Source organism: Oryctolagus cuniculus, chromosome 11, assembly GCF_051225735.1.
Source record: "Oryctolagus cuniculus isolate XC-2025 breed Fujian yellow rabbit chromosome 11, ASM5122573v1, whole genome shotgun sequence".
NCBI lineage: Eukaryota > Metazoa > Chordata > Mammalia > Lagomorpha > Leporidae > Oryctolagus > Oryctolagus cuniculus.
In genome coordinates, this window is record NC_142877.1 from 1,059,594 (window position 1) to 1,170,469 (window position 110,876).

The following is a 110,876-nucleotide window of genomic DNA, read 5'->3' on the forward strand; positions in this document are numbered from 1 at the left end:
CTCCTCCCTTTCGTAACTCGCACGCCCTTGCCTGATGTTTGGCCTCAGTTTCCTCATCTGTAAGCGGGAGTTGGTGGACAGGGAGAGGCACTCCTGGCCGATTTGGCAACGGTTCACTGGACTGTGATGTGGACGGGGGTGGGTGGGCGCCAGGGCTGGGAGCCCCTTCCACCCGCACGGTGCCCAGTCCTGACCCAGCTGCTCCGGGCAGCCGTGAGCACGGGCTGGCACGGGGTGGGGGGCGCCCCTCCAGCCCTGTGCCACTTCACCCCCGCGGCCCCAGTTGTTCGGGGGCAGCTGTCTGCCCGGAAGCAGCGGGCCCTGGGATTAACCCTCCGAGCGCTGGCTGTGGGCTGACTCAGCGCATTCCCAGGCGGCCGCTCCTCCCTGCTGTGTGCCTGTGCCCAGGGTGGTGGAGGCCTGGCCTGGCCACTAGGGGGCTCGGAGGGCTCCGGGCCCAACCTCCGCCGATTACCGGACCCTCCACAGCCACCGTGGGAAGAGTCAGACCCGGTGGGGACCCCCACCCCCACCCCGCGCTGCAGGACCCCAGCTGTCACAATTGCCTGGTAGGCAGTAGGGAGTAGGGAGGCTGGGCTGTGGCTGGGCCAACCCCCATCCGGGGACCTGCCACTGCCCGAGCTGTGCCTGCTAGGGGATCTTAAATCAGCTCCTCCTCGGGCCTCCCGCCCACCCCGGGGCTGGCTCCTCCCCCTCTGAGAGCTGCTGCAAAGGGCCCCTCCCCAAGGTGGGAGAAGCTACAGCGAGGAGACCTCCAGCTCCAGGGAAGGTGGGGAGGGTGAAGGGGTCACTCCCACCGCCCACTGCCCAGCTCTGCAAAGCCCCCGGGACTGGAGGTTTGAGGGGAGCGGCAGAGGTGGTTGGAGGTGCTACGTTCCAGGGACAGCTGTTGGCTCAGGCCCAGGACGCCTGCTAGGACTCACCGCAGTCCAGGGCCCAGCAAGATGGGAGCCACAAATTCCCCCCAGGACAAAACCCAGCTGAGGCTCCACCCTGCCCGCTCCCGTGGATTTGGGCCAGGAGCCCACAGGGAGGAGGCCCCGTGGCCACAGCCACCCAGAGGTAGAGAAACTTGGCTCCGGCTGCTGGCCGGAGACGGGGGAGTGGACCTACGCATGGGTTCAGGGCCAGCAGGTGCCGCTGGTGGAGTTCGCCCAGCTTGATGGACAGGCGCTTCCAGCCCCATGTGATGAGAGTCCCCATCGTCCCGGGCCTGGCCGGCTGGCGTCCAGGCCCTCTGCCGCCATTTCCCTGTTTGAGAGTTTTGAAGCCCAGCTGGGGCGGGCAGGAGCCAGAAGCGGTTGACTCAGAGCTGGCCTGCGCTCCCTGCAGAAGAGGGCCCCTCCAGGGCCCGCCCCCCCAGGCTTCGCACACCTGGGAGAAAGCACCCGGGAGGCCACGAGGGGAGCTGTCAGCCGGCCGGGAGGAGCCAGCTGGGCGCGCTGGGCCCCACTCGGGATCCGGAGCCACGACTCGGGGGGCCCGCGGAGGCGCGGCGGCGCGGTTCCCACGGCCTGGCCGGGAGCCAGCAGGTGCTCCTTCCGGGTGGCCGGCCGGCCGGGGTCCGAAGGGTTAAGAACTTCAGGCCGCCCCTCCCCCTGCCCTCTCCCTCCCCGCCCCCTCCCCGGGGCGCGGGGCTCGGGCGCCCGGGCGGGCCGGGGCGGGGCCTGGCGTCCGCGGGCGGGGCGAGTCGCGCCGGCCTCGGCGCCGCAGACCCGCGGGGCTCCCGCCGCGCTCGCTGTCCCGGGAGCGCGGAGTCGCGGCCCCGAGCCGGAAAGATGGCGAAGCGCAGCGCGCGGCACCGTGCGGGGAGCGCACTGCCCGGGGGCGGCTCCAGGGGTCCCGCACCGCTGCTGCTGGCCGGGCTGGCGCTGCTGGGCGCGGCGCGGGCGCGGGCCACGGCGGGCGGCGACTTCAGCCTGCACCCGCCCTACTTTAACCTGGCCGAGGGCGCCCGCATCGTCGCGTCCGCGACCTGCGGCGAGGAGGCCCCAGCGCGCGGGCCCCCGCGCCCCACCGAGGACCTCTACTGCAAGCTGGTGGGGGGACCCGTGGCCGGCGGGGACCCCAACCAGACCATCCAGGTGAGCGCGGGCGGCGGGCGCGGGACGCAGCGCGACTCCGTGGGGAGAGCCACGGGCGCGCAGAGTCCAGGTACGGGCCCTCGGGTCCAGACTCCCGCACTCTGCCTTTCGGGGAACCAAGAAGCCGGGAAGCTGTGCGTTCCTGCCGGGAGGCCGGAGGCGCTGGTGTCCCTGGCGCTGACCCTGGGGCGGTCACTTGCGCGGCGTAGGTGGCCCGGCGGGCGCTGGTGCTCAGCCCCGGGCGCCCCGAGTCCGGGATCCCGGCGAGGGCGGGACTTGGCCTGCGCCGAGCCTGCCTGTGGGGTGGGGGCGGGCGCCTCCGCCTTCCCCCGGGACAGGCTGGAACCTGCTGGCCTCCGGATGGGGACCGGGCGGCGGCGGGAGGGGCCGGGCGCTCGCTCTCAGGGCCACAGCCGAGGGTGGAAAGCCTTTCTCCGAGGGGCCCAGGGCCTGGTGGACCCCAGGTGGGGGTGGGCACGCCGGGGAAGCCTTCCCTGGGGGTGGGAGCAGGGGCCCATGGCCAGGGCAACATTCTGCCCGGCAGGTGATGGAAGTTGTGGTCTTAGTCCCTGAAGACCCTTGGGCCTGGGGACCTGGTTAGGTGGCCCCACGGTGGGCATCTGTTAGGGACCCTGGACTGAGCCTGGGGCTGGGGTCGGCGTGGTGGGGGCAAAGCCTGCTCCGGGTGGCCCTCCCCGCCCCCTCCCCCTCCCGTCTTAGAGTCTGGGGGCCCTGAGGGCTGGTGTAACCTGAGCCGCCGCCTCCAGGGACCTGCCCCCACCTTCCGGGAAGGAGAGTCCGGAGCTGGGCGGTGGGGGGGGGTCGCTGGAGTTGGGGAAGGGGGGGGGCACAGGCGTGCAGGAAGGGGCTGGCCGGCCCGCCGCGGTGTTCTGGCTGAACTCAGCGGGTCTCACCTGGGGACACCTGCCTGTGCGCCACAGCCCGCGCAGGTCCAGCTGGCCCTGGACCAGAGCTCCTGGGGAGGGGCTGGCGGGCTCTGGCGGGGGGCGGGGGGCTGGGGGCTCCGCTCCATCCCAGACCACCCCTCCCGGTTCCCTCAGTGTCTCCTTACCGCCCCCATCTGGCGCCTGGAGGCCCCTGAGCCTGGGGTCCGAGCTCCTTAGCTGTGGGCTTTTCCTCCCTGAGCCTCAACTTTGCAGTCTATAGAATGGGCACAGCATGGCGGTTCGGCTCCCCTGAGGTCGTGTCTGGTGCGAGAGGCAAAAGCCTCCCCTTGGAAGCTCAGCACTGAGCCGCCGTCGGCCGCTCCCAGGCTGCGGGGGTCGCGTGGACGGACGGCCTGGCAGGCTGGAGCCAGCTCTGTGGCCCTGCACTCCTGCTCAGTGGGCCTCTGGCTGGCAGGGGGTGCCCAGGAGACGAAGCCACAGCTCTTGGGGCCGCGGGTGGGCCCAGGGGCCAGGCGGGGTGGCCCAAGGGTGCAGGCCTGCAGCTCCCAGAGGCCTCAGCACACGCTGCTGGCTGGGGCGTCCGCGGACTCATCGGAGGGAGGCCTGTGTCCAGCTGTGTCCCGGCGGGACCCTCTGTGGCACGGGGTGGGTGGCCTGCACCGCCAGCCAGAGTGAGGCAGAGAGGCCGGCGGGGAGGCCCACGCCACCCAGGGTGCCCCCTGTGGCTTTGGCTTCGGTGGGGACGAGAGCCACGTCTCACCGTGTCCAGACCAGCTCTGTCACCCAGCGGGGGCTGGGACCCGTTCCTGGGCTCCTGGGAGACCGGCAGCCCACCCTGTACCTTGACCCTCAGCCTTCCCCCACCTCCTGTGGTGCTCACAAGCCCAGGAGGGTCTGGCCAGTGGGCAGCCTTCCCAGAAGGCCCCGCCTGCCCTCCGTACCTCCAGCCAGCCAGGTACCGCGGCCCCTCCCTTGCCCGCCCACCCCCGGTTCTGCAGCCCAGCTCTGGGCTCTAGCCGGGCAGTGGGTCCCAGCCAGTGTGGCCTCTGCTCTGGTCCGCTGTGGCAGCTCTGGGTGGGCGTGGGACACAGCTGATGTGAACCCCGCTGCTGCCGAGCTCGGGGGTCCTAGGGAGGCGGCAGCAGTCGCCCATCACCTGGGGGGTCCTGGGCCCTGTGCCCCTCAGAGGTGGCGTCTAACTGGAGATGGGGACAGTGGTGCCCAGGCCGCAAGGCGGGGCGTGGTCTGAGGTGGACGCACCTGGATCTGCCTCGTCTCCTTGCGTCCTGATGCCGGGGGGAGGTGGGGCCCAGGCAGGCAGGGACAGGCGGATGAGGGGCTCCGGGCTCTGTGCAGTGGGGGCAGGGGGGTCTCCCAGGCTCCTCCCACCTCCTTCCTCCTCCTCCCAGGAGGCTTCTGGCTCCCAGGCTAGGCCTCTGGGGCCTTCTCGGGCCGCCTTTGCTTTGTGTGCGGGGACAGTGGGTCTGGTTTCCCTGGGTGGGGAGTGGGGGGGCTCGTTCCACTGGGCTGGCAGCCAGGCCCGGGCTCTGCTCCCCAGGCGCCCAGCGCCGCCCCTCCCCCACCAGGGGCTGCGGCCAGGACCCTGCGGGAGCTTCCTCTGCCCCTCAGAGGGCAGGCCCCCGGCAGGTGGCCGGGCCGTGACAGAGGCAGCTGCCAGGCCCTGGCCTGTGATCCCTTAGTCCCCGGGAGCCCCCACTGCGGATGGGGGTGCTGAGGCTGGCATGGCTGTGACTGGGCCCCGCCCCGGGGCTCGGAAGCCGCTGCCGCCACCTAGCTTGGGGCTGAGGGTCAGGCTCTGAGCCCCTGACCCAGGAGGCGCCAGCAAGTGCACGGGGGGGGCGGCAGCCCCCCAGATGACCCCTCCTTCAGCCCAGCCTGCCCCGCCCTCTGGGCCCTGGGCTGAGAAGGGTGGCGGGTGCCTCGCTCTTTGGCCCCCGTGGCCCCCGCCACATGGCCTCCTGGCCTCCTCTCGCCCAGCAGCTGCTCTGCCTGGAGCACTTCCCCCGTTCCGTGTAGGCCGCCCTCACGTGCCACCTCCTCCAGCTGGCCCCCTTGATTTCCCCTCTCCTCCCTGGTCCCATGAGCCCGCCTGCTGGGAATCAAACAGCAGCAGACGCTCGGGTGGACCAGTGTCTGGAGGGCTGGGGGCCGGTGTGATGGCTCCTCTTCCAGCAGGAGGGTGACCTTGGAGGGGGCAGACAGGACGAGGAGCCCCCAGTGCTTCCTGGCCACCCCGGTGTCTCCTCCCCTGCAGGGCCAGTACTGTGACATCTGCACGGCCGCCGACAGCAACAAGGCGCACCCCGCGAGCAACGCCATCGACGGCACGGAGCGCTGGTGGCAGAGCCCGCCCCTGTCCCGCGGCCTGGAGTACAATGAGGTCAACGTGACCCTGGACCTGGGCCAGGTAGAGTCTCCTCCTGCCTGCCGCAGCCCCGTCCTGGAACCCCCCCAGGGCCCCTCCCGGGGACCCCCCCCAGCAAGGTCTCCACTGGAGCGAGAGCAGAGGCCGGGAGGCAGCACCGCCCAGGCCGCGGCGGCGTCTGTGGGGCACACGGGCAGGGGACCGGGCAGGGGTGCCCTGGAGGTCCCCGAAAGTTGGGGTGGGGCGCCGGTGTGCGGGGGGGGGGGGGGCTGGTGTTTACTCTGAGGAATTCCTGGCGGTTGTGGGAGGGGCGGCAGGAATGCCGCGAGGCCAGCAGAGGTGGACATTCCTGAGATACCTGGGCCCGGGTGGCCACGTGGAGCTGGGCGCCTCTGGGCCCTGCCTGACCTTTGAGCCCTCGTGCAGGTGGGAGGGTGGGGCCCAGTGTTTCCACGGGGATCTGGGGTCTTGGGCATGAGGATTCCCTCTGGGGGGGTCAGACTCCTCCCGGCTGCAGGCTTCTCCCCTCTCTGACTTTGCCCTGGTGCCTGGTCTCCAGGGCCCGGCCTGTGAAATGGGCTGGCAGTGCCGCTGCACCCCAGGACAGGGCGGGGAGGAGCCTGGAGGCGGCCGACCCCGGGCTGCCCGCCGCCAGGCCCCTGCCCCACGAGCCCACCCACCTGTGACCTGCTGGCCGGCCGCGAGGCCTGCGGGTCTCCCTGTGGGTCTCAGCTCCTCCCTCAGCCTCCCTGCCGCGCACCAGAAGGCGGCACTGAGGGGCAGGTCCTCCTGCGCCAGCCGGGGGCTTGGGAGGGGAAGGCTGGGCACGGGCTGCCCTCGGCTGGTCAGGCCGCGCTCTGTGTGGAGGGGTCTTGCCCTTTCCCCTCCCTGGTTTTCAGCGATCCCAGGCTCCCCTGTTCCCTGGGACCCAGGGCCCCCAGAGCCCCGCATCTGTGCGGCACAGTTGGGCTGTCGGAGGGGGGGTGAACTGGCCCCAGGGCCTGAAAGGGGCTCCTGGGGGTTCCTCTGAGCCTCCTGCCTGCTGGGTGGGGACAAGGCAGGGGTCTGAGCCCGGGGCCCCGGGGGAGATGGGCTGGGGATTGGCGGGGGCCGAGGACCGGGGCTGGGTCCTCTGAGCGCGCCCCCGCCGTGCCCTGACCCGGGGGCCGGGAGTCTGCTCAGGGCCTGGCGGGCCTGGCGTGGGTTTGGTCTGATATCGTCCTGGCGTAGGCTGCGGGTTCCGTGCACGGACACCCTGCCTCCAGGCCTTGGCTTTGCCAGCCCTGAAGTGACACAGAGGGAAGAGTGCCGCTTCCGGCTCTGGGAAACACCGCCCCCGCCCCCGCCTCCGTCCTCCCGCCCCCGCCGTCTGGCCTGGGTCCAGGGGCTGCCGGCGTGGCTGGGGGTGGGGATGGGCCCGGTCCCCAAGCCCCTGGGCGAGAGGACCTTCTTTCCTAAGGCTCTGCCGCTGGGGGGCTGGGCAGCCCTTCGGGGCGCTGGTCCTGGGGTGTGGCCGGGGCTTCCATCAGGAAGCGGAGCTGGACGGACGGGCGGGCGGGTCCGGCACTCCCTGGCCACGGCGGCCAGAAGCTTTGTTCTGAGATGTGGAGCGGACGCCCTGGGCGGGGAGGGCCGCTGGCACCGGGCATCCAGGGCGGAGGACGAGGTGGGCCGTGTGTGGTCTGAGGGTCCCCACCACGTGCTGGTGGGGGTGACAGTCCCACGCAGGACTCGGCCTAGAGCACAGCTGTGGGGGGGCTTTCTGTCCCCGGGGCCCAGGAGCCTCCGCGCCGCCACCTGGCATCCTGGGGCAGGTGTTGTGCTTCTCCTCGGGTCCTTGGGCAGTTCTCGGGGCCACGGCTTAGCTCGCCGGCCACGGCCCCTTTCCCGAGAGCCTCACGCAGACCCCTGCCCAGGCTCCGGTGGGCCTCCGCCACAGGTGCCACCCCCAGCCCAGTGGGTGGCTCTGGCCCCACGTGCCCCCAGCAGCCGCTTCACCTGGGGCTTCAGACGAGCGGTGTTCCTGGCAGGGAGCCCCTGGCTCTGCTCTCACCTGGGGCTGGGGGCCAGTGGGGCTGGGGGCTGGTGGGCATGAGACCAGGATTGGTGGGGGCCTAGAAATGCCAGGGGGAGGGCTCGTGCCCCAGGCAGGCAGAGGGTGAATTGGGGTGGGGCGTGGGGAACATGTTTCTGACCACTGGAGCCGTGCGAGTCCTCCCCAGGCACTTGGAGAAACTGAGGCAGCAGTGCACCAAGGGGGCAGTGCCAGTGTGGAGCCGCCGGGATCCGGTGCTGGTGTCTGCAGGAGCGGGCTGGCTGTGCTGGGCCTGGGGCTTCAGGGCTCCTGGTGTTTCCTCCGTAAACGGGGTGGGGGCTTGGCACTTTGCAAAAGTGGGGCGGGCCCCCCAGGAGCTGCTGGCTCGCACGCTTACAAGGCCACAGCCATTGGCACAGCTTCCCGGGCCCCGCGGCACTCGGCCACGTGGCCAGCGCCCAGGGAGGTCAGTGGGTTGTCCAGGGAAGCAGCAGGAAGTGCGGAGTGGCTGGGCTGTAGTAGAGTCCAGTGCGCAGGACAGGTGCAGGGGCTGGGCTCCCAGGGGCGAGAGAGTCCTGGGGGGCGTCTGCAGGCCCCCACCGCAGCACCGGGCAGAGGACCGCCTCCTCGCCTGCCCGCTCGCCCTGCAGGCCACACGGGGCTGCGCTCGGCGTGCTGGTCACCTTGCGCTGGGCGCTTGCAGGCGCCCCTGCACCCTGCCTGGGTGGCCCAGCCCTGGCCACCCCAAGGCCTTCCTGTTTTCCAGGTTTTAAAACAAACTCCCCTGTGCCGGCTTCTCACAGCACCGCACAGCAGAGACTAAACTGTTTGGGTTTCGGCCACGGGGTCCCCTTGGGATAAACCGCACTTCCTGTGGCCCCGGCTGGCCATCTGGCCTGACCTGGGCTGGCTGTGGGGGGTGAGGCGGGAGGGCTCTGCGGGGCACCCAGGGTCACTAGATACGCCCCTGGCCGTCGAGCGGGCTACTGCACGCCCGTCCTGGGGGGCCCTCCTACCCCCACCCCCTGCCCTGCACACCTGGGCTCGGGCCCTCCCACCCCACCCCCGCTCCCACCCCCACCCTGCACACCTGGGCTGGGCACTCGCCAACCCCTTGGGGGTGGGGCTCCCGGGTGTCCCATGCCTTTATTACCCCCAGTGGGGTCCACCTGTGGTCTGTCCTAGCTCCCTGGTTGGTTTACCCTGCCGGGGGCCCGAGTGGACAGCCCACCCTGGCCTGGCTGCCCCAGCCGGGCTGTGGTGCCATCAGGGTTCCCAGATGGAGTTCCTGCCGAGGGGGAGGGGCAGAGACTGAGGCTGGACCGGCTGGACGGTGGCCTCCGAGGCTGGCCTGGGCGCAGGATGGGGTCAGGGTGGGCTCCAGTGGGCGCTGGCCCGGATGCTCGGGGCTAGGAGGGGCTTCCTGCCTCCTGCTGGGACCCCGGCTGGACCCGGGCGTTGGCACAGGGCCTTCTTCCTGTGGGGCCAGGGCTGAGTCACAGGCCTCCTGCTGAGTCACGCCATCGGCGGGTGCAGCTGCGTCCCCTCACTGCAGGACAGGCGCTGCACCAGCACCTGGCCGGCCACCGCGTCCCCAGCCCTGAGTCCGCCCGGGCAGGGCTGCGGGTGGGCACGTGATGAGCCCCACGGGCAGCCTCAGCCTGTGTCTGAGCCCCGGGGCTGCTGGCCACCAGGCCGTCCTGTGCCCCCTCCCCAGAGCCTTGCTGTGGTGTCCAGGCCTGGCCCGGCCTACTGCTCCCCCTCGCCCCGCCGTGTCCCTGCCAGGTGGCTGCTGGCCCCAGCCCCTCTTCCCCAGGGAGAGCGGCACGCCCTTCCCGAGGGTCTCCACAGTGTGACCCCCCCCGATCGGTGCCTGTCCCCACGGCCCTGTGCCCAGGAGGGAAGGAGCCGCCCAGGGTCCCAGAGCCCGAGGCCTGGAGCGCACCCTGGCCCTGTACTCTTGGGACGCATGCTGACCCTTCCAGGCAGGGGTCACGGGGGTGGACCCCTCTCGGGTTCCCCCCGAGGTCCAGCTAGGCTGGGGGCAGTGGCTGAGAGGCGCTGTGCTGGACTCGAGCCTACCCCAGAATAGCGAGATTTTTAAAAATAACCCGGCCGCTTTTGTTTGGCTTTTGCTTTAAAAGACGTTTTCTTCCTTTTTACGGAGAGGTCAGCCCTGCTGGCAGCTGTGCGGGGCGGCGGGGAGGGGCGGCTGCCTGCGGGGAGGCCGGGTCACGCCGAGGGCACCCGCAGGTGGGGGCGCGGGGCGCACCCCACACTGCCCGCCCCACCCCCGCATCCCGAGGACAGCTGGCCAGGGACCCCGGCGGGCAGCCAGATGCCCGGGCGCGGACGGGAGCCGGGGTCGCGAGCGCCTGCGGGCGGAGGGCTGGGCGTGTCGGTGCCCCCCGGCCCTGCCCGCCGTGTCTCGGAGTCCGCACTTGCGCAAGTGCTCTCAGCGGGGAAAAATGCAGCCCGAGGGAGGACGGTGGCCAGCCTGGGGGCCGGCGCGCAGGGAAAGGCGGGGGCGGTCCCAGGGGCTGGCTGGGAGCTTCCGTCTCCCCACTCCAGCACGCGTGGGCTCCCTGGGACACGCGTGCAGAGGCCTCGGCGTGGGGCTGGGAGTAAGGTTCAGAGGCCCGGGGTGGGGGCCTGCCCGGCTCTGACTGCCCACCCCGCGTCCAGGCTTCCTGGGGAGAGCAGGCGTGTGTCTCCCCAGGGCTGGGGCCACGAGGGGCCGGGGTCCCCCCACGGGGACACCCCTGCCTCCCGCTGCCTCGGGCTCAGGTGGGGGACGCCGCTGCTCCCTCCCGGCATGCCCAGCCTGGCTGACCACACCTGCTGTGCTGGGAAAACCTGCGGGACCGCCGATGCCTGGTGTCGCACGCTGTTGCCTGTGCGGGGCTGCGTCAGGGACCCTGATGTGGGGGTGGCCCTCATGCGTGGTGGACAGTCCAGGGCCTGTCTGGGTACACCTGTGAGCTGGGGGAGGGGCTCACCCATCGTGTTGAGTGTGGCCCTGGGGGCTCTGGCGTGAGCCCTGCAGGTAGGGGGCTGTGGGTGGGGTGGGAGGGGACATGCCCGGGCCCCCTCCCCACTCTGGGGCCTCCCGTTCCTCCCAAGGGCCACTTTGTGCAGATGGGAGCCGTTAGAGCCCAGAGGGACAGGCAGCCCGGGCCCTGGCCTGGACGGTGCAGCCCCCTGTGTTGTATGGGGGGGCACCCTGGCGGGGGCCAAGCCCAGAACCCCCAGAGGGGAGTGGGGGGTGGGGGCCTCGCCTGCTGGGACCTGGTGCCATGGGGACGGGGCCCAGCATGCAGAGGCGAGGGTGGGTGGCCGGGGGCAAGGGGCACAGAGCCTCACTGTGGAGGCCACGGCTGACCCTAGGGCCAAGACCTCGGTGCTGGCTGAGGCTGGGGTGCCTGGGGCTGTTTCCGGGGCCCGGCCTGGAGGGCAGCTCGGCCTCCCCCCCACTGCCTCTGGAGAGGGCACATCCCTGACCCCAGAGTGTCGGCTTCGTGCCCTGGGCTGCTGCTCAGCGGGCGACCCTGAGGGGCCACCCCAGATCATGGCCCGGAGATGAGGTTGGGGGTGGGGCACTCAGGAGGAGGACCCCCCAGCACCTGGCCTGTGGGGAGGCCTGCAGTCAGGGCGGGCTTCCCCAAGGAGGTGTCACAAGGGCACGGTGAGGGCTGGGGGCACAAAGCCAGGACCTGCCGACTGCTGCTGAGTCCCAGGGGCGCGGGCCAGGCACCCCCGCCCACTGCCCTCTGACCAGGAAGGCCAACACTGGGATGTGGGCCCCTCGTCAGCCAGAGGTCGGGGGGTCAGGCCCGCCGGAGGAGAGAGCAGAGAGAGGTGGGCAGGGTCCCTTGGACAGGGGTTGGGGTTCAGGGGCTGCCCAGTGCCCTGATGCGCCCGGAGCTCCTTCTGCATACCCCACTGGGCCCCTCAGCAGGGGCAGGGGAGGCCAAGGTCACCAGGGCTGTGCCTTGAGGACTTGGGATTGTCCCCCGGCTCCACTGCCTGGGGGGGAAACCAGCTGTTCCCCTGAGCCCTGTCCTGCCCCCCGCCCCACACCGGCCCACGTGTCAGGTGCATCGTACCTGCTCCCGGGGGAGGGAGGAGGTGCGCTCTGGGCCCGGCCAAGCAGCGTGAGGCTCAGCAGGGGTGCCCCTCAGAGGGGCTGCTCCCTGCTTCCTCCCTGCCCCCCCCAGCAAACCACAGATGCCCAGTGGGGCTGGGGCGTCCCCGGCCCCTCCTGTGAACCTCACACCTGACCTGGCAGCAGGGGTGCAGGGTGCCAGGGGCCATGGACGTGACCCAGGCACCCAGTGTCCCACTGCCCCCTCGACACTCCCGGCGTCCCCCCACCCTCAATGTCTCCCCCATCCCCCCGTGCCACACCCTTGCTGTCCCTCCCCTGCCCCCCTCACCATCCCCCCTCCCCGTCTCTCCTCTCTACAGCCCCAACATCCCCATTCCCTCTCTGTCCCCTGATTCAGTCACCCCCCTCAGTCCCCCCACCATTCCCCACCCCGTTCCCCCCACTCACTGCCCCCCACTATCTCCGCCCTCACACCCTTGCTATGTCCTCCCACTGTCTCCCCAACACTCACTCTTCCCCCCACTCACCCGCCCCCCTCCTCTCCCCCCATACCCGTTCTCCCCCCACTCACCTGCTCCCCCCACACCTCTCCCCCAACACCTGCTCTCCCCCCATTCACCCGCTCCCCCCACACCTCTCCCCCATACCCGCTCTCCCCCCACTCACCCAGTCCCCCCACATTCGCTCTCCCCCCACTCACCCGCCCCCCCACCTCTCCCCCCCAACACCCACTTTCCCCCCACTCACCCGCCCCCCACACCCGCTCTCCCCCCACTCACCTGCTCCCCCCACACCTCTCCCCCCACACCCACTCTCCCCCATTCACCCGCTCCCCCCACACCTCTCCCCCATACCCGCTCTCCCCCCACTCACCTGCTCCCCCACACCTCTCCCCCCACACCCACTCTCCCCCCACTCACCCGCCCCCCACACCCGCTCTCTCCCCACTCACCCGCTCCCCCACCTCTCCCCCCATACCCACTCTCCCCCCACACCCGCTCTCCCCCCACACCCGCTCTCCCCCCACTCACCTGCCCCCCACACCTCTCCCCCCATGCCCGCTCTCCCCCCACTCACCTGCCCCCCACACCTCTCCCCCCACACCCGCTCTCCCCCCACTCACCTGCCCCCACACCTCTCCCCCCACACCCACTCTCCCCCCACTCACCCGCCCCCCACACCTGCTCTCCCCCCACTCACCCGTCCCCCACACCTCTCCCCCCACCCCTGCTCTCCCCCCACTCACCCGCCCCCCCACACCCGCTCTCCCCCAGGTTTTCCATGTGGCCTATGTGCTCATCAAGTTCGCCAACTCCCCTCGGCCGGACCTCTGGGTGCTGGAACGTTCCACGGACTTCGGCCTCACCTACCAGCCGTGGCAGTTCTTTGCCTGTGAGTGTCCCGACGCCTGGGGCCTTGGGGTGTCCCTGGGGGAGCCTGTGCTTTCTGGTCGCCGTGCTGTGTCCCTGCACGCGGCTTCCACGTGGCTCAGGACCGTCACAACCCTGGCCGTCTGGGCCCTGGCCCCCTGGTGCCCCCCAGGCCAGCTTTGAGCTCACTTCCTGCCAGTTTCACTGGGGGGTCAGCACCCACGCCACTCCCCTGTGGGATAGGTCTGGCCTTTGGTCCCCCACGTGTCCCCCAAAGTCCTTGGCTCCAGTGCGGGGAGGGGTGGCCCTGTCGTGGGCGGGGGGCTGCTCACCCAGGGGACGCGGCTCCGAGCCTGTCCTGGGGAGAGGCGGGCTCAGCCCCGTGCCTGGGGCGGGGCCAGGCGCTCGCCGTCCCACAGTTCCCAGCACCCACGCGGCCTCCCTGGGGCGAGCAGGCCAGGCTGGGGGAGACGTGCAGGGGCCCCGGGGTCTGCTGGGGTCCCTGTGCCCTCACCGCCGCCCGTCCCTGGCAGCCTCCAAGAGGGACTGCCTGGAGCGCTTCGGGGCGCGGACGCTGGAGCGCGTCAGCCGGGACGACGACGCGGTCTGCACCACCGAGTACTCGCGCATCGTGCCCCTGGAGAACGGCGAGGTGGGCTCCCGGGGCGCGGCCCTGCCCGGCGACGGCGCCCGTGCCCCGCTCACCCGCCCTGTGCCCGCGGCCCGCAGATCGTGGTGTCGCTGGTGAACGGGCGCCCGGGGGCCATGAACTTCTCCTTCTCGCCGCTGCTGCGGGACTTCACCAAGGCCACCAACATCCGCCTCCGCTTCCTGCGCACCAACACGCTGCTGGGCCACCTGATGGGCAAGGCGCTGCGGGACCCCACGGTCACCCGCCGGGTGAGCCGGCAGGGGGAGGCCCCGGGGACTGGGGTGGCTGGGGGGCCTGGCTGCAGCCTGCAAGGGTGACCTTGGCTAGGGGAGGCCCCAGGGACCCCAGAGTGGCCAGGGGACGCCTGGCTTGGGGAGGCCCCATGGACCTGGGGTTGGCTAGTGGGGCCTGGCTGGGGGAGGCCCTGGGGATCTGGTGTGGCCAGGGGGCGCCTGGCTCCAGGAGGCTCCAGGAACCTGGTGTGGCCAGTGGGTGCCTGGCTTGGGGAGGCCCTGGGGACCCCAGAGTGGCCAGGGGGCGCCTGGCTGCAGCTTGTAGGGGCCACCCTGGGCCCTGGGCGTGGCCAGGGGCCACCAGGCACTCACGGGGCCGTGGGCGCAGTATTATTATAGCATCAAGGACATCAGCATCGGCGGCCGCTGCGTCTGCCACGGCCATGCGGACGTCTGTGATGCCACCGACCCCACAGAGCCTTTCAGGTGAGACCGCGGCCCCTGCCCGTCCCATCCTGCCCAGCAGGGGTGTGGGCTGGGCCTACTGAACCCCAGGGGGCTTCGCTCACCCTCGGAGCAGCCCTGGGGCAGGTTGGCTCCTCCCCCTCCCCTCCCCCTCCCCCTCTTCCTGTCCAGCTAGGTGTTTGTTGACCTGAGCCAGGCTAGCTTGCATTCCTGGCCCAGGGGACAGAGGCAGGGACCCCAGCTCAGTGGTCTCTGTGAGGGAACACTGGAGAGATACAGTGGAAGGGGCTGGACGGGGTGCCCTGAGAGGCACCTGGGCTGGGGCCTGGACTCCCCACTCCCACCTCCGGGCACCCCGGGAACAGGCGGGCTCTCCAGCCAGTGCTCGGAAGTCGGCGCCCGCACTCCGCACACGTGGATGGAGGTCTCCTGTGCCTTCCATTGGGGTCCGCCCATGGTCCTGCTCTGCAGGGGATGTGGGGGTGGCCCAGATGGGACAGAAGTGGAGATGTGAGCCCAGACCCCCCGCGTGTGGCACGGCCACCCCAGCTGAGCGGCACCAGCGGCTGCTCCCCAGGTCCTCCAGTGCAGCTGCGGGGCCCGGCGGGCGCAGAGGCTGCCGGGTGGCGGTGGCCCTGGACCGGCAGCTGGGCCTGCCCCTCCCCCTGACGCGCCGGGCCTGGACGTGGGCAGGGCCACTCCCCAGGAACTGCAGACCCAGTCCAGCCTGCTGCTGCGCTCCCTGTGCCCGTGAGCTGCCACTGCTGCCTCTTCTCCGGGCAGTGGGCTCTCCCACGCCGGCTCCCCGCGCCTGCACGCCTGGCCTCACCCCGGAGCCCATCCGCCCCGGCAGTGCCTCTGCTCCGGCTGCGCGGCTGGTGCCCGGGGGGTCTCCCATCCGCTGGGTCACTCCCCAGAGGCCTCCCATCCGCTGGGTCACTCCCCAAGAGGTCTTCCATCTGCTGGGTCACTCCCCAGATGGCCACAGTGGCTGGAGCCAGGAGCCTGAGGCTCCATCCGGGTCTCCCACGTGGGCGCAGAGGCCCAAGGGCTTGGGTCACCTGCCGCTGCTTTCCTGGGTCGTTAGCCGGGAGCCGGGGCGAATGGAGCGGCCGAGACAGACCTCTGCACCAGTGTGGGCGCCGACATCCGCAGGCGGCCTCGCCCACCGCGCCCCTGCCCGGCCGCAGATGGGGCTTTTCCAGCTCCACCTCCGTCCGGCGTCTGGTCTGCGCTTGGTGCCTCCGGCGAGCCCTCAGTTTCCGCTGTGGGCGTCCTGGTGGTCTGTCACACCTTCCCGGGTGCTGGGGTGTGGCCGTGCGGGTGTTGTGTCTGCTGGGCCTGGGAGGCCGCCTCTGGCCCCCCGCCTGCCCGGCTTGGGAAGAACCCTCCAGGGGCCCATGCCAGCATTTTTGCCGAACCCACCTGGCGTTGCCGTCCTGGCACTGGCACTGTGCTGAGTTCTCAGCGTAGGGGCCCTGCCGGGGTCGAGAGGGGGGCACGGGCTGCAGGCCTTGGCCGTGGGCCCCCTTGGCGGCAGCCGACACGGTGGGCGTGTTCCCCGCGGCTCCTCCTCCTCACAGGTCTTCTGCATTCCGAGAGGAGCCCGGGGTGGGGTGGGGGGACGAGGGTGGAGCTGGCGGCTTCCGGGGTCCCGCTCAGCACATGCACGGGCCTGGAGGGTGGGGGGCGGCGAGTTCTGCCGGCCCTGGCTGCCCTCTGGGCATGTGCTGGGGGCTTTGGCACAGGGTTCTGGGAATTCCGAGCAGTGGGCGGCTCCAGCCTCCGGCCTGGTGTCCACCCCAGTTGGAAGAGGAAGCAGTTCTTGGCCCCCTGCCCCGGTGCCAGCTGGGCCCTGGCGGTGCGAGTGTCTTCCGTCCTGGAGCTGACACCGGGGGTCCAGGGCTTGGACTCGATCCTGTCCCCGTGGGAAGGAGCCACGGGCAGGGCCACCCTGCACTGACCCCTGGGGTCCCTGTCCTGGGCCCCTCCTCCGCCTCCGCCTCCACCCACACCGCTTCCTGGTCCCCAGCCCGACAGAGACCCCGCACAGCTCCCGCTACAGTGAAGCCCTCGCTGAGGCTGGGGAGTGGACTCGGGCGTCCGGGCCAGGCTCGCCGCCTGAGAGCCGGGTGAGCCGTCAGCGAGGGCCGCGGGAGGCCGCAGGGCGGGGTCTGAGCGCCGTGCTCTGGGCCCCGCAGGCTGCAGTGTGCCTGTCAGCACAACACGTGTGGGGGCTCCTGTGACCGCTGCTGCCCCGGCTTCAACCAGCAGCCCTGGAAGCCGGCCACCACCGACAGCGCCAACGAGTGCCAGCGTGAGTGCCCACACCTGTGCCCCCACTCGCCCCACACGCGTGTGCCATGGGCCCTCGTGGCCATGGATCTGTGCTGACGCTGAGCCCCCTCCCAGCCTGTAACTGCCACGGCCACGCCCACGCCTGTTACTACGACCCCGAGGTGGCCCGGCGCCACGCCAGCCAGGACCAAGACAACATCTACCAGGGAGGGGGTGTGTGCATTGACTGCCAGGTAGGCCGGGGGCGGGGCCGGGTGTGGCGGCCCCCGCGGGGGACGTGAGGACTCAGCAGCCCGCCCCCCCCCAGCACCACACCACCGGCATCAACTGCGAACGCTGCCTGCCCGGCTTCTACCGCGCCCCGGACCAGCCCCTCGACTCGCCACACGCCTGTCGCCGTGAGTGGGCGCCGCTGGACGGGACGGGGGTGTGGCAGGGGAGGCAGAGGCCCGAGCTTCAGAGCCCGCCCGGGAGGGGCTCTGCCAGGGCTGGGTGGTCCCCCGGTCTCGGGCTGCGTCCCCTGGGCCCCCGCACCCTCGGAGGCCCCAGCTGGGGTCTCAGGACGGCTCGTCCCCGCCCCACCCAGCCTGCGCCTGCGAGTCGGACTTCACGGACGGGACGTGTGAGGACCTGACGGGCCGCTGCTACTGCCGGCCCAACTTCACGGGGGAGCGGTGCGACGCGTGTGCCGAGGGCTACACCGGCTTCCCGCACTGCTACCGTGAGGACGCCCGCCGGGCGGGGCTGTGGGGTCCTGGGGGCCCTGGGTGGGGGTCCTGCTCCCTCACACAGCTCCATTTGCGTGGGGGTGGGGGTGCGGAGCGTCCGGCCGACGCCCGGTGTCTCCCCGCAGCGCTGCCCTCCTCCCCCAGCGACACCGGCGAGCAGGTGCTACCGGCCGGACAGATCGTGAGTAAGTGCCGAGGCCGCCAGGGCCCCGCCCGCCTGGGCAGAGGGACCGGGCCTGCGCCTGCGCGGAGGGCGGGCGGCTCCTCCCGAAAACCCTCGGAGTCAGGCGACACACAGGGTTCTCCCGAGCCACACTGCCTGCACGTGACCCCTCCCCCCGCTCAGCTGTGATGCCCACATGTCTCACACGCGGTTCTGCCGTTGCGTGTCCCGTGATCGTGTGCTCTATGACTGCGTGTCCTGTGATCACGTTTTCCGTGACTGTCCTGTGATGGCGTGTCCTGTGATGGCGTGTCCTGTGACTGCATGTCCCGTGACTGTGTTCTATGATTGTGTGTTCCGTGATCACGTGTTCCATGACTGTTCTGTGACTGTGTGTTCTGCAATTGTGTGTGTTGGTGTTCCGTGACCATGTGTTCCGTGACCACGTGTTCTGTGGCTGCGTGTCGCACCCGCGCTGCCCTGCGACCTGCCACTCGCAGTCCACCGAGCCGACAGAGGCCGGGTCTGCCTCACCAGCCCCTGGCTTTGGGAGTTGAGGCCCCGCTCTCACACCGCCATAGGTCTAAGAAGCGGTGCGGAGACGCCGGCCCTTGGCCTTGGAGAAGGCGCCGGCCGCCGGGCGAGCCCGGGCAGGGAGGGTTTCGGCTGGAGGTTGCCCAGCTGTTCTCAGGACCACACCGCCCGGCCCGCGTGGCCACGCGCTCACCTGCTCGCCGCTGTTCATGCCCCCGTCAGTGTGCTGGGCGTGGAGACCCCTCCCAGAACCAGGATGCGTCTCGGTTGCGGGCAGGTCGAGGTAGAACGGGCGGCTGCCCCGGCAACACGGCACAGAGCCGCGGTCCTCGGTGGGCGGGGCCAGTTTGTGGGGAGCGTCTGGACAGTCCGGTGGCTCTCCCAGCCCCCCCCCCGCATGCCGGCTCTGCCCACGCCTGCTCGGCCTCCCGTGTCTGCCGGCCCCGTGGTTTCCGCCCTGTGGTCGTTTTGTGTTTGAGGGAGAACCTTGCGGGTGTCTGCTGCGGTCGGTGAGTGGCGCACCCAGCTCAAGCCCTCAAGCTGCGGCTTCTCCCCTGGGCTCTTTCTCACGCCGGAATGTTCCGCCTTCCGCCCACGGCGTGAGCCGGGGTTGGCCCACTCTCAGAAGGGCCAGGTGTAGCTGCTTTGTTTACGTATATACAAAGTGTATTTATTTGAAAACCAGGGTTATAGGGAGGAGGGATCTCCGATCTGCAGGTTCATTCCCAGGTGGCCACAGCTGGACCAGGACCCGAGCACGTGGGTACCGGGGCCCGAGCACCTGGGCCGTCGTCCGCTGCCTTCCCAGGCCATCAGCAGGGAGCTGGGTTGGAAGCAGAGCAGCTGGGCCTGGACTGGTGCCCGTGCAGGACGCCAGTGTCGTGAGCCTGACCACGACGCTGGCTGAGCGAGAGTGAGCGAGTGAGCCCGTCCACCCACTGGGTCACTCCCCAGGTGCCTGCAGCAGCCAGGTCTGGCCAGGCCTGAGCCAGGAATTCTTCCGGGTCTCCCACACGGGTCCCAGAGACCCAGCACTTGGGCCGTCTGCTGAGGCTGAGTTGCCGGGGCTCAGCCCCGCTTGGGTGCGGGGCGCCGCCCTTTCGCCCCTGTCCCCGTCTCTTTCTGGTCTTTGTCCTTGGTCGATCGGACCTCGCAGGTGCTTGGGAAGACAGCCGCGCCCACGTGGTGAGGTCTGCTGGGCCGCCTGCCGCCTGGGGAGACTTTGACTTCCTGACCCAGGAACGGAAGTGAGCGCTCCGATTCCTGCTGCTTCCTTCCGGCCCCCGAGGCGGCAGAGGGCAGCAGGTTCCCAGCCAGCGGTGGCTTTGGGCCCCAGGGGACATTGGGTGGCGCCTGGGGACGCTCCAGTTCTTAGAACTGGCGGTGCTGCTGGCCAGGGATGCAGCTGACGCCTTGTGTGGTGCAGGACGAGGCTCCCCACGGCCATCACCAGGCCTCCAGAGCTCACCGTGCCCGTGACCCTGCTTGGCACGCGCCGTTTCTCAGGCCAGCAAGGGGCATCCCATGGGGTCCCGCCGTGGGCCCTCGTGGTCGGGGTCCCTCTGTGTGCCCTCGTGGCCGGGGTCCCTCCGTGTGCCCACGTGGCCGGGGTCCCGCCGTGTGCCCTCGTGGCTGGGTCCCTCCATGTGCCCTCGTGGCCGGGGTCCTGCCATGTGCCCTCGTGGCCGGGGTCCCACCATGCCGCGGTCCCTCTGTGTGCCCTCGTGGCTGGGTCCCTCTGTGTGCCCTCGTGGCCGGGGTCCTGCTGCGGGCCCTCATGGAGGGTCCCTCTGTGTGCCCTCGTGGCCGGGGTCCTGCTGCGGGCCCTCGTGGCCGGGGTCCCTCCGTGTGCCCTCGTGGCTGGGGTCCCACCGTGCCGGGGTCCCTCTGTGTGCCCTCGTGGCCGGGGTCCTGCTGCGGGCCCTCGTGGCCGGGGTCCCGCCATGGGCCCTCGTGGCCGGGGTCCCTCTGTGTGCCCTCGTGGCCGGGGTCCCGCCGTGGGCCCTCGTGGCTGGGGTCCCTCTGTGTGCCCTCGTGGCCGGGGTCCTGCCATGGGCCCTCGTGGCCGGGGTCCCTCTGTGTGCCCTCGTGGCCGGGGTCCTGCCATGGGTCCTCGTGGCCGGGGTCCCTCTGTGTGCCCTCGTGGCCAGGTCCCGCCGTGGGTCCCCATGGCTGTCCCTTCCGAAACTTGCCGTGTCTGTGTGCACGTCCTCTAAGGCCTGAGGGTCCAGGAGTGTTTGCCGCTGTCCGGGCTGCGTGGTCCCCTCTGGGCTGTGTAGCCCCAGCTCGGGTTGTGCACGCTGGGGTCTGAGCGTTTCTGCTTATCCTCGAGTTTTTCTTATTTTTTTTTTTAAGTTTATTTATTTGAGAGACAGAGTTAGAGAGAGAGAGAGAGAGAGAGAGAGAGAGAGGGAGGGAGGGAGGGAGGGAGGGAGGGAGAGGGAGGTCTTCCATCCGCTGGTTCACTCCCCAAATGGCCGCAATGGCTGGAGCTGAGCCAGTCTGAAGCCAGGAGCCAGGAGCTTCTTCCGGTCTCCCACGCGGGTGCAGGGCCCGAGGACTGGGCGTCCTCTGCTGCCTTCTCAGGCCACTAGGGAACCGCATGGGGAACAGAGCGGCCAAGACCGGAGCCAGTGCTGCGGCGGGGACTTGCCCCGCTGTGCCACGACACGGCCCCCTTGTCTCTGGGATTTGAGTTTTTCTTCCCACACCCAGAACGTGGTCGCGCGTGGATGGGATACGCGTTCCCTGCCGTGAGGCCGGCCTGGCGGCTGGAGCTCAGCTGCCCGAGGCTCGTGGCTGCCGCGTCCCTGTGTCCCCAGGGCTGCCTCCAGCGCACACCTCTCCCTCACAGCGCCAGGCGTGCTGGGCTCCGGGAGCCCCTCGGGGGGCTGTGCCGAGTCGGCTCAGTCTTTGCCTGTGCGGCCTTCCTGCCGCCCGTGGGGTCCCTGCGCTGACCCCTGCTCCCGACATGGGTGCGTGGGAGCTGCCGGGCGTGTTCCGGTCTGGGTGCTGGATGCCGTGGCCAGGCTCTGAGGAGGGGAGCGTGGGTACTGCGTGGCCCTGGGGGACCTGCAGCCGCCATTTCTGCCCCTGACAGACACCCGGTGCTCCCCGCCTTCCCCCGGAGCCCGAGACTCGGCTCGCCCTTCTGCCCTGTGGCTGTCCCGTGGCCCCCGGGCCCGTCTTGCTCTCATCCGGTGTTGGGGTTTTCTCTTGGTTTCTGGGCAGTGCTGTGTGCAGGTGGGGGGTGTTCCCAGGGGAGGTTGGACCCCGGGCGGCTGAGCCTCCCCCTCCCCCGCAGACTGTGACTGCAGCGCCGCTGGCACCGAGGGCAACGCCTGCCGGAAGGATCCACGCGTGGGACGCTGCGTGTGCAAACCCAACTTCCAGGGCACCCACTGCGAGCTCTGTGCGCCCGGGTTCTACGGCCCCGGCTGCCAGCGTGAGTCTGGCCCCCTGCCCGGCCCCCAGCCCGACCCCGGGGCCGACCCCCGTCTGACCCAGCCTGTCACCGCCCCGGCTGCAGCGTGCCCGTGCTCCAGCCCTGGGGTGGCTGATGGCCTCTGCGACCCCGACTCGGGCCAGTGCCGGTGCCGGCTGGGCTTCGAGGGAGCTGCGTGCGACCGCTGCGCGCCTGGCTTCTTCCACTTCCCCCTCTGCCAGCGTGAGTGGCGCCTTGGAGCGGCTATGGGGGGCGGGCCGGGGCAGAGCCGTCTCCGTGACACCCTCCTCCCCCACAGTGTGTGGCTGCAGCCCCACCGGGACCCTGCCCGAAGGCTGCGACGAGGCCGGCCGCTGCCTGTGCCGGCCTGGGTTTGACGGCCCCCGCTGTGACCAGTGCCGCCCTGGCCACCATGGTTACCCTGACTGCCAGGGTGAGCGAGGGCTGGGCGGGGTCTGGGGAGGCCACGGCGTGGTGTCAGGGCCTGACCCCTGCCCCGCCTGCCCCCCGCAGCCTGTGCCTGTGATCCCCGGGGAGCCCTGGATCAGCTGTGTGGGGCTGGTGGCTTGTGCCGCTGCCGTCCTGGCTACGCAGGTGCCGCCTGCCAGGAGTGCAGCCCCGGCTTCCACGGCTTCCCCGACTGCACGCGTGAGTGCCGGGCTGGGGGTGGGGGTGAGGGCGGCTGTCCCCGGCGTGCCCTCACCAGCCGTGGCCCCACAGCCTGCCAGTGCTCCCCCGACGGCTCCCTGCACAGCACCTGTGACCCTCGGAGTGGGCAGTGTCCCTGCCGGCCCCGCGTGACGGGGCTGCGGTGCGACACGTGTGTGCCCGGCGCCTACAACTTCCCTTCCTGTGAGGGTGAGTGGGGCAGGGGCCACGTGCGGGCACCTCCCATGATGACATTTGTGTGTGGCCGTTCACACGGCACGGGGCTCTTCTGGGTGTATTTGTGTGTGTGCTCCCACGCTCGCTCAGAGGTGTGTGTTGTGTGTGTGTGTGTCCACACTCATGCATGTGCACGGGAGGTGCGTGTGCAGGCTCCCGCACGCGCTCACAGGTGTGTGTGTTGTGTGTGTGTGCGCGCGTGTCCACACTTATGCATGTGCACGGGAGGTGTGTGCAGGCTCCCATGCTCAGAGGTGTGTATTGTGTGTGTGTGTGTGTCCACACTCACGCATGTGCACGGGAGGTGCGTGTGCAGGCTCCCGTGCGCGTGCTCACAGGTGTGTGTGTTGTGTGTGTGTGTGTGCGTGCATGTCCACACTCACATGTGCACGGGAGGTGTGTGCAGGCTCCCACGCTCACTCAGAGGTGTGTGTGTGTGTGTGTCCACACTCACGCATGTGCACGGGAGGTGCGTGTGCAGGTTCCCGTGCGCGTGCTCACAGGTGTGTGTGTTGTGTGTGTGTGTGTGCGTGCGTGTCCACACTCACGCATGTGCACGGGAGGAGCGTGTGCAGGCTCCTGTGCAGCCACGGTCCCGGGTAGCCTGGGGGAATCCTGGCCTTTTTGATCGGTCGCAGGGAGTGACCAAGGCCTGGTTTTCCCCACAGCTGGCTCCTGCCACCCCGCTGGCCTGGCCCCCGCCGATCCTGCCCTTCCTGAGGTGAGCGCAGGGCCGCCTGTGGGGTGAGGAGGGCGAGCTGCCCCGGCCGTGCTCAGACGCCAAGCACAGGGACACCGGCGGCTCCCAGCTTGGCTGCCACGGCAACCCAGGGTCCTCTAACCTGTGCCCCGTGACTGCCGGGCGTGGGGCAGGGCCTGAGGAGGGTCGTGGGCTGGGAGAAGCGCAGGGACCCGCTCTGACCCAAGCCTTGCCCCCTCGCAGGCACAAGCCCCCTGTGTGTGCCGGGCGCACGTGGAGGGGCCGAGCTGTGACCACTGCAGAGCTGGGTTCTGGGGGCTGAGCCCCAGCAACCCCGAGGGCTGCGCCCGTGAGTCTGCCTGCAGGGAGCCCTGGGGAGGGGAGACTGGGGTCCAGCCCAGGCCCTCCTGCCCCCGCCCGCACCCTCAGGCCTAGCTCTGCCCCCCCCCCCAGGCTGCAGCTGCGACCCCAGGGGCACAGTGGGTGGAGGTGCCGAGTGCCACGCGGTGAGTGAGGACCTGGGGGCCGGGGGCAGGGGTGGCCGGTCGGGACTCGCCCCCGCCCCCAGCTCACCTTGTCTGCGGCCGCAGGACAGTGGCCAGTGCTTCTGCAAGCCCCACGTGTGCGGCCGGACCTGCGCGGCCTGCAAGGACGGCTTCTTCGGGCTGGACCAGGCCGGCTACTTTGGCTGCCGCAGTGAGTGCCTGGGTCCTCAGCCTTCGTTCGGGCCACTCCTGGGGAGCTGGGGCCCAGGGGGCTGACCCCTGGGGACCCCCGCTAGGGAGGCCTAGGGGCTGACCCCTGGGGACCCCCGCTAGGGAGGCCTAGGGGCTGACCCCTGGGGACCCCCGCTAGGGAGGCCCAGGGGCTGACCCCTGGGGACCCCCGCTAGGGAGGCCCAGGGGCTGACCCCAGGGCAGGGACCCCCGCTAGAGAGGCCCAGGGGCTGACCCCCGGGGCAGGGATTCCACTGGGGCCTGGGAACGGGGAGCCCAGGGACAGGTGTGGTGTCCCTGGAGCTGCTCCTCGTGGCCTGGCCAGGCCTGTGCTGGGCACTGGGCAGGGAGAGGGCGCCCACCCTTGGCCCCGAGCCGGGACTCCCGAGCCCAGGAGCCCCTGGGTGGATGAAAGTCGACCTCCCGGCCACTGTAGCTCTCGACCTGTGAGGGCCGAGCGGGGTCCTGGCTGGAGGCTGTGGGCCCCCGGCAGGCCGGGGCCTGGAGCAGCTGACCCCATTCCCACCTCGCCACAGGCTGTCGGTGTGACGTTGGCGGTGCGCTGGGCCAGGGCTGCGAGCCGAGGACGGGCGCCTGCCGGTGCCGCCCCAACACCCAGGGCCCCACCTGCAGCGAGTAGGTGCCTCCCTCGGCTGGGCTGTCCCGGGCCTCCCCACGCCCCTCGCGCTGACCGTGCCCTGCCGTGGCCAGGCCCGCGAAGAACCACTACCTGCCGGACCTGCACCACCTGCGGCTGGAGCTGGAGGAGGCAGCCACGCCCGAGGGCCGCGCCATTCGCTTCGGCTTCAACCCCCTGGAGTTCGAGGGCTTCAGCTGGAGGGGCTACGCCCAGATGACGCCCATCCAGGTAGGTGCCACCCCAGGCTCCGCCCCTGTCCCCGGGGCTCCACCCCCGTTCCTGGGACTCTGCCCCCTCCCCCATTCCACGGCGTGACCCCAGCACACGACCTGATGCTGAGTGCCCACCCCAGCCCAGGATCGTGGCCAGGCTGAACGTGACCTCCCCTGACCTCTTCCGGCTCGTCTTCCGCTACGTGAACCGTGGGCCCGTGGGCGTGAGCGGCCGGGTGTCCATGCAGGAGGAGGGCGCCCCCTCAGGCCCGGAGCAGAGCCAGCCCGTGGCCTTCCCGCCAAGCACGGAGCCCTCCTTTCTCACCGTGCCCAGGAGGGGCTTCGGGGAGCCCTTCGTGCTGCACCCCGGCACCTGGTCCCTGCTGGTGGAGGCAGAAGGGGTGCTGCTGGTGAGGTGGGGGTCCAGGTGGGGGCGGGGAGGGCCTCAGCCCGGGGCCGGCAGCCCACTGCCTGTCTCCTGCAGGACTACGTGGTTCTGCTGCCCAGCGCCTACTACGAGGCCGCCCTGCTGCAGCTGCGGGTGACCGAGGCCTGCCTGGCCCGCGCCCCTGCCCAGCGCGCCGGCGAGAAGTGAGGGGCTGCCTGGTGGGAGTGGGGCAGGGCCGCCTGGGCTCCCCTGTGCCCGGGGCTGGTACCTGGGCGCCTGCTGCTGACCGTGGCCCGTGTCCCCTCTAGCTGCCTCCTGTACGCCCACCTGCCCCTGGACGGCTTCCCCTCTGCTGCCGGGCAAGAGGCCCTGTGTCGCCATGACAACAGCCTGCCGCGGCCCTGCCCCACGGAGCACCCCAGCCCCTCACACCCGCCGCTGGCCGCCTGCATAGGCAGTGATGTGCGTGTCCTGGCCCGTGGGGTGGGCGCTGCGGGCTTGGGCCCTGGGGGGCTCAGCTGGCTGGGGTCTGCTTCAGGGCGCGGAGGGAGCAGTGGGGTGACCTGACCCGGCCCAGGCCCCAAGACCCGGCTCAGGGGGCAGCGGGGTGACCTGACCCGGCCCAGGCCCCAAGACCCGGCTCAGGGGGCAGCGGGGTGACCTGACCCGGCCCAGGCCCCAGACCCGGCGTGGGGGGCAGCGGGGTGAGCAGAGACAGCACAGCGGCGCAGGCCTCTGATGTCCCCCCCTCCCCCAGGTGGACGTCCAGCTTCAGGTGGCCGTGCCGCGGCCGGGCCGCTATGCCCTGGTGCTGGAGTATGCCAGCGAGGACGCCCCCCAGGAGGTGGCCGTGGCCGTGCACACCCCCCAGGCAGCTCCCCAGGAGGGGGCGCTCACCCTCCATCCCTGCCCATACAGGTGGGTTGGGAGGCCTGGGCTCCGGGCCGCCCCCTTGCCTGCCCGCGTAGTGCCCTGGGCTGGGCCCTGCCTCGGGTCGCGGCTGCTGCTGCTCGGCACTGACCGCCCTGCCCCTCCCCCAGCAACCTCTGCAGGGGCCTTGTCCTGGACGCACAGCGCCACCTGGCTGTCTTCCACCTGGACGCAGAGGCCAGCGTCCGTCTCACAGCCGAGCACGCGCGCTTCTTCCTGGTAAGGCCCCCGCCCCTGTGGGGTCAGCTCCTTCCAGACAGCTGCAGGCCGCCAGCCCCGCTTCCAGCGTCCGCTGCCGGCATTAGGGCCTGTGGAGCTCCCCACTGCTGCCCACGGTCAGCGCCAGCCCCGCCTTGCACAGCACTCGCCCCCGGCAGCCCCCTCCTGGCACCAGCTCGGTGGTGCCGTCCCAGCCGCTCGGATGGGTCTCGCAGGCCCCTGCGGGTGGTGGGTGGCATGGGCAGACGTGGTTGGTGACGTCCAGGGCCTCCTGGAACTGTGGGGAGCCGGCGGTGGGGGTGGGGGCTGTGGAGAGCATCGAAGGCCCGGGCCCCAGAAACCATGGCTGGGTGCCGAGTTCAGGGCTGGAATCATGCAGCCGGGGCTTCGGGCAGGTGCCCTGGGGTCGGGATCGGCTCCTGGCCCCACGGCGCCCGGCACGGTGGCATCTGGAGCGTGTGTCCACAGCACAGCGTCACCCTGGTGCCCCTGGAGGTGTTCAGCGTGGAGTTTGTGCAGCCCCAGGTCCGCTGCATCAGCAGCCATGGAGCCGTCGGCAGGTAGCGCGGCTGGGCGGGGCCGGCGGGGCCGGCGGGCCGGCGTGACGGCGCGGCCTCACCCGACGCCCCCTCGCCCCCCAGTGCCGCCTGTGTGCCCTCCCACTTCCTGAAGCCGCCCCAGCCCATCGTCCTCAGGGACTGCCAGGTGCTGCCGCTGCCGCCTGGCCTGCCCATCACCCACTCACAGGAGCTCCTGCCGGGCGCGCCCCCGGCCGGACCCCAGCCTCGGCCCCCCACCGCCGTGGACCCCGAGTCAGAGCCCACCCTCCTACGGCACCCCCAGGTAGAGGCGGGGCCGCGGCCTCGGGGGAACTCGGTGCCTGCCCCGGCCCCTCCTCTGCTCGCTCACAGGCGCCCCCCCCACAGGGCACGGTGGTCTTCGCCGCCCAGGTCCCCAGCCTCGGCCGCTACGCCTTCCTGCTGCACGGCTACCAGCCGGCCCACCCCACCTTCCCTGTGGAGGTGCTCATCGACGGCGGGCGCGTCTGGCAAGGTGAGGGGCCGTGGGGGTGGCCCGCGTGACCACGGCGGGTCCCCACGGCCTGAGGGCCCCCAGAGCACATCACACGGCTGCAGTGCGGGTCCCAGGAAGACGCACCGTCTCGTGGCCCGGGCCCTGCTCTGTCTGCAGCCCTCCCCCGAGTCACCGGCAGCGACCTGGATCTGGGGCTGGAACCGGGGTGGCCACTGTTGGGGCCCTGACCCTGTCTCCCCCACTTCCAGGCCACGCCAACGCCAGCTTCTGCCCGCACGGCTATGGCTGCCGCGCGCTGGTGCTGTGTGAGGGCCGGGCCGTGCTGGACGTGACTGACAATGAGCTCACCGTGACCGTGCGCGTGCCCGAGGGCCGGTGGCTCTGGCTGGTGAGTCCAGGGCCCGTGCGCCCCGGCGTCTGTCACACCACGTGGTCCCTTAGCCAGCGTGCGTCCTGCACTGGGGCCTCCACCGTTGCCCACCGGGCCCTGCTGCTCAGGATGACCTTCCTGGAGGGGAGGGCGGCGGCGTGGCGAGCAGGTGGGGCGTGAGGTCGTGTGCGAGCTGCCCCGCGGGCTCCCCGGAGCTCGTGCGACCCCAGCGGTCCACCTTTCTCTGAGCCGCAGGCGCCTCCCGGGGCTAGGGTGGTCGCTTCCAGCCGGACCCTGGCCCAGCCCGGGTCCATTTATGGGGAGCGGCCCTCGGCTGCTGCTGCCTGCTGGCCCGCGGGAGAGTGACCGGGCCTGACCCCTAGGATTACGTGCTGGTGGTCCCTGAGGACGTGTACAGCTCCCGCTACCTCCGGGAAGAGCCCCTGGACAAGTCCTACGACTTCATCAGCCACTGCGCCACCCAGGGCTACCACATCAGGTGGGCTGGTGGGCTGGGCGGGGCTGGGCGGGGTGGGGAGGGGTGGGGAGGGGCGGGGCTGGAGAGGGGCGGGGCTGGGCAGGGCGGGGCGAGGCTGCCTCACCCCGCCCTCGACACAGCCCCAGCAGCTCGTCCGCCTTCTGCCGCAACGCCGCCGCCTCCCTCTCCCTCTTCTACAACAACGGCGCCCAGCCTTGTGGCTGCCACGAGGCCGGCGCCACGGGCCCCACGTGTGAGCCGTTCGGGGGCCAGTGTCCCTGCCGCGCCCATGTCATCGGCCGCGACTGCTCCCGCTGTGCCACTGGCTACTGGGGCTTCCCCCACTGCAGACGTGAGTGCGCCCCAGGGCGGCCGGGAGAGCGCGCTGGGAGCTGGCCGGCCAGCCCGCCCCTCCCGTCGGGGAGCAGCCGGTGGGGCTGTCCCGGAGGTGGTCGGCAGCCCCGGCGCCCCCTGTGTCAGAGGAGCTGCCTGCAGCTCTGGGGTCCCTGGCCTCGCTGTCCGTCGCGCAGCTGGGGCCTCTGGGAGGGGCGGCGGGAGGAGGGGTCAGCGTGCCCTGTGCCTGTCCCCAGCCTGCGACTGCGGCACCCGGCCCTGTGAGGAGCTCACGGGTCAGTGCATCTGCCCGCCCCGCACCGTCCCGCCCGGCTGCCTGCACTGCCAGCCCCAGACCTTCGGCTGCCACCCCCTGGTCGGCTGTGAGGAGTGCAACTGCTCGGGACCCGGCGTCCAGGAGCTCACCGACCCCACGTGCGACGTGGACAGCGGCCAGTGCAAGTGAGCAGGGCGCCATAGCCGTGGGCCTGGCAGTGCCTGCCCCCAGCTCCAGGATGCCCCCGGGAGGGGACCCCCGGGCGCCCGCGCCAGCTCCCGTTGCTCCGCAGGTGCAGACCCAACGTGGCTGGGCGCCGCTGTGACACCTGTGCCCCCGGCTTCCACGGCTTCCCCAACTGCCGCCCCTGTGACTGCCATGAGGCCGGCACCGTGCCTGGCATCTGCGACCCCCTCACGGGCCAGTGCTCCTGCAAGGTGAGCCGGGGCCTGCGCCCTGCCCCTGCCCGCCTCACAGCCCCGTCCTGGGCCCCGAGGGGTGCCCAGCACATGCCCACCAGACGCTCGCTGCCCGCCCCCCAGGAGAACGTGGAGGGCCCCAGGTGTGACCAGTGCCGCCTCGGGACCTTCTCCCTGGACGCCACCAACCCCAAGGGCTGCACTCGCTGCTTCTGCTTCGGGGCCACTGAGCGCTGCAGGAGCTCGGCCTACACCCGCCGGCAGGTGCGCCGGGGGGGCCTGGGCCAGCGGGCAGCGCCTGGGGGCACTGGAGTGCGGCCAGGCCCCGAGACACGTGGGCACCCCCTGGGTGACCTGCCTGTGTGCCCGCAGTTCGTGGACATGGAGGGCTGGACGCTGCTCAGCAGTGACCGGCAGCTGGTGCCCCTGGAGCCGCGGGCGGACGCGGATCTGCTCCGCGCAGACCTCCGGCACGTGTCCGACACCCTCCCTGAGCTGTACTGGCAGGCTCCGCCCTCCTACCTGGGGGACCGGGTGAGCAGGGCACCGCCCGGGGGCGGAGGAACCAGAGATCACGGTGCCCAGGCCCAGGGCGCCAAGAGCCTTGCGGGGGTCTGGGGTCACCTCCCGCTGTCCTGCCTGCAGGTGTCGTCGTACGGGGGGACCCTCCACTATGAGCTGCACTCAGAGACCCAACGCGGAGACGTCTTTGTCCCCACCGAGAGCAGACCAGACGTGGTGCTGCAGGTGGGAGCTGGGGGCACGTGGAGGTGCAGGCCAGTGGGGACAGCCGGCGCGCACAGAGCCAGCCCTCACCCGGCCCCCGTGCCTCCCCAGGGCAACCAAATGAGCATCACGTTCCTGGAGCCCGCGTACCCCCCACCTGGCCACGTTCACCACGGGCAGCTGCAGCTGGTGGAGGTGAGTGGGGCCGCCGTGGCCCCCGCACTGCCCAGACGGGCAGGGGTACCCGGACAGCCTCAGCCACAGTCCACGATGAGATGGGCGGAGCAGGAGGGGAGGGCCGCACGGTGGCCAGGCTTGTGTCTGGGTGGGGTGAGGCCGTCGTGGGCTTGCGTGCCTGGCCTCCGGCGGGTGAGCAGCTGCGTGCTGGCCGCTGGGCTCCCTCCCCGGGGCACTGCCGGACCCTGCCTGTGTCTGTCCGACCTGCGGGGGGAGGTTGTGCCGCACTGGTCCATTGGCTTCCGGAGCAGCTGCTCCCGGTTCTGCGGCGAGGAGCGGGTCTTTATCCGCGGCTGAGCTGCTCGCGTCGCGAGAACAGTCACGGAGGGCTCCCGGGCCCGTGTCCCGACCGCATCTGGAGCTCCTGCCTGCGCGGTGAGCGGGGCCCTGGTGCCCTTGGTGCGGCCCCTGAGCGCCCATCTCGGCCCACAGGGGAACTTCCGGCACACGGAGACCCACAGCGCCGTGTCCCGGGAGGAGCTCGTGATGGTGCTGGCGGGCCTGGAGCAGCTGCAGATCCGCGCCCTGTTCTCGCAGATCTCCTCGGCCGTCTCGCTGCGCAGGGTGGCGCTCGAGGTGGCCGGCGAGGGTGGCGAGGGCCCCGTGGCCAGCGACGTGGAGCTGTGCATGTGCCCCGCCAGCTACCGCGGGGACTCGTGCCAGGTGAGGGCATGGGGCGGCGCCTCCGCACACGCCCACCTCTCCCTGCCGCGTCTGCCCTCCCAGTGTTGCCTGCTCGTGGTCTGGCCCACCACGACCGGCCCCTCACCCACTCACTGCCTGCCCTCGGTCCACACGCTGGCCCCGCCCACACCACTCCCCGGGCACCCTCCCTTGTTCCTTGCTCCACGTGTCCACTCCTGCCCATCGGTCTGGCCTGGGTCCTGCGAGTCCAGGGTTTGCAGTGGACACCCCCTAGAAAGAGGAGGCCCCGCCCCCGCTTTGGGAGCCCCGTGTGCTGCCTCGGAGGTGGCGGACGGACCCCAGCCAATCAGGCCAGGCGTTCCTGACCCCGGCCCAGTGTTCCTAGCAGCCCGTGTCCCCCCGAGCCTGCCTCTGGGCTGGCCCCATGTCCCTTCCTGACCCCCCCAGGAATGTGCCCCTGGCCATTACCGCGATGTCAAAGGTCTCTTCCTGGGCCGGTGTGTGCCTTGCCAGTGCCATGGCCACTCAGACCGCTGCCTCCCCGGCTCCGGCATCTGTGTGGTGAGTGGGGGGCCCGGCGGGGGGATGATCAGCTGGGGAGGAGGGGGAGGGGCCCCTGTGCCGCTGACGCCCCTTCTGCGCCAGGACTGCCAGCACCACACGGAGGGAGACCACTGTGAACGCTGCCAGGCTGGCTTCGTGAGCAGTGGGACCGGCGACCCCACAGCCCCCTGCGTCAGCTGCCCCTGCCCCCTGGCGGTGCCGTCCAACAAGTGAGCTGCACCGGGCCCTCCAGGCGGGGACCCGCGGAGGCCCCTTTCGCAGTGCTGGGGACCCCTGTCCCCGCAGCCGGGGGTCCACATTGCCCTCTGCAGAAGCTGGCAATCAGCACCCCGGGGCGGGCCCTGGGGTGGGGGGGAGCAGGTGCTGAGCGACCACCTCTCTCCTCGCAGCTTTGCCACGGGCTGCGTCCTGCGAGGGGGCCGCAGCCAGTGCCTCTGCAAGCCCGGTTACGCGGGGGCCTCCTGCGAGCGGTGAGTGGGGCAACGCGGGGGCCTCGGGGCGGGCTGGGGTGGGGCTTGGCCACTGACCCGGCCCTGCCCCACGCCAGGTGTGCGCCCGGCTTCTTCGGGAACCCGCTGGTGCTGGGCAGCTCCTGCCAGCCCTGCGACTGCAGTGGCAACGGCGACCCCAACATGCTGTTCAGCGACTGCGACCCCCTGACCGGCGCCTGCCGCAGCTGCCTGCACCACACCACGGGGCCCCGCTGCCAGACCTGCGCCCCCGGCTTCTACGGCAGCGCCCTGCTGCCCGGCAACTGCACGCGTAGGTGCCGGGGTGGGGCTGTCGGGGACCTGGCCGGGGCCCCCCACGGTCAGATCACACCCACAGGCCGAGGGGAAGGGCCGGCAGCATCCGCAGGGGACGGCTGGGCGGTGACGGCCTGGGGCTCACCGGGGCTTCCAGGGCTGTGGTCGTGCCCCCTCCTCTGCAGGGTGCGACTGCTCCCCGTGCGGGACAGAGGCCTGCGACCCCCATAGCGGGCAGTGTCTGTGCAAGGCAGGAGTGGCGGGACAGCGCTGTGACCGCTGTCAGGTAGGGCTGCCGGCTGGGACCCTGGGGTCCGGGGCTGGAGGCCGCCGAGGGCTGGACTGACCACGGCCCTTGCCCACAGGAGGGACACTTCGGCTTTGACAGCTGTGGGGGCTGTCGCCCCTGTGCCTGCGGACCAGCTGCCGAGGGCTCCGAGTGCCACCCCCAGAGTGGGCAGTGCCAGTGCCGACCAGGGGCTGCCGGCCCCCAGTGCCGCCAGTGTGCTGCTGGCCACTGGGGGCTGCCCGAGCTGGGCTGCAGGCGTGAGTGGGTGCCCGGGGTGGTGGGGGCGGGGCTGCAGGAGTGAGTATGGGTGCCGGGGTGGTGGGGGCGGGGCTGCAGGAGTGAGTGCGGGCGGCCGGGGCGGGGCTGCCCGTGGCAGTGACCGCGCTCCCCCTGCCCTCCCACTGTAGGCTGCCAGTGCCCAGGGGGCCGCTGTGACCCCCACACAGGCCACTGCACCTGCCCGCCCAGGCTCAGCGGGGAGCGCTGTGATGCCTGTAGCCAGCAGCACCAGGTGCCCGTGCCAGGCGGGCCCGGAGGCCACGGCGTCCACTGCGAAGGTGCTGACCCCACTGGGCCCCTGGGGGATGGCCCTGCTTCCAGCTCGAGCCTCAGCTGCCCTCTTGTTCTCCGCGTGCCCTGGCCCTGACCTTACGTTGATCTCCTGCTCCTGCTCACGGGCACCCTGTGGCCCGGGCCCCCGCCCCAGCGCTGACCTGACCACCCCCAGCAGCTGGGTACCCACCCCTGACCTCTGACCCCAGCGGCCATGGACCTTCGGCCTCCCGTGCCAGCCCCGTGAGCCCTGTTCGTCTGTGACCCTTCACACGGACCCCAGTTCCCTGCCGGACCTGTGACTCCGTGTTGACCCCACGACCCCACGCTGACCCCATTTTTCCGGGCTGACCCTTGCCCTGGCCTCGCTGCTGCTTCCTGCTGGCCGGGGCCCGGAGCCGGCCTCGTCGCTTGGTGCCGACACTTGTCTCCCCTGTGCTGCCCCTTCCCCTGCCCGCCGCCCGGGCTCCGTGGCGCCCCGTGGCCTGGGCCCACAGTGTGTGACCACTGCGTGGTGCTCCTGCTGGACGACCTGGAGCGGGCGGCCGCCCTCCTCCCCGCCATCCGCGAGCAGCTGCGTGGCCTCAACGCCAGCTCCATGGCCTGGGCCCGGCTGCACAGGCTGAACGCCTCCATTGTGGAGCTGCAGGTACCAGGCCCCGCCTCTGTCCCCGCCCCGCCCTCCCCCAGCCCCGCCCTCACCTCCGCTCCCCCCCAGGGCCAGCTCCGGAGCCCCCCGGGCCCCCGCCCCGGGCCTGCGCAGCAGCTGGAGGCGGTGGAGCGGCAGAGCTCGAGGCTTGGCGAGGACGTCCAGCGGCTGGGGGGCCAGGCAGGACCCCCCCCGACCCTCTGGGATGCTCCTCCACCCCGGACCCCAGCCCCTCCCTGGTCACCAGAGGGTCCCTTCTAGGGCCCTGACACTGCCCCACCCCCCCGGCTCCCTAGTGGCCCCGGACCCCAGCCCCTCCCTGGTCACCAGAGGGTCCCTTCTAGGGCCCTGGCACTGTCCCCACCCCCCCGGCTCCCTACTGGCCCTGGACCCCAGCCCCTCCCTGGTCACCAGAGGGTCCCTTCTAGGGCCCTGGCACTGCCCCACCCCCCCGGCTCCCTAGTGGCCCTGGACCCAGCCCCTCCCTGGTCACCAGAGGGTCCCTTCTAGGGCCCTGGCACTGCCCCCACCCCCCGGCTCCCTAGTGGCCCTGGACCCAGCCCCTCCCTGGTCACCTTGCCCGCAGCTCAGCCCTTCACCCACGGCAGGAGCGCCGAGCTAACGGGGCTGTGCCCACAGGCCGAGGGGGCCCGCGGCCGGGCTGGCCAGCTGCTGGATGGCACCGAGGCCACGCTGGGCCGGGCACAGATGCTGCTGGCAGCCGTCCAGGCTGTGGTTGGTGCCCTGAGAGGTGGGTGGCCTGAGGGGGATGCACTGGGGGCAGGGCAGGGGGCTGCCTCTGGTGGGGCAGGGCTGTTTGTGAGGGTCGCCCAGGTGGGGCTGTGTGCTCACTCACTGATGGATTCGCCACGGGGCAGGGAGCACTGGGCCTTCAGGGAGACCCCGAGCGGGGAGCACTCTGCCCAGCGTGGCCAGTGGCAGCGGGGCAGGGCTGCGGGCCCGAGGAGCAGCTGTGGCCCTCGGGCGGGTGGGCAGCGGACTGGCCCAGGCCCTGACGTGGCCCCTTCCCCACAGGGCTTGAGGCCCAGACAGGCCACCTGCCGCCGGCCAACGTGTCGGCCCCATCCGCAGAGCAGCTGCGCCAAGCGCTGGCCGAGGTGGGCCGGCTGCTCGGCGAGATGTGTGCCCGTGACCTGGGGACACAGCGGGCTGCGGCCGAGGCCGAGCTGGCCGAGGCCCAGAGGCGTGAGTGGGCTTGGCCCTTGGCTAGCTGGGGTGGGAGCCCGGGCACAGCCAGGGTGGAGGGTGCCCAAGGGCCTCAGAGGAGCAGGTGGGGGTGGAGCCACGGAGGGGTGTGGCCACCGCATGAGCCCCTCCCCCCGTACGGGCCAGTGCTGGCCCGCGTGCAGGGGCAGCTGACCAGCCGCTGGGAGGAGAACCAGGCGCTGGCCGCAAGCATCCGCAGGCAGCTGGCTGAGCATGAGGCCGGCCTCATGGACCTGCGCGAGGCCCTGAACCGGGCAGTGGGCACCACCCGGGAGGCCGAGGAGCTCAACAGCCGCAACCAGGAGCAGCTGCAGGCGGCACTGGTGAGGCCCCGGCCCCGCCCCGCCCCGCCCCTCGCCCCGCCCCTCGCCCCGCCCCTCCCTGCCACTGCCACCCCCACCCCGCCGCTGCTGCCGTCCCCCACCCTCCACCCCCTCCGCTGCTGCCACCCCCCCGCCCCTCGCCTCACCCCTCCCTGCTGCTGCCACCCACCCTGCCCCGCTGCTGCCACCCCCGCCCTGCCGCTGCTGCTGCCCCCCACCCTCCACCCCCTCCGCTGCTGCCGCCCCCCACCCCTTGCCTCGCCCCTCCCTGCTGCTGCCCCTCACCTCCTCGCCCCACCCCACTACTCCAGGGACGGAAGCAGGAGCAGTCTCAGGACAACGCCGCCCTGCAGGCCGCCCTGCAGGCTGCCCGCCACACCCTGGCCCAGGCCTCGGGGCTGCTGAGCGGCGTGGACGAGGCAAAGGAGGTGAGCGGAGCCCAGGCCCCACCCGCAGCCTGCAGGCCCACACCCAGCGTGGCACCCGGGCCCCAGACCAGGTGGGCAGCAGGAGGCCTGGGGATGAGGGTCCCACGGAGCTCCCCCTCCCCAGGAGCTGGAGCGCCTGGCAGCCAGCCTGGACGGGGCGCAGACGCCACTGCTGCGCCGGATTCAGGCCTTCTCGCCGGCCGGCAGCAAGGTGGAGCTGGTAGAGGCCGCGGAGGCCCACGCGCGCCGCCTGGACGAGCTGGCGCACAACCTGTCCAGGTGGGTGGCTGGGAGGGCGCCTGGGCCCACTCCGGGAGGCAGCTGGGTCCCAGCCCCCGGCCCCCAGCCCCCGGCGTGGGGCCTGCAGGGGAGGAGCCAGGAGGAAGGGTGGGTAGGGGCAGGGCGTGGGCGGGGGCAGGGCGTGGGCGGGGGCAGGGCAGGGGCAGGGCGTGGGCAGGGGCAGGGCGTGGAGAGGAGGAAGGGTGGGCAGGAGCAGGGTGGGGGCAGGGCGTGGGCAGGAGCAGAGTGGGGGCAGGGCGTGGGCAGAGGCCTGGGGGCCCCGCGACCGCCTCCCTCCGCCACAGCATCATCGCGGGCGTCAACCAGGACCGCTTCATCCAGAGGGCCCTGGCGGCCTCCAGCGCCTACGGCAGCATCCTGGGGGCCGTGCAGGCCGCCGAGACGGCCGCCAGTCAGGCCCTGCAGCAGGCCGAGCGCACGTGGACGGTGAGGCCTAGATGCCCCCTCCGGCCCCTCCCTGCCCTCCCCGCCTCCCGCCTGGCCTTGAACCGCGTCCTGCTCCGTGTCCGCAGGCGGTGGTGCAGCGGGGCCTGGCGGCCCGAGCCCGGCAGCTGCTGGCCAACGGCAGTGCCCTGCAGGAGGCCGCTCTGGGCGAGCAGCAGAGGCTGGGCCGCGGTGAGTGCTGGGGCGGTGTGCCGGCTCCGCAGCTTCCTGGGCCTCTGGGCCTGGTCTGTGGGCGTCCCCTGCCCCCTGTCTCGTGTGTCCACCTCGGGAGCCCTGCAGAGTCCTGCTGCTCCCACGACCCAAGGCGTCACGGCCCAGGAGGTGCAAGGCTGAAGGCCCTGCCCCGGCATCTGTCCCAGTGTTTGCCTTGGTCCTCCTGGGTCCGGTGGGTGGAGGTGGGCTGCACCTTATGTGGGGGAGGGGCTCCTCGGGCGCTGAGGCTGCCTCTCCCGCAGCGTGGGGCGTCCTCCAGGGCACTGGGACCCGGCTCCAAGATGCTCGGGCCACGAAGGACCGGCTGGCGGCTCGCGTGCAGGAGGTGCAGGCCATGCTGGCTATGCAGACAGGTACCTGCGAGGCCACCGTCCCCGGCCTGGCCCTGGGGGAATGGTGCGCTCCGGGCAGCGCTGCAGGAGGCTAGCAGGGGAAGCGCAGGCCGGTGGAGCAGCAGCTGCTGGCCACGGGTGTGGGCAGGGCAGGGCCAGGTGCTGGGGCCCAGCGTGGACCCGACTGCTTGCCTGGGGCTGGGGCAGGGCTCTGCCAGCGACACCAGCAGTGGACAGAACGCGGGCCCTGCAGCTGGGGATGAGTGGGCCCCAGCGGTGCCCTGGACAACAGTGGATGGTGGGCAGGGCCTTGGGTGACACGCCTGGCTTGTGGGCATGGGGGAGGCACTGGGGGCAGAATGGCTGGAGCCGAGGGGCCGGGCCAGGCCTTGGCAGTGGGCACAGGTCTGCTCTGAGGGCCTGGAGCAGAGGAGGGTGTGGCGCCCCATGGCTGCTGAATGTCCCAAGGAGCCTGGACTCAGGCTCGGGGCCCAGGCAGAGCCGGTCAGCAGGAGGGTGACCCTGGGCAGGCGTCCAGGAACCAGCTGTGGCCCGAGAGGCTGAGCGTCTGTCGGGGGGGGGGGGGGGCGGGGGGCGTCTGGAGTCGGTCGCGGCCGTGCTGGGGACGGGAGGCAGAGTGGCCTCACCCGCACCCTGTTGCTGCCCTGGGACCCCCAGACGAGACCAGCAGGAAGATAGCACGTGCCAAGGCCATGGCCGCCGAGGCCCAGGACAAGGCGTCCCGCATGCAAGCCCAGCTACACGACATGCAGAGGGACCTGGAGCGCTGGCAGGGCCAGTTAGGGGCCCTGCAGGGACAGGACCTGGGCCAGGCGGTGCTGGACGCCGGCCGCTCAGGTGGGTCCCCGCCCTCGGTGCCCGGGGAGGGGGCGGGGCGGGGACGGGGGCGGGCTCTCAGGGCTGCCTCCCCGCAGTGTCCACGCTGGAGAAGACGCTGCCACAGCTGCTGGCCAAGCTGAGCCTCCTGGAGAACCGCGGGGCGCCCAACACCAGCCTGGCCCTGGCCGCCAGCATCGGCCGCGTGCGGGAGCTCATCGCCCAGGCCCGGGGGGCCGCCAGCAAGGTGGGCGCCCGCCGGGAGGAGGTGGGTGTCCAGGGGGCCTGGCGGCGGCCGCTCACAGGCCCGTGCCCCACAGGTCAAGGTGCCCATGAAGTTCAATGGGCGCTCGGGGGTGCAGCTGCGCGCCCCACGAGACCTCGCCGACCTGGCCGCCTACACCGCCCTCAAGTTCTACCTGCAGAGCCCGGAGCCGCCGCGCGGGCAGGACCCCGGGGACCACTTCGTGCTCTACATGGGCAGCCGCCAGGTTCGGGCAGGCGGGGTGCGCGAGCGGTGAGGGGCAGCAGCGTGGGGTCCCTGTCCCGACCACGCCTCTCCCCGCCGCAGGCCACCGGGGACTACATGGGCGTGGCCCTGCGGAAGCAGCGGGTGCACTGGGTGTACCAGCTCGGGCCGGCCGGCCCCGCCACGCTCAGCGTGGACGAGGACATAGGGGAGGAGTTCGCCGCCGTCAGCATCGACAGGTGGGGGCCTCAGAGCAGGGCCGGGACCCCCCACTGAGGCCCCGTCCCACCCCCGCCCCCCCTTACTGTTCAGGACCCTCCAGTTTGGCCACCTGTCCGTCACGGTGGACCCCCCCCCCACTGAGGCCCTGTCCCCCCCCGCCCCCCCTTGCTGTTCAGGACCCTCCAGTTTGGCCACCTGTCCGTCACGGTGGACCCCCCACTGAGGCCCCGTCCCACCCCCGCCCCCCCTTGCTGTTCAGGACCCTCCAGTTTGGCCACCTGTCCGTCACGGTGGACCCCCCCCCACTGAGGCCCGTCCCCCCCGCCCCCCCTTGCTGTTCAGGACCCTCCAGTTTGGCCACATGTCCGTCACGGTGGAGCAGCAGACTGTCCACGAGACCAAGGGTGACACGGTGGCCCCTGGGCCCGAGGGGCTGCTCGACCTGCGGCCCGACAACTTCGTCTTCTACGTGGGCGGCTACCCCAGCAGCTTCACGGTGAGCCGGCCGCCTTGGGCCGAGCCCTGGGGTGTGTCCGGGCCAGGAGGTGCCTAAAGGTCGGCCCTGCCCACGTGCTGTGCCCACAGCCCCCAGCGCCCCTCCGCTTCCCCGGCTACCGGGGCTGCATCGAGATGGACACGCTGAATGAGGAGGTGGCCAGCCTGTACAACTTCGAGAGCACCTTCCAGCTCGACACGGCCGTGGACAAGCCTTGCGCCCGGTAGGCGTGGCTGGCCAGCACCCACGTGCCCTGGCCCCGCCCCTCAGTGCTCCCCGGCCCCGCCCCTCAGTGCCCCACCCTCACGTGCCATGCTCCCGGCTCCCATGCGCCCCGGCCCCGCCCCCGCTGAGCCCGAATTCTCTGGTGTCCAGCTCCAAGTCTACTGGGGACCCGTGGCTCACGGACGGCTCCTACCTGGACGGCACCGGCTTCGCCCGCATCAGCTTCGACAGCCAGATCGGCACCACCAAGCGCTTTGAGCAGGAGCTGCGGCTCGCGTCGTCCAGCGGGGTCATCTTCTTCCTGCAGCACCAGGCACGGCCCCGCCCCGCCCCGCCCGAGCTGACCCGGCCCCGCCCCGGCCCTGCCCCGCCCAAGCTGACCTGCCCGAGCTGACCCGTCCCTGTCCCCCCAGAGCCAGTTCCTGTGCCTGGCGGTGCGCGAGGGGACGCTCGTGCTCCTGTACGACTTCGGCTCGGGCCTGAAGGAGGCGGCGCCGCAGCAGCCCCTGCCGCCCATGACCGCGGCCAGCAAAGCGGTGAGGCCGGCGGGAGGGGGGGGGCGGAGCAAGCGGGAGCGGGGGGCGGGGCAGGCGGCGGGGGGCGGAGCAGGCGGGGGCGGGGCAGGCGGCGGGGGGCGGAGCAGGCGGCGGGGGTGGAGCAAGCGGAAGCGGGGGGCGGAGCGGGCGGCGGGGGGCGGAGCAGACGGGAGCGGGGGGCGGGGCAGGCGGCGGGGGCGGAGCGGGCGGGGGGCGGAGCAGACGGGAGCGGGGGGCGGAGCGGGCGGCAGGGGGCGGAGCCGGGCGGCGGGGGGCGGAGCGGGGGGCGGAGCCGGCAGGGGCCGGAGCGGGCGGCGGGACCGGCTGCCCTGACGCCGCCCGGGCCGCCTGCAGATCCAGGTGTTCCTGCTGGGGAGCGGCCGCAAGCGCGTGTTGGTGCGCGTGGAGAGGCTCACCGTGTTCAGCGTGGACCAGGACAACACGCTGGAGCGGGCCAGCGCCTACTACTTGGGGGGCGTGCCGCCCGGCCAGCTGCCGCCGAGGTGGGCGCGGGGCGGGGCGGGGCGGGGGGGGGCGCGGCGGGGGACCGGCAGCCGGCGCTGACCCCTCCCCGCAGCCTGCGGCCGCTCTTCCCCAGCGGGGCCTCCATCCGCGGCTGCGTGAAGGGCATCAAGGCGCTGGGCAAGTACGTGGACCTCAAGAGGCTGAACACCACGGGCGTGAGCGCGGGCTGCACCGCCGACCTGCTGGTGAGCCGCCCGCCCCGCCCCCTGCGCGCCCGCCCCGCCCCCTGCGCGCCCGCCCCGCCCCCTGCGCGCCCGCACTCACGCCGCCTCCCCACAGACGGTCCGCGCCCTGACCTTCCACGGCCACGGCTTCCTGCCGCTGCCCCTGCCGGACGTGGCGCCCCTCACCGGCGACGTCTACTCTGGCTTCGGCTTCCACAGCACCCAGGACAGCGGCCTGCTCTTCCACCGTGCCTCCCCCGTGAGCCCGCCCGCCCGCCCGCCGGGGACAGCCTGCGGGGTGGGGGCCTTGGGCCGGGCTGCTCACTGGCCACCGTCCCCAGGACGGGCTGTGCCAGGTGTCGCTGCACCAGGGCCGCCTGACCCTCCGGCTGCTGAGGACGGAGGTCCGTACTCGTGGGAGCTTCGCTGACGGCTCCAGCCACTACGTGGCCTTCTACAGCAATGCTTCGGGGTGAGCCCCGCCCACCCGCTGCCCCAGGCCCCGCCCACCCGCTGCCCCCAGGCCCCGCCCACTTGGGCAGTGGGAAACACGGCCATCTCGCCCTCCCCCCAGGGTCTGGCTGTACGTGGACGACCAGCTGCAGCAGACGAGGCCCCACCAGGGGCCGCCCCCCGGGCTCGGGCCGCGGCCTGAGGAGCCCCGGCAGCTGCTCCTGGGCGGCCTGCCCGAGACCGGGGCCTTCCGCAACTTCAGCGGCTGCATCCGCAACGTGTTCGTGCAGCGGTGAGCCGCCGGCAGCCGGCCCGCGGGGGCCTGGCGGGGGTGTGGGCTACTGACTGCACGCCAGCCCCTCCCCCGGGCCCCTCCCCTGACTGCCCCCCCACAACCCCCACAGGCTCCTGGAGCCGCAGCGCGTGTTCAACCTGCAGAGCGGTGGCGTCAACGTGAGCACCGGCTGCGTCCCGGCCCCTCCCGCCCCGACCCCGGGCCGGGGGCCACAGGCGCTGCGGGCCGTGGCTAGAAAGGTGGGGGCCTGGGCACCGTGTGGGCCGGGCAGGCTGGGGCTGTGGGGGGCAGCCCCAGAGTGGCCTCTGCGTCTGTCCCCAGGCGTCCCGCCGCAGCCGCCAGCCCACGCAGGACAAGGGCTGCACACACACCCCCCACCGCGGGACCCTCGGTGACGCCTATCAGTTTGGGGGCCCCCTGTCCAGTCACCTGGAGTTCGCAGGCATCGCCGCCCCCCGCAGGGACTGGTAAGGCTGGGCCCACCTGGGGCGGCTGTTGTGGGGCCACGGACGTGAGCGGCCTGTGCTTCCAGGTTCCAGCTGTCCATGCTCCTGCGCCCTCGAGCCCCCCACGGCCTCCTGCTGCTCGCTGCCCCCCTGACAACCAGCGGCCCCTCCCTGGTGCTGGCTCTGAGCCGTGGACACATCGTCGCGCAGACAGAGGGCCCCGGGCCCCGGCTCCACGCACGGAGCCAGCGGCGTGCCCGGGCTGGCCGGTGGCACACAGTGAGTGCCTGGAGAGGGGGTCCCTGGCAGGGCCCCCGGAGTGCCTGCCCTGACCTGCCGCCTCCCCACCCCAGGTGTCCGTGCGCTGGAGGACGGGCCAGATCCAGTTGAGGATGGACGGGAGCCACACCCGGAGTCAGGGGGCGCCCCGCCAGGGCCCCCGGGAGGCACAGAGCCCCCAGCCCCACACCCTGTTTGTGGGGGGCCTCCCAGCCGGCAGCCTCATCCCCAAGCTCCCGGTGAGGACAGCTGGCCCTGTGCCCGCCCTGTGGGCCAGCCTGGGCGTCCCGCGCCCCACTCGGCCTGACCCTGTCTGCTCCCTCAGGTGTCCACTGGGTTCAGTGGCTGCGTGAGGAGACTGCGGCTGGACGGGCAGCCCCTGGGGACCCCCACAAGGATTGTGGGGGTCACACCCTGCACCTCTGGCCCCCTGGAGCAGGGCCTGTTCTTCCCAGGCAGCGGAGGCGTCGTCTCCATAGGTGTGTGGGCGGGAGGGGAGGCTTGCCCGGGGCCTGGAGGGCTCGGCCGTCCCCTCACAGCCACACCCCTGCAGGCCTCCCAGGAGCCACACTGTCCAGCCTGCAGCTGGAGCTGGAGCTGCGGCCCCGCGCAGCCACGGGCCTGGTCTTCCACCTGGGCCAGCTGCAGGGCGCCCCCTACCTGCAGCTCCAAGTGCTTCAGGAGCAGGTGAGCCAGGCTGAGGTCCTGGTCAGGCTGGGCCACGCCCCTCCACGCAGGTGACCTTGAACTGGCCAGGCCTGACCCTTCTCCCACCCAGGTGCTGCTGCAGGCGGACGACGGCGCAGGCCACTTCTCCACGTGGGTGACGCCGCCCGCGGGGCTCTGTGACGGGCAGTGGCATCGAGTGGCAGGTGAGCCCCCACAGGCGTGGACACACCCCCTCCGGCAGCCCCGGGTGGGACGGGGTCGGGGTCGGGGCCAGGCCCAGGGCCGGGCCGGGCGGGGCACCCACCAGGCTCTGCCCTGCAGTGAGGAGAGCCGGCAGCGTGCTGTGGCTGGAGGTGGACGCTCAGAGCAACCACACGGTGGGCCCCGCCCTGGCCGCTGCGGTGGGCGGGCCAGCACGCCTGCACCTTGGGGGCCTGCCAGGTGAGTGGGGGCCGGGGGGGCAGCTGAGGGCAGGCGGGGAGGGCTGTGGGGCCCTGGACGCCCTCGTATTCGCCCATCTCCCTGTACCCCCAGAGACCACAGCTGCAGAGGCCGGGCCCCCAGCATACAGCGGCTGCATGCGGAGCCTGGTGGCCAACGGGTCCCCCGTCGCCGTGACGCGCTCTGCCGCAGTCCAGGGGTCAGTGGGGGCCAGCGGCTGTCCAGCCAGCTAAGGCAGCTCCTGTCTGGAATCCCGGCTGCAGGACTGCTCCCCTCCCCACCACACAGGGCCAGGCCGGGCCGGCAGGCCCAGGGGAGCAAGCCTGGTGGCAGTGTCTGGCCCTAGGGGGGCTCCAGGGCTCATCTGCCCTCCACCGACCTGTTACCGCGTGAGGTCTGTGGACCAATGGTTCCTTTTCCCTCAAATAAAGAATAAATGACTCGTTTAACTCAGCGCTGTGCTGACTTCAAATTGAAGACATGGGGGCCAGTGCTTGGCCTGGCAGGTGAAGCCGGCGTCCCACATGGGCACCAGTTCAAGTCCCGGCTGCTCCACTTCCTCTCGGGCTCCCTGCTAACGGGCTGGGGAGGCAGTGGCCAGCGACGCACGTGCTTGGCCCCTGCACCCACCTGGGAGGCCCAGCGGAAGCCCAGCCGCTGTAGCCACGTGAGGCGTGAGCCCCAGGCGGAAACCTCTTAGCACACGCCGCAGGTCCGGGCGCCGGCGCGGCCGCACAGGGAAGCCCGACTTGGCAGATACAAGAAAAGGCTTTATTTCTGAGGGGGTGGGGGTGGGGGGTCTGCCCGAGCCCCTGCCGGGGCCGGGGCCCGCAGACGACAATAACTTAGTCCAGGCTCATGTCCTCCTCCTCGTCTTTCTTGTCTTTCGCGTCGCCCTCCTTCGGCTCCGATTTGGCACTGTTCTGCATCGCTTTGGCAAACGCTTCCACATCTGAAACACACCAGCAGACGGGCGCTGGGCCGGGCCTGCCGCGGGGCCCCGCACACCCGGGCGCTGGGTGGCTGCTTGGGGGGGGGAGGTACTCACCGCCCTTGTTGGCGGCCTCCACGGCCTCCGCGGGCAGCCCGAACTGACACATGAGGGGGCCCAGCTGGCCCGAGGCCAAGGCCGCACTGAACATGCCCAGGGCCTGAAAGAAAGGTCACGTGAGCGCCGGGGGGGGGGGGGGGGGCGGCCGCCCCGCCCAGCCTCGACGGCCCCCACCTGCTGGAACTGCGGCGAGGTCAGCGTGTTCTGGATCTCGTCGGCGGTCTGCGGCAGGGACTCCCCGGAGGGCAGGTAGGGCAGCAGGCGCTCCTGCACGTCCGCGTTGGCCAGGATGGGCGCCATGATCTCCGGCGTCAGCACGCTGGCCAGGTCCACTGCGGCCAAGCACAGGGCCGCCGCGGCCGAGGTCAGCGCGGCCCGGACAGCCGTGCAGGACACGGGCGGGGGCCTCAGTCCCCCGGCGCCGGCGCCCCCACGCCGCTTGGCCCGTGCCGTGCCCTACCTTGCTGGCTGGCCCCGGGCGCGGCCGGCACGCTCATCGTGGCCAGGATGCTCTGCAGGTCGCTCAGCTGGATGGGCTGGGCCGGGCTGGCCGCCGTGCTGGCCCCGTTAGCTGAGCTGGGCGCGGGGCTGGGGCTTGTCACGGCGGCGGCGGCTGGCGCGGAGGGGGCCGGGGTGGCGCGGGCGGAGGAGGCGGTGGAGGACGGCGTGGCCGCTGCCGACTGGCTCCGGGAGCTGGCGAGAGGGGGGCGGGGCTGGGTCCCGAGGTGGAGGCACCGGCCCCACGCCGCCCCGTTCGAGTCCAGAACCAGCCCGGAAGAGGCTCGCCGAGGGGCTGCCCGAGCTCCTGTCCAGCCTCACCTGGCAGGCAACGGGCCACGGGCTCACCTGGACGAGGAGCTGCTGGCTGGAGGGCCTCCGCTCCCCAGTAAGCTGGCCAGGCCTGGCCCGGTCAGGGCCCCGAGCCCCCCTGCGGGGACCAAGCACACGGGGTCAGGGAAGGGCCACCCGGACCCTGGCCCCAGCCCAAGGGCGGGCAGGCGGCCCAGGCTCCCGCTGGAGTCCACCGCCGGCTCTGCCCCAGCCCACGCCCCGGCTGCCCCCTCCCCAACACGAGCAGGCGGAAGCCCCAAGCCCGGCCCTCCTGGGCCCGCCCCACACACCCCACGCGCCCCACGTGCCCCACCCGCCCCACGCACCCAGCCCTCCGAGGCCGGCGGGTCCGATGAGCTGCATGAGCTGGCTGTGGCTCATGTTCCCCAGCAGGCTCTGCAGGCCGCCCTCACCTGCAGGACACGGGGCTCAGCCGCGGCACCCCCCCCCGCCCGGCCCGCCCCTCACCTGCAGGACACGGGGCTCAGCCGCGGCACCCCCCCCGCCCGCCCCGCCCCTCACCTGCAGGACACGGGGCTCAGCCGCGGCACCCCCCCGCCCCTCACCTGCAGGACACGGGGCTCAGCCGCGGCACCCCCCCCCCCCGCCCGCCCCGCCCGGCCGCCGCGGGGACGTTACCGCCCAGGGCCGAGAGCTCGTGGCCGCTGCCCCCGCTCGCGCCCAGCGCCCCAGGCAGCGGGGGGTTGTTGAGGCACTCGTTCACCTTCCGGCAGTGCTCCTCGTCCTGGTCCGCCTTGGGCTCCTGCGGGCAGCACACGGGTGGCCAGGGCCGGCGAGGAGCCCACGACCACGGCCACCCGGCCGGCACGGGCGCCCCTGCACACGGGCATGGGTAAGCAGCCCACGGCCACGGCACCCGGCCGGCACGGGCGCCCCTGCACACGGGCATGGGTAAGCAGCCCACGGCCACGTCCATCCGGCCGGCACGGGCATGGGTGAGGAGCCCACGGCCACGGCCACGGCCGGCACGGGCGCCCCTGCACGCAGGGCCGGGGCCCCGAGGGCACCTGGCAGCACAGCCCCGGCCCCACGCTGGAAGGCCCCTGGAGGGTCCCGGCCGCCCACAGAGCTGACGGCTCTCACCCTGGGCCTGGCAGACGGGGGCTTGTGCCGCGCGCTCCCGCCAGGGCCCAGCGCTTCCCGACGGAGCCGAGCCGGGGACGCGCAGCGCACACGGCCCCACCGGGCCGCGGCCACGCCCACTCGCCCTCCCGCCTCCCTGGCCCAGCTCAGGCCGGGGGCGGACACCACTCGGAGCGCAAGGCGCCCCTGCCCCTGGTGGGGGGCCCTGGCCGAGCCCGCGGCGCCCCCGCCCGCCCGGCCTCCGACGCACCTGCATCCAGAAGAACAGGCGCTTGGAGCCGGCCTTGAACTTGAGCACGTAGACGCGCCCGCTGGGGCACTGCGGCACGCGCTTGAACTCGCAGTCGTCGGGGAAGATGATGAGGTCCTGGCCGCGGGGAGGGCGTCAGCGCGGCAGGCCGCGCCCGGCGCCCCCGCGCCCCCGCCCGCCCCACCCCGCCCGCGCCCTCACGTCCTCCACGCTGCCCGACGTCCGGTCCTTCCAGCAGAAGTGGATGAGCGAGTCGTCCGTCTGCTGGATGTACACGAGCCCCTTCCGTTTGTCGGGGGTCACGGTGGTCCCCTTGAGCGACATCTTGCCGGCCCGGAACTCCACCAGGTACTTGCTGGAGGAGCCGCGGGAGCCGGGCACCAGGCTCGGGAACAGCGCGCCGGAGCTCGTCATCCTGAAAGACGCCCAGGCCGTCGCTCCGCGCCCCGCCGCGCCGGGCGTCGCCCCTCCGCGCCGGGCAGGCGCGCGCGGCGCCGAGCGGCCCCGAGAGCCCGGCCCGCCCCGGCCCCAGCGCCCGCCGCCCCGCGCCGCCCGGCCCTCGCACCTGGCCTGCACCCACACTCGGCCGCCGAGCGCCGTCCGGAGTCGCTCTTCCTCCTCGGTGCCTGCCGGGCCTCGCCGGAAGCCCGCGGTCGGCCCGCCCCGCCCGCCGCTCTCGCTGCCGATTGGGCCCCGTCAGCCGGGCAGCCCGCGCTGTCCCGCCACCGATTGGGTAGGAGGGCCGTCCGTCGCGAGCGCCCCGCCCCGGCCCGCCTCCGCGCCGGCGGCTCTCTTCCGGCGGAAGCGCGGGCCGCTGGGCGCGCGGGCCAGAGCGGCCCCTATTGTTGCTGTGTCATAGGGGCGCGGCGGCGGCCCCTGGCGGCGGCACTGGGAACCGCAGGCCCCGAGCCCACCTCTGGACGGTGTCACCCACGGGGGCGGCACCCAGGGGGCCGACGGAGGCCGCGATGAGGACAAACCTAAGGGCGTGGGAACCAGGGCGTCGCGCAAAAGCGCTCGTGGGGCTCAGCTCCTCGGGAACCCCCGGATAGGTGCTCGAACTCCTCGGGGGCTGCGGCCCGCCAGGTGCCCCGTGGAGCTGGGGGCGCCTTCTGGTGACATAAACGGCAGCCAAGGCAGCGAGGGAGCCCCAGGCTCCTGACCGTGCCCGGCGCACACAGCAGGGCTCCCAGAGGCCCTGTGACAGCCGCGGGTGTAGGCGGGCGCCCTCACCCTGCTCCGCGGTGGGTGCGCCGGCACCCCCGTCTCCCGCGTGGCAGTGCCTTGACCTGAGACGCAGCTCTGGGAAAACAGTCGTTTTTCGCTGAACATTTTATTTCACAATAAATATTTATTTTGAAATATTTATTTCAAAATAAAAGTGAGCTGATTATTTTTATGTACTTTTAGAGAATTTGAGAGGTGGCTACAGAGAGACAGACAGAGGTCTCCCATCCGCTGGTTCACTCCCCAAATCGCTGCAGCAGCTGGGGCTGGGCCAGGCCACAGCCAGGTCTCCCACGCGTGCGGGGCCCAGCACTAGGCCACCTCCCACCTCCCCTGCCTTCCCAGAAGCATCAGCAGGAAGCTGGATCGAAGTGGAGCAGCCGGGACTGGAACCCGTGCCCGTGTGGGCTGCCGGCACTGCAGGTGGAGGCTGCACTGCACCAGGGCACCGGCCCCTCCAGGCCTCCTGACTTCCTGTGCCCCTCCCCCCACCTCCTCTGGGCCCACCTCACAGTGCCTGGCCTTGCACCCAGCAGTGCTCTGGACGCAGGCCATGGTGTTCCCGAGATGTCGGCCTTGGACTGTGGCCGTCTCCCGGCATCGCTCCTGGCAGTGACCGGCAGACGTGGAACCTGCGGTCCTGAAAGCCTGCAGGGCGGTGGGGCTTCCAGCCGCCCCCCTGCCCCGTTCGGACAAGGACCGGGAGGCAGGTGGCCGGGGCACTGGCATCAGGCCTGCCCCAGGCCCCGGCAGCCGCCCCGGCTGTGCACCTGCTGGCCCTGCTGTGGCCGCTGCTCTCAGCAAAGCACAGGCGTCAGCTTTGGGGACAGGAGAGGGACAGCAGCAGCCACCAGCTCCGGCAGGCACTGCCCCTCACAGGCCCTGGCTGGCTTCCCGGTTCTCCGTGCAGGGCCACGCCAGCCCAGGCACACGGCCGCTTCCCTGCCAAGAGCACCGTCTCGGCGGAGCCCCGAGGGCCTTCGGGCGCCCTCCTCTGCCGAGGCCCCCGCAGGGCAGCAGTGCCGCTGGAGGCTCTGGTGCCTGGGCCGGCCTGGAGTGGCAAAGGCCGGCAGGGGCCGGGCCCGCCTCTCCACGCCGCCTCGTGGCCAGGCAGGCCCCAGCCAGACAGCAGAGACAGCCAAGCCGGGGCCACCTCTGGAGCAGTGTGGCCGCCACCCCCACGCCAGCTGCCGGCATCTCCCCAGCAGCCGCGAGCGCGGGAGCCGTGTCTCCACCGCGAGCTCTCCTGGGGCCGGCGGGAAACGGGCCTGGGGCCAGCGAGCTGGGCTCCAAGTGCGCCCAGGACACTGCGAGACACCAGGTTCTTTCCGGGAAGGGCCTGCACCCTCTTCGGTCTGTTGCAAGATGGCGCTCAGGGCGGTGAGGCCCTGTCCAGGCCCCGCCCACACGGGACAGTGGCTGAGCGCCGCCCACACGGGACAGTGGCTGAGCGCCTCTGCTGCTGGGGACATCGGACACTCGGCAGGTGCAAGGGTGGCGCTCAGGAGTGGCTTCTGTCCAAGGCTTCACTGATCGGAAGGGCAGGGAGGGGGCGGCACAGAGAGAGAGGCCCTCCTTCCACTGGCTCACTCCCCAGACGGCCGCAACGGCTGGGGCTGGGCCAGCAGCTCCGTCAGGGCCTCCCACGCGGTGCAGGGCCCAGGTATTTGGGCCACCATCCTCTGCCTCCCCAGGGGCATCAGCAGGGAGCTGGCGCGGAAGCAGAGCAGCTGGGACTCGAGTCACCGCCCTGGTGTGGAAGCCAGCATCGCAGACAGCGGCACCAGGACACAGTGCCAGGACCTGGCACCAGGACGTGGTGCCAGGATGCGGCACCAGGACCAGGACCCGGCACCAGGATACAGTGCCAGGATGCGGCACCAGGACGCAGTGCCAGGATGCGGCACCAGGACGCGGTCCAACAGCTCCTGGTGTGTTCACATTTGCAGCAGCAACAGAAAACCGTCATAAAAACTCGGAGCAGCCTTAGACGTGCCGTGTCTCACTCCCGGCTCGGGTGCACACGGAACTGGGGCTGCCGTGCGGCTGAGCAGCCCCGAGACCCCGCGAGCTGGGCCCCAGGCAGAAGCCGCCGCGGCGAAGCTTGCCTAGCTCGGGCCTCGGGCTCCTCTCGCGGCCTTCCTGGGCGAGGAGCCCGCACGCCGCCGTCTGAGCCAGGAGCCTCGGCCAGGTGCCCGGGGTCTGCCCAGCTCCCTGGTGCTCCCCAGTCTCCTCCCCACGGGACACCGGGGCGATGGCACAGAGCGCGGGGCTGAACCCGACACTGCCGCCGGCGTCCCAAGCTACAGAGACCAAGCCTTCCAAACACGTGTTCACTCCAAAAGTGTTTTAATTGCAAACGACACTGTGAAGAGTGGACAGCGACAGCGCCCTGCTGGGCTGGACAGCGACGATGCTGACAGCTGTGAGGTGGTGTGCCCGCACGTGCCCGCGTGTGATGCGTGTGCGTGCGTGTGCGCGTGCACACAGCAGGCTGCCTTGGTCCAGAGCTCCACCACCACCTATGGGGTCCACGCTGCTCCCTACACTCGGTTACGCGGTCAGGACGGCCGCCGGGACGGACGCAGCCGTGTGTGCTGGACACCTTTCATCACACCGGGTGAGACGCCGCTTCTGCCTCTCACACGGCACAGCACATGGCTGACATCGGACGCGTGCAGCCGGACACGGCGCGGAGTTTGCCAGAATCCCGTCCCCCGAGGGCAGCGTGGCCCACGGCGACAGGCGTGGCCGGAGCCCGGCCCCTCCCACTTGAGACGGCCCTGGGGACTTCCCAGGCAGCCCGAAGTGACCGCCGCAGGACTGCTGACACAGACTGACACCGCCCTGGAAAGCTCACCTGCCCGTCGCCAGGGCGGCCCCGGCCCAGCCTCGCTCGGGATCCACACCCGCGGGCGTCAGTTCACCTGTCCCACAGCTGTAGGGACGCGGCCCGCCGGCCGGCCGCTGCGCAAGGCCGCGCGAAGGCGCTGTCGCCGTCCACTCCCCGCCCGGGGGCGCCGGTGCAGCAGCGCGAGTGTCTGGCAAACGGGAGCTACCGGGAACGGCGGCCTCGGCCGGGCGGCGCCGGGGTCCACACTCGCGGGCGCCGGCCCAGGCCCCGCCCTCAGTAGATGTCCGGGCAGTCGGAGAAGTTGCGGTCAAAGTAATCGCCCGCGTACAGCCAGTCGGGCGTCCCGGTGTGGGGGTTGCTGCCCGGGTAGAACCACCTGCGGGCACAGACACGGTCACGGCAGGCGGGCGAGGGCACAGCTGCTCCTCACGCACAGCTGCTCCTCACACACAGCTGCTCCTCACACGCAGCTGCTCCTCACACACAGCTGCTCCTCACACAGCTGCTCCTCACACACACAGCTGCTCCTCACACACACAGCTGCTCCTCACGCACAGCTGCTCCTCACACACAGCTGCTTCACACACAGCTGCTCCTCACGCACAGCTGCTTCACACACAGCTGCTCCTCACACACACAGCTGCTTCACACATACAGCTGCTCCACACACACAGCTGCTCCTCACACATACAGCTGCTTCACACACACAGCTGCTCCACACACACATAGCTGCTCCTCACACACAGCTGCTCCTCACACACAGCTGCTCCTCACACACACAGCTGCTCCTCACACAGCTGCTCCTCACGCACAGCTGCTCCTCACACACACAGCTGCTTCACACACACAGCTGCTCCACACACACACAGCTGCTCCTCACACACAGCTGCTCCTCACACACAGCTGCTCCTCACACACACAGCTGCTCCTCACACAGCTGCTCCTCACGCACAGCTGCTCCTCACACACAGCTGCTCCTCACACACAGCTGCTCCTCACGCACAGCTGCTCCTCACGCACAGCTGCTCCTCACACGCACAACTGCTCCTCACGCACAGCTGCTCCTCACACGCACAGCTGCTCCTCACGCACAGCTGCTCCTCACACACAGCTGCTCCTCACACACACAGCTGCTCCTCACGCACAGCTGCTCCTCACACACAGCTGCTCCTCACACACTGCCTGCACGTCTGTTTTACTCCCCAGCAGGCCGTGACGGGTGAGGAGGGGCCGTGACCAGACTGTCCCTGCACGGCAGGCAGTGGCCACGCCGGGGGACCGGGGAGAGACCACAGGGCAGGTGCCAGGCTCGGTCCCCGCACTGCCCTGCGGCTGCACTAGAGCGGAGACGCCGGCCACTTCCAGCAGAGGGCGCGTGGGCCCGCAGGGTGGGAGCAAGGTTATCACGGCACTGAACACGCGGACACGCACACAGGACGGGCAACTGCGAACTCAAACCCCCGGGTGTCTGCGAGTGAACACAACAGCACACAGCTGGCAGCCTGGCGTGTCGTATATGATCCTGTCTCAGGGGTGTGTGTGTGTGTGTGTGTGTGGACTCTGTCTCAGGGGTGTGTGTGGGTGGGTGTGTACTCTGTCTCAGGGGTGTGTGTGTGTGGGTGTGTGTGGACTCTGTCTCAGGGGTGTGTGTGTGTGTGTGTGTGGACTCCGTCTGTCTCAGGGGTGTGTGGGTGTGGGTGTGTGTGGACTCTGTCTCAGGGGTGTGTGTGTGTGTGTGTGTGTGTGTGGATTCCGTCTGTCTCAGGGGTGTGTGTGTGTGGGTGTGTGTGGGTGGGTGTGGACTCTGTCCGCAGGTGGGCGAGGCCCTCCTAGCCCCCTCACCGTGTCCGCCACTCCGCCTCGTTCTTCGCGCGCTCCCTGCGGGCTTCTCTCTGCTTCTCTTCCAGCCTTTCCTTCTCCTGGCTGGCCAGATCTAGGTCAGCAAACCAACCCCGGTGAGCACCAGGCTGGGGCAGCCCGCCGGGGCAAGGCGCACCTGCTGGCCGCGGGCTGCAGCCCACCCTCGTGAAAGCCCGCACCGGAGACGCCTGGGCGCCGGGCACGGGGCAAGGCTCGACCGCACGCTCCCGAGACGGTGAAGCAGCCAAGCCCACGGGTGCACCCAGGAGCCACCGCTCCCAGCCCGAGACGCGCTGACCCCAACACAGAGCAGGATGGGTTCTGAACGTGGGAGGTGGGCGTCCGCGACCTGACTGGACCCTCCTGCCTCCCGAGCTCGCCCCGCGGACGTCGCTTTCTGGAGTAGCAAATGCACCCCGGAAGGAAGCCCAGGACACGAGACCTGCGTCCCCGGCGTGGAGCTCTGTGCTGACAGAGGCTGGGTCAGCAAGCAAGGAGCAGCCCGTCTGCCACATCAGAAGCCGGCCACTGACACACGTGGTGCACGCTCAGAGCGCCACGCGGGGCCAGCGCACGGCTTCACTGGCAACAGCTGTGGGGAGCGGCCGGGCACTGACGGCCGACCCGGCTCCAGGGGACAAGCGCAGCCTGGGGACGTCGGCTGACGCCCTCGGCCGTGCTGTCCATGTAGGGCCTGCACCGCGGCCACACGCTGGGCTCACAAAGGGTGGGTCTGCGGCGTGGGGGGGGGGCCCGGCGCTCACCCATGTCGCCGTCCTCCATGCCTCGGATGTCAGGGCGCAGGCGGCAGTCCGTGGGGGGCAGGGTCTTCTCCATGCCCGTCTGCAGCTCGTTGAGGCTCACGGTGAAGCTGGTGAAGTTGTACATCTGCAGGGAGGCCCCGGGCATGACCACAGCCGCCGGCGCCGCCCGGCGCCGCCCGCCACCGCCCGCCACTGCCCACCACCGCCCGCCACTCATGATCTGAGCCCAGGCGCTAAACCTCATCGCTCCTGCCAGGGCCACCTGCGTCCTGCTGTGCAACCTCCGCCCCCCTGCTGCCCGCACCCCCTGCTGGCCCCCTGGCCTCCACCTGCCTCGGGGCACGGCAGTGGCTGTGCCGGGACACACAGCTGCTTCTCCAGCCCAGACCCTGGCGCTGACTTCCGACACCTGTCCCCTCGGCACTCGGGATGTCCGAGGGGAATCTGGGAATCTCTCACGCCACACCACAGCCTGCCGCAGCAGCTTCCGGGGGCCCTGGCTCCGCCCCCGCCCGCCCCCGCAGCTCTGCCAGAATTCAGCCGCACACAGCTGGGCTCCGCACTGCCCACTCCAGCCCCCAGCGCCCACCACTGCAGCACAGCACCTGTCCAGGTGCTGCTGTCCGTCCGCCGCCTGCTGCTGGTGCCGGCTGGTGCCGGCTGGTGCCGGCTGGGCCGAGGGCCTCACAGCCCTGTCCTCCGGGTCCGCTCCCGGCACGCTGGCCCAGCCACAGCCGGCAGGCAGCAGGGACTCAATAAATAGACTGACCCCCTGGGCAAGGGAGTGAGTGCTCTCCTCAGAAAGATTTCCTTGAGAAAAACATAATAAGCTAATTTTTCTAAAATAGAAATGGGGTCTGTGTTGTGGCGTAACGGGTTAAGCCTCCTCCTGCAGGGCCAGCATCCCACGTGGGCACAGGTTCAAGTCCCGGCCGCTCCACTGCCCATCCAGCTCCCTCTTAGTGCCCCTGGGAAAGCAGTGGAGGATGGCCCAAGCGCTGGGGCCCCTGCACCCACGTGGGAGACCTGGAGGAAGCTCCTGGCTCCTGGCTCCCTCCAGGCAGAGCCGGCCGTTGTGGTCATTTGGGGAGTGAACCGGCAGGTGGAAGACCTCCCGCCCTCCCTAACTCTGCCTTTCAGTGGAAGAAGTCAATCTCTGTGGTCCCACCGTGACGCCGGCTCATTCCCTGCTCCAATGACCACAGTCAAGACCAGCGCTGGGTCTGAGTCCTGGCTGCTGTCTCCAGGCCAGGGGGCCCACGTGCCTGGGCCCTGCCAGCTGCACAGGAGACCGCGTGGAGGTCCTGGCCCGCCAGCCTGGCCCGGCCCTGGCCGCTGTGGCCACCTGGAGGACGGAAGCGCTGTCTCTCCTGCACGCTCCGTCACTCTGCCTCCCACTGGGGGGGGGGCCGTCTCACAGGCGAATATTCTGGTTCCTTCATCTTGCTCATGCAGCACCGTGAAAACTTGGTAATAAACTCTACCTCTCACACAAAGTGTGACTTACAGGAAATCAAAACGTGACATCACAGGTCGTGCCGGGTACCATGTTGTTCATGTGCTGTTTATAACACATAACTTTTAATGCACAGAATCACACGTAAGGAATTATAACCACAAGTTTTCTTTTCTCTCTTTTTTTTTTTTTTTTTTTGACAGGCAGAGTAGACAGTGAGAGAGAAAGGTCTTCCTTTTGCCGTTGGTTCACCCCCCCAATGGCCGCTGCGGCAGGCGCACCACACTGATCTGCAGCCAGGAGCCAGGTGCTTCTCCTGGTCTCCCATGGGGTGCAGGGCCCAAGCACCTGGGCCATCCTCCACTGCACTCCCGGGCCACAGCAGAGAGCTGGCCTGGAAGAGGGGCAACCGGGACAGAATCCGGCGCCCCAACCGGGACTAGAACCCCGAGTGCTGGCGCCGCAGGCAGAGGATTAGCCTAGTGAGCCGCGGCACCGGCCACAGAAGTTTTCAAAGCTAAATTTCACCGTGCAGTTGTGGCACTCAAGCAACAAGGCAGGAAGGGGCCTCCCCTCCCACGGGCCGCGGCTCTGTGGCAAGCAGCAGTGGTGCCAGCCTTGGAGGGCCCTGCCAGCGGCCTGCAGCTCAGGGCAGAGGACGAGGGCGCGTGTGGTGCCAGTGCCGAGGTGCACACCAGCAGGCACGAGCCGTGCACCTGTACAGGGACCCCGCACGGACGGCCAGGCCTGGGGTTCTGGTCTCATCAGGAACAGGCAACAGGCGGGCAGGTGCCAGGGGCTGAGCCGCAGGTACAGGGTTTGGAGACGGCTCAAGGAGCGCGAAGGCTGACGGTGTGGGGGAACCCCTCTGTGTGCCTGGGGAGCTGGGTGTGAGGGGCACAGACCTGCGCGGAGTTGGGGGGCCGGGTGTTGATCCTCCAAAGCAGTTTGCTGCCAGGAATGACCTGCACCGTCTCCTGAGCCGCGGGCACATCGTCCACCTCGTCGCTGTCTGCCTTCTCCGGACCGTCACCCTGCAACACAGGACACGCGGCAGGGCTGTCCCTGTGCCCAGAACACAGGACACATGGCAGGGCCACCCCTGCGCCCAGAACACAGGACACGCGGCAGTGCTGTCCCTGCGCCCAGAACACAGGACACACGGCAGTGCTGTCCCTGCACCCAGAACACAGGACACGCGGCAGGGCCACCTCTGCACCCTGAACACAGGACACGCGGCAGGGCCACCCCTGCGCCCAGAACACAGGACACGCAGCAGGGCCACCCCTGCGCCCAGAACACAGGACACGCGGCAGGGCTGTCCCTGCACCCTGAAACACAGGACACGCGGCAGGGCCGCCCCTGCGCCCAGAACACAGGACACATGGCAGGGCCACCTCTGCACCCTGAAACACAGGACACGCGGCAGGGCTGTCCCTGCACCCTGAAACACAGGACACGCGGCAGGGCCACCCCTGCACCCTGAAACACAGGACACATGGCAGGGCCCTGCGCCCAGAACACAGGACACGCGGCAGGGCCACCCCTGCACCCTGAAACACAGGACACATGGCAGGGCCGCCCCTGCGCCCGGGGTGGGGAGCTGTTCTCAGAGCACTTCGCAGACCGGCCACCACACCTCTTCCTGCGACACTGCCTGTCCGTCAGTTCACAGAGAAGCCGGGGCCTCGCTCCCAAGGGGCACTCACGCCCTGTGCAGGCGTTATGCTGTGCTTCTTGGACTCGCAGACAGCAGCAGGCCAGGGCTGGCAGCTGGGAGAGCCGAGGGTGAGCACCCTCAAGACGCCGTGCTGGCTCTGAACGTGGCTACGTAGGGACGGTGTACCAAGCGGGAGCCCTAAAAATGAACTTCTCAGAGCAGAAGGCTTCCTAGTGGGGCCGGCGCTGTGGTGTGCAGTGCCAGCACCCCACGTGGGCACTGGTTCAGGACTGGCTGCTCCAGTTGCAGTCCAGCTCCTGCTACTGCGCCTGGGACAGCAGCAGCAGACGGTGCAAGTGCTCAGGCCCTGCACCACGAGGCAGGGCCTGGATAAAGCTCCTGGCTCCCGGCTCTGGCCTGGCTCAGCCCAGCCACTGCCACCTGGGAGTGAACCAGCAGAGGGCAGATCTGTCTCTCTCTTCTCCCCCTCTTCTTCCTGTAACTCTGCCAAATAAATAAATAAATAAATAGGGGCTGTGCTGTGGCCTAGAAGAAGGTTAAGCCTCCACCTGCAAGGCTGGCATCCCGTATGGGTGCCAGTTCGAGTCTGGGCTGTTCCACTTCCAATCCAGCTCTGCTGTGGCCTGGGAAAGCAGTCGAAGATGGCCAGAGTTCTTGGGCTCCTGCCCTTAAGTGGGCAGGAAGACGCTCCTGGCCTCTGGTTTTGGCCTGGCCCAACCCCAGCCGTTGTGGCCATCTGGGGAGTGAACCAGTGGATGGAAGACCTCTCTCACTCTGTCTCTGCCTCTCCCTAACTCTGAATTTCAAATAAAATAAATAAAATTTCACTGAAAGCCTGCAGAGTTGGAAGGACAGTCCATACGCGACGTCCTCTAACGCCGAGAGCTTGGCCGCGCAGAGGAGGGGGTTCCGTGTGAGTCCGGCTGCCTGAGCTGTCGCAGGCTCCGGTGGGGACCAAACCTGCGGCCAGGGTCCCACAGGCAGCCTGGGAGCCGGGGCAGCCCGGGGCCTCGGTCCTGCGTCTCCGGTGTCCGCCATCACGCTGCACCGTTCAGGAGACAGCCTGGGCTGAGACGCTCAGGCCGCCCAGCAGCCTGTGTGGACGGCGGCACTGGGAAGGAAGCCTTTGTTTGAATCAGAGTATTGACTGCCGTTGTGGCCACCTGGGGAGTGAGCCGGAGGGTGGCGTGTGCTCTCCCTCTCTGTCTCTCTCTACTTCTTTTTCTGTGACTCTGCCTATCAAAGAAATACACAAATCTTAAAAAATATAAGAGAATCGGTGTTCCAATGTTCTAGAAGGAGTCCTTGCCAACACATTCTGGCTGTTGTGCTCAGAGCTGAAAACACGGCAAACTCACTTGTTTGTTCAAGGCTGTCTAAGCTAACGCAGTAGAGGAAGGGACATTACTCAGACAAGAACTTGGAGCCTCAGGGAAGGAAGGGGCTTGTGGGAGGCCCTTCCTGCATGGACGGCAGGGCTACACTCAGCCACAGGGCCATGCCCTGTCCACCTACAGGGCCACGCCCAGCCACAGGGCCACACCCAGCCACAGGGCCATGCCCTGTCCACCTACAGGGCCACGCCCAGCCACAGGGCCATGGCCAGCCACAGGGCCATGGCCAGCCATGAGGCCACGCCCTGTCCACCTACAGGGCCACGCCCAGCCACAGGGCCACGCCCAGCCATGAGACCACATCCACAGGGCCATGCCCAGCCACAGGCCACACCTAGTCACAGGGCCACACCCAGCCATGAGACCACATCCACAGGGCCACACCCAGCCATGGGGCCCCAGCCACGGGGCCACGCCCAGCCATGGGGCCCCAGCCACGGGGCCACGCCCAGCCACAGGCCACACCCAGCCATGGGGCCACGCCCTGTCCACCTACAGGGCCACACCTAGTCACAGGGCCACACCCAGCCATGGGGCCGCAGCCACGGGGCCACGCCCAGCCACAGGGCCACATCCACAGGCCCCGCCCCGCCCCAGGGCAGCCTCGAAGCCAGGGGGGCGCAGGCAGTGATCTGACACAAACCTGACACCCTTGCTGCTGTGGCGGCTGTGGGGGCCCCTGTGCCCCCAGGGTGGGCTGCAGGCCAGGCCAAGCACCGGGCTCCTGGGGGAGCGCCGGCAGCCCTCGGCGGCCCGGCTCGCTCTGCCGGGCGCCAGCACTCACCTGCCTGGCCTTCCGCCGGGGCTCGCCTCTCCGCTCCTGCTTCCTGAAGGACTCGTAGGCGGCGGGGTCGATGCCCCACAGACACTCCGTCCACTTGCCGTAGATCACGAACAGCTTCTTCTTGCTGTGTCACAGGGTCACACGGGGGCAGAGAACACACCGTTCTGAGCGCGAGCGCGGGTCCGGCCCTGCCTCAGTTTCCCAACTTTGAGACAAACACGGGGTCAGTTTGAGTTCTCTCTCGCCGCGCGGCAGCAACTGTCCCGACCCTGCAGCGCCAAAGCAGAAAAAGGAACGAGGCACCGAGCCCAAAGGGAGAACCGGGGCCCACGGGAGACAGTGCGGACAGGAGCAGGCACCCAGGGCCTCCCACTGAGGCCGCACCGCATTTCCTGTGCCAGCGCCCTCGCGCCATCTTCCCCCCACGCCCAGCCGGCCCCTGGCTGTCTGCTGACTGCGGCGCTTCCCTGAGAAGCAGCTCTGGAGCCCGACTCCCTAAGGGGCGGAGCGCCCACAGCCCTGCGCTCCCCGCCAGGCCCTTGGCCGCCTCTCCCTGGAAGCGGGGCTCAGGCAGGCTGGGTGCCCGCACAGAGGCGGCGCATGGGGCCTCAGGGAGGCAGGTGGCCACCGACAGTATACGGGGCCACACCTGTCCCCAGGGAGGGTGCACTCAGGTTCACGACGGAAAACCAACGACGCAAACACGGCGACGCGCCGTCAGTGCTGGCACACCCGGCACAGGCTGTGGGGCCGGCTTGCCGAGGAGGGGCCGGCACAGCGCACACGCCAAGTCCTAGCTCCCCGCTGCCGAGTGCTGAGGCTCAAGTCCAGCTGCCGTTGGCAGCCGTCTCTGTCCCCAGCAGAGCCCTCACAGCTCGAGGCTGGGAGCCAGCTTCCGGCTGAAACCGCACAGATTTCAGGAGCCGGAAGGAATCTGCAGGTCCCCGGCCCAAATCCTTACCGGAGACAAGCCCGAGAAATCGGAGATCCGAAACATAAAGTAACCCAAGCAAAAGCGACACTCGCGGGACACGGCTAACTCCACTCGCCAAAGCTTGTACAGGCCCCGGCACGCAGCCCGGAACGAACCAGCCGTGTGACAGTGATGCTGACACAAGCCCGTGTTTGCGCTTTGCCTGACGCGCAGCAGGAGACGCGCGGTCAGGGCTCCAAGCCTCGGCTCTGTCTGTAGAACTGCAGCCCTGTCTCTAGTGAACGTGTCCAACCTCCCAGGCTGACTTGGAGGAGGACACGGGCCCAGCTCTTGCACACTCCCCGCGGTCACGCACTCGGCACTGGCCCGGCCCGGCTGCTACGCTCAGCGATCAGACTACTTCCCAAACACAGCCCTAACTTCTCCCACCACGAGGAGATGCTCAGGGCTAAGCACAGCGTTTGCACACCATGCACTGGCCCCGGGCACACCGCCCCCCAAGTACACCGTCCCCCGGGCACACCATCCCCCAAGTACACCATCCCCCAAGTACACCATCCCCCAAGTACACCGTCCCCCAAGTACACCGTCCCCCAAGTACACCGTCCCCCAAGTACACTGTCCCCCGGGCACACCGTCCCCCAAATACACCGTCCCCCAAGTACACCGTCCCCCGGGCACACCATCCCCCAAGTACACCGTCCCCCAAGTACACTGTCCCCCGGGCACACCGTCCCCCAAGTACACCGTCCCCCGGGCACACCATCCCCCAAGTACACCGTCCCCGGGCACACTGTCCCCCAAGTACACCGTCCCCCAAGTACACCGTCCCCGGGCACACCGTCCCCCAAGTACACCGTCCCCCAAGTACACCGTCCCCCAAGCACACCGTCCCCGGGCACACCGTCCCCCAAGTACACCATCCCCCAAGTACACCGTCCCCCAAGTACACCGTCCCCGGGCACACTGTCCCCCAAGTACACCGTCCCCGGGCACACTGTCCCCCAAGTACACCGTCCCCCAAGTACACCGTCCCCCGGGCACACCATCCCCCAAGTACACCGTCCCCGGGCACACCGTCCCCCAAGTACACCGTCCCCCAAGTACACCGTCCCCGGGCACACCGTCCCCCAAGTACACCATCCCCCAAGTACACCGTCCCCGGGCACACTGTCCCCCAAGTACACCGTCCCCCAAGTACACCGTCCCCCGGGCACACCATCCCCCAAGTACACCGTCCCCGGGCACACCGTCCCCCAAGTACACCGTCCCCCAAGCACACCGTCCCCGGGCACACTGTCCCCCAAGTACACCGTCCCCGGGCACACTGTCCCCCAAGTACACCGTCCCCCAAGTACACCGTCCCCCAAGTATACCGTCCCCGGGCACACCGTCCCCCAAGTACACCGTCCCCCAAGTACACCGTCCCCCAAGCACACCTTCCCCCAAGTACACCGTCCCCGGGCACACCGTCCCCCAGGCACACCGTCCCCCAAGCACACCGTCCCCCAAGGACACTGTCCCATGGACACACTGTCCTGGCTACACATGGACCTACTTTCTGTCCTGAATGTGCCCTTCCACTTTGTGAAGCTCTTTTCCAAACAGCCCGCAGGGTTTAAAGTTCAGCACGCACTTGTCTCCAGTTCTGCAGGGGTGAAACACAGGCTTCCTTGTAGGACACAACCCACAGAGGCAGAAAGCAGAGCAGGGACGACCACACCCGGCACGAGGGGCCGTGCTGGGTGCTGGGTGCTGGGTGCCGGGTGCCGGGAATGTCTTGGGACTGGCTTGTGGCGGTGGCTGCAGAGCTGGGCAAACCCACCAAACACCACATAAACGTGGCTTTTACTGCTGTGAGCCTCTCCACGGTTAGCAACACCGCCAGCCCGGACAGTGGGCGCTGGGGACGTCACTGCGCCGCCTTTGGTGCCGTGCAGAATCTCCCAGTAAATTACGACTTAGACTGAAGACAAAACAGCCAACACGGCGCTTTCGTGGTGCCCTGGACACCGCACAGAGCCCGCACGGAGCCCGCGGGGAGGAGGGGCTGTGGTGGGTGGCGGGGCCCCGCGGGGAGGAGGGGCTGTGACGGGTGGTGGGACCCCGGCTCCGTGCACGGCCCCGTGGGGAGGAGGGGCTGTCACCGGTGGCAGACCCCGGCTCCGTGCATGGGCCTGCGGGGAGGGGGGGCTGTCACCGGTGGCAGACCCCGGCTCCGTGCGCGGGCCCCGTGGGGAGGGGGGACTGTGACGGGTGGCAGGACCCCGGCTCCGTGCATGGGCCCGTGGGGAGGGGGGGCTGTCACTGGTGGCAGACCACGGCTCCGTGCGCGGGCCCGCGGGGAGGGGCGTCACCTGTGGTTCAGGATCTCCACAGTCCCGTACTGCTCAATCCACAGCTTCCCGATGATGACGTTGTGCACGCAGCAGGTGGGGTTGGTCCAGGTGTAGGCTTCATTATGTCTGGAAACAGCGGAAACCAGACAAACAGACGCTGCGTGACCTCAGACGCGGAGACCAGACAGGGGCCGGCAGAAGGCCACGACGTCCCTTTGAAGTCCCGGGTGGCTGTTTAGCTGGCACGCATTTGAAATCGGTTCCTTCTTCCTTTGTAGCATCAACAAAGCTTTCTACTTAGATGCCGAGACGGGTCACGAGCGACGCAGACTGAGACAGAGAGCAGCGCTCCCCTGTCAAGTGGCCAGCGCTCCCCAGACACACGCTGCAGAAACAGGGCCCTGAGACAGCCCCTGGCCTCCTGGGGACCCCGGCAGTGGTCTGCACCGTCCAGCCGCGAACGGCCCTGCCCAGGCAGAGCTGCAGCTGATGCTGACCTGCGCCTCTGAGGGGCCACGGCCAGGAGCTGAGTGCTGCCCGGCGTCACCAGACCTTGAGCTTCCCGGCAGAACCCTACAGCGCTCACCAGCAAGGCTCGCCATGCCCCAGCCCCGAAGAGCAGAGAGCACCACTTCACACAGGGGCCCGTCACTGCGCTTGGAGCCACGTCAGCCCACATACGCCTGCGGGCAGAGCGGGGACCATGCTCCTCTGGTCCTGGCAACCAACCAGGCAGGGCCAGCAGGAAGCAAACACGGCTCACCTGGCCGTGTGTGCACCTGCTGGACACTTGCTTTCTGCTCTGAGAGCCTTGGGTGGACTTTGGACTGGACGCACCGAGTCTGACTTGAAGGGGGCGCTGGGCAGCCTCGCAGACAGCCCCTCCAGTGAGCCTTACCTCGGACCCAGACCTCTGTCCCCCCCCACTGTGTACGTCAGTGTGACCAAGCACACAGCAGGTGTGGCTGGGGGTGGGGGCTGTCACTTCCACAGCTCTCTCCCCGTGGGCCCAAGAGGGATAAAGGAAGCCGGTGGCCAGGACTGGGGGCCGGGGCCTGCTGCCCACAGCTTGGAGGGCAGCTTGGAAGCAGAGGCCGCAGGCTACGGCATTCGGGGTCAGCCTGGCCCACGCCTTCTGTGTGACGTCACGGGAGTGCTGCCCAGACACCAGCGGGATTTCACACAGCAAAAGGCACCGAATCCAAAAGTGGCGAAAGCACTGCAGGACCACGCGGGGAAGGGGCGGGCCTCTGGCAGCGAGCAGCGTGGCCCTCGGGACCTTGTGGAGGGCGCGCCCCAGGGATGGGTCTGGGGTTCCTTCCAGCCCGGCCCTGGCGCCACTCACTTGAGGAGCTCCAGTGTGATGGTCCCGCGGGGCTCGGCCTCCACACTCTTCCCCCAGAACCGCAGCTTCGGGTAGATGGAGCCGTGGAACACGAAGTCTTCACTGAGACCTTCCGAGTAGAACGCGCTGATGGGCGGGTGGTGACTGACCTGCTCGGATATGAACCTGAACCCCAGGTCCTCCCTAGGTCCAAAAACAAGATGGGGTACGGATAAGAGGACGAGGGAGAACAGGCAGCCACCTTGGGTTCAGAGCAGGCCAGCACGCCCGCCGGTCACACGAGCTCAGTGTCCGGCACCCGGCACCTGGCAGGCACACCAGCACACCTGCCGATCACACGAGCCCGCGGTCCGGCACCCCTGGCACACCAGCACGCCCGCCGGTCACACGAGCCCGCGGTCCGGCACCCGACAGGCTCATCAAGGACTGACGGGTACCGCGGACTGCACGACAGACACGTCCAGCTCCAGCCTCTGCCGTCACCAGCACACACCCCTGGCCACCGCCGGAGCACAGCTGCCTGCTCACCTCCCCGGGGCCACCCAGGCCACGCAGGGCCAGGCCAGAGGGGTGCATGGACGTGAGCCCCTCCACACGGAGCTCCCTCAGGCCCCTCGGGAGGCTCCCAGACTCCCACGAAGCAGCTGTCCTACACCCGGGCCAGGAAACAGCAACTTCACACCGTCTCGTTCAATAAGAGCGTCCACTTTTAATTGTTCCGGAACTGAATACACCTACAGCTGCAGGCACCAGCAATCGTAAAAGCCAAACCACACGATTACTAACTTAACTGGAACAGAACTTCCAATCATTGCAGGGAAGCAAAGTTGAGAAATTAGACTTAAAGGCTGCCTCCAAGGTCCGTGACGCACAAAGGAACGCGGTCTCAGACAGGGAAGGTATTTTTAGCTCTCCCAGAGCAGTCTGCAGGGATCAGACGCCGGGAAGTGACCTGGTCCTGGACGTGGCTCCTAAGCCACAGGACGCACCACGCACAGCCGACACCGACATCCGGGCCTGGGACACGTGACACAGGGCCTCGATTTTGTCAACCCTGAATTCAGTGCCCGGGGCAGGTTAAGAACCGGGCCGACCCGTCTCAGCTGGCGTCTGGGGCTGTTCCTATCTCTTAATCTGGGTGCCTCTTTTCCTTAAACAGCGGTCGACGCCTGACCCCACCGGAGCATCTGGGTTCACATCCCACCACTGCGTGGGCCCGCGCTCACCTTGTGGGCAGCGGCAGGTGGTTCACGTAGCTGGGTCCCTGCACCCTCAAGGGACCTGACCGAGCTCTGGGCCCTGGCTTCAGCCTGGCCCAGCCCCAGCTTCTGAGACCCTCTGGGGGGCATACCCACAGGTGGGAGCTCTCTGTCTGTCTGTCTGTCCCTGTTTCTTTCTTCCAAATAAATAAAAATAAAAACATAGAACTCTTTTTGTTCTGGTCTGTTCTTCAAGATACTTTAATATTTCTCTTTTGAAAGAACCTTATTAATTTATTTGAAAGGCAGAGTGACAGAGAGGGAGGAGACAGAAACCTCGCGTCCTCACTCCTCACACGGCTACAACACCCAGGGCCGGGCCGGGCCGAGTCCAGGGGCCAGGCGTTCTCTCCAGGTCACCCTGGGACCCCTGCTGCCCCCATGGAAGACCTGGACAAAGTTCCGGGCGCACAGCTTCAGCCTGCCCAGTAACAGCAGTTGTGGCCATGCGGGAACGAACCACCAGATACAAAGATCTTCCTGTCTCTCCTTTCTCTCTTAACTTTCAAATAAATAACTCTTTTTTAAAATTTTATTTTTTTGACAGGCAGAGTGGACAGTGAAAGAGAGAGAGAGACAGAGAGAAAGGTCCTCCTTTGCCGTTGGTTCACCCTCCAATGGCCGCCGCGGCCGGCACACTGCGGCCGGCGCACCGCGCTGATCCGATGGCAGGAGCCAGGTGCTTCTCCTGGTCTCCCATGGGGTGCATGCAGGGCCCAAGCACTTGGGCCATCCTCCACTGCCCTCCCTGGCCACAGCAGAGAGCTGGCCTGGAAGAGGGGCAACCGGGACAGAATCCAGCGCCCCGACCGGGACTAGAACCCGGTGTGCCGGCGCCACAAGGCAGAGGATTAGCCTAGTGAGCCGTGGCGCCAGCCTCAAATAAATAACTCTTAAAAAAAAAAAAAAAAGAGCAGGACTGGGCCACACAGCTCCCCAGAGCTGCCAAATCAAACCAAGACCTCCAGACATCCCCAGCCCCACCAAGCCGAGGTGAGAGGGGCCAGCAGCAGAGCCCTGAGAATCAGAGACCCTGGCCCCAGCGCCTGCGCACAGGAGGCCCGCATCACCGTGGTAACACCCCTTCCCCATGGGCAGAAAACCAGCACCAGCAACGCGTGGGCTGAACCCCGGGCGGAGGCCTCCAGGCCCAGGCAGCCCCGGCACGCACTCACCACCGGGGGGCTCCCGGTCACCAACTGTGCAACAAAGGCCCCACGACAGTGCCCTGTGATTCCAAAGCATCTGTGCTTCTCTGAGTTTAACGAAAAAAAGCTGCAGATTAAACCATGCCATGCAGGAGCTGGCGTGTGGCACCGGGGGTAGAGCCACCGCCCAGACGCCGGCGTTCCACAGGGCGGCAGCAGGAGACCCGGCGCCCTGCTCGTGCACTTGGGAAGCAGCAGAGGGTGGCCCAGTGCACGGCAGGCCAGAGGCTCCGGGCCGCAGTCACCGCGGCCACCGGGCGTGAGGCAGCAGATGGAGGTAGCTCTCTCTAACTCGACCTTTCAGACAGATACATACATTAAAACACACACACACGTTACAGAAACGCTACACTGTGAAACGTGTCTTACCACCAAGGAGACACTGAGTAGACAACCTCAGCACCCCGGAGTGACCCGGTGAGCCCAGCACACTGGTGAATGCCCCACATCGCACAGACGCGCACACAGACAGGTCCACTGAAACGTCGACAGTGACCGGCTTTCGGGCGTCACGTCTGATTTGTCTTTTCTACTTCTGTCGATATTGTGCTTTTTTTTTTTTTGACAGGCAGAGTGGACAGTGAGAGGGACAGAGAGAAAGGTCTTCCTTTGCCGTTGGTTCACCCTCCAATGGCTGCCGCGGCCAGCGCACCACACTGATCTGCAGCCAGGAGCCAGGTGCTTCCCCTGGTCTCCCATGGGGTGCAGGGCCCAAGCACCTGGGCCATCCTCCACTGCACTCCCGGGCCACAGCAGAGGGCTGGCCTGGAAGAGGGGCAACCGGGACAGAATCCGGCGCCCCGACCGGGACTAGAACCCGGGGTGCCGGCACTACAGGTGGAGGATTAGCCTAGTGAGCTGCGGCGCCGGCTGATATTGTACATTTTCTATAAAGATCATATTCTTGTAATTAAAAGCAGACTTGACTTAAATAAAATACTCCAGGGAAAAACCAATTAACTAGAATTCAGTCAGAGGCGGCATTTTGGCAGGACTTCCCTTTCCACAGAAAACAAGATGACGGGGCCAGCGCTGCAGCGCAGCAGGTAAAGCCACAGCCCACAGTGCTGCCATCCCATGTGGGCGCCAGTTCGAGTCCCAGCTGCTCCACTTCCGACCCAGCTCCCGGCTGATGGCCTGGGAAAGCAGCAGAGGGTGGCCCAAGTACTTGGGTCCCTGCACCCGCGCGGGAGACCTGGAGGAAGCTCCTGGCTCCTGGCTTTGGCCTGGCCCAGCCCTGGCTGTTGAAGTCATCTGGGGAGTGACCCAGCAGAAGGAAGACCTCTCTGTCTCCCCCTCTCTCCGTGTAACTCAAATAAATAAATAAGTGTTTAATTAAAAAAAGCCAAGATGACGAGGGAGCCCTCCCTCCACCCGCCTGCTGGCTCCTGTGCTGTCGTCCGTCCAAACCTCCACCCCTGTGGCAGAGCGGGCTGCAGGTGCTGGGCTCCACCCCTCTGGGAGGGGCCCAGGACACAGCAGACCCTGCTCTCCGAGCCCCGCTCGCTCCTCACCACCTTCCTGGGCCCATAAACCTCCCCAGCAGCCTGGGGACCAGGAGAGGGCAGGACCGAGAGTCCCAGATGCCAGCCCTCCGTCCCGCGCCTCGGCCACGCCGCGCTGCCCTCTGCTTGTGACACTGTGGGGGCGGGGGGAGGTTCCCTCCAGGCTCCAGGCCAGTCCTGAGCAGTGCTGCCCACTGCATGTCCTGAGCCAGTCTTTTTAAAGATTTATGTATTTATTTGCAAGTCAGCGTTACAGAGAGGAGAGGCAGAGAGAGAGAGAGAGAGAGAGGGGTCTTCTATCCGCTGGTTCACTCCCCAATTGGCTGCAACAGCTGGAGCTGGGCCGATCTGAAGCCAGGAGCCAGGAGCTTCCTCCAGGCGGGTGCAGGGCCCCAGGACTTGGGCATCCTCCACTGCTTCCCCAGGCCACAGCAGAGAGACAGATTGGAAGAAGAGCAGCCAGGTCTCGAACCGGCGCCCATATGGGATGCCGGCACTGCAGGTGAGGGCATTAACCGGCTGCGCCACAGCGCCGGCCCCGAGCCAGTCTGTGGACGTCCGCATGGTGACCACAAGGACGAGGCTGGAAGGTGGGGAGGAGGTGCAGCCTGAAGGGCTCCGGCGGGGGGGCGCTGCTCATGAGAATCTCGCGGGGGCGCCGTGCTCTGGGGGCCGCTCGTCCGCCCCGCCCGAGCCCCACAGCTCCCGCGGTGCCCTTGTTCCCCCCCCCGACACCTGCCCTTCCAGCACCCACACCGAGATGCCTGGGGAAACGGCCTAGTGTCACTGCGTACTGTCTACTTCCACTTTAGTTCACTGCTTGACCCATGTCACACACGTGCCCGCGTCCGTGGACGTCACAGCCACTCCTGACTCCGAGGCATCGGAGGCGCCACTTCCAGCTCTGCTGCCGTCACGAGGGGTTGGTGGCACCATCAGCACCACGCTCCACGTACGTGCCACGTCTCCTCCCTGGCCACAGCATTCCAGAGCCGGCAGGGGGACGCGCCCCAGCCCGACCCTCCCAGGCCCGGGGGCTCCCCGACGGCCGGCACCTGCCACTGACAAGCGCTCGCGGCGGCCTCTTCCTTACCTGACGAGTTCGTACGTCTCTCCCAAGAGCGGGTTGAAGGGTTTGCCCGTCCTCTCCCACTGGGAAGCCACAGCCGACACCGCAAACGCAGCCACGGACTGCAAACGAGGCACAGGACCAGGAGGAGCGACTCAGCGCGGAGCGCCCGCGGCACTCGGCGTCTGTCACCCCCTCTGCGACGTGTCAGCTCCCCACCGGCCCCACGCTCTGTGCCACGGGACGTCCGGGGATGCTGCCCCTCCCCCAGCTCCTCAAAGCCCCCCGAAGAACCACACTCGCTTCTCTCATCAGGCTCGGCTCTGCCTGGCACGCGCTGCGGCACGCTGTCTGCCTGCCTCACACACACACCCCCCGAGGACACAGCTGCACATACATGTGCCCACGGACTCAAACACATGTACACATGTGCATACACACGTGCACCTGCACACAACACAGTGCACCCACACACAAGTGTGCAACACACGTGTAGCCATGCATGCATTCACACACGCATCCACACATACATACATGCAGCCGCACACACAAATGTGTGCACATGCATACACACCCTGCATACACATGAATTCACACATTCCAGTACACACTTGCACGTGTGCCCACATACACAAACGTGCACACACATTTACATGGGTGTGACGTGCACTCACACACACACACACACACACACACTCATGCAAGCAGAAATGCACATGCTACTGTGGCCACAGTCACACGTCCAAGGACACACACGTGCACACACACCCCTGCACACGCCACACACGCACACAGCCTAGGAAGCCAGCACCAGGCTGCGCAGACACGCGCCGCCGGCCCCGACCGCCACGCACACACCTGCATCCTGTCCAGGGCCTGGGGCTGCCGGGAGGCCTGGTGCACGAGGTACACGTGCTCCATGTACTCTGTGATCCGCTGCAGGAAGCTCAAGGGCTCGTTGAAGGCGATGGGCATCGTGATCTTCGACAGCTCCTGGGGAGGCCTGCTCTTACCTCCCGGGCTCCTGGGAGGCCTGTTCTCACCTCCCGGCCTCCTGGGAGACCTGCTCTTACCTCCCGGGCTCCTGGGGAGACCTGCTCTTACCTCCCGGGCTCCTGGGAGGCCTGTTCTCACCTCCCGGCCTCCTGGGAGGCCTGTTCTCACCTCCCGGCCTCCTGGGAGGCCTGCTCTCACCTCCCCAGCCCCGGGCCTCACACGGCCCCACGCGCACAGTCACTGCACGGAGCTGCAGAATCCGGCCCTGGGCGGGATCGAGATGGCGCAGACCCTCTGGGGTTGCCAGCTGCCCTTGGCACTCCTGCCCCAGGGGCCTCGCTCAGCAGCTTCCGTCCGACCCCATGTGGAGCCACTGCCCAGCCCAGAGAGGCCTCCCCCGCGTCCTCGCCACGCCCCCAGGCCACTACCCCAAACCCAACCCGCGGTGCGCAGGCAGCCTGGGCAGGAGCCACCGCCGGCCACCTGCAGCTGTCCCTCCCCACTCCATTTCCACATTGGGCACCAAACGCAAGCTTCCCTCACATCAACAAAGACGGCCAAGATGCTCACAGCCCGCGTCCCACACGGCAGTGCCTGGCTTAATCCCCGGCTCTGGGAGGCAGTAGTGATGGTTTAAGTAGTTGGGTTCCTGCCACCCCTGAGGGAGAGCTGGCCCGGGCTCCCGGCTCCTGGCCCAGCCTGGCTGTTGTGGGCGTCAGAGGAACTGACTTCAGATGGGAGCTCTCGCCGTCTCGCCTTCTGTCTCTGCCTCTCAAACACATTCTTCAGACTGTTTTAAAGGGGCCGGTGCCACGGCCCAGCAGCTTCCCTGCGCCCCAGGCTCAGCACCGTACCCGAGTGGCTGCTCTGACCCAGCCCGCCTCCCCCATGCACCTGGGAAGGCAGTGGAGGTGGCCCACGTACTTGAGCCCCTGCCACCCACATGGGAGAGCCCGAGGGACTACAGACTCCTGGCTTTAGCAGGGCCCAGACCTGGCCACTGTGGCCATTCGGGGAATAAACCAGCAGACGGAAGACTCTCTCTCCTTTCTCTGCTGCTCCGCATTTCACGTAAATAAACCTTTAAAAACACGATCGTAAGTCACCTGGTTTCCACTGCCCCCAGAGTGACACTGCAGTGCCCTGGGCGGCAGGCAACGGCTCAAGTGACGGTCCCGGCCACCCCCACGTCCCCAGATCCAGCTCTGGCCTGGCCTGGCCGTCACCACAGGGCCCGGGCAGTGAACCAGTGGCTGCGGGCTCTGCCTGTGAATGTCTCTCTCTCCTCCTCCCTGTGTCTCAAATTAATCAATCAATTAATTAAAATTAAACTTTAAAAAGCAGAGCCCAGGCCCAGCAGTAACACTTCCAGAGCCCGCGGGCATCTGCTCCAAACCTGCAGGCACAAGGTGGGCTGTGGCTCCCGCTCCCTGAGCCCCCAGCCCAGGGGAGGGGTCACGTGCAGCCAGCCTCTGACTGTTTCTAGGGAGGATGGACTTTGACAGAGAAGGCAGGAGGGCGGCCAGGAAGAGGCACAGCTGCTGTCGGCAGGACAGGACCTTCAGAGAGGCCAGGGCCGGGGCGGCTGAAGCAAAGGTGGGGAGGCGGAGTGAGAGGCGGGGGCAGGAGGGGCCCAGGTGAGAGCTGTCGCGGCCGCTGGGACCAGAACAGGCTGTGGCGCCCGTGCTGAGGGCCCTGCGCCCCTGCCCGCAGCATGGGGGCAAAGTGACCCTCTGAGTGCTGTGGCGGCACTCCGGGAGGCCCTGGGCCCTGCTCACACACTGCCACCCACAGACCACCCCTGAGGCCGGGGCAGGGGCAGGGGCAGGGGCAGGAGCGGTGAGGCTGCCTCTGCAGAGCAGGGCGGGACGAGAGCCCGGGACCCCAGCTGCCTCGCGAGGAGGGGGCGGGAGACGTGGGTGCTGAGGAGACTCAAGAGTGGAGAGAAGCAGACATAACCTGCGGTTTTTACCCCGGACGAGAGCTAACTTCCCTTCCACGAGCTGACGACGCCACAGCTGGCGGCAGCTGGGGCCAGAGAAGCCGGCGGTGGGCAGGGAAGAAGCAGCGCCAAGCGCAGGAGACGCTGGCCTGCTCAGCTGGGGAGACCAGCGCTCCCCACGCCGCGGGCAAGGCTCGGAGCCCAGGCCCCACCCCTGCTGCTGGCCGGACACCACGCGCAGCCTGCGGGTCCCGCCGTGGGCAGCAAAGCTCCACACCCGATGACCTCTGGGCGGCCTGGGCGGACATCATGCAGGGCTGGCTCCCACAGCACCGCAAAACTCAGCCACGACCAGAAGTGACCCAAATTTCCAGCAACAGGACACCGGTCCAGAAAACCGCAGGGCGGCCGTGTGAGGGCGGAACAGCTTCACAGAGAGAGAGACCCACACAGAAGCCTCTCCCCGCCCCACCCCACATGTGTTTCGCTCTGCCTTTCAAGCAGATAAAAACAAAAATAAGCATTTAGAAATGGGGCCAGCACTGTAGTGCAGCAGGCTAAGCCTCTGCCTGAGGCAAGAGCAGCCCACACGGGCGCCAGTTCCTGTCCCGGCTGCTCCACTTCTGATTCAGCTCCCTGCTGTGGCCTGGGAAAGCACTGGAAGATGCCCAAGTCCTTGGGCCCTGCACCCACATGGGAGACCCGGAAGAAGCTCTGCCCGTGGCGGTCAATTGGGGAGTGAACCAGAGGATGGAAGACCTTTCTCTCCATCTCTCCCTCTCAAATAAATACATAAAATCTGAGAGGAACGAAGGAATGAAAGAAGGAAGAGAAAAGAAAAAAAAAGAAGAGAGAGAGAGAGAAAGAACAAACGAGCTATCTAACATCAAAAATTAAATGAACAAGCCTACCTGGTTCCCTCTCTGGCATAATCACCCAGAGAAGAATGACCCCGGCTGATTTTATTTTTTAAATATTTACTTATTTGAAGGCAGAGTGACAGAAACAGAAGAAGAGACAGACACAGAGCATTTTCTGTGTGCTGCTTCATTCCCCAAACGGCCACAACAGCCAGGGCTGAGCCAGGCGCTCCACCTGAGTCTCCCAGGCCCATCGGCAGGAAGCTGAACCGGAAGTGTGGAGTAACCGGGACTCGGACCAGGCACTCCGATTTGGGATGCCAGCGGCTCACCCCACTGTGCCACAGCACCCACTGTGCCACAGCACCGGCCCCCAGACGACTTCACAGCTCAGTGATCTGAGATGTTCCCTAAGGACACAAAGAACCACAGAAGCCAACAGACACACGTGGGACAAGGTAAACGTGTCACATCTGGGTGCAGCACCCTGGCAACCGGCCAGTGAGGAGGGAGACACTGCCAGGACACGCCTGCCTTCACGAATCTGAAGCAAAGTTGAAACGAACAAAAACAAGGTTCCCAGCTCGACGCCTGAAGAGACCCAGAAACAGGACCCACGGCCCCCAGCTGCAGCCCGGCCGTGGCCCTGACAGCGGCCGATTCCGGAACCGGGACAGGAAATGTGCGGGGTGAGCCTGGGCGTCTTCTCAAGGATCAGAACTGCCTGGCAGAGGCCTCCAATGACCAAAGACGGGGCAACTGGACTGGCAGATGCCTGACAGGGTTCATCTCCGGGCCAGCCAGCCAGCCAGAGGTGCCTGTCGGTCCGAAACAGTCGACATCTCAGCAAAAACCGCTGGTAGAAGAGCGAACTCCACACGCGTGGTTTTAGACGCCAGCACACGGGTCCATGTGCACACGGCACAGCACACACTCGTCCAGCTCGAGAGCCGACGGGGTGGGGGACACAGCCGGCCGGGGTCCTGCCTCCTGAGCCTCAGAAGGGTCCTTGGGCGGAGGCAAGGAGAAGGCGGGGGGACCCAGGGGTCCCCAGGAGCCTGAAAGCTGGGGTTCACGGCAGGCGGGGCTCCCCCGCAGGGGCTCCCGAAGCCAACAGCCCAGCAACCTGAACGAGGCACCGAGGACCACGCTGACTGCACCCGGGAACACAGGTGAACGGGGGGAGGGACGCCACCCTGCTGGCAGGGGCACGCGTGCCCGGCCCTGGGGAAGCACGTGTGCCCGGCCCTGGGAGCACCTGTTGCACACACCCACTTGCACGCTTGTTTTCCTGCTCTATTTGTTCCCTTCCTGTTAGACACATTTAAGTGTTCTGTGTTTTTTTTTAATTTGAGAAGCAGAGAGATCCCAACCGCTGGTCCACTCTCAACGGCTGGGGCGGGGCCGGCCGGAGGGAGGAGCTGGGAGCTCAGCCGGGGTCTCCCCGAGCATCAGCAGGAAGCTGGAGTCGGGGGCTGGGACCACGGCTCACACCTGGCACTCCGATGTGGGATGCGTGCGCGGGGCGAACACCTGCCCTGGTCATCACCGCGACGTCACGCTCCACACACACACAGCGCATTCTCCTACGCAAGCACAGTGCCCGCACGGAGGACGCGCAGGGGTGCGCTCCGGGCTCGGGGATGGGCGCCAGTGCCCGCACGGAGGACGCGCAGGGGTGTGCTCTGGGCTCGGGGACGAGCGCCAGTGCCCGCACGGAGGACGCGCAGGGGTGCACTCTGGGCTCGGGGACGAGCGCCAGTGCCCGCACGGAGGACGCGCAGGGGTGCGCTCCGGGCTCGGGGACCGGCGCCAGTGCCCGCACGGAGGACGCGCAGGGGTGTGCTCTGGGCTCGGGGACGGGCGCCAGTGCCTGCACGGAGGACGCGCAGGGGTACACTCTGGGCTCAGGGACAAGCGCCAGTGCCCGCACGGAGGACGCGCAGGGGTGCACTCTGGGCTCGGGGACGAGCGCCAGTGCCCGCACGGAGGACGCGCAGGGGTGCACTCTGGGCTCAGGGACAAGCGCCAGTGCCTGCACAGAGGACGCGCAGGGGTGCACTCTGGGCTCGGGGACGAGCGCCAGTGCCCGCACGGAGGACGCGCAGGGGTGCACTCTGGGCTCAGGGACAAGCGCCAGTGCCCGCACGGAGGACGCGCAGGGGTGCACCCTGGGCTCGGGGACGAGCGCCAGTGCCCGCACGGAGGACGCGCAGGGGTGCACCCTGGGCTCGGGGACGAGCCCTCCGCTCACCAGGCCAATGCACTTCTTCAGGATGCTCCAGACGCTGAAGTCGCTCCGGGTGAACATCGGGGCGGGCAGGCAGGTCCTGTGAGGGCGGCAAGGCCACACGCATGTCACCGCACCGCACACAGACGGCCCGCCTCAGTGTGTCACAGCTGAACACTGGCACCTCTACTCGGAGCCGGGCCTCTGGGACGGCTGTGACGGCTGGGAGTCCTGGACCCCTGCAGCCACACCGTGTGTCCTCCTCCAAAGTGGGGGAGGAGGACACACCTGCTGCCCCCCTCGGGGCCTCCTGCCTGCCCCAGAGGCAGCCGCCTGGGGCAGGACAAGGACAGAGGCCAGGCCGAGGGGTTGCTAAGAACCTGTTCCTAAGGCGCAACCCCTCAGGCCACCTCCACCAGTGACGGGGCCCTGCAGTCACCTCCACACGAGACCTGCACCCCCAACCCGCTCCCAGCTGACTGGGCGGGAGGGCCTGGGCTCCCTCCTGGGAACGGGGGCAGAAGAGGCCCTGTCTCCCGCTGGGAGGCGGGCGTCTGGGTGCAGATGTAAGGATTGCGGGGAGGTGTACACTCACAGACGCTGCGCACTCACAGCCGGGGGACCTGGACCGACCCTCCGACCACGGAGAGCACGGGCCCTCGCCCACGCCAGGTCCCACGCGGTCCACCAGGGCACGCGCTTACTTCAGAAGCGAGCGGGAGCTCGGCGGGCATTCGGCTGCCGGAAGGAACGCTTGGCGCCTCTGTGCCGTCTTCCAGACTCTGCTGGAACACTCTGGCTGCCGCACGTGGCAAATTGCAAGGGGCCCCACCAGGAGGGGCACAAGGCTCTTCCGAGGGTCGGGAAGTTGGGGGAGGGGCTGAGGATATGACCTTTGGGCGAAAAACAGGAGCAGGAACAAGAGCCGAGACAGGAGTGGGGAGTGGCCCAGGCCAGGGGGCAGCGTGGACAGGAGGGGGGAGTGGGCCCAGGCCAGGGGGCAGCGTGGACAGGAGGGGGGAGTGGCCCAGGCCAGGGGGCAGCATGGACAGGAGGGGGAGTGGGCCCAGGCCAGGGGGCAGCGTGGACAGGAGGGGGGAGTGGGCCCAGGCCAGGGGGCAGCGTGGACAGGAGGGGGGAGTGGGCCCAGGCCAGGGGGCAGCGTGGACAGGAGGGGGGAGTGGGCCCAGGCCAGGGGGCAGCGTGGACAGGAAGGGGGAGTGGGCCCAGGCCAGGGGGCAGCGTGGACAGGAAGGGGGAGTGGGCCCAGGCCAGGGGGCAGCGTGGACAGGAGCACACGGCACAGCAGAGAGCACAGGGCAAGAGGACGGGAGGCTGCTGGCCTCGTCCTGTGAGCACGGCGAGCCCACTGCCCACTGCCCAGCCCGGACGCCTCTGTGAGGGCAGGAGGCCGCTTGGCGCCACGCGGCCCCAGGAGTGCAAGGCCAGTGGCGAGTTTCCGGCAGAGCGTGGAGGCGGTGCCATCAGATGTGGTTTTGGAAAATGCCCCTGCACACAGCCGGAGCAGAAAGGGAGAGGGAAGAACAGGGGCGGCCACGCGGGGTGGGGGCAGTGGGCTGGCACGTGGCGGGCAGGCAGAGAACCAAGCACCCAGACGCACGGAGGCCGGCCAGAGCGGCAGAGAGGCACCAGGTGAGACCGGGGTGTCCCTGGCTCACTGCGGGCGTCCAGGTACCAGGGCTGTGCACTGGGGAGGGGCGGCAGTGGAGGCCGAGGCCAGGGAGAGGCCCGGGGCCCTGGACAGGCCCTGGGCGCAGGAGGCCAAGGGCGTGAATGGGGCAACGTAGGGTAAGGGAGGTGTCCGAGTGGGCCCATCCCACACACGCTGAAGGGGCTCCCTGCGGCCAGAGCCCCACCCTCTCCCCACCCGTGCCCGTCCTGCTTCTGTTTCCGAGACTGACGGCAGCTCGCGGGCCACTGTCGGCACAGGGAAATGAACAGGCGGGGGGAAACGCACGTCCTCTGTGAGCGCTCAACCAGCCCCGTGCCTGAGGGTCAGGGGACCACGCACGGCGGAAGGCAGAGGGGCAGCGTGGAGGACGGGCGGACGCGCACACCACCAGCCAGGCCTGCTGCCGGCGCCCTCGGCAGAACCTGCACTGCCCCTCCACACCCGCGAGTGCCCACGGCCACCTCCCTCGAGTGCCGAAGACAGGGAGGGGAGCGACCCCATCGCCGCACGGGAGTCGCGGGCGCACAGCATCATGCATGCAGAGGGGCGTGGAGTCGGCACCCTGCGGGGCAGACGCTGCGCGTGCCTGGAGGAGCCGGCCAGGACCCCAGCGAGGTTGGCGGGGCCCTCGCTCCAGGCTCGTGGGAGCCGAGGGTGCGGTGCACCGCGGGAAGCTGAACACGTGCAGCGCATACCTGTGTTTCTGAATTCCGTTCTCTGGAGGGGGCCTCTCCCCAGCCTTCCCAGTCCTCCCGCTCCTGCTCCTGTCCAGGTCAACCATCCCGGTGACTTTCTGATTTGCCTCGGAAAATTCCCCGGAGGAGTTGTCAGAATCAAAGCCTGTGCGAGACAAGACAGCAGTCATGGCCGCGGGGCTGGAGGAGTGCGGAGTCGTGAGAGCCCCGCAGGCCACGAGGGCACCGCAGGCCACGAGGGCACCGCAGGCCACGAGCACACCACAGGCCACGAGGGCACCATAGGCCATGAGCACACCGTAGGCCATGAGGGCACCACAGGTGACCAAGGGCACCGCAGGCCATGAGCACACCACAGGCCACGAGGGCACCGCAGGCCACAAGGGCACCACAGACCACCAAGGGCACCACAGACCACCGAGGGCACCAGAGACCACCAAGGGCACTGCACTGCACCATCACACTCCACACCCCAGGAAGGGAGGCCAGGCAGAGGGGCCGCACTGTGGAGCACAAGACTGAGCCACTGCTCCTGCCACCACAGCCCACGTCACAGCGCTGGTTCAAGTCCCGGCTGCTCTGTTTCTGGTATGGCTCCCGTACATGCACCAGGAAGGCAGTGGACACTGGCCCGCGTACCTGGTGCAGCGCGAGGTCTGGACGGAGTTCCCAGGCCCTGGGGAGTGACCCTGGGACTGCAGACCCTCCCTCTCTCTGTCACTCTTTCACATCAGCCTAAAAGGAGCGGCCGGCGAGAGCTTCTGCAGCTCCCGTTCGTTCCAGCAGGGCTCCACCTGCCGTCACGTGGGCAGGGACTCACACCCTGCTGGGTGGGTCACCTCCTCAGGTGCAGTGTGCTGTGTGCAAGCTCGAACCACGGCTCCAGGGCAGGAGACCCCCGCAGGGCACGACCACTGCAACACAGTACATGTGAGCACCCCACGTGCATGACCACATGTGGCCATGTGACTACCACAGTACACGCATGACCACACTCACAACCACAGCACTCGTGACCATCACAGCACACGTGACCATCACAGCACACACATGACCACCACAGTACACACGACCATTGCAGCACACACATGACCACCACAGTACACACGACCATCGCAGCACACACATGACCACCACAGTACACACGACCATTGCAGCACACACATGACCATCGCAGCACACACATGACCATTGCAGCACACACATGACCATCGCAGCACACACGACCATCGCAGCACACACATGACCACCACAGTACACACAACCACCACAGTACACACACGTCCATCACAGTACACACATGGTCACCACAGCACACACATGGCTGTCACGGTACACATATGACCATCACAGTACATGCACAACCATACTCATAATCACAGTACTTGCATACCACCACAGCACATGTGGCTGTCACAGCACACACATGGCCATCACAGTGTACATGTGACCACCACAGCACACGTGACCACAGCAGTGTGTGCGTGACCGTGGCACACTCACGAGCACCACAGGATGTGTGACCACTGCAGCACACACACGTGCCTGGCTACGGAAGGAATGAGGAGTGAGCGTGGAGGGTGCTCCGTGGAACTCGGGTGTCCACACGTGCACAGCCACACGGCACCCCCGCACCACGAGCCCAGGGTGCCGGGCGGCGCTCCACCGCGAACAAGCCGCCGTGAGAGCGCCATGCTCAGCTCCGGGGGCTGCTCTGGGGCCGGTTCAGCAGGCGACGTGCTGGACCACGAACCTGACACTGCAGAGGCCGAGGCACCCACAGAGGACGGCGGGCTGGGGGGCAGGCGGGCAGCGGCGGTCGGACCTGCAGCCGAGCCCAGGGAGTAGGAAAGCACCCGACTGCCACCCCCCACGCCTGCAGGGCTCAAAGACACGGCATCGAGAGATGCCTCAGACGGGGAGCACGTGGCACACAGACGGGGGAACACGTGTCACACGCAGACGGGGGACACGTGTCACATGCAGACTGGGGGACACGTGTGTCACATGCAGACTGGGGGACATGTGTCACACACAGACTGGGGGACACGTGACACACAGACTGGGGGACATGTGTCACACACAGACTGGGGGACACGTGACACACAGACTGGGGGACGTGTCACACACAGACTGGGGGACACGTGACACACAGACTGGGGGACGTGTGACACACAGACTGGGGGACATGTGACACGCAGACTGGGGAACACGTGTCACATGCAGACTGGGGGACACGTGTCACATGGGAACACGTGTCAAACGCAGACTGGGGGAGCACGTGTCACACAGACTGGGGGAACACGTGTCACACGCAGACTGGGGGAGCACGTGTCACATGCAGACTGGGGGACACGTGACACACAGACTGGGGAACATGTGTCATATGCAGACTGGGGGACATGTGTCACACGCAGACTGGGGAACGTGTCACACGCAGACAGGGAACATGTGTCACATGCAGACTGGGGGACACGGGACACACAGACTGGGGAACGTGTCACACACAGACTGGGGAAAACGTGACACGCACACTGGGGGAACACGTGTCACGTGCAGACTGGGGAACATGTGTCACGCGCAGACTGGGGAACACGTGTCACGTGTGAACTGGACAGCCCGTGTCACACTGGACTTTGGAAGGATCCCACTGACACAGCTGTCACCTCTGATTCTGGCTTCGCTGTGCCCCGGGGGAAGCCACAGTGGAGACACCGGGGCTGCGGGAAGCTCTGTGCCTGCTGACGCCGTCACAGGACCTCGCAGGCCAGGTCCTGCCTCCAGATCAGCCGGGGCCCGAGCGCCGGCCACACGGCACCAGGCAAGCAGAGGAGGAACCGAGCGCACGCCGGGGGCCCTGGTCCCGCACACAGAGCGAGCAGTCCCCTGCGATGCGACGAGTTCGTTCAACAACCGCTTCCCCGAGAGGGGGCTCAGAGCTCCCGCCCTCGAGGCGCCCCCCCCCCCCCCCCCGCTCTGCTCCCGAGCCGAAGGGCGGAGGTGGGACGCGACTATTTCCTCGCACACAGCCGTCGCGGGAGAAGCACCGCGTGGCGGGGGGCGTCGCCATACCTGCCCTCGGCTGCCCCGGGACGGTGGCGCCCACCCAAACCCAGTCACCAAGAGCACGAGTCAGCTCCGGGGAGGCCGCAGGGGCTGACGCGGGAGGTTCTGGATTCGCACCCACAGCAGGGCAGGGGTCCGCGGGCAGAGCTGAGCAGGACCTGACTGAGGGTCCGGGGACAAAACTCCCAGCAGCACCCAGGAAGGCGCAGCGGCAGCGGGGCACGGCGGCTCGCACGTCCCGGAGCTGCCGGCCTACCTCCGCCCCGGAGAGGCCAAGGGGCGCCCTGGGGCCGCCGAGCTGCCTGGCCAGACAGTGGGCACTCCCGGGCGCGCCGCATGAGGTGACCGGGAGAGAGCCCCACGGGGCAGCAGCCGAGGGAGGAGCAGCCGGAGGCTCTGCCCACTGGGGGCTCCCGAGCGCCTGGTTCTGTCTCGAGCTGAGGCTGAGGAAGCAGCGTCGTCGCCAAGTCACGGACACCCGGAACGGCGGCGGCCGCGGGCTCTGAGGGACGGAGGTGCCCACAGCCCTAACACCCGTTGTCCGCCAGCCTCTCAGTGCCGGGGCAGTCCCAGCATCATACATGCCGGTGCCCACATGGTCTGCAGCCCCCAGCGTCACACACGCATGTGCCCACACGGTCTGCAGCCCCCAGCGTCACACACGCATGTGCCCACACAGTCCTTACAGCCCCCAGCGTCACACACGCATGTGCCTGCACGGTCCCTGCAGCCCCCAGCGTCACACACGCATGTGCCTGCACGGTCCCTGCAGCCCCCAGTGACACACACGCATGTGCCCACACAGTCCTTACAGCCCCCAGCATCACACACGCATGTGCCTGCACAGTCCCTGCAGCCCCCAGCGTCACACACGCATGTGCCCACACAGTCCCTACAGCCCCCAGCGTCATACACGCATGTGCCCACACAGTCCTTACAGCCCCCAGCATCACACACGCATGTGCCTGCACGGTCCCTGCAGCCCCCAGTGTCACACACGCATGTGCCCACACAGTCCCTACAGCCCTCAGCGTCACACACGCATGTGCCCACACAGTCCTTACAGCCCCCAGCATCACACACGCATGTGCCTGCACGGTCCCTGCAGCCCCCAGTGTCACACACGCATGTGCCCACACAGTCCCTACAGCCCCCAGCGTCACACACGCATGTGCCCACACAGTCCTTACAGCCCCCAGCATCACACACGCATGTGCCTGCACGGTCCCTGCAGCCTCCAGTGTCACACACGCATGTGCCCACACAGTCCCTACAGCCCCCAGCGTCACACACGCATGTGCCCACACAGTCCCTACAGCCCCCAGTGTCACACACGCATGTGCCCACACAGTCCCTACAGCCCCCAGTGTCACACACGCATGTGCCCGCACGGTCCCTACAGCCCCTAGCGTCACACACGCATGTGCCCACACAGTCCTTACAGCCCCCAGCATCACACACGCATGTGCCCGCACCGTCTCTGCAGCCCCCAGCATCACACACGCATGTGCCTGCACCGTCTCTGCAGCCCCCAGTGTTACACACGCATGTGCCCGCACGGTCCCTGAAGCCCCCAGTGTCACACACGCATGTGCCCGCACCGTCTCTGCAGCCCCCAGTGTCACAAACGCATGTGCCTGCACGGTCTCTACTCAGCATGGCCATGCAGGAACCAACTTGAGACGTGGCAGCCGTGGGGAAGCAAACACATGCCCGGCAGGACTGCACGCCTCACACAGCCCGGACAAGACAGGAGCCCGGCGGTGCCGAAGAGCCGACCTCTCACCCCCGCTCTCCTCGTGAGGACGGGGACGCCTGCTCATGCACACGCCCTCCACGTGCCCACGGCTGGGCCCGCGGTCGCCGAGGGGGCCATGTCACGGGGCCCCTGATTCCCGCCCCGCGCTGCGGCCCCGGCTCACCTGTGACAGCGTCGAAGAACTCTTCCTCGCCGTTCATGCTGCAGGGTGGCCGCGGCTGCCCTGGCGGGCGGCCTCCTACTCGGTCATCGCAGCCAAGCTGCAGCGGCAGGGCTCGGCAGGGCTCAGCAGGGCGGCAGGGCTCAGCAGGGCTCGGCAGGGCTCAGCAGGGCGGCAGGGCTCAGCAGGGCTCGGCAGGGCGGCACGTCACGCCATGGACCTCTCCTCGGGAAGAAGCCGGCCGATCCTGCAGGTGTAAGGGGAAACACTTGACACACTCAGCTTCCAGAAGGGTCCCGGTTTACAAACGCTTTTTTTTTTTTTTTTTTTTTTTTTTTTTTTTTTTTTTTTTGACAGGCAGAGTGGACAGTGAGAGAGAGAGACAGAGAGAAAGGTCTTCCTTTGCCGTTGGTTCACCCTCCAATGGCCGCCGCGGCCGGCGCGCTGCGGCCAGCGCACCGCGCTGATCCGATGGCAGGAGCCAGGAGCCAGGTGCTTTTCCTGGTCTCCCATGGGGTGCAGGGCCCAAGCACCTGGGCCATCCTCCACTGCACTCCCTGGCCACAGCAGAGGGCTGGCCTGGAAGAGGGGCAACCGGGACAGAATCCGGCGCCCCGACCGGGACTAGAACCCGGTGTGCCGGCGCCGCTAGGCGGAGGATTAGCCTAGTGAGCCGCGGCGCCGGCTCTACAAACGCTTTTTAAACACCCATACGCCACTCCTGAAATCAATCCCAACGACATCTAAGCAAAGAAATGAATGATCTCACGATGCACACGCGACTTCAAGGTCAATCAACGATTCAGGAGGTCATCACCACTTGGGGGCTGCACCCCAGAGCAACAGGTGGGAGGAGACGTTCATCTGGGAGCGGAGGGCAGGTGCAGGACGCAGCGCCCCCAACAGCCCCCGAGTCTCCCCAGAACCTCGGTCACTGCTCCACACCTGCCTCCAGCAGCTGCCACTCCCACGCGTACAGATCAGCTGCCGCAGCATAAACTGGGTACGCGTCGTTCTCCCGAAGTCCTCTTCAATGTGACTTCAGCACGTGGGCCCTACCGGGAAGGTGCGAGGGCCCGGACAGCCCCGGGGAGGACCCAGGGCCACAGAAGTGAAGACAAACGAGCACAGGACAACAGTGGACAGGCCAGCCGGCCCCTCCTCCCTCCCCACTTGCAGAGCCCAGAAAGGCAGCAGCTGCATCGGTCGCACCCTGCTTCTTCCCTTTCCCTCCTCCTCCCCTCCACATGCCCAAGGGGGGAGGAACAAGGGATTCTGGGAAGCCTGAGCCTCCCCCATAACAAGGGATTTAATTCCCAGCACCACCTTCTGTGTTGCCCCACCATAAACTGTCATTAAGAAACAAACCAAATTTTTCCCATTTAAAAAGAAAAAAAGAAATCGGGCCCCTCACTAAGCGATGCCCTGCATTGCCTGCGCACTGGAGGGGCCCAGCAAGAGACCCCCGCCCCAGGCAGGTCTCGGCCTTGCACCCCAGCCTCCAGCACTGTCAGAAACACATCTCCAACCAAGTAACAAAAAAGGCAGGGTGCAGCAGGTCAAACCACGGCCTGTGACACTGGACCCATCTGAGTACCAGTTTAAGCCTTGGCTGTCCACTTCTGACCCAGCTCCCTGCTGTGGCCTTGGAAAGCAGGGGAGGACGGCCCGAGTGCTTGGGCCCCTGCACCCACGCAGGACACTCGGATGGAGTTCCAGGCTCCTGGCTTCAGGCTGGCCTAGCCCCGGCCACTGAGGTGTGAACCAATGGATAGAAGATTCTCGGGCTGGTGCTGTGGTGCAGCGGGTTAACACCCTGGCCTGCGGTGCTGGCATCCATATGGGCGCTGGTTCTAGTCCCGGCTGCTCCACTTCCCATCCAGCTCCCTGCTATGGCCTGGGAAAGCAGTGGAAGATGACCCAAGTGCTTGGGCCCTGCACCCACGTGGGAGACCTGAAGGAAGCTCCTGGCTTCGGATCAGCTCAGCTCCAGCCATTGCAGCCAATTGGGGAGTGAACCAGCGGATGGAAGACCTCTCTCTCTCTCTAATTCTGACTTTCAAAGTAACAAAATAAAGAAGGAAGGAAGGAAGGAAGGAAGGAAGGAAGGAAGGAAGGAGGGAAGGAGGGAAGGAGGGAAGGAGGGAAGGAGGGAAGGAGGGAAGGAGGGAAGGAGGGAAGGAGGGAAGGAGGGAAGGAGGGAAGGAGGGAAGGAGGGAAGGAGGGAAGGAGGGAAGGAGGGAAGGAGGGAAGGAGGGAAGGAGGGAAGGAAGGAAGGAAGGAAGGAAGGAATTAACTGGTCACCTCCGGATGACGCCAGGAGACTCCTGGCCCCTGCCCTGCCTCCCGCACCATCTGTGCCCTGTGTCGCCAGGTGATGAGCAGATCTCACTTGACAGAAGGGCTCCCGCAGATCAGAGGAGGACCCAGAGTACGCCAGGCTCATCACTGCCCACACAGTGGATGTGTGTCCCAGGGAGGACCACGGCGCGACCCACACTGGCTTCACCCACGCACGTCAGGGTGCGGAACACAAAGCCACACCGAGCCCGTCTGGGACACGGGCGGCCACAGCCAGCCTTACAGCCCGCTCAGCAGTGAGCGGCGCAGGACAGCGACGGGCGCGGAGGCAGGACTCGCTCCCGGTGCAGGCTCTATAAAGGGCACAACCAGCAAGACCCAGACGGGACGCAGCCCTGCTTCAACAAACAAGCTGCAGAGAGAGAGAGGTGGGATGGAGTGATGGTGTCACGGCTGTACGTGACCGTCAGGGCTGACCACACACTTTCAGTATGTGCAGTTCAGTGAATGTCAGCGACATTTCAGAAAGGACACACACAGGGGCCGGCACTGTGGCACAGCAGGTAAAGCCGCCACCTGCACTGCCGACATCCCACGTGGGCACCAGTTCAAGTCCCGGCTGCTCCACTTCCGATCCAGCTCTCTGTCATGGCCTGGGAAGGCAGTGGAGGATGGCCCAAGTGCTTGGGCCCCTGTACCCGCATGGGAGACCCAGAGGAAGCTCCTGGCTCCTGGCTTGGCATCAGCCCAGTTCCAGACATTGCGGCCAACTGGGGAGTGAACCAGAGGATGGAAGACCTCTCTCTCTCTGCCCCTCCTTCTCTCTCTGTGTAACTCTTTCAAATAAATAAACAACCCTTTTATTAAAAAAAAAAAAAGACACATAAAGAAAGAAAATGAAGAAAAAACACACAGAGTGGTGCTGTGGTGCAGTGGGTCAGGCTGCCGCGTGCGACATGAGAGTCCCACACCAGAGCTCAGGGCCGAGCTCAGAGGCCCACTTCCCAGCCGGCTCCCCGCCGCAGCTCCACGGAGGCAGACGATGGCGCAAGCCCCTGGTTCCAGGCCCCACCCGGGAGACCTGATGGGATTCCTGGCATGAATTCTGGATTCAGCCTGGCCCCGCTCCATCTACTGTAGCCATTTAGGGAAAGAGCCAGTGCACAGAAGATAGCTCTGGTCTCTTGCTCTCCGTGTCTGTCTCTGCCACTCTGCCTCTCAAAAAAATAAATTAATGAATCTTAAAAAGAAAAAATAGGGGGGCAGCGCTGTGGCACAGCAAATTAAAGCCCTGGCCTGAAGCTCCAGCATCCCATGGGGGCGCCGGTTCAAGTCCCGGCTGCTCCTCTTCCGATCCAGCTCTCTGCTGTGGCCTGGGAAAGCAGTGGAAGATGGCCCGGGTGCTTGGGCCCTGCACCCGCGTGGGAGACCTGGAGGAAGCTCCTGGCTCCTGGCTTCAGAACAGCACAGGTCCAGCCGTTGTGGCCATCAGGGGAGGGAATGTGCGGATGGAAGACCTCTCTCTCTCTCTCTCTCTCTCTCTCTCTGCCTCTCCTTCTCTCTGTGTAACTGTTTCAAATAAATAAATCAATCAAAAAAAAAAAGGCTACTCTGTGGAAGTCACGGAAAGCTCGACCAAAACTTGGGGAAAATCTCTGGGGTGGGGCAGAAGACACTGGCTCAGACACAAAGACGTGGCCCTGGTCAGGCAACTGGGACGCCTACAGTGCCTGCCTGCCCCGCTCCTGCCCCGCACACCAGGGATCCCACTCTGCAGGGCGGTGGAGGCCCACGGGCCCCGGGCGGGCAGTGCCTGGGCCTGGGAGGTCAGAGCCACAGCGTGGCCACCCCGTGAGTGCCCTGCCTGCCGCCTTTCAGCCTTCCCAGGGTCACTTCGTGCGGGAAACCCACTTGGCCACCTGGCCACTGTGCCAACAAAACAAAAGGGCACAGAGTCTCCGCTCCCAGCACTCAGGCGCCGTGGGAATCTCCGACCCGCCGGGGGCCGAGGCTGCCGCTGGCCACAGGTGCACTGTGGAGGTGTGAGGGGGCGGAGCCTCACGCCGCCTCCCTCAGCCAGGTGACGGGGAGTCCACTGCACAGCAAAGCCCGAGGCCACGTGGGGCCGCGCGTCCCAGCCCCCAGGGGAGGGTGCCAGGCCTCTGGTGTCAGAGCCGGGCCCTTCCAGCTCATCTCACAGTGCAGGCAGGCTCCCGAAACCCGGCTCGGGGACAGAGGCCGGCAGGCCACGCCCATCCTTTATTCCCACCCAGCACCTCTGGGCCTCGGCTGCTGTCCTTCAGCCCCGTCCCTGCCGGAGTCCGGGGAGCTCTCACAGATTCTGCACACGCCCAGAGCCAAATCAACGCCCCGCGTCCCTGCACCAGAGCCCGCAGGGAGAGCGGCGAGTGTGGCGCGCACCTGACACCCACTTGGCGCCCTGGCAAGGACTCTGCGAAGAGACCGAAGAGACCGGGGTGGCCTTTCTGAACACCAGCTCCTGCTCGAGCGAGACACGACAGGTCTGAGTGTCCGCCAAGTCTCGGGGGCGCGCTTCTGAAACAAGCCTGCCTCGGCTGGGGCTACAAGCAGTCCCCACGTCAGCCACCTGACGCTGCACACGACCCCAAGCCACGTCAGCTGAGCCACAGGCTTCAGCCGGAGCGGCCGCCACGTCCACACTGGCCGAGCGAGTTTAGCCGGCACCACGGAAGGACCTTCTGGATTCTGTTAGGGAGACACGCTCTGGACTGGAGAGGGCAAGCCCGCCCTCGGCCGCGTGGCCCGGGGGTGTACTCGCCCGCCAGCAGGGGGCCTGTGAGCACAGCCCGGGAGCCCACACTGCCCTGGCCGAGCCCACTGCCAAGACTGGCTCCCTCAAGTGGTTTTCTCGGCTCACCACTACACAGTGAGTGCGAGAAACATCGCACACTTCAAGGAGCAATCGCACGTGCAGGAGCGGCGCCGTGTGCGCAGACACACACGGGAAGGCCGCAGTGTCTGCACCAAAACATTTGTTTTAATCAATCTCATCATTATGCAACACAGAACACGCTGTGCCAGTGCAGCCCGGGAGGAGGAGACCAAGTTCTGGGCAGGTGCTTCCCCCTAGGAGAGGCCGGGAGAGAGAGAGAGGGAGGGAGGGGGAGGGGGGAGGGAGAGGGAGGGAGAGAGGGAGGCAGAGAGGGGGGAGAGAGAAAGGGAGGGGGGAGGGAGGGGGAGAGGGAGAGAAAGGGAGAGAGAGAGGGAGGGGGAGGGAGGGGGAGAGGAGGAGGCAGAGGGAGCAGGGAGGGGGAGGGGGGAGAGGGAGAGAGGGAGGCAGGGAGGGGGAGAGAGAGAGGGAGGCAGGGAGGGGGGAGAGAGAAAGAGGGAGGGAGGGAGGGGGAGGGGGGAGGGAGAGAGGGAGGCAGAGAGGGGGGAGAGAGAGAGAGGGAGGGGGGAGGGAGGGGGAGAGGGAGAGAAAGGGAGAGAGAGAGAGAGGGAGGGGGGAGGGAGGGGGAGAGGAGGAGGCAGAGGGAGCAGGGAGGGGGAGGGGGGAGAGGGAGAGAGGCGGGGGGGGAGAGAGAGAGGGAGGCAGGGAGGGGGAGGGAGGGGAGAGAGGGAGGGAAGGAGGGAGAGGGAGGGAGAGAGGGAGGGAGGAGGCGGCAGAGGGAGGCAGGGAGGGGAAGGGGGGAGAGGGAGAAAAAAGGAGAGAGGGAGGGAGGGGAGGGGGAGAGAGAGAGGGAGGGAGGCAGGGAGGGAGGGGGAGAGGGAAAGGGAGAGAGAGGGAGGGAGGGAGGGAGGGGAGAGGGAGAGAAAGGGAGGAGGGAGAGGGAGAGAAAAGGAGAGAGGGAGGGAAGAGGGAAAGAGGGGGGGGGAGAGAGGGAGAAGGGGGCAGGGTCCGACCATCCGCCCCCCCCATGCCCTCTCACCCCTCGCATCGGCCCTGGGAGAAGCTGTGAAGGAGGAAGATTAACAGGGGCAGGGAAGGGCACCCTGTGGGGAGGGGCTGCTGCCCACAGGGCCTGGAGAGCCCGGGGCAGGGCTGGGCCCCTCCACCGGCTGGGCCGCCCCGCTGCACCCGGCTGGTCTCGTGCCCTGAGTTCCTCTTCCAGACTGGAGGCCTGTCCAGGGCACTCGACGGCACTCCTGAGCCCTTCGGGGAAGGGGTGTTCACACTCAGTCGGGGAAATGTGCGAACCTCACATCCCCAGCCCCCCCAAAAAACAGGAACATAAAGAAAAAAAGGCAAAATTCGGTTCCTGTTCCTTTTTTCCTGAAAACATGATGCAAACTGTCCACCCTTTACAAAAACACACTAGATTTTTCAGAAATATTTATTATTTTAAAAGGCAGAGCTGGAGGGGGGACAGAGGTCTTCCGTCCACTGGCTCACTCCCCAGTGGCCACAGCAGCAGAGCGGGCCAGGCTGAGGTCTCCCACGTGGTGCAGGGCCCAGGCACTCGGGTCGACTTCCAGTGCCTGCCCAGGCCTCACAGGGAGTGGGTGGGAAGGCGAGGCCTCTGACACGGGACGCGGGGGCACACGCGGCGGCTTAGCCCGCACGCGCCACTACGCTGCCCGTGAGGACATCAAGGTGGTTCCCGCGCCAGTTCTGCCCCAGCAGTGGGCCCCCCTCCCGCCTGGGAGCCTGCTCGGACGCTTCCAGGTTCCCCTGGATCTGCGGCTGGCCCCCGCAGGGCTCCGGCAGCTGGGGCTGGCACCTCCGGACCAGGAGACACCCCCACACACTTGCTACAGTTACCACTATGGTTCTTCGGCACGCAGGTAAGTCCTAACTGCAGAGCGCGGGCTTAGCTCTGTGTCGCCAGGAAAGGCCGGCACAAAGCCGGGGCAGGGGCAGGAGCGGGGCGCCATGGAGCTGCCCTCGTCCTCCTCCCGCCTCTCAGCGGGTGGCCCACACGCCCGCTGCCATCGCTGGGGTGCTCCTCTGCACGCGCCACACTCCCCGTCCTCCAGCCACGCCGGCCCTCCCTCGGAGCCCCTCGCCCCTTTCTAGGGCTCTACAGACCCTGCCCGCAGGGCACAGCCCCCGCCCCACCCCCAGGCACTCCCTGTACCTTCCCAGGCAGACGGCCTGCAGGAGCAGCCAAGACCCAGGACCCTCCCAGCACTGACACACGGCGGCAGCAGCCAGCGCTGTAGCCCTCAACAGGTGCACCCAGGACACGAGCCGGCGGCCGGCCAGCTCAGCAGGACTAACCCAGGGCTTATTTTTCAAAATCAGCCAGGCGGGTATTCCGCTGAGAAGCAGCGAAAGCAAGCGAGGAGACAACGCCAGCATCCAGCCAGTCTCCACACGCGTGTTCTCGGCTCCAGGGCTCGCGGGAGGCGGGGAGCCCTGCACAGCCCTCTGCACCCAGGGCTGGTTTTACCGGCTGCCCCGGCTCCGGCTCGGCAACGCGGAAGCTTTGAAACCCCGCCAGATGACCCCACGTTCCTTCTGAATCTGGAACGGAAAGGAAGGGCGTGCCGGAAGCTCGCGCAAACCTCGCGGTGGCCAATTCCGTGTTACTGATGAGAACTGCAGCGCGAGCTGATGGGAGGCACCGTGTTTCCACGCCAGGACTCAAACCCAAGGCAGCACCGGAAACCCACTGGCAAAAGCGTTCTGAAAAGTCAAACTTACCCTGGCGACGGCACACGGAAACTGGAACCTAAAATACCCGTGGGTTTGTGTCTTTAATGTTCAGCTGTGTTCAAATGCTAACTAAGTTCCTTGTGACCCCGGGAGGCCACGGATCAACCTCACCGTGCACCGAGCTCGGACCCGAGCTCGCACTTGGCAGCCGCGCAAACCCTCATCAGACGTCGCCAGCCAGCGGGAAGCACGGCGACGGGAAACAATCCACACACCGGACGGTGCAGCCCAGGGCCCCGGGGGATTCAGAGCAGCCCGTGCCCAGGTGTCCAGGGACCCTCCCTCAGATGGCCACTCGCTCACGGTGGCTCATTCTGAACAGAACACAGCCCGCCTGTCAGCCGTCCCAGGCTTCCTCTCTGCACTGCGCCGTGTGTGTGTGTGTGTGTATGTGTGCGCGTGCGCTGTCACCCCGGCTCGCTGAGCACCTGTGACAGTCAACACCTAGCTGGTTTCACAGGCAGCCGCTGGAGGCCAGAGCAAACGGTGACTCCTCCCATCAAACAGCCCAAGCGACAGCGGCACCCAGGAGCCCAGCCAACACTCGCCCCGCTCCCCACCCACCGACCCCACAAAGTGGCAACACACAGCCCCCCGCGCTCCTCGTCACGGCTCCCGTCAGCCCCCAAAGCCCCCAAGGCCTCGGCTTCCCCCAGGGACACCAAGGCACAGCAGATCCCCGCCGGCAGACTCACGGCACAGACACCGTGGCAGTGCTGTGGTGCAGTTAGGCTGCTGCGTGCGACACTCACAGCCACAGCCGAGTGCCGGCTACTGCTCTGATCCAGCTTCCGGCCGATACACCCAGGAAGGCCGTGGACGATCGCCCACGTCCTTGGGTCCCTGCCACCCACGTGGGAGACCTGGATGGGGCTGCTGGTTCCTGACTTGGGCCCCGACCCGACTGTGGCAGGAGTCTGGGGAGGGAACAGCGGTGGGAAATCCCTCTCCCTCTCCCTCTCTCTGCAACTCTTCCAAGTAAATCAATAAACCACTTAACAACAACAACAAAAGCGCCACATTTCTGATGAGCTGACCAGAACCCGCTTCAGGGGTGTGCGCGGCACCGTGCGGCGCTCCCTGGAGGTGCAGGCAGACGCTGAGCACCGCTCACCAGAGCACTGACCGCAGCACAGCTGGACCCTGCCGCTGGGGCCAGAGGACGGCCTGCGTGTCCACGCAGACGCCGGTGTCCACTCAGAGACGCCGAGTGTCCACATAGAGACACCGAGTGTCCACTCAGAGACGCCGAGTGTCCACATAGAGACACCGAGTGTCCACTTAGAGACGCCGGTGTCCACGCAGAGACGCCAGTGTCCACGCAGAGACGCCAGTGTCCACTTAGAGACGCCGAGTGTCCACATAGAGACACCGAGTGTCCACTCAGAGACGCCGAGTGTCCACATAGAGACACCGAGTGTCCACATAGAGACACCGAGTGTCCACTTAGAGACGCCGGTGTCCACGCAGAGACGCCAGTGTCCACTTAGAGACGCCGAGTGTCCACATAGAGACACCGAGTGTCCACTTAGAGATGCTGAGTGTCCACTTAGAGACACCTGTGTGTCCACTTAGAGATGCTGTGTCCACTTAGAGACACCTGTGTGTCCACTTAGAGACGCCGAGTGTCCACATAGAGATGCCAGTGTCCACTCAGAGACGCTGGTGTCCACTTCACTGAGTGTCCACTCAGAGACGCCGGTGTCCACGCAGAGACACTGAGTGTCCACTTAGAGACACCTGTGTGTCCACTTAAAGACGCCGAGTGTCCACATAGAGATGCCAGTGTCCACTCAGAGACGCCGGTGTCCACGCAGAGACACCGGTGTGTCCACTTAGAGACGCCGAGTGTCCACATAGAGACACCGAGTGTCCACTCAGAGACGCCGGTGTCCACTTCACTGAGTGTCCACTCAGAGATGCCGGTGTCCACGCAGACACTGAGTGTCCACTTAGAGACACCTGTGTGTCCACTTAAAGACGCCGAGTGTCCACTCAGAAGCCAGTGTCCACTTAGAGACACCAAGTGTCCACTTAGAGACACCTGTGTGTCCACTTAAAGACGCCGAGTGTCCACTCAGAGACGCCGGTGTCCACTTAGAGACACCGAGTGTCCACTTAGAGACACCCTGTGTGTCCACTTAAAGACGCCGAGTGTCCACGTAGAGATGCCAGTGTCCACTCAGAGACGCCAAGTGTCCACTTCATGGAGTGTCCACTCAGAGACGCCGGTGTCCACTTAGAGACACCGAGTGTCCACTTAGAGATGCCGCTATCCACTCAGAGACGCTGGTGTCCACTTCACTGAGTGTCCACTCAGAGACGCCGGTGTCCATGCAGAGACACTGAGTGTCCACTTAGAGACACCGGTGTGTCCACTTAAAGATGCCAAGTGTCCACTCAGAGACGCCGAGTGTCTATTTCACCAAGTGTCCACTCAGAGACGCCGGTGTCCACGTGGAGACGCCGGTGTCCACTTAGAGACACCTGTGTGTCCACTCAGACACCGGTGTCCACGTGGAGACGCCTGCACAAGCCGAGGCTCACCTGCTGCACCCCTGCCTCTCCACAGGTGAGCGGCAACCGCCTCCCCTTCCTGGTGACAGGCGCTGCCCAGCAGCCGGCCATTTCGGCACACTCCAGGACAGCCAGATGGAGAACCACTTTATTAAAACAGTAAGAAGGGGCCGCGCTGTGGCGTAGTGGGTACAGCTGCTGCCTGCAGTGCCGGCATCCCATACGGGCGCTGGTTCTAGTCCGATCCAGTCTCTGCTGTGGCCTGGGCAAGCAGTGGAGGATGCCCAAGTCCTTGGGCCCCTGCACCTGCGTGGGAGGCCTGGAAGAAGCTCCTGGCTCCTGGCTTTGGATTGGCACAGCTCTGGCCGCTGCAGCCAACTGGGGAGTGAACCAGCGGATGGAAGACCTCTTTTCTCTCTCTCTCTCTCTCTCTCTCTCTCTCTCTCTCTCTCTGCCTCTTGTCTTTCTGTGTAACTCTGACTTTCAAATAAATAAATAAATAAATCTGTTTAAAGCTGGTTTACAGACGCGCAGCCCTCGGAGGCGTAAATGCTGCTCCCCCATGAGGCCGGGCCAGAGCGCGGCTGGACCTCTGTGTGGCCGGGGCGTGCTGCCTGAGCGCCCTGCTCCTCGCTTCCCCGGAAGGCGGCACCCACGGGCCTCTCCCACAGCCGCTGCGGAGGAGAAGGCCTCGGGAAGCCGGCCGAGGAGCCGCGGACAGCTGCTCCCAGCCGTCGGCCCCACGCAGCCCAGGGAGGAAGTTCCGCCAGCAGGGCTCCTGTGGCCGGCAAGGAGAGGGCCGGAGGTGTCCGAGCACCTACCGGGCCTCAGAGGCTGCGCTGCCCTCGCTGGCTCCTCCGAGCAGCACAGGGGCCACAGGGGCGGGAGCCGAGGCCCTGCCCCTCGGCTGAGGCCCACCCGCGGCAGGTGGCCGGCGCGGCAGGCCCTGCCCTCCCCCAGGTGCGCACACAGGCGGGCGCAGGGCTCGCCCTAGCTCAGAACAAAACCTGCTGGACAGGGAAGGGCGCAGCTTCCGCGGGCGACAGCTGGGCCTGTCACATCCTACCCCACCCACCTGCCCGTCCCACACGCGCGGGGGGGGGGGGGGGGCTGGCTTTGCGATTAGCCGTCTTGATCCGGGCTAAGGGGCCTTCTCCGGAGTGGAGACAGGGAGACCGCCGGGCTAAAAAGTTCTCGACAGCAGACCCACGTGCGAGGGCAGCGCGCAAACTGCCGGGGCGCAGGTGCACACGGGTGACCTCGGCAGAGGCGGCGGCCGGGGAGAGCCAGGCCCGCGGCCTCCCGCCGCCCTCCCGCGGGCGGGACGCGCTGCCGGCCGCCACGGCGCCCACCCGCAGGGCGCAGCACGCGCCAGGCGAGCCCACCCACTCCTGGCCGACGCCCGGGCAGGCGCAGGGCGAGAGGCCGGGACTCAGGGGGCGGAGGCCGGGGCCAGGCGCCCGGCGGCCGCCCACAGCCAGGCTCGCAGGCTCGAGGTCCGGGCCGGCCCGGAACTTCCTCGGAAGTTTTCCCGCGCCCTCTGAGGCCCAGGCCCGCACGCCCAGGCCGGGGCCGGGGCCGGGGCCGGAACCTGTAGGGCGCGGGCGGCCTGCGGGCCCGGGCGCTGCTCCCGCCGCCTGCCCGCGGCCCAGTCCCCGCCGCCCGCCGCGCCCCGCCGTCCCGGGCCTTCGCCAGGCGGCCGGGCCGAGCACTCACCTGGACGAGGGTCCCGCGGGCGCCGGCCGAGCCTCGCTGCCCTCCCCGCCCCCGCCCCTCAAGCCCGCAACCCGCTGACACCGAGGCGGAAGTGCGGCCCGCCGCGCCGGCGACTGACAGCCCGTGCCAGCCACTCGCTGCCCCCGGCGCCGTTACGTCATCCGCCCCCCGCCCAATCAGCGTCCGACCCGGGGGCCGCTTTCGGGGGTGGGAACTATGCTAATCGCTCGGCCCTGCGAGTTCTCCCTCCGCCCGTCCCGGGTGCCGCCCTCGCGGAGGAGCGACGGGGCTGGCAGCCAATCGCTGCGCGGTGGAGGCGGGGCTGCTCCGCTCCGGCCCGCAGGGGCGGGGCGGGCGTGGCTGCGGGAAGCCGAGTTTACAAACAGTGAGTCAGGTGGCCGGGCGCGGCGCCCGGGGCTGCGCGGCCCCGGCGAGCCTCGCGCGGACGGCGGGGACCGCGATGCGCGGGGCGGGGCTGTGCACGTTTACCCTGCGCCCCGCGTGCACCCTGCAGCGCCCCACGCGCGGGTCGTGGCTCCGTGGCTGAGCCCGGCGGCCCTGGAGGCGGCCGTGGGGCTCGGATGTCCACCAGCTGCCCAGCCCTGGGCACGTCCACTCGCCTCCCTGAGCCCGGGGGCAGACCCTCGTCCTGCCGGGACCCCGGGCCTGCTCCCGGTGATGAGGACGCGAGCCAGGCCGGTGTGTGGGGCCTGCGGCTCGCCCTGGCCGAGGGGGCTCAGCCTGGGGCCTCTGCTGCGGGGACAGAGCCCAGACCGCGGGCCCGGCATCTGCTCACAGCCGGCCCCCCAGGGTGGTCAGGCGGAGAAGGCGCTGTGCAGGGGCTCCCGGCAGGGGTCCGAAGACCTTAAGGTCACCTGAGCTGCTGCGCCTGCTTCCCTGCTTGAACCAGGAGGCAGAGCCAGGAGTGCTGGCCCTAGGTGACCCAGGAGCGGGTCCCCAGGCCCGCAGGCGCCTCCCCTCCAGCAGGGGGCTCTGTCTGCAGCAGGGGTGGGGCCCCAGGGGCTGGCCCTAGGTGACCCAGGAGCGGGGTCCCCAGGCCCGCAGGCGCCTCCCCCTCCAGCAGGGGGCTCTGTCTGCAGCAGGGGTGGGGCCCCAGGGGCTGGCCCCGGCCTCCCCCGCCCCAGGGGCACCGCTGGTGGCAGGGGCAGGGGCGGAGAGCCAGAGACGTGCTGCGACTGGGAAGGAGCTCCCTGCTCTCCTGAAGGGAGAGACGGAGGGAGGCGGGCCAGCCCGGGAAACAAAGGCGTTGCCATGGTTACGGGGAAGGGAAAAGTGTAGTGTGCAGGCCCCCCCAGCAGGACGGGGAGGGCAGGCTGGTTGCTACGGAGATGACCAGGCTCTGCAGCTTCCTTTGTGGGCCTGGTCCCTGGGGCCAGCTCCGGGGTCTCGAAACCCACCACCCTCCCTACCCCTCACCTCTGCAACTCTGGCCCTGAGCCCCAAGGCTTGACCTACCTGCCTGCACCATGACCTTGAGCTGCAAGTCAGTGCCCCGCCCACCTGCCCGGGGACCACCCCTCGGCTGAGCCTGTCCACCCCATCCCGGCCTTGGGAGTTTGGGGTGACGCTGGTCTCCGGCCAGCCCTGCAGCTGTTCCCTGTGCAGCACCCATGACACCTGGACGCCTGCTGCCTCCTTCCAGGTCTGCACCCAGGGCTTGGCGGGGCCCTCCCTTGGTTGGTGGTGAGGAAGGGGCACCTTGCAACCAGCATGGCAGTGTTTGTCATGACCCTCGCTGGGCCAAGAGGCCAATTCCACAGGCACAAAGCTCCAGGACTCGGCTGGAGGGAGACAAGGACAGCTTGGGGCCAGCATGGTGACGTCGATGCTGGCACCAACCCTGCTGGGCCCGCCTCAGCCCGGTGCACGCCTCTGGTGGGCAGGGACTGCCCACTGTCCCGCCGTGCAGGTGAGCAGCGACCTCACAGCCTCACCAGGGGTCCCGGGGTGTGCGGGGGAAGCAGAGCTTTGCCCGAGCCCAGGAGCAGGACCTGCATGGAAACAGGAGGTGCCCAGGGGGTTGTGCGGCTGGGCCGGCCAGCTCCACCCCCCGGCTTCCGGGCCAGCCGGTCAGCGGGCGTTGATGTGAGCATGAGACACTCAGCCTGGAGATCTTGGGGCACCTGCTCCCGCCTGCACGGCGGCCAGACCAGGCCAAGTGGACCCAGCAGCAGTGTCCGGCTGCCTCTGGGTCCCAACTCCTTCCGAATGGTCCTGGGGACAGGGCCAGCACGGATGGGCCCCGGGGGTCTTGAGAGGACTCGGGCCCAGCCACGTGCTCAGGACGAAGTGCGGGAGCGCCCTCTGCTCTCTCAGCAAGGAGGAGAAGCCATCCCCCTGCCCCCTGCCGTGGGCCGGTCACCAGGTGCCCTCTCACCCAGCCCGCGGGAGGTGCCTGCGTCTGCCTGCTCCCTGCCTTCTGCCCCGAAGCGGCAACTCTGGGGAAACCGAGTCTCAGAGCAGACGTGACTCCCGCGGGGTCCCGCAGCAGAGTGGGCTCAGCAGGAACAGCCCTGCCAGCCCCCGCCGCCCTGTGCCTCACGTCACAGAACCCCGCCCGCTCCCGGCTGCTCCCCGGGGCCTTTCCCCGCGGCCCGCTGCCTGCTGTGGAATCCCCCGTGGGGTGCAGCCTGGCCCGCCGAGGGCCCTCACGAGGCTGGCTGCCGCCTGCCCACGGCGACTTCCCAGGCTCCTGTGCAACGTGACAGCTCCGGCTTCCCGATCGTGGCAGGGAGAGTATTTTTAGTTTTGAACCCGCCACGTGAAGAGAGACAAGTTATCAATAGCAGCCGCACAGGCTTGTTCTGGTTGGCTTTTATTCCTCCCGTGTCTTGGGGACCTGAACAACCTGTACCCATTAGATTCTGGCAAAAGGAGGAAAAAGGCCTGCCCGTGCAGACTGCGCCCCCACGGCTTCCTGGAGCCTCCCGGCGCCCCCAGCTCCCGGGGAGGGGCGGGGCTCAGCTGGGGTGGGGGGGCCCTCACGAAGTCCACGTGGACCCCGTTCTGACTCGCACAGCGGCAGCACTGGCCTTTGTGAGGTGCTTCCTGCGCGCCGGCACGGAGTGAACACCCCCGTGCATCGCCTCCCATGAGCGCCCCAGCCACCCACGGGCAGCGCTAACGGGGGGACCGCAGAGTCCCAGGGCCACCACGTCTAGCTGTCGCCGGCTGCCCTCCGCCTGTGCCCTGCGTTTGCAGAGTCCCGCGGTCAGCTGGGTCCGGGAAGCTTAAGCCCAGCTCACGATTGCTCCCAGAGCCCTCCCTGCCTGGTGTCCTTGGGGGCTCCCAGTGCAGACCCCGAAGTTCCCGGGTCTGGGAGCCCCCACACTAGAACAGCCTCCTGCCAGGCTGGGCGGAGCGTCTGAGCCGGCGGCTGCTGCCAGGCAGGCCCAGAGCCGCGTTTCTGAGGAGCCCAGAACAGAGGCTCCAGCCACCGAGGACTGCACGTCCGCCCCGTGTGCCGCGGGGGGGCAGGGTCCGAGCACCGCGGGGGCTCCCGTCCTCACATCTCTCCTGGTGCTGGCTCCTTCAGCCGTGTCACCTCATGGCCCAGAACAGCTGCTGGTGCTGTGGCCATCACACATATCTCTCACCAGAAGCAAAAGAGGAAAGTTGGAAATGCTGCCCCACAAGATGAGTCATCTTCCTTAAAAAATTAAAAAAAAAAAAAGAAGATGATTTGTTTTTATTTGAAAGACAGAGAGACAAATAGGACGTCCATCTGCTGGTTCACTCCTGGACCGGGCCAGGCTGAAGCCAGAGCCAGGAACGCTGTCCAGGGCTCCCATGGGTGGCGGGGACCCAAGGACCTGGGCTCCGCCCCAGGCCGTGCACCAGCAGGAAGCTGGATCGGAAGCAGAGCAGCCCGTGCTGAGCAGGTACTTCGGCACGGCGACGGAAGCCGCTGTGCCAAGCGCCCGCCCCGGGCAGCTCCGTCTGAGAGCTGGGTCCCAAGGACACGGGCGTCCCCGCCCCGAGGGCCGAGAGCAGGCTGCAGCCGGCAACACTGCCAGTCCAGGGGCAGGGCACGTGCTGGCCACTTGTCAGGGGCGGCTTCCTGTGGGCCTCCCCCAAGAGAGCACTCGGGGCCCTGTGGCCCCCTCCCCAGCCCCAGGCCCAGAAATGAAGGCTGCTCTGGAAGGCCCTGGCGCGGCGTGGGCCACCTGCTGGCCTGGCACACTGGCCGTCGCCGACCGGCATCCCGACAACCTGGGCCGGGCCCGCACGTCCTTGCGGTGGCCCTCCCTGGCTGTCCCCTGACGGACGCCAAGTGGGAGCCGCTTCACCCTGCACCTGCTGGGCACCAGGTCCCCCGTGGGCAGGCCACAGAGCCCAGGGCTGCCCGGAGAAGGGCTCTGGTGCTCCCCTCCCCCCTTCCCGGGGGCCCACGTGGGCCGGGACAGGCATGTGCACATCCGTGTGCAGGGCGGCGCAGCCGAGAGGAGACAGCTGGGCGGGTTCCACAGCATCTGCTGGGAGGCAAGTGTGTTGGCTGGAGCTGCCGTGGAGGGGGCGAGTCTCCGCCGGAGACGGTGGGGAGCCGCCAGCGCCCGCCCGGAACAGCCCCAGCCGCCAGAGGGCCGTGCCAGCAGCGTCGGCGGGAATGGGGGGGTCTGGTAGGACAGCCAGGCCTTTAGGGTCTTCTAGGGCGGGTATGCCCCTGCCCCGCCCCCCGGCCCCGCCCCCACCCCTGGAGGAGTCCGAGGGCCAGGCCCTGGGCCACAGCAGAGGGCAGCAGGCGCCAGCCCCACCCCACCCTGGGGAGAGGGCCGCGTGGGGACCCCTGGGGCTGGAGCTGCAGTCCCGGCCTCCTGGCCTCCTCTGCTGCCCCTGTCCCTGGGACTCTGGGGGCCACCTCTTCCTTTTGTGCTGGGCCCGGCAAACCCTGGAGCTGCGCCACGTGAGGCGGGCGCCGTGTGGGAAGCGGGTCCTCGGGGCTTGGGGCGCTGCCAGCAGCCAGCCGGGTGCTTCTGTGCGCGGTAGGCGTGTGGCGGGCTGGGCGAGCGGGCTGGGTTGGTTCTGCGCTCCCCAGTGCGGCCCAAGCCCTGGGAAGGCGGTGCGTGCAGGGGCCCTGGCTGGGGCTCCAGGACACCGGGGCGGGTCTTTCCCAGGTGACCCTGGGGACGCCCCCACTCTCACTAGCATCCCGGGCTCGCCTGCAGGAGTGGGGGCAGGTCTGGGCACAGAGCCGGGGGCAGGACGGGGGCTGAGGCCCACGTGGGCCAGGGCCCTGCGTTTGCTCACGGAGGTTGTGGGCAGGACCCTGAAGCCTCAGTTTCCCCAGAGGAAAGGCCTGGGAGGCAGAGCCCCACTGGGGCTGCCTGTGGGGGCCCCTCCCCCGCCGCGGGCAGGTAGGGGTGCAGACGGGACGCTGGACGGCACCCCCTGCCACACGACGAATCCTGACCAGGAGCCCACTCGCCAGGCCCACGGAGGACGGACCCGGGACCCCTCCTGCCCTCTCCTGCCCCACGCTGGAGCCCTGGGCGTGGCCACCAGGGGCCTTTCACCTTGACCTTGCACCTGCTCTACCCAGGGGAGGGAGGAGCCTCATCCCCCTCTCACAGCCACTTCCTGGCCTGCGCGGCTCAGCTGAGCAATGCAGGCCAAGGGGAGGATGTGCAAGGCCAGGAAGAGGTGGACCCAGGTGGTAGGGTGGGCAGGAGGGTGCAGCAGGGCCCCAACACCCCCCGGGACGTGGACATGGGGACCCCGTGGGCCGCATGCTGTCAAGACCAGCACGGCCACTTCCTGCCCAGGACTGCGGTCCAGCCCCGGGGCTGCTGGCGTCCCAGCCGTAGGTGGCAAGCCCATGCCCCGGCGTGAGGCCCACAGGGAACGGGGTGAGCCTCAGGCGCCCCCGGTCCAGGGTGAGAGGCCCGGCGGCGCGAGGCCCGCTGCTTTGCCCAGGGCGGGCGCCAGCCCAGCCTGTGCTGGGACAGCCCCTGCCCTGTTTCTCGTGTGTGCGTGTGTGCGAGTGAGCATGTGGATACGTGTATGTGTGTGCAAGGATGTGTGTGTGCATGTACGTGTGTATATGTGTGCATGTGCCTTGTGTAACTACGTGTACGTGCACGCATGTGAGAGTATGTGTGTGCATGTGTGAGCCTTATGTGAGTACATGCATTCACATGCCTGTGTGTGTGTGGGAGGACGTGTTTGCATGTGTGTGAGAGTATGTGTGTGCGTGTGTGAGCATATGTGTGCATGTGTGTGCCTTATGTGAGTACATGTGTTTGCATGCCTTGAGTGTGTGTGGGAGGACGTGTGTGCATGTGTGCGCACACATGTGTGGCCAGCGGGTGGTTGACACTTGCACCCGTCCAAGGGAGGATCTGACTGTGCAGCCAGCAGAGGCAGGCAGGGGCTGTGTCTCTGACCCTGACTTACCCCCTTCAGGGGGGAGGGGCAGCTCTGCCCGCTCAGACCACTGGGTGCACAGCTGAACACACGCACACGTGCACACATGTGTGCCTCACACACGCATGCAGACGGAGGGAAGGCACGGGTGCACACGGCCCAGGAGCAGACGCACTCACTCCCAGACCCTCCCTTCCTCCCTCAAGGACTCGAGGGACCGCTTCTCCGACTGGACCCAGGCCCAGCACTGACGGGCACCGATCAGTCCCCCACGGAGCCGCCCTGGGCCCCAGGGGACGGGCAGGAGAGACCTGGCTGTCCCCTCCTCCAGGAAGCGGCTCTCTGAGCCCAGCCTGCACGGCTCCAGCCCCGCTGTGCTGTCCTGGGTGCTGCCATGGAGGACGAGGGGCCCAAGCCCTAAGGTGGTGGGGCTGTGGGCAGACACATGCAACACACAGAGACGCACACGCACACATATGTGCACACACACCATGCAATGTACCACACATGCAGACACGTATGTGCAGACGTGTGCACCACACATGCACCACACGTACACATGCTCACAGAGACATACATGCACCACACACATGTACCACAAGCACAAATGCTCACACACAGACACATGCAGACACACGCACCACGCACATCACCACACATGCAAACAATGCGCACACATCACACATGCAGACACATGTACCGCACACACATGTACCGCACACACATGCTCACACAGAGACACATGAACCACACACGTGCAGACACACAGACACATGCCCCAGCCCCAGTCAGCAGCTCCGAGACCCTGCAGGCAAGACCTGGGAGACCCTGGCGTGGCCCTGAGAGCTCCGGGTGGGAGCCATCGGCAGAGGTGTGGGGGCGCAGCCCGGGGGGCGTCTGGGAAGGGCGTGGGTGCCGGGTCTGCTGCAGCTTCCGGACCCAAGGCCGTGGCCGGCTGTCCACCAGCCTCACCTCACAGCTGGGCACGCACACGCCCAGGGCCACCCTGCTCCAGACAGACCACCCCACTGGTGCTGGGACACGGGTGGGGACGGTCCGTGGACAATACTGCATGTGTGCACCTGTGCCCAAGTCCCACAGCCCTGCCCCCATCCCACAGTTGCCAGAGAGTGCACACTGCTGGCCCCGCCTGGGGAGCAGCCTGGAGACACGGCTCTCACCTGGCAGCCACCACGTGCTCCTGGGGCCTGCAGAGTGGACCGGGGTCGCCATGCCAGTCCCCAGCCGGTCACAGCAGGAAGGCCCAGCTGTGGGGCAGGGACTGAAGGGAGGGCCAGGGGAGGGGAAGGCCAGGGGAGGGAGGGCCAGGGGAGGGGAGGGTCAGGGGAGAGGAGGGCCAGGGGAGGGAGGGCCAGGGGAGGGAGGGCCAGGGGAGAGGAGGGCCAGGGGAGGGAGGGCCAGGGGAGAGGAGGGCCAGGGGAGGGAGGGCCAGGGGAGAGGAGGGCCAGGGGAGGGAGGGCCAGGGGAGAGGAGGGCCAGGGGAGGGAGGGTCAGGGGAGGGAGGACCAGGTGGGGGGAGGGTCAGGGGAGGGGAGGGCCAGGGGAGGGCCAGGGGATGGAGGGCCAGGTGGGGGGAGGGCTAGGGGAGGGGAGGGTCAGGGGAGGGAGGGTCAGGGGAGGGAGGGCCAGGTGGGGGGAGGGCCAGGGGAGAGGAGGGCCAGGGGAGGGAGGGTCAGGGGAGGGGAGGGCCAGGGGAGGGAGGGTCAGGGGAGGGGAGGGCCAGGGGAGGGAGGGTCAGGGGAGGGGAGGGCCAGGGGAGGGAGGGCCAGGGGAGAGGAGGGCCAGGGGAGGGAGGGCCAGGGGAGGGAGGGCCAGGTGGGGGGAGGGCCAGGGGAGAGGAGGGCCAGGGGAGGGAGGGCCAGGGGAGGGAGGGCCAGGTGGGGGGAGGGCCAGGGGAGAGGAGGGCCAGGGGAGGGGAGGGTCAGGGGAGGAGAGGGTCAGGGGAGGGGAGGGCCAGGGGAGGGAGGGCCAGGGGAGAGGAGGGCCAGGGGAGGGAGGGCCAGGGGAGGGGAGGGTCAGGGGAGGAGAGGGTCAGGGGAGAGGAGGGCCAGGGGAGGGAGGGCCAGGGGAGGGGAGGGCCAGGGGAGAGGAGGGCCAGGGGAGGGAGGGCCAGGGGAGAGGAGGGCCAGGGGAGGGAGGGTCAGGGGAGGGGAGGGCCAGGGGAGGGAGGGCCAGGGGAGGGGAGGGCCAGGGGAGGGAGGGCCAGGGGAGGGGAGGGCCAGGGGAGGGAGGGCCAGGGGAGGGAGGGCCAGGTGGGGGGAGGGCCAGGGGAGAGGAGGGCCAGGGGAGGGGAGGGTCAGGGGAGGAAGGGTCAGGGGAGAGGAGGGCCAGGGGAGGGAGGGCCAGGTGGGGGGAGGGCCAGGGGAGGGAGGGTCAGGGGAGGGGAGGGCCAGGGAGGGAGGGCCAGGGGAGAGGAGGGCCAGGGGAGGGAGGGCCAGGGGAGGGGAGGGCCAGGGGAGGGAGGGTCAGGGGAGGGAGGGCCAGGTGGGGAGAGGGCCAGGGGAGAGGAGGGCCAGGGGAGGGGAGGGCCAGGGGAGGGAGGGTCAGGGGAGGGCACGGCCGGGCTCCAAGGCGCTGTGACGGTGGCACGGCAGGCAGTGGGTGCAGAGCCGTGCTCAGGGAAGCCCGGACCTCTGAGGACAGGCAGGTGGCAATGAGGGTAAGGAACGGCCTGACCCGAACCTGCCAGAAGCTTGGTCCAGGGTGGGGAGGGCTCAGGGCAAACCCTGGCCAGGCTGCAGGGCAAGGCTGGGAACCGTGCCTCCCAGGCTCCCCAGGGCCGCCCCGTCAGTGGGGCCCGGTCTCTGCTCTGGCCAGGCCTCACGACCCCCATGTTAGCTGTCCAGAGCCCGATTCGGGTGAGCCCAGTCCCGAGCCCCCGGGGCGCTGGGGTGGGAGGGGCGGGTGATAGCCTGGCCTGGCTCGGGTCCGCCCCGCCAAGGCAGGGCTGACAGGGGCTCTGTTGGGCCACAGCCATGGGGGTCCCACCAAATGCTCTTGCAGGGGGCGAAGGAAGTCCCTGGGCTGGGGCTGGGGTCCCACAGCTGGGCTTGGCTCTGGAGCCCTCGGGCCCTCCCCAGACCTGGCTGGTCCCAGCTGCCCAGGCTCTGGGGAGTGTGGGAGGAGGGTCTGCCTTCTTTCTCTTTTGTTGTTGTGTCTTTCGCTTACTTGCTTTAAAATTCTGCTCGTTTGAGAGGCAAAGAGACGGAGAGCAAGCGCTCCCAGCTGCTGGTCCTGCCCCCCGTGCCTGCGACCACGGGGCCGGGGCTGGGGCAAAGCTAGCGCTGGGGGCTCAACCCAGGCCTGCCACGTGGCGGCAGGGACCCAAGCGCCTGAGCCACCCGCACAGCAGGAAGCCGGAGCCCACGCTGGACTGGGCGACCAGGCCGCTCCGCCCCACGTGGGGTGCAAACGCCCAGCGGCCATGTTCTCATTTCCAGCGTCCGGGGAGCCAGCGCGGAGGCCGCCTACCCCTTCCCACAACAAGCACTAGCTGGCTGCCGCCGGGGGGCACACGCCACAGGACCCCCGCAGACCCCCGCCGGGAACACGCCACACACGATCCACGCAGACACCCACGCAGACCCCCGCCGGGGAGCACGCCACACACAATCCACGCAGACACCCACGCAGACACCCCCGGGGAGCACGCCACACACAATCCACGCAGACACCCACGCAGACACCCCCAGGGAGCACACGACACAGGACCCAGGCAGACCCCCGCCGGGGAGCACACGACACAGGACCCACGCAGACCCCCGCCGGGGAACACGCCACACAGGACCCATGCAGACACCCCTGGGGGCACGCCACACAGGACCCACGCAGACACTGGCCAGGAGGCACGCCATGCAGGACCTGCACACAGGGGCTCCCTGCCTTGGACGTAGGCACGTTTGCACTCCTCTGGCTCCTCCAGCAATGGGCAGCTGCCCACAGAACCCTCAGACCTCTGGACTCCTCTGGGCTCTGCCTCCTCCAGGGAGCCTTCCTGGAGTATGTCTTCTCGCTCTCTTTTTTTTAAGGTATTCAAATCTTTTTTTTTTTTTTTTTTTTTTGACAGGCAGAGTGGACAGTGAGAGAGAGAGAGACAGAGAGAAAGCTCTTCCTTTACCGTTGGTTCACTCCCCCAATGGCTGCTGTGGCCGGTGCACCGTGCTGATCCGAAGCCAGGAGCCAGGTGCTTCTCCTGGTCTCCCATGGGGTGCAGGGCCCAAGCACTTGGGCCATCCTCCACTGCACTCCCGGGCCACAGCAGAGAGCTGGCCTGGAAGAGGGGCAACCGGGACAGAATCCGGCACCCCGACTGGGACTAGAACCCGGGGTGCCAGCGCCGCAGGCGGAGGATTAGCCTAGAGAGCTGCGGCGCCTGCCAAATATTTTTTCTTAAGATTTATTTTTATTTTATTCTAAAGGCAGAGTTACAGAGCTGGGGTGGGGGTGGAGGGCAGACACACACACACACACACACACACACACACACACACAGGTCTTTCAACCGCTGGTTCACTCCCAAAATGGCCTCAATGGCTGCAGCTGGGCCAGACTGAAGCCAGGAGCCAGGAGCTTCCTCTGGGTCTCCCACGTGGGTGCGGGGGCCCAAGGACCTGGGCCATCCTCTACTGCTTCCCCAGGCCACAGCAGGGAGCTGGCTGGGAAGAGGAGCAGCCGGGACTGGAGCGGCGCCTGTGTGGGCTGCGGTGCCGCAGCGCCGGCCTCTGTCTTCGCTTGTGCTTGATACTGAAGTGACACCTGGCAGTGGGGGGCATCTTAGAGCACCCGAGACTCCATCTTGAGGAAGCCCCTCCCCCCGTGAGGCTCTGGTCTGAAACTAGGACCTAAAACACAGACGACAGCAGTGCACTGCGTCCCACCCGGCAGGCAGAGACCCCTGGGCGACGGCCCCGCTGCTGCACCGGGGTCAATGGTAAGACTGAGATTCGGGCCGGCGCCGCGGCTCACTAGGCTGATCTTCCGCCTGCGGTGCCAGCACACCCGGTTCTAGTCCCGGTGGGGGCACTGGATTCTGTCCCGGTTGCCCCTCTTCCAGGCCAGCTCTCTGCTGTGGCCAGGGAGTGCAGTGGAGGATGGCCCAAGTGCTTGGGCCCTGCACCCCATGGGAGACCAGGAGAAGCACCTGGCTCCTGGCTTCGGATCAGCGCGGTGCGCCGGCCGCAGTGCGCCGGCCACGGCGGCCATTGGAGGGTGAACCAACGGCAAAGGAAGACCTTTCTCTCTGTCTCTCTCTCTCTCTCACTGTCCACTCTGCCTGTCAAAAATTAATTAATTAATTAAAATTTTAAGAAGATTATAATCAGAACTGTCCAGGTTGTCCTGTGTCGTCAGGATTCTGATGGACAGCAGTCTCGCCCGGGCCTTAGGTTGGCCTGACCCCAGTAACACGTGTTCCCCCTCCCGTTTTTGTGAGTTTTGTGTTTATCAACGCTGTTGCTTTGGGTTTGGGGTGGAGAGCTCAGGGCCCGAGCCCGCTCCCCGCCGTCCGCGTTCATCCCTCGGGCTTCTCTGTGTGCCCTCGCTCGGCGCAGCAATGCATCGCCCACGACGCCACGGCTCGGTGCGGCTCTGCAAGGCTTCGTGCTGTCTGCGGCCGCTGAGCCGTTGCCCCTCGCCACTCCCCGAGCAGAGACCCCGGCCCAGGGGCCAGGGGTGTGCAGTGAGGGTGCTGATGTGGGTGCTCTTCGCTGCGCTAGGCGCCACCGACCCAGCCCGGCGCTGGAAGAGCAGTGGGCAGACGCAGGGGAGCCGCTAAGCCTCCGGCCGGTGGGTGGTCCCAGGGTGGGCCAGTCTCGCACTCTGCGCCACACCCACTGCATCCGGGCAGCAGGAGACCGACAGCCACAGCCAGGCCCTGTCCACAGTCCCATCTGCCCACCGCCGTCCCCACCACGGTGGGCTCCCTGCGCCCAGGCCCTGGTGGCATAGCATGTGGGCTCCGCAGGGGCAGCGGGCAGGGGCTGCTACACGATGCGCCTGCAGCTGCGCTGGCCACGGCCCCTCCCCGGCACTCCCCCGTACCTGACGGCCGGGCCAGGCCGGTGTGGCGATTCTGGGTTCTGCCGGCTGCTCCCCTCCAGTAGCGAGAGGGTAGGGGAGGAGCAGAGCATCCCGGAGCGGCGGGGAACACAGGGGTGCAGCGGGGAGGGCGGCTGTTCGAGCACCCGTGCAGCTCTGTCTGGGGATCGTCCCCCTGGACGTCTCCGGTGGGCGGCCAGACCCCCGTCTCCGTGGGCCTCTCGGCAGTTCCTGTCCCTTGCAGCCAAGTGGGCCAGCTGCGTCCCTGCCTCCTGTGCCCCTCCCCCCACCCCGGGCCCCACAGACAGGGCGGTCAGACGCGGCTTCGGGTTCCAAGCTGGTGGCCTCAGATGCCGTCTGCACACACCCAGGCCCTGAGCTCATCACGCTCACCGGGAGCCGGCTTAGAATGTCACCAGGGGGAGAGAAGACTCGGAACAAAAAAAGAAACATCTACATTCCCATATTCAAATGAGCTCCTGCAGGGAGACAGCGCGGCTCCGTGAGGAGCGGGTGCACGCGGGACCCAGGCCGCGAGGGCCGTGGCCGAGGCTGGCAGGACACCTGTCTGGCCGCCGGCCTCGGGTGGCCCTGCTCCCTCATTATTCCTCATTAGCGGGCCGTGTCCTCCCACAGCGGCGCGGAGCTGTGCGGGCGACAGCGCCGGGCGGCCCTCAGTCCAGCGGAGAAAGGCCTTTACCGGCGCCGTGAGAGCTGGCAGAGCGCGGCCGGGACGCTGCAGGTGCACAGGCCAGCCTGAGCGGGGCGGAGCTGCCAGCCCAGGGCTGCCCACCCGTGTCCTCGCTCCCCCGGCGTCCAGCTGCTCGACAGGGCACCTCTGGGGTGGGTGCTTAGCTTGGGGGTTGAAGCCCTGGCCCTGACGCAGGCCCTGGGCGGCAGAGGCGGCTCCAGGAACCAGGTCCCTGCCACCCACGTGGGAGACCCTGGTGGACTTCCTGGCTCCTGGCTTCAGCCTCTAAGCCGCGGCAGGCATTTGGGGACTGAACCAAAGGGTGAGAAATTCTCTCTCTCTCTCTCTCTCTGTCTCGCTCTCTCTCGCTCTCTCTCTGTCTCTGCGCCCCCTCACCTCTCAAGTTTTCTAAACATTAAAAAAGCAAGGACCCCATCTCCCCAACGCTGCTCCATTGCGTGCGCGCCAACACCATCCTCCCAGGTGTCTCAGCCCAAACGTGGCTGGACCCCTCTCACTCCTCGCAGCTCACCTGTCAGCTTCAAAAAGCACCCAGAGTCCGCCAGGGGTCCCCTCCACGGCCGCTACCGTCGCCGCTCACCTGAACGTCTCTTGGCTTCTGCCCTCGTCCAAGGAGACTGCTTCCCCACAGCAGCCGGGGTCCCGGAGTCCCCATGTCCCAGAAGGCACAATGACGCCACCTGCCCCTGCGACCTCTCCCCAGACCGTCCCCTGTCTGCTCCGCACGGGCCTCCCAGCTGCACACAGAGCATCTGGACACGCCCCCCCTCTCGCCTTCGCCCCTGCTGTTCCCTCTGCCCGGAACTCTGCACCCCCGCCCCCCAACACCCCCTCCTTCCTTAGGTCTCTGCTCAAGTGTCCCTCTCTCAGGGGAGACTCCCTGGCCACGCCTCCAAGCCTGGAACCTGGCCGTGTCCTCCTGGGTCCTCCAGCAAGCAGACGCCAAGAAGAAAGTGCTGGTCAGGAGATTCCCGGGATGACGCAGGGGACGGGGCAGGTGACCTCGGGCCACGCCCCTGCCTCAGCGGTCATCTCTGCAGATCTTGGGGCCACGCTGGCTCCTCACGGCGCTGAGCCCCTGACTACCGGACCGCAGGCTAGGGTGGCTGCACGCCCCACACACAGGAGCAGTCGCACCGGGGGTCCCATCGTACCCAGGAGGGCCCGCCTCCTCTCTGGACCCTGGAGACAGCCATGGCCTGAAGTCCTCTGGGGAGAGGGTGCCCTCTCCTGGGACAAGGGCTTCCAAGCCCGCACTTCCGGAACAGCTGCTCCCTGCCGTCCCGCCTGCGCCTCGCCCTGGGCGCTGCGCTGCCTCAGCGGGGGTGCCCCACCTGCACGTGAGGCTCCCTGACTCGCCCACACCCTGCAGGACAGCACCCAGGCCCTGTGCCAGTGTCTCACACTGCCAGGCCGTTCGAGGCCGTTCCCACCCCTGCCCCGGGATGGCCTGGCAGGCGGTGCAACCACAAGGCCTTGGGGCCGTGGGACCACTCCTGCGCCCCCTCCTCACGTGGAGCCCTGGTGGGATGCTGGGGAGCCAGCCTCCTCCATTCCCCGGACACAGAGGCAAATCCAAGCCAGGAGCAGGTGCACAGCCCTGTGAGGACAGGCAGCAGTGGACCTGTCGCCATCAGCTCGCCACCAGGGGGCGCTGGTCCTGGAGGAGGGAGCCCTTTGGGGCTCAGTGCTGCACCCATTGCTGGGGTCAGACGCTGAGAGGCAGCAGTGGGGGGCGGGCCCCGGCAGATGGGAGCCCGTGCTCCTGGACCTGTGGGTGACTCCCCACGCGAGCCCTCCGCTTGGTGTGACCGCACCAGTCTGGGCGGCTGGGGACAGGGGCTTGCTGGTGTCCCACCTTGGTGGTTGACGCTTCTGATGGCTGCATGTGACCCCAACTCTTCCATGCTAGACCCACACTCCACGGTAGGGAGCTCCTTGCCCCAGCCTGCCGTGCGGCCCCTGGCCCCTGGCTCCTGGTCCCAGCCACTCTCCATTTCCACACGCTGTGCAGACTGGGCGGCCACTCTGGGTCCCCCAGAGCAGGACACCCTGTCCTCGGCCACACGGAGGCCTGCCCCATTCACCCTGCAGTCCTCGGCCAGGTTGGGACCGTTCCTGTCTTGCTGGTGTGGGGGCCTCCACCCCACGGGGCTGGGCCAGGGCGAGGCTGCTCGGAGCCTGGGCTTGAGGCCTTGTGCGACCCTGGGCGGGCGGCTGGCGTGCACCACAGCGATGGCTCCAGTGCCACCTGTCGGTGACTGGGGTTGATGACGTCATGGTGTAAGTGCTCACAGGGAGCCGGCCGGTGGGGACAGCAAGGGCCTGAGGCTCAGGGGAGTTGCTCGCCCACCGCAGGGCCACACAGCTCAGCCCCCGGTGCTGGGGTGTGAACCGAGCCCACAGCGATTCTTAGCAAGGGGCTTGGCCCTGAGCTTTGATTAAAAAGTGGGAGGTCTGGGGTCAGTGCTGTGGTGCAGCAGATAAAGCCACCGCCTGCGACGCCAGCATCCATGTGGACTCAGGTTCAAGTCCTGGCTGCTCCACTTCCCATCCAGCTCCCTGCTAAAGCACCTGGGAAAGCACTGGAAGACGACCCAAGTGCTTGGGCCCCGGCACCCACGTGAGAGACCTGGAGGAGACTCCTGGCTCCTGGCTTCATCCTGGCCCAGCCCTGGCCATTGCAGCCTTTTGAAGAGGGAGCCAGCGGACAGAGGACCTCTCCCTCTCTCTCTCTCTCTCTCCCTCCCTCTCTCTCTCCCTCCCTCTCTCTCCTCTCTCTCTCCTTCACCTCCCCCTGTGTGTGTGTGTGTGTGTGTGTAACGCTTACTTTCAAATAAGAGCGATCTCTAAAAATAAACAAACAAATAAGCCAGGCTGCCAGGGTGGATGACCCACAGGACCCACACCCAACCTTCTGTCGCCGCCTTGGCAGGGAGCGGTGACGCCCCGTCGAAGTGTGCGGCAGGCGGGGCTCAGGTGTCCCCACTCAGCTGCTGTGGGCAGAGCCACCAGGGGAACTCCCCTGCGCCGGGGTGGGTGTGGCCCCAGCCTTGGGGGTGGACGGCAGGTGTTGGGGGCCCTGCCCGTTTGGGGGAACGGGAAGCCCCCAGTCTTTAGTCCTGCTTGGGGTCCCAGACTCCGGTGCGGCTTCTCCTGCCAGTTCCGAGGGTAACGACACCCTGCTCCAGCTGTGGCTCAGCAACTCACACTCCCCATGCAAGATGGCGGCACGGTGGCCCCAGCCGGGGAGGGCAGGAGCTGGGCCCCTCTGCAATTCCGCCCTCTGAGGCTTCCGCCAGTGGGGGGAACTTGATGCACTGTCTGGCTGTAGCCAGCCTGGGGGTGGGACCGGGGAGACGCAGGGAGCAGGCTCTGGGGCAGTGCGTCCTGCCCAGGACCACACGTCACAGGTCTGCCAGCTCCAGAAACTTTGCACCTTGCCCACGGGGTGCCGCCCTGCACAGCCCGGCTCAGCGCAGGAGTTAGGGTAAGGGGCAACTGGCAGAAACCGGGGGGCAGGGCTGGCTGGCAGAAGGAGTATGAGCAGGGCTTCCCCCTCCCCCAGAACCCAGGAAACAGCTGGAGGCTGGGGTGGGGCTGGGGGCAGCACAGGAAGGGAGACCACACTCCCCAAAGTTGCTGAAGCACCACCTGGGGCTGGGGGCGGGGTGGCTGCGCCGGATCCCAGCGTGGGGTGGCTGCGCGCCGGCCCCAGGGGCCCCCACCCCCACCCAGCCACAGGCACTTCGGTCCGCCTGAGCGCCGCAGCTTCCCCCAGGCTGTTCCCTGGCTGTCGGCTGTCTGATGCGGCTCCCAGCGCTCCTGGGTCCCCAGCCTGTGGGGACGCCGGCCGCGGGGCCCCCGCTCCGTGGGTATTTGTGTGTCTGAGCGCAAGCGCGGCTGTCAGTCTGCCCTTGACCCCCTGTGCCTGGGGGATGGGGACGCTCCTTCGCGCCAGCCCCCCGCCCGCGGCGCAAACGCAGCCGCCGCCTTGTCTGCGCCCGAGCGCAGTGACCTCGTCTGTCCACGGCCGCAGCAGTGACCGCCCCACCGCGCTGCCCTCCGGGGGGACCCGCGGTCCCGCTGCAGCCGCTGGAGGCTCCCAGGTCAACCGGCGGCCACCTGCGTCCCGGCGGGGCGTGCTCCCCTCCGGCTGAACCCACTCGGGCTCCCAAGCTCCCTTATGTAACCACACATCTGGCCGCGCCTGGCAGGTCACCCTGGACCCTGTGCAGGGGCCTTGACCGCGGGAGGCTGAGACCCAGGGTCTCCCACACTCAGGGGATGGAGAGGACTCTGGGTCGCGGCACCGGCTCTCGAGACCCCCTCCCCATCTCATTATCGGAGCCTTCCTCCACCCCCAGGGAGGCTTGCACACCGTAAGGAGCGAGGAGGGGCCCCGCAGGGCAAGTTCCCCCGAGCGCGACCGCGGGCGTATCCCCACCCCCCACCTCCCCCCAGGTCT

The 110,876-nt window shown here is 68.2% G+C and overlaps 3 protein-coding genes, 1 long non-coding RNA gene and 1 pseudogene across 8 annotated transcripts; 3 read left to right on the plus strand and 2 right to left on the minus strand.

Moving 5' to 3' along the window:
* The first annotated feature begins 1,691 nt into the window (after positions 1–1,691).
* Positions 1,692–43,217, plus strand: LAMA5 (laminin subunit alpha 5). 2 transcript variants are annotated; one of them, XM_070051634.2, is made up of 79 exons: positions 1,698–2,105; positions 5,289–5,441; positions 12,817–12,934; positions 13,446–13,564; positions 13,642–13,812; positions 14,186–14,283; positions 16,464–16,579; positions 16,675–16,793; positions 16,868–16,958; positions 17,147–17,281; positions 17,414–17,473; positions 21,290–21,430; positions 21,515–21,652; positions 21,729–21,863; positions 21,944–22,078; positions 22,151–22,288; positions 22,984–23,036; positions 23,259–23,364; positions 23,469–23,521; positions 23,606–23,711; positions 24,268–24,367; positions 24,443–24,599; positions 24,724–24,993; positions 25,068–25,174; positions 25,280–25,433; positions 25,729–25,889; positions 26,012–26,120; positions 26,589–26,680; positions 26,762–26,963; positions 27,047–27,173; positions 27,404–27,543; positions 27,909–28,024; positions 28,144–28,355; positions 28,594–28,798; positions 28,906–29,050; positions 29,156–29,296; positions 29,405–29,566; positions 29,678–29,779; positions 29,870–29,953; positions 30,428–30,658; positions 31,088–31,201; positions 31,286–31,413; positions 31,594–31,674; positions 31,752–31,966; positions 32,136–32,236; positions 32,316–32,496; positions 32,647–32,796; positions 33,289–33,440; positions 33,510–33,620; positions 34,080–34,191; positions 34,476–34,646; positions 34,794–34,990; positions 35,302–35,418; positions 35,543–35,697; positions 36,003–36,144; positions 36,231–36,333; positions 36,618–36,728; positions 37,386–37,565; positions 37,643–37,791; positions 37,865–38,035; positions 38,116–38,252; positions 38,578–38,731; positions 38,821–38,954; positions 39,107–39,269; positions 39,370–39,492; positions 39,847–39,995; positions 40,070–40,202; positions 40,297–40,440; positions 40,523–40,653; positions 40,756–40,926; positions 41,039–41,168; positions 41,251–41,396; positions 41,462–41,654; positions 41,729–41,893; positions 41,980–42,133; positions 42,208–42,341; positions 42,433–42,526; positions 42,645–42,764; positions 42,858–43,217. In XM_070051634.2, the coding sequence occupies exons 1-79, from the start codon at positions 1,800–1,802 to the stop codon at positions 42,995–42,997; spliced, it is 11,064 nt and encodes a 3,687-aa protein (XP_069907735.2). In that variant the 5' UTR covers positions 1,698–1,799; the 3' UTR covers positions 42,998–43,217. The 2 variants fall into 2 exon arrangements, 1 of the variants encoding a protein (XP_069907735.2); XR_016215699.1 differs by lacking the exons at positions 33,510–33,620; positions 34,080–34,191; positions 34,476–34,646; ... (26 more) ...; positions 42,645–42,764; positions 42,858–43,217 and having other exon boundaries at positions 1,692–2,105; positions 32,316–32,426; positions 32,471–32,496; positions 33,289–33,427.
* A 296-nt stretch (positions 43,218–43,513) lies between these two features.
* Positions 43,514–46,638, minus strand: ADRM1 (ADRM1 26S proteasome ubiquitin receptor). Of its 2 annotated transcripts, none has more exons than XM_051842439.3 (10): positions 46,581–46,638; positions 46,202–46,415; positions 46,001–46,117; positions 45,286–45,409; positions 44,973–45,059; positions 44,662–44,743; positions 44,276–44,508; positions 43,990–44,147; positions 43,813–43,915; positions 43,514–43,716 (listed from the first exon to the last, which is right to left on the minus strand). In XM_051842439.3, the coding sequence occupies exons 2-10, from the start codon at positions 46,412–46,414 to the stop codon at positions 43,610–43,612; spliced, it is 1,224 nt and encodes a 407-aa protein (XP_051698399.1). In that variant the 5' UTR covers position 46,415; positions 46,581–46,638; the 3' UTR covers positions 43,514–43,609. The 2 variants fall into 2 exon arrangements, with proteins under 2 accessions (XP_051698399.1, XP_051698397.1); XM_051842437.3 differs by having other exon boundaries at positions 46,566–46,638.
* LOC149123292 (uncharacterized) lies at positions 46,568–47,375 on the plus strand (annotated as a pseudogene). Its single transcript, XR_016216956.1, has 2 exons — positions 46,568–46,776; positions 46,812–47,375. The product of XR_016216956.1 is annotated as an uncharacterized LOC149123292 (transcript).
* A 2,184-nt stretch (positions 47,376–49,559) lies between these two features.
* On the minus strand, positions 49,560–93,480 carry OSBPL2 (oxysterol binding protein like 2). 2 transcript variants are annotated; one of them, XM_089306937.1, is made up of 14 exons: positions 93,256–93,480; positions 81,084–81,327; positions 76,096–76,240; positions 73,732–73,807; positions 68,538–68,672; positions 67,704–67,801; positions 62,639–62,821; positions 61,312–61,419; positions 60,513–60,602; positions 58,021–58,144; positions 55,067–55,195; positions 52,706–52,829; positions 51,924–52,014; positions 49,560–50,457 (listed from the first exon to the last, which is right to left on the minus strand). In XM_089306937.1, exons 2-14 carry the CDS (start codon positions 81,118–81,120, stop codon positions 50,355–50,357), a joined length of 1,443 nt encoding a protein of 480 aa, XP_089163063.1. In that variant the 5' UTR covers positions 81,121–81,327; positions 93,256–93,480; the 3' UTR covers positions 49,560–50,354. The 2 variants fall into 2 exon arrangements, with proteins under 2 accessions (XP_089163063.1, XP_051698396.1); XM_051842436.3 differs by lacking the exons at positions 76,096–76,240; positions 93,256–93,480.
* LOC138844266 (uncharacterized) lies at positions 87,676–90,035 on the plus strand. The gene is made up of 2 exons (XR_016215700.1): positions 87,676–88,148; positions 88,609–90,035. It is a non-coding gene; the product is annotated as an uncharacterized LOC138844266 (long non-coding RNA).
* Positions 93,481–110,876: the final 17,396 nt, after the last annotated feature.

Bases quoted from the DNA above. Each gene is read 5' to 3' on its own strand.
- LAMA5 (XM_070051634.2), top strand. From the start codon at position 1,800: ATGGCGAAGCGCAGCGCGCGGCACCGTGCGGGGAGCGCACTGCCCGGG. The intron at 25,175-25,279 runs GTGAGGGGCTGC...TGTCCCCTCTAG, and splicing joins GCCCAGCGCGCCGGCGAGAA to CTGCCTCCTGTACGCCCACC. The intron at 42,342-42,432 runs GTGAGCCAGGCT...TCTCCCACCCAG, and splicing joins TCCAAGTGCTTCAGGAGCAG to GTGCTGCTGCAGGCGGACGA.
- ADRM1 (XM_051842439.3), bottom strand. From the start codon at position 46,414: ATGACGAGCTCCGGCGCGCTGTTCCCGAGCCTGGTGCCCGGCTCCCGC. The intron at 43,916-43,989 runs GTGGGGGCCGTC...CCTTTCTTTCAG, and splicing joins CCTCGCCGCAGTTCCAGCAG to GCCCTGGGCATGTTCAGTGC. The intron at 43,717-43,812 runs GTGAGTACCTCC...GGTGTGTTTCAG, and splicing joins GGAGGCCGCCAACAAGGGCG to ATGTGGAAGCGTTTGCCAAA.
- OSBPL2 (XM_089306937.1), bottom strand. From the start codon at position 81,120: ATGAACGGCGAGGAAGAGTTCTTCGACGCTGTCACAG. The intron at 55,196-58,020 runs GTGAGTGCTGGC...CCTGTGTTGCAG, and splicing joins CCCGGCGGAAGGCCAGGCAG to GGTGACGGTCCGGAGAAGGC. The intron at 50,458-51,923 runs GTGAGGGGGCTA...CTGTGCCCGCAG, and splicing joins GAGGCGGAGTGGCGGACACG to GTGGTTCTACCCGGGCAGCA.